The following is a 127500-nucleotide window of genomic DNA, read 5'->3' on the forward strand; positions in this document are numbered from 1 at the left end:
GTGTGTGTGTGTGTGTGTGTGAATCCAGAGACAGAGACACACCCATACAAATCTTTCTGTGTGTGCATGCATGTGCATATGTGTGTGTGTGTGATTCTGAAGTACAGCTGCTGCTCGGTGATTCATTCAGGTACTTACCCCAGTGCTTGCAGCAACAGCTTGCCTGTGGGATGGAGCGGTATCTTGGACCAAGTGGGAACACACTTTCAAAATAAGCTGCTCCATGCTTCAAGTCATACTGCTCTGCTCCCACTATAGAGTCACCAACAAGCCACCAGTGTCACTGCAAATCAGGGATATGAATGTCCTGAGAATAGATGACCCTGGAGTAATTATGGGTAAAAGAAAAGTAAGTAAGATAAGTTAACAAGAGCTGAGGAGGATTTTTTTTTTTCAATTATCCAGGAATATTTCAGAGCTAAAGGGGAGGAAGATATAGTGAAGACAGACATGAGGGGACATAATGTAGCCGAAATACTAAGCATATGGGAAGATGCAATCTCCTGGAGCAATTCAATTTTGTCCTTGACTTAGCAGCAGCACATGAAGGCTGCAGAGTGGCTGCATTAACATATGCTGTACTTTAATAAGAGAAGGACAGATGGTGGGACATCTTTTGGGGCTTTATCTCAACAGTAGCTCAAACTGGCTCCTGTGACTTTGCAGCAGAGAGGGAACACTCAATCAGTGCAGCTGAGGCATTGCCACACCACCGTTGTCTCACATTGTCTATCAACAACAATTCATTGGGGCTGTTGCTCTGTCATTGACTTGGCTGCAGTTGAATGGTGGGATGGTTTTAAACCTGTGTTTCCTGGAACAAAATGAGGTGGTCTCTTCAGAAGCTGTGGTTTAAACCACACCTGTGATTCTATTCTAAACCGTGGTGCTGTGTCCATTAGAAGTCATGATACACCGATTCTTATGTCAGAATTTGATATTAAAGAAGCAGCAACAAGTGTTGGTAAAATATTAAATACATTCAATGTGTGTAACCTGACAATAATCAAAGCCAAGCAATTTTGATAATCATGTATTAAGAGCTGTTCGGGCAAGAATGACTGAACCCTATAAAGGCACAGTCTCAGGCCTATAGTAGGATGTAATATTAGCCTATAGGTTTCTGATACTGGATATCAGAAGTATATTTCATGATTGTCAGTGGTCATGGTAATGTTAGTTTTATATTGAATATTTTTTATTATTTGGGCAAAAATAGATTATGTCCAAAATGATGCTAGATTTCGATTGTCTAGGATTTAACATTTTAACTAGTGAAATGGGAGAATATAAAAGATAAACCATTGAAAGTTCTGGTTTAGCTGGACCTGCTCTAAACAGCAGCTAAGCTAGTCAGACATGTGTGACAAGGCAACAGCATGTAAGAGCAACAATCTTATGTTTAAGGTTGCATTGGCTGTGGAGCTGCTGCTGTCTTTGTTGGCACAGGTTCCTCTTAAAGGCCCGGTGCAGCCACACAGAAGTTTTCATCCATCCTCTACTCAGGTTGAAGGATGGCAGAGCTATGATGGGAATAACATGACGTCACTGGACTCTATGTACCAGCGAGCTGAAAGTGTCATTTATTAAAACAATGTCAATCAAACACGGTCTGTGGGTTTACCATAAGTTTCAAGGACCTTTAAAAAGCATCTCTCCTGTCCTTCCGTCCAACTTCTGATGCCAAAACAATAGCATGTGGTGTGTGATGTAACTGGTTGTTTGTATTTAAAAAAAGGGGAATAACCCACTAGACAGCATATTGAAGTTTTTCATTATTATATTGTTATAAGTATTTACTCAACAAAATTTCTATCACCCAGCTCAATGAACCATAGCATTTACTACATTTTCAATATTTGGCATCTAAATTGATTTATTAGTCATTTAAACTCCGTCAGATATGAGCTATCAGATTATTAAACTTGAAAGCAAAAGAAAAAGATCCATTACAGGGCCAAAGCTCTCCCCTTGTTTAAATACAAACTAAATCCAGAGCTTTTGCATGCATGGGTGTCATCTCGCATAACAAATGGACTCTCAAAGTGCCCTTTTCAGGACAATGCTATATTGGTCTTTAGACCAGAGTGGTTGCTTATATGAATCACAGTGGCCAGGCCTCATCTGAAGGTCAGCCATATAGCAGCTGGATCAAACATCAGGTCCACATAACACAGAACCTTATCATTATTCACTGCCAAGCCACAGGGAAAGCAGCGATGCTAAAACCCCAACATTTATTATGGCTGCCCTTGACGCTCCACACAGCCGCTATAAAGTCATTGAGCGTAATAAAAATGACACCCAGGAACCCAGGACATGGATGCAACTTTCTGGGCTCAATGCAACATATAAGCATGTACATCTTTGGGTGATTCTGTCATGCAGAGAATCACTTAAAGTTTCTGCATACCGTTAAATTTGTGCATTTCATATGTATCATACGTATTTTAAGGAGACTTGGAGACCTTTTCCAGCAGTATTTGTGATGACAAAACTGGGTATTTCAATGTAAAACCTGATCTTTTCAGAACCTTAACCAAGTGTTTTTGTGCCTCAGCCTAACCAGACCTAAACCACAATACTGTCACAACAGAAAACTGAATAATAAAGATGAAAAGTTAATTCAACATATCCATGGTTTGCAGAAATGTTCAGTGCCAACATTTATTGTGGCAACTGGATTGGGCAGCACGCAGAATAAAACCATCAACCCTCCACTTACAGGACAATCTGCTTGACAGCTGGGCCACAAGGCCACTGTACTGCTATGAGCATTTAAACAAACAGGCACAAGACACACATTTTCAGCAAATTACCTCCATCTAATTTCCTATCCATTCAGTTACAGTGGCACTGTGTGTAATGAGCAATGAGCCCGATTGCTCGAGTTAAAAAAACATCTATCAAGCTTCCACTGAGCAGCACTAATCAAAGTCTTGGCTAAGAGCTCTGAGTTGTTTCATGGAAGCAGAATGACACCAATCGTGTTTTTTTGTTCACTAGAAAAAGTTGATGAGATTAATTTCTGAATGTGAGGCTAAAGTCGTCTTGTGTCTGCAACGTTATCAGCAGGGATATTTAATTCATCTCTGCACTATCCTCCACTCTGCTGTGTGGACATGTTTTTTTCTTTGACAACTGAACAACAAAGTTCAGACTGGCTGAGGGAGACTGGACACAGGACCAGTCAAGTGTAAAAGTTGGTTACAGACATGAGTTGTTTGTAGTATTGCAGCAAGTAAATACAAAAATGCCATCGGAGCAAATTCAGAAGGTCCACTTTAAAGGGGAACTTTCCAGCCTGGCAGCCCTGTAGTGCACAGTTTACATCCAATGGCAATGCTTAGTGTAGTGCTACCACAGAATGTTACATTCTATTTATTTAGCAAGGAGGAAAATAATAGTGTGGAGGTCACGGTACTCTATGTCCATACTATATACATACTTTCTGTATGTCACAGAGTTTGCGTCCAATTGTCCACTCCAACAATTACGATGGCTTTTTTTTTAATGATGACTAAATACAATCTGGCTTTGACCTTAACCCAGTGTTGTAGTTGCCTAATCATAAGTTTCTTATATTTGTTCCCCCATGAAACTGCATTTGGACCACTGGAAGGAGCTGAGAACTTTGCCATGCAGTGTTACAGTGAATGTGTGAGTAATCAGTTGGCAATTTGCACATTCATCCAACATTGGCATTGACTGTAATTGGAGTTGTAGTAGCAGTAGTCAGTCAGTCATTGACTGTAGTTGGAGTAGTTGGATTAATGCTTTGCCAGTTATTACATTGGATTTTCTAATCAAACTCAGTTTACAAGTCACTGGGAGGATTATCAGCCTGTATTTTGTCAGGCCAGGCTTTGATCAGTCCAGGAGAAAATCACTATGAAGATGTTGTGAGAGTTCACATAGCATTAACTTGGATAAGTGGCCTCCAGAAGGCTTGTGTTACTCACTGAAAAAGATGTTATGGAGTTTCAGTATGGGGAGCATAGGCGTGTTCAGAGGTTGGAGGTAACAGTGAGGACTAAACATCAGGGTAACTCGATTTTCATCATTCTCGCTAAAGTAAAAAGGTCATTTTACCTTAACTAGCAGCTGAATAGACGTTCTGTGTCGAACATTGTACCTCCTCCCCAGTATTCAGCAAACTGTCTCTATTGACAGCATTGCCTTCAAATCTTTTGCATGAGTATTGAAGCTTTAGTGCCAAATATACATACTATGTATTGCAGATTAGACCTGTGAGCTGCTCCTACATCTACTGCAACTTACACCCCCAAGAGCATCCAACACTAATTAATTTCCATCCTCACAAAACCAGGGCACATATGACAACTGTTACAAGCACAGCTAAACCCACTGAAAGGTAAGCGTGATTCCTGAGGGCTCCATAAAGTTAACAGCAGTGACAGACAGAGGCAGCATTTTCACAGGCTACATTTATAAGACAACACATTTGCAGCTCTGAGAAGTAATATACAGGAAGATTCACTCGCTGAGTGGAGCTGCTTTTTACTTGATGAATGCACTCGTCGCCGGTAAAATGTTGTTGCTTGCGACGCTATTGATTTTTGCTTCTGCAGCCTTGGTCCCATAAGCTTCCTGCTCTAAAATCAGGGCAGCGGAACAAAAACCCATGGAAACTAAAATGCCATAGTCCCACAGGAAAACATGCACAATAATAAAGGGTAGCCAGCAAACAAAAAACAACACACCACAAGGCAGGACAAGGACATCGAAAGCAGTAGCTCTCACGGAACATATTTCATTTTGGTGGCTGGAAAATAGCTCCTGTAATCCACATTCTCCTCAGCCACATTCCAACAAAGCATTTTCCATTTCCCGCTGTGATAATGTAGAAGCTCTTGTAATGATATGGAGCAGAAAAGGAGACCCCAAGGTGAGCACGGGAAAGCCCATGTATCATAGCCCAGCTGCTATCTTCACACCCATTCACGAGCCATCAGGCCCTGGTAAAAATAAATTGCTGCACTTCACAGTTCAGTGGAGGCAAAGAGGCCTTTGTGTGAGGCAAAAACTCAGCCACTAGAGGACAAGCCTGCACATGTGTATATGCACACTCATACACACTGGCCTTTCTCTATGCTTTAACACTCAGAATGGACATGTCACACACCAATTGATAGCACCCTGCAACTTGTGTGGGAGGCCGGTAGAGAGAGAGAGAGACAGGTAGCCGGTCAACCTTGCAAGCCTGCTCACAACCCAGCCAGTTAACTAGACATCCATCTGTCCAATGAGTAACAGCGTAAATGTCAAGACAGCAGCCAGGGCTTGTCGTTATGTCCATATAGAGTATAAGGTATGAATTCAACATGCTCTTCTCCTTGCTTAACATTCATACAGTGTACAATTACAAACTCCCAGTACAACAACACACTCAGCTCGAGCTGTTGGAGATACAGTGCCTTGGAAAAAGCTATGTAACGTTGTGGAGCTGGGAAGATACTCCCAGCCTAATCAACTAATGACCTCACAAACCACTTCTGTTGCGCTTTGGCCACTGCTTATACTGATGGCTATAGCTTCAGTGAGAGAAATAGTCATCTAACTTCAACGACTTAAACATTCACTGAAGCTTTTTCTCCACTGAAGAGACTAATAGTGACAGCAGACAAAAACATCAGATCTATGTGGAGTGATGAGGACAGCAATACGATCACACCTGTCAAAACTGCAATTGAAAATATGGAAAATTATGGGCAGTCCTACCACCCTTACTGCTGTCCACATAGTCCTTACATTTGGACAAAGGGGACACATTAAACACATTTCTTTAGTGTTCTTGTGGGATTTTGTTAGCTGCATAGCAAAAGGACTCTAATCAACTCACAAAACCAACATCATATATGCGGTGTCAAGTCTTTGTAGGTTTTAATTATCTAAATGTGCATTCCCAGCCGAGTGCTGCATGGCATGGAACCAAAACTCCTTAAGTCACAAAATGACAGCTGAGCAACCTATATGCTGATGAAAACCTTGATATGTGATGTTGAGCTCAGAATTATTTTGTAAAACCCATATACCTGTATAAATTATAAAGAGTGCTTGTCCATAAAACAATCAAAGTGATCTTTACTAAAATTCAGTCAGTCAGTCAGACAGTCATAGTGTTAGTGTTAGTTTAATGTGAATCCCACTGATGATACTGACATGAACCATGCCGCTGCAGCTGTTTACTTTTTCACTAAAGAGCAGGCATAGCAGGGAAAATGCTCAATACATTTTTTTCAATCAGTTATTAGAGGAGCAGTTATTAGATTTTGTGTCTGACAAATAAAAAAAATATAGACAGATCAAGTAAGGTTTCCAAATTGAAAATACAAATCTGTCCTGAATCTGGCTTGCAGGTGGACATATGCCTGACAAACAAAATATAAACTATGAATCATGAGACCCTCTTTTCTTTAAGTGCTCAACACATGTATGGATCTATCATGCAATGCTATGAATCAATCACATGAGCAAGCCGAAAAAGTAGATTAAATTTATATCTTATTATGTGGTTTCAAAGCACCACCGTGCAGTTAGTATTACAAGCATGTGGAGCATTGCAGAGATGATCGCATGAAATGTAAGGTTGAATTCAGTTCAAACACAGAACTGACTGGATTTACTATGTATGGTAGCGTAGCAACAGCCACTAGGACAGCCAGCTTACTGTCTAATGCTGTGAATGTAAATCCTGCTGCTCATTGCCCACCTAGAACTTTCTGTGATAGAAGATCATCATGAAATGACAAACCTGGTGAGCAGCGAGGGCCCACTGATAACCAATTATGACTGTATGTACTTTGTGTTATGGACATGGAGTGAATAACTTACACTGTACAGAATAAAATGAAGACTTTAATGACACTATGCACTGGGAGATTGGGTTTTTGCATTTTTGAAATTCATTTTAAAGGGTCCTGTGGAGTTTTTGTTTGGTTTTTTTTCTATGTGTAAACAAACAAAAGCTACATTCAGTGTTACTCACCAAAACATGCTAAGTGCATTTCCTTCCTAATGAAGTTTTTCAAAGCCAATTTTCTAAGTCTTAAATTGCACATTATGTCCTGTTGGCTTGCTAGCAGTCTTCCCCTTCACTCCCTTTGTTGGCACATTACTATGTTTGTTGCTGCATTACCAAAATCGCAAATGTGGGTCCTTTAGTGTATTGCGACAGGGGTCCAAAAACTCCTCAGGGGACCATTAAGCTGTTTTATCCAAAGGAAAACACTTTGGATAAAACTGCATCATACTGCTCTTGCTTTTCAAATTAAATAATAAAAAAAAAAAGAGAAAAAAATGGCAAGAGATGTTGAATGTATTCAGCCTGTGTAATGTAGGAAAGCAATGAGACCAACACTGACTAAAAACACCATTATATCACATTGCCAGTTTTTCAGTCTTATGCACTGTGACAGAGCTTTTATCTCCATTTCAACATCATTGAGTGTTTCTCAGCAGCCATCAGTGAAATGACGTGGGGGGATACCTCCTCCATCTCCCATTCAAAGGTCTGTAGGAGATCTGGGTCCTGTTCTTTTTCCCATTCTCCCTGTGGGTTCCTCTGTGCGACAGCTTAATGCCCAGACTGTTGCTGGACCATTACCCAAATCCATCTCCTCAACATGGCATGTCAGACCTCACAGACAGCGGGTGCTCGCATCTGAAAGCAGCATGTTTTTAAAGTCCTCACCGCAGGGCAGAAGGGCTTTTGCATGCTGCCAGAGAGAGGCAGAGGGGTTTACATGGCCGAGGAAGAAGATACTGTGGACTGCTTGGAAAAAACTGTCCAGGACAAACAATGTCCGCTTTCATTAAATGGTTTATTAATATACATTTCATTTCATAAATCAGTGTCTGTGATAAAGCCTTCTCTGCACCAATCTGCTTTTAACATCACTGCTCAAATGCTATCTGAGACACCTTCATCATGTCCTCAAAGCATCACAGTCTATATTTAGAGAGACCATAGACACCAAGAGAACAAACAGATGCTGTTGCAGTGACAGCAATGTCAGCACAAGAGCAAGTGCCGGTTCTGTTTGCTCGTACAAACGATCCTCATTAAGTCACACAGAGAATAAAGCAAATGGAGGAGAGAGTAAGACAGGACAAGAAGAGAAGGCATGTCAAGACAATCTCATATAAGTGAGCGGCAACTTAAATTGCTATTTGTTTTCTGAAAAGTAGTAATGACAAGTTGACAGGGCAATCAAAGCACAATGCCATCGATGGAGGATGCGGCCATTATTATGTGCACTGAACCAAGCCAAATTGGTTATTTCAATGGCACAATTACACAGCCAGGCAAGGGAAGTGTGTAATATAATATCTTAAAAGTACAGGCTGTTAAAATACAAACTGAGCATTCTCACATACCCTCTGCTCAGCCTCCCTTATGAGCAACAATACATAATAAGGATTGTTATTTTCTTGAGGCTAGAATGGCTATAGTGCTAAACATGCTCATCATAGAACCACTGTTCACTTGAAATTTGTTTTGTTCTTTAAAATGTTTCAATGGCAAAATATAATGAATGATTGTTTTTGAGTTTGCTTGTATGCCTTATCTTCTACCTACTACTGTACTGACCTACTTACTACTACCCTCTTAACTGTGGTTTGTAGAGTAAATACCAGAAACATAAAAACAAAATAATACCCAATCTTGTCACATAATTCACCTGAATCTTCAGTTCCCCCCAGCTCTACCAAAGGTTCCACATCCTTCAGTACACAGATTTGGATTTACCAGCCACAACCTTTCTGTTGTTGATGTCTTCCATCACTCTCAGCATTGTTTCCAGATGTCACAGGCAGCTGGAAAAAGCTCCAAAAACTCACTGGAAGCTACCTGATTAGCACCAAACAGCAGACAAAAGTAGTTATAAGCAGATATTGGAGCAGAGTTAACAACACAATTTCAGAATTCCAAAATGCAAAGCAAGCATTCATAGTCACTTCTCTTGCTGTCAGCACAGTCAAACCACAGTTGTAACTGTCAGTAGTTCCTCATAAGACGCTGATTGGTCTGAAACGACTGTTGGTTGGCCACAAATGCATAACTTGAAGCAAGGGTCTGCAAGGTAAGCACTGTATCTGCTGGATGTGTAAATAAAGAAACTGTTTCCTGATTAGTTCGCTTTATCAACCATTTCTTAAATTGTTCTCAAAGGTGATAATGTCGCACCAACAGAATTTTCAGAAATTAAGCTAAAGATGACTGTTTGCATTAGCTTAATTCCTCCATTTGTAACAGTTAATTAAGAAAAATGTTTAACATTTAAACTAGCCTAATATCAATCAACAAAATATTTGTCAAAAACCTTTAAGTCAGTGTCAGACCTTAGGGAACATCTTGCTATCAGTAGCAAGGTGGTCAAGCTAATGTTAGCTAGTCAATGCTATTGTCAGCTTTCAGCGACATTTCAATAACACTGCAGCAACTTACGACACTTAAAGGTAATTTGGCATCGTGGATCTATGACCCTGAAAGAGGACAAATGCCTGGGACTTCCCACCTGTCATTTAGAACTGAAGAAGCCTTTTGGATGCCACCCCAGATGAAGATGTCTAACAATTGATCAGTGTTCGCTGGATCACAATGAGGCTGCAAATGTTCTCAAACCTCCATACTTCCACACATATTGTACACACTATTTAATCATTCACATGTCAGATTTCCAAGCCTGAGTTTAGCTTCCATCATTTCTATATGTCACTCATCTTCCAGGGTCAAAGGGGTAGGGGCCCTCGATGGATGCTTTCCATTGTAACAGAGTGACAGTCAATGTGAGTGGTTCATCTAAAGGTTAAGGCGCATGAACAGGGCAGATCCAGAGAGGAGGCAGAGAAGCAAAGGACACAACTTCAAGCATGCTGCCTTCTGACATGTTGGCAGGGGTGGCGTATATGAAGAATATGAATATGAAGCTTCCTTTGACACGATGGTGATAACTCACCAGGGGAAAGGATGAGGGGACATCTGAGGAGGCATGACAAGGCCATATGAAGGGGAAATGTCATTTATACACCTGTCCTGTAATATGCTCTTCGCTACATGGCGCCTCAGCTAAGCTATCCCTCATTACATGCCTACTGATTTAGCCTTTCAGAGAATGCTGGCCCTTGGGCTTCCTGCAGATCCATCCTTAGCACACAGATTAGATGGATGTAAGAAAGACATTTTGCGCAAAGACTTGATCTGGAAGACAGGTTGATAGGGGATACATTTAGGTTTTTTTTTGGCCAGGTCTTTGCATTTCTGTATATCTGTGCTGTTAAAATTTGCCTGTGCTGGCTGTGCTTCCTCTCACCTTGTGTTTAGCAGGAAGGACATGCAGGGTGGAAGCTGCGATGCCTGGCAGAGGCTGTCCCCCTACTTTCTGCTTAGCAGGTGCATAGATGAGGAGTGGGCCATCCTGAATATCATGTTACAGAAGACTGAACATGGCAGGGGGTGTAGTTATCAGGCTCCACTCCCTAAGACTATAACTCCACTCCCCATTCAATGGCAAACCCTAAAGAAATAGAGAAATGATGAAATATTGGAACTTTTAACTTCAGAGGAGGACATATGCGGTCCCTGATCACTGAGGACAAACAGTACATGTCCATTTGGATGTGCATAGAATGGATATGGTATAGTAACCCAAGCTGATGACGGGCTCTGTCCTCTCCCTTTCAATAACACTTTACATTTTGTGATGCAGCATGCAGCAAAGGCATTTTGTTTGCCAACTTTTCAAGTTCAATGAACTGCTCACACAATTTCTGTGGAGTATGTCATTAAAACATGACAGTTCTAATGATGACATATCATCTTGTGTTGCAGTGGTGCTATCACTGTGAAATCCTTAAACTATGACGCCTAATTATGACCCCACTACAACTGTTAGAATGTCAGAAATACATAGTGGCCACCACCCAATTCAAAAACTCATTTTGAAGCCAGAACCATCAGACAGGAATCAGTGTACAAAATATCAGCCTCTAACTGTCTAACTCCCTCTTTACTGTAATTAGCTTTAATTGTTTTTCAAGTGGAGATCATCATGGAGCATCATGGAGATCCAGATGCTGGAATAAACGTGTAAGTTGTGTCTGCTGATTATAAAAAATCAAATTAAATAGTCAAGTTAAATCATTTAGAACAAAAACAATGAGAAGGAGTTTACCGATTGGTGGTTCAGTACCCACATTTACAAGTCATTCACATTTCTGTCTGGCTGCTGACTGGTCGATCGATTATGCTGCTGCTCTGTACAGTCAGTCCAGAGAATCACAGCAACATCAGAGCACACTCAGTGAGAAATACTGAACTTTCTTCAAAGCAGCGGTGTTACAGTCTGCCTGAAAAGTCACAGGATTTGTCGCTCAGCACTTTTTTGGAAAAAAAAAACAAACCAACAACTTAAAAGTTAAGCTGAGTAAGAAAGTTTCTTAGTTGTTAATATTGCTCCTCTGTGATCTCCTCTCCTCTGTGATCACCATGCATGTGGTGAAAGACGAGCTATGACTGATCATGGTTCAATGCAGAGTCAGCTGTGTGTCTTGTCCAAGAGTGTATGACAGCCTGTTCACCTCTTCAGATACAGTAACCATCCTTGATATGTGGCCACGGCGGTTGATAGAGAGGTCGAATGAGAAGGAATCAAACAACAGCAGAAATCAGCTCAAAGCAACATCTTTACCTCACTGTGCATGGATGTGTGTTCTACAGCACTCTCCTCCGCTGCCTCTCAGTATTTTTGCTTTTTGAGGTACAGTTGCTTAGATTTTTTTAAGGAATAACAGGCTGAAAATTGATAAATGACGCGTATCAGAAAAGATGGGATGTCACAGACTGTAAAAGATGATGATCACTACAGAAGGCAATGATATACACAAGATATTGCATTGCACAAGATCTTGGCTGTACAAATGCATGGCTAAAATCATAAAGTCTGAAAAATCCAAATAAAGAATACAGATCAGTAGCAGTAGTTTTTGTTTTCTAAACAGAAATGCCAAGAACAGATGTTACAGCACAAATGTATGTTACCGTGCACCAAAGAGAAAACCTCTTATGAAGGGACTGAGGTGTGTTGGCACATCAATTATGACACCTTAGTACAAGTCTAGAAGTAATAATTGGATGGAAGTGTTGTAAGGGAGATATTGGTGATAATGAGATGGCTCGTTAGGCTCCGTCATGGCTGAGAGCTGTAATGATGTGGTTCACCTGCAGCACTGAAAAAAAGGGAAACAGTAAATCAGTTTGTTTTCATATGACAGGACTCATAAGGCGTTGGTGTGTCACAAAAGTGTACAAGCACACATAAGTAAATCAAGCACTGTCACTAGCACGACACCACATCTCTTCCCTTTAACACTTTCTCCGTTTTTCATTAGCACTCCTCTCATTGAAGCAATTAACAGCTAGCATCCAAGCCTCTGAGATGCTGCTTCTGTGCAAATGATTGGAGTGCTGCATTAATCAGATGTGTCCTCAACACACAGATGTTGCGGTGCAGGTGCACACACAGAGACACACACACACGCAGATGATAATTTCATCAAAAAGTTTGACTTCCTCAAAGAAAAGCAATTCAATCAAGACCATTAGCAAGCTACGCCCACCCATGATTGGTTAGACATGTCATTTTGTTCTTGATTATTGTAGTGGTGCTGTCTGCTGCTTCAGAATCATCATTCCAGTGTTTCTTATTTTTTGGATTAAGTCATTTCAGAGCAGTTAGTGTTTGCCTGCTTGGACTGATTATATATCATTTAAGTTAGCTGATGAGCTGTTGTTTGGTTTATGCAGTGAGCGTGGCTGAATCATCAACAGGGTAAAGATTTCTAGCCCCAGACTCTTAGGAGCCCCAAAAGCTTCAGGGAATTTGACTTAATTGCAGATATGTTGACTGAAAATTCTCCACTAAATCACAGTATCAAGTGATATTGCATGAGCAGACTCTGCTTTATTCCCTAATCTTGAGACTTGTGTTGTGTCAAAAACTAGTTTTAATACCTACATTATATGTGTTTATATTGCACTCAAATGTTGCATATTTCTAGATGTCCATAATTTTACAAAGAGCAATAGCATTAATTTAAAAGGCAGTTCCAGGGGTGCTGTGGAGTTTGCAGCCAAGCAGTCCAACCAAAGACTTTGTCGCATGTTACCCTCCTCTTTCTGTCTCCTATCATTTCTTGTCAGCTGTCTACTGTCGCCACGCAAGAAAGGCAGCAATTCCCAAAAAACACTAAAGGAGAAAAACAATGCAGTGACAGGAAGTGACACACCTGAAAATAGTTATCTAAATATATCTGAGCATGGCCTAAAGAATGATCACAGAGATGAAGTGCTGGATGTGCGTGGAATGGGCAAGAATGTATCAGACAGGATACACAAGCAGCTCTGCTCTCTAAAGGTAAACTGCAGTCCCTGTTCTCCCCTGTGTCTGTCTCTCTTTGCGTGTCTTTGTCTTTCCTCTGTCTTTTGTTCTGTTCCAATATGTTATCTGTCTTTATATTTCTGTAAGTAAAGGGTTCATGTAGGTTTCACTAAATTACATGTGAAAGAGCTCCTTCCTCCAACACTGATGGACTACATATGGCATGTGCTAGCTTGATGAGTCCAGTGGGGGTCTGGTGATCCTCTGACTGGAAATTTGGAGCATCCTGCATTCTGATGATTTTTTTTTTTTTTCACCAATTTGTGCCTTTTCTGCATTCATTTATAGTGGAAATGCATTGGATATAATGCAGACAGCATTCTGTTCTGCTTTCAAATATTCATTCGCCTGTCAAACAACATTTTACATCTATTATTTAAAACTAGCATATGAATTTAAAGGTTTTATGTAACTTCTAGATGCTGAAATTCAAATGTCCGACACTGTCAACAAATAACATGCTGCCATTCTGTTGACTGTTGTTAGACAAACGCTGTGTAGCTAATGCTAAAAGCTTGTCTGTTGCTATCTTAGCTAGCTACCAAGCTTTAACATTACCTTAAGTTGGCAACAGCTAACAAGACATCTAAGAGTAAACTTGAAAAACATTAATTAGAAGCTTATTAGCTACATGCCATCACAATGCCCTCCTCCGTTTTGTCCATATGGTTCCTCCATGGTTAGCAACCATGCAGAGTTGCCTCTTTTTCCATTTTATGATAGACTACACCCATTGCCTATGAGGTTGCATACTGCCACCAAACAGATTATTGCATCTATGAGTCACGCTCCAGCAGTTTTTGAACCTGAACACTGAGCAGGACATGTCCCCTACAGTACGTCCCCATAACACCACTATGGCCCTTCCGCTGCTTCATCTTCATGTACCTGCTTTAGGATGTTGACAACCCACAACCCAGTCTGACGTCAAAATGTGTAATAGTTACATTGGTCAACAGCACAGAATTTATTGGTTTCCCTATAACAGCTGTAGAATTGTGAGATGGTTAAAAATGTTTATGCCTGTTCTTTTCTTTTGTCCTGCGTCCGTGTCTAAATGAAACAAAAAGGAAATTATACAATATGTGTGATGTTGGCTGGTAATGAAACTTTGACACTTCTATCAATGAAACAGACATCAATATGCTTTTTTTCAATACTTCTTTTTATGTTTTCCACAAACCACAATTTATTAGATATTTTTTTCAAGCTGTGAGCAGCTCTGACAATTCCTCTGTGCATTGCATTGTGGGAGAACAGTGTGCCTTGATGGCACAAATCGACCAGGTTTAGTTTGCATTCTGTCTGCTTTGAGTATGTTTCATTTTGCCACTTTTCCAGCATCAACGCACCACATACTAACAACCTGCTTGCAGCATAGAGTTGGGACACAGCGGCTAGAGGTTGTACATAGGAACGGTGCTTTGAACTCATGGGCTGATGGGAGTCATAACCAAAAAGGCAACTTTTAAGACTGCAGTCATATTTTGACGTGTTAATGTGCTTCAGACCATGCAGATAGCTGTTTGCTGGGATGAGGAGACAATTGGTTCACCAACTACCAGCTCTCACAGGTGATTGGCTCCTCTTGGATGACAGCCCACTGCATAATGAGCCAAGATGGCGTCAGTTGTTGTTCTGCTGGAGACAGTGCAGGTGTTTTCTCCTGTTTTCTTGCATTCTTTCATTTCTCTCTGTTCAGACTGTCACTTCACCTTAACCCTCACCTGTTTAACTCTGTGATGAAGAGTCCACAAGTATGTTCCTTGAAAACCAGCAGGATCCATGTTACAACAGCTACAGCGTTAGAGGCATCACTCATCAAATTACCAAAATAAAAACAAATGGAGAAAAAAAAGAAAACACCTGTTTACATGCAGGACTGCTTCTCAGGCATTAAGCAAACTCTAATTAAATCAATCACCACCAATCCCGTTGATTGAATCAATGCCTGAGCTGTGACAGGGAATAATTAGATCAGTTTCTTGGGTAGCAGTTCCGGTACTGCAGTGACTTACCTACAAATACAGAAGCATGTGAGGCTTGGGAGAAAAAAATCTCATTTATTGACACCTGCTTTTTAAACACACCCTAGCCAACAAAAAGCTAATTTCTTAATCTTATTCAGTTACTGTGATTCAACATTATGCCTTGAATTTAAGCTGTTTGCTGCAATAATTTAACATTGTTAAAGATGGAAGCATTTCATGATGATAACTGGTAATTTGCACAATTTCTAAATTTAATGTAAATCACTCTGTGCGTAATAATACATGTCCTGTATTTCCAATCCATAATCAACACTATGTAATGAAATGCAAATGGTCTAGCAAACACAATACAATCACTAATATAATGAATACCTGCAGGTTCCTGGGGTTTTAAGTGTGTCTGTGTGTTGTTGTCCTGAAGACGATCAAAAATACTGAAACATAAATGCTTTAGTTGATTAGCGCTGCCACAGAAATGTCTAAAGCAAAATAACTGGAGCCATCTTTTCAGAGGCTGATGCAGAAGTTCTCAAATTTAAATATCCAGTGTTGCTACAGTCAACGAATGCAAAATACCATGAAACTAATGGACATGACATCTGTCCTCAATCATAGCTATGGCCAAGGTTGCAATTCGTTCCAAAGTCTTCATTATTAATATTTTAATAAAAGATCAAAAGTAATCTTTCCAATCTATGTGAATGTGTTTAAGGCTGTGGAAGTGGAGTGGAAAAGGATGCTTGGGTGCTATCAGGATAAAGAGCTAGTGCAATTGTCTCTCCTGCAGCCCCTTCATACACACCACTGTTTCACACGCAGGGCATTAAAATGGATCCAAGATGAACTCCCCCCATGCAGCCGAGTAGTTCTTGTGTCTTCTGGTCCATGTAATAATCCTTTATGGGTTTTTTTTCCCCTTGTTTTAATTGTGTTGGTGCTCAGAGACATGGAGAAAGTAGATCATGTCAGGCTGGATTAGCATGATTCATTTGAAATGTTGATTCAGTTAATTAAATGCTATAGTGTGCTTTATTTCGTATATTGTTGCTAGAGAATGGGGGGTGGAAAGGGACAGCTTCTATCATCATTTCACCTGGGACCAAGGGAAGATGAAGAGTGTGGGGGTGGGGGTGGGGGGGTCGGGGGGATAGAGAGCAGGCTGAAGATGGGGAGAAGGACAGAAGAAAACAAACCTGCCTCATGTGTCACTGTCATACAATGAGCTGTGGAAAACTGATTTTTGGAGAATCCTGTACAGATGCACAAACACGAACACCACTATATGTTTTGTGTTGGCATTGATCTCGACTGAAGTCGAGGCAGGATATGGAAAAGATGTGACCGATATGATTGAACTTTCATGCTTAGGATGTGGGCTGTTTTCTGAAGAGCAGGACTGCACCTGGCATACACCACTCACACTAGCCAAACACAGACACTGGCACTGACATTTTGATGCGCGACAGCAGGAACAGCTCAGGCGGAAATAATTTCTAGATAAAAAGCCAAATGCACAATCATGGTCAGTGATGAATAATTATGGTTGATCAGCAAACTCACCAACCTCTAGTCATTGTAACAGGAGACCAAACCCAACCATTCTAGTGAATTTATGGAGTAATTTTGTGACCAAAGTGTGGAACTGGGAGGACAGGGGATGCAGGCATTGAAAAATGGGACTCTCAGCTGAATCTGGATGATTGGCAAGGAGTTATATCTACAAAGAGTGAGACTGCATTAAAGGTAAACGGAGGAGAAAAACAGATGTTGCACTGAAAACTACAGAGCTAGATTTTATTAAACTAGCAAACAAGCCTAGAAATAGAGGAAGGAAAAAGTTGTGTGTATGTGCTCCTCCGTCAACTAAAACTGTGTGTTTTGGACTCTGGAAAAATGCCTGATGTTCAGATTTTGTCCTGTTTGCACATAATGACTAAGCACAGAAGTCTTGCTAAATATGTGAGATTACTAGTTATATTACTAGATTTCAGTATTCGACATTCATGATTTTGGATGATAACCTAAAAACCTCTTATTGGGAGTCATGAGGAAGTTGACAAAGACCCAGAGGTTTCCATGTCCACAGAAACTGACTGTCAGTGGGAGGAGAGATGCTGCTGCTGGAAGAGCCACTCACTGAGATTACAGCATACATGGGAATAGATAACTTAATATAACAGATTTGTCTATATTTCTTTCTTTTTCCCTGATGGCCCAAATGAGTCACAGCTGTACAGTGCTGCTGTTGCACTGTGCTGCTCAGCAGTCTGTCCCTGTGCTGTCACTGTCCTCTTTAGCGCCGCAGCATTACCAGTTATGAATTTGTTTTTCACTGCGAGAGAAAATGGATATGTGATGTGAGAGCATGTGGAAAGGGTATGAGTCTCACAATCAATGTGTGAGCGGTGGCAGCCCTGTTACATGTGCTCCCTTTAAAGGTGTGCTGAGGAGTTTTCTTGAGAACAAACGCAGAATACTCCTGCCTGAGGACCCACTCATCAAAACATGCCTGCATAGTGCCACTAGTGTTCAAAACCTTTAAATACCTACCTTTGAAGCTGAGAATGCAGACAATCATCTTTTACCAACAGCATCACCATGTTTCCCTGTTGGAGGTAACCCTAATTTATCACCCCTGTGATAAAAATAACACTTAGAGTTTCAGGTGCATTGTCCTATCAACCACGTTGCTTTGGCAGTATTATAACCAGGACCCAGAGAGTAAATTATTGATTTTCAAAAACAAGACACCTTCCTGACCAGAAGCCAGATTAATATTTCTCAGCTTTGAGGTGTCACCTTTGCTGGCCTATTTCTGGGGCGACACAAGGACATTTGGATCAGTTTGGAGGATGTGATCGGGAATCACACCACCCTGCTGAGGATTCAGAAAGAAGGGCAGCGTCTATTAATGGCCAACCCAGATGTCTGGAAACAGAGCAAAACAATCTAAATCTGTACCAGTAGACATCCGGTGGGGGTGATTGTCTAGACAGTGTCTCAAATACTGCACTTAAGCATTGCACTGACGTACTGCACTGCCTCTAACTACCTTTCACCTTGAGCTTCGACGTATATTGGTATGACAGACAGCTGTCATCATGGCTCACATGTTCATCATGGCCTCCAGGTGAGTCAAACCAATGTAGAAATGAGACGCTGATTTGATGTGATAGCTTATTGATACTTCCTCTCTTGCTTGCCCACATCTGGAGAGGTCAGAGCAGAAGGTCAGCTCAGACCTGGTAAGGACTTTCTCCTGAACGCAGGCCATCACTTCCGGGACAGCTGGTCTGCTACTCTGCCGACCAGCTGCTGCATAGAAAAAAGAAACTTGTAATCCTTGTAATTTGTGAGTGTAATCTAGGTAATACAGTACGTACTCACCTAAGTGTTGAAGCACTTAAACTGAGCACTTAAGTGATACCACTATGATGCAATCACTTAAATGATACCTGAGTGATTCGAACAGGCAGCTGTAATTTCTTCACCGGTGTCAAACTACTGTCACCTGCAATCAGGCTGTGCGATATGACATCTGTACTGCTTCCACTGATTCATTCACTTCACGTGTTGAATGCTAATAGAGATTCATTCATTTCAAATTAGAGTACTCACAATCACCTCATTAGTCTGTTGGTGATGTTCATTTATCTCAGTGTTTAATTTTGAGCCCCGGCAAAAAACTGTAAAGTCTGCACAATATGGAAAAACCTGCAACCTGGAAAGGAAATTTAGATTCTTGTTTCTTGTATTTCTGTTGGTGTATCACTTTTTTTTTTTTTTTTTTTTTTTTTTTTGAAAATGCTCAAACCTTTTCATATTCTAGTTAACATCTTGGAATGTCAACCCTGCGGACATCTGTTGTGTTGGATTTGTAAGCTCGGTTTGGTGACAGGTATTTGTATCAGATGTCTTCTGATACGAATCTTTGAGTTCCTTTGGAAGCAGTCCAGCCCAAACTAAAATATCTCAGCAGAAAGTGACCGGCTGATGGGGGATCAGCCACCTTTTTGAAGAATCACATCCACCTGATTATCTACCAATCAAAACACCTGATGCAGTGCAGGCAACATCTTGAGCCATTGAAGTGATGAGTATGCACGAAAACATTTTCAATTTAATTAAAACAGAATGAGAAATGTGCTTTAAAATGTTGCAGTTATTTAACAGTCTTATCCAAAAGTTAACAAACTGATCTGACTCTCAGAATGGATTGAAAGCTCTTTACCACAGGGCACAGCTAAGAACACACCACACAGTATTTGGTCTATGTGTGTTGTTCCAGTGCTGACTATCTATTTGTGTGGACTTTGAAAATGCACTACATTTATATTGCACCTAAATCAGAAGCACTGTATAATTTGCCTCTCACTCACCATTCACACACACACACACACACACACACACACACACACACACACACACACACACACACACACACACACACACACACACACACACACACGTTGTGTTTGTATCACTTGTGGGGACATTACATAGACTTACATTCATTTCCTGGAGCCTTACCCTAACCTTAACCACAACCATAACCACTATCTGCCTGTTCCTAACCCTGTACCTAACCTAACCTTACCTAACCTGTAACCCTATCCTCAGTCTGCACACTAAAATTTAATCATTTACATTAAGGGGACCTGCATTTTGTCCCCATAAGGCAGGTGACTCCCCACAATGTGACTGTGTAAACAGATTTTTGTCCCCACTACGTGATAAATACCAGGTCTCTCTCTCTCTCTCTCTCTCACACACACACACACACACACAAACACAAACACACACACACACACACACACACACACACACACACACACACACACACACACACACACACACCTGTGACAGCCAGTAACCATGCAGGGCAGTGGCCTCACCATCAGGAGAAATTTGAGGGTCGGTGTCTTACCCAAGGACACTTTGACATGTGGCGAGGATGGAACTACCAACCCTGCAATTAGTGGATGACTGCTTTACCTGCAGAGCCACAGCCAGGTTGTGAAGCAGTGCTGCAGAATGTGTGACAGAATAATATACTATAATACTATAGGCAGCTGGTTTCTCGATGGAGCTGAGAAATTGAACTACATGGAGCTAATTTCCTGCCAAAGCTTCTTTACAAACGGCCTACGACTCATGAACAAACACAGGCTGGTTAGCAAAGGCAAAATACTATCAACAAACTTGGCCATCCTATAAAGACGAAAAATGTATAGAGACAATCTTAGCACAATCTTTCCGCCTTGCTTTAATCATTTAAATGCACTGGGAGGATGAGCTAAAGCAGAACTGAACCAATTGAATGACAGAAAACTACAGTTGGTTTTTTGTTATACATGGATATTAAGGAAATGTAAAGAAAATTAGCTCTGGTCAGCCAAAGACCTTAAATCCCTGCACACTTTTTTTTACATTACATTTTCCCATATGTGTGGTGCACCTTGTCTGAGGTGAATTGCTCTGTTATTTGTTAAAGACTTATTTTTCCTGGCTGTTCCAGTCAAGCTGCACAACGCTCATGCCAGGAACAGCATTTCACTAAAGTGCAGTACTTGCAATGTACAGAGCTTCATAAATGCTTATATTATCAATGGGAGTGGCAATCTCTAGATGGGTGTCAACTTGAGGTCACTACCACTCATTTGACCTTTGAACTCAATTCTGCCCCGTGTTATTCTCCAGAGAGTTGACTGGGCCAGTTGAACCATGTGTGTGTTTCTCCTGTCAATGAATTACTAGACAATCCCCCGTCTCTGTATTCACGACTCACTGCACCAGTGGATTTTAAGTGAACACTACATCACTCACACTGTCCAGCTCCCTGGAGACTGTCATCTGTGTCAGGAGAGATGGTTTAGAGGGTTTGGAGATTAGGCAGCTCATGACATCAGTGAGGTTACTCAACACAATTAGGAAATACTTTCTATTTATTTATTTATTTGAATTTTATCACAGATCGCGAATTACTTTTACTGTGCTATCTTGTGTATTTGATATAACTGCTGTCGCACAAGAAAATAACAGGAAAATCATTCAGAAAATTGTCATTTAAGTCAGCTTTTTGTATGCATTCATTATGAAAAGTATAATACATAATTTATTTTTATTCACTCATTTTAATCATTATCACCACACTAGCGGCACCTACAAATAGATGCAGAAGATACACCAGTGTATCAGGTAGCAGATGATGTGAGGTCACTGGAAGAGAGTAGAACAAAATTAGCATATGACCTCTGGTGTGGTGTAATAACGGTAATAACACTAATGTAATGAGTTACAGTGTTACAGTTATGCTGTGGTGGACTGTTTAGGTCAAGCATTTTCTTAAGTCTTAGGAAGCAGTCCATATTATAAAAAGGTGTGTTCATAGTGAAAGCAAAGTCAGTTTTAGCTCACAGTGGGGTGCCACGAGGTAGATAGTATTTTACCAAAGCTGAAGTCTTCATGGATGTAGAGGGAAAAGGAAAAAAGAGACATGTCTGGAGTAAATTCCTCATAACTGTTGACATCTGTGAGACCAGTCCTAGCTAGTTAGTCACTGCTAACATTTGCACAGTTAGTGCTTTGTCTGATAATAAACAACGACTGCAAAAACAAGTGGTCAAATTTATGCAGTTTAGGTAAAAAAAATGCTTGTATCTGTCCACACTTTGCATTAATTGACTTATTTCTCTCCAAGCAGGGGCAGCATTAGCATTCATGAATTTAAGTCTAATATTCACTCTCATTTTGGCTCGATTTTACTCTCCACCATCTCCAGAGGGAAATATAATACTCTTTAATGATTTAATACTCCACTATGTTCACCAGCTTATTCCAACTTTGATCAGCCATTTGGTGCTGGCACACTGCTGCCTGTTTTGGCTCATGAGAGCGAGACTGAACCAAAACAGTACGATTGTAGGTTGTAAAACCAAAGCAATGACGTAAAAGATGCCAAAAGCTCTGTGGAGCTGAAGTGACAAACATGGTGGTACGATATGACGGACTCTGTGGGAGTGAACCAGCTCCCTCTGTAGACATAAAGAGGTCATTCTAAGATAACAAAAACAAGGTTGAGGTTAAGGTTTTCATTCACTGAGGTCATGGAAGATGAAAGTCAAAGGCAACTGTTCTTGCGTTCAAATTCTGAAGATATTTAGCAACTAACATTTACTGTATCTGCTCTGATACTCACATTTGCTAATGAGTGGTAGATATTTACTATTCAGTGAGTCATTTGAGATTATGTAGTTAATTTAAAGACCTGGCAACATTTATATATGTCAGCAAAAGCAGTCTGTAGGTGACCCCTCACTGAGTGACCCTGCTCACTGGCTGCTAATCAACTTCGACTGACCTTGCTTCCCGATAACCCTTGCAAGACATCATGCTCCATTCACCAACTGACCAAGCATGAAATGATTATTGGGCTCCAAACTGTGAGATCTGGTATTCTGCTGAGCCTCGGAGCTTGCAGGCCAGTTTGGTTACTGGCATAAATCAGGTGAAGGGAGTGGAGTGAAGGGGACTATTATCCAGATGCCATCTATTTTTAGATTGACAAGAAGAGATGAGCTCGAGATGGAGACTTATTTATACAGGAACAGAGACTGACAGCAAAAGTGAGATTAAAAGAAAGAAAAAGAAGCAAAGTACAAAGAAATGAGAGAGAGAATAGGGAGATGTGTAGGAGGTTCAAAGCTTAATGACCATTTGCACAGCTCATTGGTCAGGAAGAACAACCTTGGCAACCTTGACGCAGCCCAGGAAAAGCTATCCATATATCTGGCACTTTACAAGCTGCATTAACTACCTTATCCAGCTGTATTACCTGCCTGCCATCGACATGCATCATCAGTCCTGGCCGCCTGCATCATCAGCCTGAGACAGATGCCTCGATCTATACTGCCATAGTACTTAGCAGCAGCTGTCAGCCACAGAAATGGCTGCCTTCCTTCATGAGCAAGGACGTTCTCATAACACCGTCATAGCGTACACCAAATCCAAAAAGCGTGAGTCGTAATGCTTTGTAATTCATAGAGTATTTGATGTGATTATTATATATGAACATATATCATCTGTATCAAAAAACGGATATATGCTTGAGTATGAGCTGGAATTTAACAAACCCAACCCACATGCGATAACACTTTCAATTTTAAACAACCTTAACAACATGCAGCAATTAGCTCAGGGGGGTGGCTATTGTAGCTGAATGCCTATGGATTTACATCTGGGGCAACATGCTGGCTAACCAAACTAGCTGCCTGTTATCTGAGTCCTTAGAAGACAATAACATTAACAACCTTGTCTCATTTGCTACTTCTTCTCTTGCATGAACACAATTCATGCTGTAGCACTAATGACCACAACATCACACACGTAAACAAAGCGTGCACGGAACTCCCTATACTGTTAGCAACAGTACTGTAGCTAATCCAGGGGGCTAGTTCATGCTATTGCTTGGACGCATTCCTGTTAAATTAACTGAATCAGATGTATTAGTGTTAATATCAGATATTATCTCGATGTAAACCCTATTAATGGAGGATCTGCAGTCATATTACTACCATTTTGTTGACATTTCTATAGATCTTTACACCAAGTGGGAGATACTCTCACTGTAAGAAACAACCCGTCAATGCTTCTTCCTACTCAGTTGTGTGAACGTGTGATAAAATTTAGGTTGGAAAAATTGCAGAATGTCCTTTGAAATGTACTCGAAGTAGCATATTAAATACAAACATCCCTTGATATACAAGGATTGTAAGTTTCCATGCAGTTTTCCCACTTCTTGAAAGTTACCTGACTCGTCGGCTGCAGTGCCATTTCATTCCAGTTCCTCACAATAACTTTGACCTTCATATAATGAGCTTTCCTTTTATGCAACACAGAGCTATGCCATCAGTCAGTTTTCGCTCAGCCAGGCTGTCTGGCACACCATCAGGTGCTATAACAGAGCAGGTGCTGGGGTCTCAGAGCTGTGATTGTGTTTTGAACAGGGTATTTCCTCAAGGCTCCCCTCCCTGCTTCTCTCTGTCTAAGCAGCTGGACGTCTCCATGCTCGCCCGATTAAAATAGAAACAGTCGTCACATGTTTTGCATTATTTATATATAAGGATGAGGGTAGTTTCTAGTGGTTTTCAAAAGCAGGTAGCACAACTGAAACTGAAAGTGTCTAGGACTCGTTGCCAAAGCGTGGCTAGAAAGAGAAAACCAACAATGCAGTGAAGGGGCGCCATAAAAAGAAAAAGGCTTTGCTGGCTGAAAACTGTGCAGATGTATTCAAGCAGTCTACAAGTGATGATGAGGACAGCGGTGATGAGGAAGAAACATCAAAGAAGAGAGGGCAGGGAGCAGGTCCTTTGTCATGCTTACATGCTGCATGCTGTTAACTTGCTGAATGAAGTAACTAAAGAATGGGTAGGAACCAGCACAGGTGAGCTATTACATGTTATTGTGTGACTGTGAAGTAAATCAGAGCACAATACATCAATAATAAGTATGTTGCATGATACACCACATATTTGCCTCTGTCAAGTTCGGACTTGGTGTATCAATCCGGGGCTGCTTGATACCTTTGTTTCAGCTTTTTGTTGCCAATCTGCTCCTGCAGAGTACTCATATTGACCAGATATTGACCTCCTGTGTTGTATGAGAGGTTCTTAGTGTTTCAGTGACTGGTGGACTGCAGCTGAATTTGATTTAATAACATATTTGGAAAAAAAAAATGCAGTAAGTATACTCCATAATACATTCAGAGCTACAATAGGCTGCACTGCCAATGACAAGTCAATTCTCCAGTTTGGTTATTCTCATTTTTATTTAGAAGTTATAGTCCTTAAGAGTTTCATCATTTTTGATACTTAAGCATTTGTAGCAACAGCCATTCAGTGTATTTGCTGTCTGTTATTTCCCATCTCTTTCAGTACTTTCACTACCATTCTTGCTCAGCATTCAATTTGCAAAAGCACACACAAAGAATCACAGGAAACAATGTGTTCAGGTTTCATCCCATTTGTGTCTGATAGTCAGTTCTTATAATACATCATTGTTCTGTTAGAACAGTAGAACTTCTAGAGCACTTACAATGTTTAATTTAACACATTTAAATTGACTAATAGAACACTGCACAACAATGTCGACAGATCAATGTGTTTGGAGGTGGAAAGTGTGACATCTTCCCAGGTGGCCACTAAAGCTTGCACTTGAACTTTGGATATTTTCAATGACGCATTAAGCACTACAGTTCAAACAGTTTTAATGTATATTCTTCTAATTATTGAGCTGCCTTTATTTCCACCTTTTATCTGCATACTTGTGAGCCATAACAGCAGACAGCTGTTCTTATATTTCTCATAATGATTTAGCAGAACTGCAATGTTCCAGCCATTAAGCAGTTGAAGTTAATGTTTGTTACAGATATTATCCTCCCTTTAGTTTTGCATCTGCATCCTACAAAGTATATTTTGACTGCAGTCAAACTGTGTTCAGAGATATGTTTGGTGATTACTGTTGGACTTCAGTAATGTAGCATAAAAAGGCTCTTTGTTGCCATGATTTTGCCAGGGGCCATTTGTTAGGTTGCCTTACGCACCACCTGTTCTGGTATAAATAAAACATTGTGACATGCCAGCTTTTGCTCCCTATAACTTAGCTTCCTCTGAAAAATACAGAATGCTGGTGAGGTGGAGAATTCTATGGAAGTTGAAAAATGAGTTGAGAGATGCAAAATGGTTTGTTGGCAACCTGCTGTGGCTTCCCGACAATTTTTGGAAACGAAATTGACAAATTCAAAGTCTTCTACTGGTAATCTGTTGTTCTTTCAGCCTGGGTGGAAAAGACAGAAACAACAATTCTTGAGATAAAGCAGAATATTTCATCTCGTGCAGTGTGTTGCCAGAGGAAATGGGTTGCATCATAATGTTGTGTCGCTGTACTCCGTATTATGGAGCTCTTTTCTCCATTTCTGTGCAGCTCTTATGTTTTATTCACTGTCCTCTCCAAGCAGGCAGCTACAGGGACTGTGTTTGGGGTCCACAACACCTGATGTGTTCAGCTTTGGGAATCCCTTTGTGGTATGCTTTTCTGATATTTCAGTATTGCCTAATATTATTTGGCTTTAATCCATTATAATTTCAGACACACTCTGAGACCCTGTGCTGCAGTTGTGAGTCCTCATTAGTGGTAATAATATCCAGCTGGCCCCTCTCGATGCCCAGCAATGAGCCGGAGGCCTATCGACAAGGAAAAGGGTGCTGCTGGTTTTGACTGGTGCTCGACAGCAGAAAGGGAGGGGGGAACATTGTTGAATGTAGGAAAGAAACAGGGGTCACATAAAGACCCAAAGGCAGCAAAAGAATAAGAATGAAGCTATGTGTGTGACTACCAAGAGGAAACTGATCAACTGATCACCATTGATCTGTGATGGTTCTGCAGGGATGAATACAGAATTTTGACCAAAGAGAAACGTGGCACCAAACATTAAAATGTTCACCTTATATTCACTGAAAGCTTTCTCTGAGAATTGTTCCTTTTTTGAACTGAATAAAAAGCTTTTCCATCATTATGATTGATAATTCATCATTGTGAATTCCAGTACTGCAACACTGAAGTGAACAGTGACAAAATCTGAATAACCATGTCTGCTTGATTTAAAAAGTTTTATGCAATTTTTCCACATTTTAGTTATCTGCAATGTTATATATTTATTTGACGTTTAACATTTTCAAAAGCAAAAGCAATGCAAACAAGTTTTTAGAATATAGTCAAACAGGAAAGAACAGCCATGAATATGTATTATCATACACTATATTCAAATAGACTTTGATAAACTCTGCACCAACATGTCCGTCTTGTCTACATGATGACGTGTGAAATAACCTTTGCTAACCCAAGCATAGTCACAGTCACAGCTCCCCCTATCGTGCTACAGAACACCAGTGGTGACTCATCTCTCTTGAATATTCATGCATCACGGTTGTCTGTGTCTTTGTGCTGATGAAAGCATTTGGAGTGGTGATGTCAAGGTTGTTGGCATTGTGCTGGCCAGAAGTTCAGACACATACACGGAATCTGTTAGTGCTACTGTCTCCTGTGGCACCAGATTGTGAGATAATGGACTGAAAGCCCTCTAAAGTACAACTTCAGTCCTTGAATATCATTTTATAGAACTAGGCAATGAGGACTTTTTAAAGGGAATTACAGTAATGACTATCATTCCTATGCCTTTCAGTACTGTACAGTTTTTGTATTGGTTTGACCCCCAGTCAAACGGAAAAAGAGAGGGCAAACCAGGACCTGGAGGCAGCACTACAGTGTGTTACAGCTCATCATCCTTCTTCCTGGGGTTCACAGCTTGCTTGGATAGAATACACGCACAACTCGCTCACTAGATTTCAGGGGGGTAATCCAGAGGAGAGGTCCTGGATTGGCAGGAAGTTGATTTTGGATCCCGAGCTTCTCAGGGAATTCTATTGTGAGTACCCGGATAAACCTGGTAGGACACTGGGAAGCGTCAGTTAGATGGGGGGTACTGTGGTGATTTGGAAAACTTAGGTTTTCTTGTGTACTGTGCAGAGGTGTGGGGCTTTGTTACCTGTGTTTCCTTTTTTGGCAGAGGCTGGGCGTGGTTCTCCAGGTGGCTGGGAGCTGGCTCATACTCAGCTGGGACTCATCACAATCAAGCACATAATAAAGATTCAGGACTTCAGAAGACTCCTTGCCAGATTGTTTCTGCTGCTTAGTGGTATTGTTGGCCGTTTACCAGTGTTACCTATACATATTAGTAATTATCTTTTTTTTTTTTGTTTGTTTTCTTATGTCTATCCCCAGTGCCTGATCGCCTGTGTCTTTTTCCCTTTATTGTTCAGTGAGTTTTCCTGTACTGACCATGTTGCCCAGCCTCTTGCCTCCACCTGCCTCAAACCTCAATCCCTCAACCACCACCATGTTGCTTCACCTGTGCCTCCATCACCATGTGCCCTCAATGCAAGTACTCACACCACCTGAGCATTGTGCACTCCACGTATCTATGAGCTGGTCTCTACCTCAGTACCTCATGCCTCACCTGCTGAGGTGAGGTACTGAGGTAGAGAGGACTTCCCAGCTAAGTGTTTCCTGTGTACTTAGAATCTCCACTCACTGCTCATTCAATAAATTCCTATTTTTACCCTTACTCCCTGTCTGCATGTATTAAGTCCTAATCCTAAAAAATCATGAACCAGACAACTGCCTATGGTCTTAGTACTGCAATATCAGCAATACTGTTTTAAACATTTTAACATTAAAATATGATAAAAGATTCTTCTGTAATCTGTACTCCCAGGAATTTGATGCTTTTGGAGTTATAGATCAGGGAAGACATCACCTGGACAACATATACTACCACCATCACCAAGAAAACCCAGCAGTGCCTCCACTTCCTTCTGAGGCTAAAAAAGGCCAGCCACTCCCCTCCCATCCTGGCCACCACTAGAAAGTGGACCATAAAGAGCATCTTCTCCAGCTGTATCTGGTCCAGGAACTGCAGCATGGCTGACCAGAAACCTCCACAGCGGATAATAGGGACAACTGAGAGGACCACTGGAACCTACTTCACACCAGTCACAGAACTATATTGTAGCTGCTGTGCAACTACCAACGTCATCATCCCTCCCATTGCTCCTAGGGACCATTCACCCACCTGCCATCTGGCAGGAGGTACCAGAGCATCTGGGCCACAACTACCAGACTCTGCAACAGCTTCTTCCCTCAGGCAGTCAAGCTCCTCAACTGTGCAACTAATATCTTACAGTACAGTGTCTTTTTGCACTGTTGTCTAGTGTGCACTGCACACATTCACACTGTCTAGTGTGTAACTGTTGCACCACAGGCTTCTGTGATATGATACTTATATTCCAAACTACTATATGGACAGATTAACGATAAAGAAAGTCTGAATCTAAACTTTGAAATCTGTTATATTCTTATTGCTGTTATGATAAGCTAAAAATAAGCTGCACATCTGTCATTCATAAACACTCCTGCTACCTTTTCCAGTCATTATACTTACTCCCTAATGTTTACCAGGATGACTGGTGCAGTAGAGCTCACCGTCCTGCAAGTTGGAGTGAGTAGGTTGTGTAATCAGTGTGAGGAGCGAAAATCCAACTTTGTAGATCTTACTGTCTGTCAAAATAAAAACCTTGAGCAAATTTGCAACTTGTATTTGAATATTTAAATCAGCTTTGGTGAATGCTCCCAAAATAGCATGCAAATCCTAAATCCTTCATCTGTGACCACTGTCATCATTTTGGACCATGGTCTATTGAATAAACAGCATTTTAAAATGCAAATATGGCTCCCACATTCAAGAAGTGACAAAGATGCACAGTAATGTAAGAGAGGCACAACTACAGACAAACAGGAGAGTGAAACATTCTGGTGGAAAATGCTGCGATGATGTTCTGTGTTATGTTTAAATTTTTAGTTATGTTACTCATGTGTAACAAAAGCCTTTTCCTTTCCATCTCCCTAATTTATTTCTGCATTACAGATTTTATGTTAGTTTAGAACATCACCAACATCAACAGGATTCATCATGTAGGGATCGTTCATGTTGCTGAAATCTCCACCAGTGCAAAACACATGTTGAAGTCAATGCAGCTTTATTTTAGATTTTAGTGGACACTGCAGTGTCTAAAGAATCTGTTACATCAAGCCAAATTTTGGGGAAATGTGAGTATTAAATAATCCACCAAACCTCAGGAATAATTCTTTTTGATGTACTGGTGCTTTTGATATTTGAGCAGAGGATAAGCATCATAGAGCTTGTGTTGGAAAAGGCAGATAGACAATATATATGTCAAATAGTGTGGAATCCAAAGGATTTATATAATGGAAAAGCTGGCGTCAGAGGTTAATGAATCAAGTTTCTGATTAGCTCAAGCTTCCATCTAACTGTCGAATGAAAGTCTCAAATCTGTTTCCTGAAATTTAAAACAGCTCAAGTCCATGAAGAAGAAGAAGAAGAAGAGCCTTTCAGGATGTGATGGGGGTTTGCCAGGCTGATGTTTGCTTGTAAGCTGAAGCTGGACATATTTCATATTTTCATGTTGCCCTTTCAGTCATGGATCCTCTCATGGCATTTGTTGGACAATATTGAAAATACAAACTCGGCAGATCCAAGAAAGTCCAAGTAACCCAAGTTACTTTATGCTCTGCGGTAGGTGAAGAAAAGTAAATAAGAAAAAAGCAAAAAGTGTTTGAGAACAAAACAGATTCTGGCAGAGAAGAGTCTCTTCCATTAAAGTCAATACATGGCATGTAAAATTATGTGGGTGTATGTGGCTGAAATGGTCTATCTAACATAGGATACATCCAACAGTGTTGGTAGAAATGCTGCCATCATCATGCTAACGTGTTCCCATTCACAGTTGTACCATACTCATGTTTAGCAGGTATATGTAAGCAAGTACATGTTGACCTGATCATGATGCTAGATGAAAAGTTGATGATTGATGATCAAAGCTGTTACATTTCATCCAGAGGAGGAAAATAAGTCTCTGAGCCAAATTTTGTTGCAATCCATCCAATAATTGTGAAGACATTTCAGTATCAACCACAAAAAGATCAGGAGGATCCCGGAAGTAAGTATGATTCATCAGCTGGGGACCATCAATGTCAGAACAATGCAGAACTTCATGGCAATCCATTCAGTTGCTATTGAGACCACCTGGAGTGGTAGACTCCAACACTGGCTTTGCCTGCAAAACATGCTGCTAGCATGACTAAAGAACCAATAGTGGCACATTATTAGAGCTACTCCTACAAGATGTTTTTTCTTTGCATTGTCCAAAATCTCTGACAGATACTTTGAGTTCGACTGAGTGATGTCTTTTTTAGAACACAATGTAACAGACAAGACAGTAAAAGAAAGTGCATTTCATCTCATTTTAACTCACACAACTGATTAGGCTTATCCTACTGGTGATAAGTAGGATAACATGGTATAATTAAAATCATATCTCTCATTGTATATCATCCAGCCACCTGTGGCAGCACTGAGTGCTCTGCTGTGGAGATACACTCCAGTTGGGTGGTGAGGGAGAAATCCAGCTCCATCTTTGGCTGTCAATGCTTTGTACTGAGTTTCATGGAGGAAATTTCTCTCTCAATTTACACATGTGACATTCATTTTTAGGTCTAGCCAGTGTGTTTGTATTTTGAAAATCAAATCTGGTAATAAATTATATGGGTTGATCCGTGCCTGGAGAAAGTCATGAAGGAGGCCTGCAGTCAAGGATAAGGATAATCTTTTGTTCAAAGAAAAAACAGAAATCCACTATTCATGGCACTAAGTAATGGCCATAACAGGTACTTCCTTTTGTTTTGTACAAGGATACATTAATGATTAGGACTGCTCTGACCATAAAATGCTCTGTTTTCTTTTTTAACTGTTTCTAATGATACTTACTGGTAACATTGAGTTGACTTGTTGATTTAGTTGTTTTCTGGCTTTGTAAGGACTGCATTCATACACATGTCAATTGTGTGTTTGCTGTAAAGCTGTGTCTGCCACATGATTTCAGTGTCATGGTGTGTTTTTCGAGTGAAGTGAAGAAACTGAGCCATTCTTGGCAAGCTTCCATCCTTTTTTATTCAACAAATGATCTGCAATTTGGCTTTTCAAGTTCAGTTCATCATAACTAGAAACAGTATTGGTACTTCAAACAGTTCAGATTACTGATTACTTCTTTCCAGGACATATGGCATTGCAAACAGAGATGGCAGTACACGCACGTGTTTCAGACATACACACGCACACATGGCCTTTGAGGATGGGAGGAAACCTCGGCAGCGTGTCGGAGTCACAAACCAATCGATTACTGTGTCCTCTCTGCTTTCCCTTGCAGGACTCTGGAGCCGGATGTCAAAGAGGAACCCCGTAGCAGTCAATAAACTCAGGTATCTGACACACACCACTGACAACGTCAATATCAAGGGCGGATAGCATGACTGTGTATCTGTGTATGGGTAGTATAATAGAAATAGAACAGAAATAGCCAGAACCTAACCAGAGACCTGTAATGAGGCTGGACTAACACAGAATGTGCACAGGCTAATCTGAACACAGAGCTAGGCCAATATTAGCTCAGTAAAATGACACTCAAATGACTCCATCTCCATCAAACATTCCCCCATTTTCTTCTATTCACTGTCTTTCTCTCCCATTTACCCTCTAAGTGGCTGCACCACCACAAAATAAATGCTCTTCTGCAGCCATAAAGAGTGGCTTCGTCTGCTGGAGTGATGTGCACATATTGTACGACGAGGCTTAATGGATGCTTGGGAGAAGACATGCATTATGCATATGGTGAGGTTCATGTGACCTGGAAGGATTTTTGTGGTGACAGTCAACCTGTTTGGAGGATTTCATACATTTGAGGCATGTTTTTTCACTGAATCAGAAAATCATCGGGTAACACTTTATAATACAGCCTACACTTCACAGGGTCATTTAGTTATGAATCAAGCACAAATAAAATGCTTCCTGGTTTTATGCTCTTTGCCTCTTGCTATTTCCCACTTATTTCCATAAATGACTCAGCATCATTATCTGGCTTTCCTCTCAAAAGTAAAGGAAAAAAATGTTGAAGGATAAATACCACCAAACTGGAGCTGGCTATAATCAACTGCAATCGCCAGGAATCCCTGAGCAAAAAGCCTCTCCCCGCCACCAGATGAGTGGGTGATGATGGCTTTTCTATTGCAATTTGATCTACCTGTGATTGAGTGGAGTGCACCATTAAGATTGGGGATTTCTGCTGATTTATTCCCCAACAGCCAGTGTCCTTGAAAACATCTGTCAGCACTGCCAGGGATGGATAGGTTCCCAGAGAAAACACACTGCAGAGTGATGAGGTCCACCGTGAATTCTGTGTGTGAATTGCAGAGGCTGAGAAGTGAAGAGAAGTTGTGACTTGCAGCTGGAAGGTTGCCAGGTGTAATCCCAGTTGAAATCTATGTGTTACTAAAGTGAATGAAGGCTCCCTTTTGCTGTTGTGTATAGTTAAAGGTGCTCTGGAGCACAGCAATTAACCCCCAACTGCTCCAACAGACTCACTCATTGACAAAGATGCAGATGGTCATCTGGACCAGAGGCTTTAAAAGGACAGTTCGGTTTTTGGAAAATGCTTAGTTAGTTTTGGGGAAATATAAAGTTTGTCTTAAAACATGTCCAGTCTATGAATCTGCATATGCATTTTCTGGAAAAGATCAATGCAAATGAACATATCATTAAGGATTTCGTGTGGATAGATCTAGGAAGAACCAAGAGATAGTATTTTATATTGAGCTGCTGTGTAGCACAGCTGTTTCTGGTGATGCTGTTTTTACAATATATCATTTTCCCGTGACTCAACATTTTGCTGCCCCCTGATTCAGCACCCTGGACAGTGATCATGACAGTAAACATCTAGAAAATTTCATGGCAATGCACCCAAATGTTTGTTGTAGGTGCTTTGGATGATCCCCAAAGTCATTAAGAACCACTGTCTGGGAATCATGAAAGTCTGTACCAAGGTTTGTAGCAGCCCAACTCGTAAATCTTCACATGTTCCACTAAGTAATTGAAAAATTTGACATGCTGGTGGCACTGAATGAAAGTTAGGGGATCACCAAAGTCATTAGTTCAATGACTGTTTGAGCATCATTTCATGGCAATCCATCTGATAATTGTCAGTATATTTTATTTATTACAATCCCACTGATTGTACGGCTAAAAATACCCTCTTCTACCATCAGTAGACAGCAGACCTGCCACTGAATTTCAAGATAGACATGCGCTTTGCTTGTTTCAGCCACCTCTGTTCTAATAAGATTCTATAAGCATCATATGTTGTCCAATGTGCAGCTGTTTGAAAATAGCTCAACAGCCACCCACCACGAAAGCAGCAATTTTTGGATATTTTGCCAGCTACAGTGTCATAATCAATTACCAGAGATGTGAATGCTTGTCACGCACAGTCAAATTGCTGCTGACACATTGACAGCTTATCTACCAGCACCAACAACAATTTTATCACATCTCTGCCCCTCCCAATTACTCCTTTTAGGAACAGCTCCCTCCCTGTAATCACAAGGTGATTAAAAAGTACACGGTGTCATTTAAACTAAATGTAATCACACAGGTCACAGCTTATCTGTGTCTGACACCCTCCGTTTCCCCAAATCCAGCAGCATTTTACCTAGAATCAGTCAAGGTGGAGTGAATCTTATCCTTAGATGACAGCAATGGAACTAAGTAGCTGTTACATTTTGTGCCTCGACATTTTTACACATGCAATTGAACACACTGAAATTATGTTATTTTAGAAACTTTTGGAAGGCTGGCAGTCACGGCAGTCAATCTGACAGTGATATCTACCAATGCATATGGTCCAAACATGAAACAAGGTGTGTGTATGTGTATGTCCACATGGATGCATGCTATTTCAGACCATTTTTTACAGCTACTTTCAGTAAAGCTGTCAACAACCACAACAACCATACAGACAGACAGCCAGTCATACAACCAACCAACCAACCAACCATACATACATACATACAGCAATACATACAACTCTAATTACCTACCTACTTACCTACATACATACATATCAGTGCAAAACAATCACGCGAGATATTAACATACATATTCTTCCTGAAACTCATGTTTCTTTTGTCTTTTGGGACTAGAGAAAAGTATTCATCTGAGCCATTTATTGCCTCAAAGCTGCACCCATTCTAAAACTTAAACAGGCTTTGACATGTTTGAAAACGTAGTTACAACAAGATTACATTTAAATCTGGAGTTAATCAAATCAATCATTCCACTCAGCACATAAACATGAAGCACTTGCAAATTTGCACATGCAGTTTTTCGAGGCGTGGAACTAAATTTGGTGGAATGAGCATCGTGTTCTAGAAGGCAAAGTTGAAACTGACAACTGATTAGGAGGCAGAGAGGTGCTGTGGTTAATAGAAGGAAACACGTGTAGTGACACCTGCTCAGCTGTTGACATGCCTAAAAATAGTAGCACCAGCATGAAACCTCTGCTTGACTTTCGCAACATCTGCATCGAGCAACCTGTTTAAAAATCCCCCCTAAGTACAATCCTGATTTGAGAAAAAAGTCAAAATAATTCAGTCACAAAGAGTATTTTACAGTATTGTGTAATAAACAGTAACTGACATGTCTGTTACAGTGCTCATACATTATCACACTTGAAGATGTATTAACTTTAAATGATTGTATTCAGTTCATATTTAAATGCATGTTGTGAAAGTAACTCCATGAGTATGTTTCCATGTGTTCACTGTGGGCTGCACCTTCTTTAACAAAACCAAATACCGTGTCTTAAAGGGCTAGTTGGATAACTTGGAGGCTGAAGTGTCTCTTTCTTGCAGAGAGTTAGATGAGAAGATCAATACCACTCTGTTTGTTGAAGCTATGGCCAGCAGCCAGGTAGTTTATCTTAGCTGAACTGAGCAGAAAGACTGGAAAGAAGGAAGCAACTAAGGCTTTGCATACATTTTAATACAATAGTTCGACATTTTGGGAAATATGCCTATTCAATATCTGCATTTTAAATATAAGGCTCCAGCCAGCAGCTAGCCAGGATCAGTCTGACTGGACAAAAATTATCTGCCTGCATCGCTCAAGTACATTAGTTAACATTGTTCTCATCAGCACAACAAAACTGGAAATGGACAATTTGAGGTTTTATGTAGGGTTATGCACAACACAACTATCTTCCATGGTTCCTTGGCAACCTCAACGATAGCAGGAAGTTACTCCTCTGGCCAGAAAACAGTCTGGCACATAACCCCACGTAGCACTGCAATGTGTCATTTCTACATTTCCTTACAGACATTAGAAAACAAGACATGATGAGTTCATTTATGTGATAGTTGGCAGATTTTTTCACCTTAGGACAAAGTCAGGCTGGTTGTTTTCAGTCTTTATGCTACACTAAGTTAACAAGCTCCTCACAGAAGCATTAGATTTATGCTGCTGTTGATGTTTGATAAAGGTCATCCTTTACAATAAAAACCACTGCAGATTTTCAGCCCACTGTGGTGACTGCGACACCAACAGGTCCTCAGTAGAATCTATCTGCTTACTTGGTGTGTGTGTGTGTGTGTGTGTGTGTGTGTGTGTGTGTGTGTGTGTGTGTGTGTGTGTGTGTGTGTGTGTGCGTGTCATCTTATCACCTGTGTCCAGCAGAAGCAGCACAGGTGTGGAGCCTCTGAATGAACTATGACCTGGACACTACCCTCAACCATCTGGATCCCACTGAGAATGCTGAAGCTGATCTTTACCAACGCAACACCAGAGTGTGTGTGTATGTGTGTGTGTGTGTGTGTGTGTGTGTGTGTGTGTGTGTGTGTGTGTGTGTGTGTGTGTGTGTGTGTGTGTGTGTGTGTGTGTGTTATGAATTTGTACAGATGTGTGTGATGTTCCGGTGTCCTCTGAAGAACCAAACACTGCTTCCTCAGGTTGTGACCAGCAGACTGTGGCTGTGATAATCCTCCTGGTTATTACTGATTTTCCTCTCTGCTGCAGATCTCTTTTCTCTCTCCCTTTGTCTCTCTCTTTCTTTTATTTCTTTTCTCTCCCTCTCTACTCTCTCCTCTTTTGCCAATTATAATAATATAACCCAATGGCTCATTGTGACTCCACTCCAGCTCTTTTCTCTCCAGGCGGTTGGAGAGCCTGTATCACAGGTACTCTCTTTCTTTCCAAGCCCTGTATTCCTGTTGATGGACAGCTTTGATATTAAACAGTGGGATCATGGAGCACGTGAACCTGCGTGGACTAGCTTTTTGCTACTACTTTCATTGCTGTTTGTCAAAGAGGATGGACTTTTACATTTTGTTACTTTACACTTCTACTGCCTAATTTTCAGAGGAAAATATTGTTCTTTTTGTTTGATTGCATTTGATAAATATAGTTATCAGCTATGTACCCGAAGCTTTAAACCAGTCATTCCCAACATTTCTGAACAGTGCCTCAGTGGGGCTTCCAAAACAATTTTTTAAGCAGTTCGACCAGAATAATCTCCTCAAATTCGTCAGAGAGTTTCATATGATTAACTGCTTCAGGCCTAAAGTGGTATAATTATCCAATATTTTACAAAAAAGCAGAGTCACTGGACTAAACTACCTCACTGTAGCTCAGTAATAAAACTAGCTACAACAACAAAATGCTCTTTCCGCATTGATGTATCAGTATTAATAATCTGATAATGTCAAAGATCTCTCACAGCAAGTATCTGGAACAAGTATTTTTACTTTTGGTACTTTATGTATTTTGGAGTATTTACACTGTTGTGCTGATACTTTTACTTAAAAACTTCTTGAGATATTTTGCTGACTAATATTATACTATTATTTTGCTCTAGATGAAAAATCACAGAATCATCCGTTCATCCTCTGGGGAACATGATCATCTGTACAAACTTTCAGGGCAATCCATCTGATATTTGTCAGGATATTTTCTGTCAGGTGAGTGTGTCTTCCACTACTGTGCTTCATTTTGGAGGAGCTCACCCTCAACAAAAGCCTGACATGAATGCTCTGAGTAACATTTATGTGCAGTAGAAAAGTTTTTGACACTCTGGCTAATTCCCCTGTTCTACTGCTCATTTGGATAATCCCCCCAAAACATGAGCCCTGAAGACAACTTTATGCATTTCTCATGAAGAGGGAGCGTGATCGTGAGGTCTGAGCGCTGACAATGCAGCAGTGTTGCTGCTTTCAAAGACAGACACTGAATAACAAGTCTTGTTCTGTTGTGCACAATTCTAATAACATTTTTATCGTCACTTAACTTGCCTATTTTATATGACTCTGTGTTGGTCTCTACCACACGAACAAGCAGAGCGCCTCGTGTGAGCAGCACCACATCGACTGTCATCGAGCTTCTGTATTTGAGTTCTTATCTCTCAGACAGAAGCAGGAGGCAGGTTTGATATCATGGAAACCAGCCTGTCTTTGAGTTATCACCCCAAAATGCTCTGTGTGCACTATATTATCAGAAATTTTCTTGGATGAACACTTCACATGTAACATTGTTGAATTCAACATGCCATACATGAAGACATTTGCTAGTGGTTCTTGTTTTTATTTCTTTGAGGACTGTTACAGTCCATTTCCACCAATTAGGGAAAAAAATGTGTGTTTAAAATCTGACACTGATTTCTGCAAGACGTGAAAACTTAATTAAAAATAGTTTCCAGAAATTGCAATTACAATAAAAGATTCAGTGGCCTAATTTCTGAATTAAGGAAAGTGCCTAGAATTTCCACATTTTCCCCCCTATATTCATGCATTCCCCAGCGCTATATGCCCTACTTAACATGCTGGTGAAGAGCCTCATTAGTGAAATTAGACATGATTATCTCCCCATCCAGTCCTTTCATCAAAGCAGTCTTCCCTCAATTTGGTCAAATTTCACATCCACTCCACAGAAAAGTTTCTGACAATTTCAACATCTGTGCTGTGTGCAGTTTTGCAATCAAGGCCTCCTCTGTGCCAGTGGAACGGGAAGGGGGCGGAAAACAGAAACAAAAACCCAAACAGAGAAAGTGGGACAGAGCAGGAAAGCAGACAGACAAACAGCGAGGGAGACGCTCGTCCCACATCTAGCATTTGAAAAGCTCTGATGAAATGATTGCTGACGTGCGAGCAGAACTCATCTGGGAATGTTATTGATTCCACAGCTGGCATCAGACATGAGGAAAATAAAATCACTTGCTGATGTAACAGGATAACCATGAAAAGCTGCTCCACAAAGCAGAGCTGCATCATAATCATCCAAATTTATAGAGCAATTTTCAAAATTGATTGTAAGAGTAATAGATTGCTTAAAAACAGGCAAAGAGGAAACAACAATATCAGGGAAGCAGAGGATAAAAGAAACATTCAATCCAAAACAAAAGTAAAACTTTTTTTTTTATTCTGCTATAGTATATCTGCTCTATAATGCCTGATAACGCCCCCTGACTGCGCATTAATTAGCTGAAACATCATCTTCATAAGGGGCTGCACGGTGGAGCAGCAGGTAGTGCGGGTGCCTCACAGCAAGAAGGTTGCCGGTTCGATCCCCGGGTCAGGTGGGGCCTTTCTGTGTGAAGTTTGCATGTTCTTCCCGTGCATGCGTGGGTTCTCTCCGGGTACTCCGGCTTCCTCCCACAGACCAAAAACATGCTCATTAGGTTAATTGATGACTCTAAATTGTCCATAGGTGTGAGTGTGAATGTTTGTCTGTCTTTGCATGTGGCCCTGCAATCGGCTGGCGACCGGCTCAGGGTGTACCCCGCCTCTCGCCCATTGTAGCTGGGATAGGCTCCAGCCCCCCGCAACCCCGAAAGGGATAGGCGGTATAGATAATGGATGGATGGATGGATCATCTTCATAAATGGAGAAATTTCTTTGCATATAGCCAAATACATCATTTCAGTTAAACTAGATAAAGCAGTAAGATCACAGTTCCTCATATTGTGGGCGACACAGTGGAGCAGCAGGTAGTGAGCGTGCCTCACAGCAGGAAGGTCGCCGGTTCGATCCCCGGACGGGGCCTTTCTGTGTGAAGTTTGCATGTTCTTCCCGTGCATGCGTGGGTTCTCTCCGGGCACTCCAGCTTCCTCCCACAGACCAAAAACATGCTCATTAGGTTAATTGGTGACTCTAAATTGCCCCTAGGTGTGAGCGTGAATGGTTGTGTGTTTGTGCCCTGCGATCGGCTGGTGACCGGTCCAGGGTGTACCCCGCCTCTCGCCCGTCGACAGCTGGGATAGGCTCCAGCCCCCCCACAACCCAGAAAGAGATTATCGGCATAGAAAATGGATGGATGGATGGATGGATGGGTGTTTCTATTGTACTTTGTCCCACTTTCTTTTTATCAATGCATCCGTTCTTCAGCCAAACTTTTTGCATTGTTTTAATTCTCAGATTTTCATACACATCTTCAGTTTGTGGATGGAAACATACTGACTGGCGAATAGCCACACAGCAGCCTGAGACACGACACAAGCACGACTTTGAACAAGAACCCACATCATCACCTCTATTTTGGGTTGCCAACTTTCTAACAAGCAAAACAGAGACGAAAGGTGGTGTAGACATTATGTTGTGTGAATATACAGTGCTTTGTTTTTCAGTTATTTATCATAAAGCTAGCTCATCTCTTTCAGCCAAATCAAATTGAAGATCATTTCCCAACTGTCAGGCCTTGGCAATGCAGGTTTCAGTGCAGTTTGTGTTATCTTTTAGCAGGTTCACGAAACACAGTTCCTTGCTTAGAACCATTAGCCTAATACAGCTTTCCATTTACACCCCTCTGTCAAAACACTCTGGCTCTTACTCTGCTGGTCAGAAAAAGGCATAATCTTCTTGTTAATCCTACAGCTGACAAACTGGAAGTAACAATAGCTTCAATAACAATAGCTGCAGTTTTTTCAACCTGGCAAAAGAATATAGTAAAAATTCCTATTCTTATTCAATGGGAAAGGCAAATAATTTGTATTTTCCAGTTCCATAAGCTATATGACTAGTCTGTAGCTTCAGTGAAAGTGTATTATTATGTAAGCTTATGTGAATAAACCTCGAAATAAATGATCTAATAAATTACAATCTGGACCTTTAAAGCAAAAAACACATGTCTGAAGTTCAGTTTTGATCCGCTCTGCGCTGCATCTGTTTCTTGCGTCTGAACATTTAATGGTCATCGGGGAGAAAATCCTCTCTACAACGGCTTTTGAGCCTGACACAATGAGGACAAATGAGACAAACCTGAACACGTTGATCAAGTTGTCTTTCCTTATGTTCTGAAAAACTGCCGCCTACTCACTTGGTTTTTGAGGTATCCTGTCTGGGTTTCTGTATTTGTTCATAGAGTTGGTCCATACCGACTGTATCTATCATTTTGAGAGCAGCCCTGCACCTGCTCCAGGTCAGTGAAGGAGAGCTGCTCATAGACGCTGACTGGTGTGAGTTTCACCATTACATTTTCTGGTGAAATCAAACCACTTGTCAATGTATGCAATGACAGTCATAAAACTTCAGAAAGTCCTGTTGCTGCACAGATCTTTGTGCTGACACTTGGTCTGGTATCCTGTTTCTGCTGAAGCATCTTCATTTTGAATTTCCTCCTAAACATCTGTGATACAGAGCTTTGTTTCCGCCAGCTTTTTTTATGTGTTGATCAAAAACACACTCCATGTTGTGGAAAAAGTACAGATGAATCTCAGCAACTTTTTCCAGTTCCACGGGACAGGCCTCCACAAGAGACGTGAAGCCTGAAGTACGAGTTCGTCAGATTTGCTACAAATTCCAAAAACGGACATGGTTCCTCTTTTCTGTAGATCAAGGTGTTATGAGCTATGTGAGCTGAGCAGTGAATTTTCAGAATGTGATTGTTGGCACTATAACTTTTAAATGGAGTGGAGTTTCCAAAGCTGACATGGGCATTATCTGCTGCATTGGCTGAGATGTTTCAAATATCCAGTTCATTCTTTTCCAGTTTATCAGAGCTTGATGTATGCGTTTGCAGTTTCACCACTGGCTTCATAAAAGCCAAGTAACTTCCTTTTCACTCCATCAGACACAAACATCTCACGCAAGCTGGGAACATTTTTCTATTTCCCTTGTTTGAGGTATCGGTAGCAACTGCGAAATACACGATGAGAAATACATGACAGATCATCCAAAATGTCCTGCACAGTCTTAAAACATTTATTGTAATAATTTCAGCTTTCGTTGCTCCCAAGTGCATCTTCTTCACACGTTTGAGTTATGAAACAAAGCAGAGTTGAGTCGGTCAGTGTTGTTGTAGCAGTAGACATATGAGGCTTCACTTGCTGTGATTTCGTCATTTTCTATAGAAGAAGTAATCAACATGCACCAGTAGTGCTTGAGCCCTGAGCTAGTGTGGCCCTCTTTAGTGTTTCTGTGGAAGCATGATGAGTTAGGTCATACTCACTGCCATGGCCAACTGAGAATTATGGAAGGCTTGCTGAGTCACAACTGATGGGTTGTTTGTTTTAGCTGGATGGTCTTTTCTTTTTGCACGATTATCCATATTTGCACATGTCAAACCACCAAACAACACTTGACATTACCAGATTTTACTTATTCATTTATTTATGCACCAACTGAAACACGCACAACTGATGTGCACCGCATGTGGGGGCCTGTGATAGCAGGCGATCTCAACCGACACGATCAAAACACACACACACGCACGCACGCACGCACGCACGCACGCACGCACGCACGCACGCACGCACGCACGCACACACACACACACACACACACGCATGCATTTTTTTTTTCATTCCTTTGCTACTGCTATTGTATGAGATCTAAAGTCTGTAAGAGTGCCTCCTACTGGTCATTACGGGCATAAGGGAGGTCCCATATTGGACAAATCAATTTAGCCCTATTTAGGAATGTCTTGGGTAATATGGCACAATTATTTCTAGCTAACGTATTGCCAAGGCTCTTATTTACAAAGACACATTTCTTGTGCTGTACCTCGACTTGTTGAAAAGGTACCAAACAGTTCAATATAAAGCTAATTAGCAACTGTAGCTAATTGGCAGCCTGCTTCTGCAGCTGTGCTTCAAGTTAATTGTTAACAAGTTGTTGGTGACGTTAACAAGGAAATGTTTGTTATCATTGAAAAATAAAAGTGCAGCCAAAGAGTTTTAGGACGCCTCTGCCTCCTCCTCCTGTGTTTCCCTGTTTTTCCCCTCTCCCTTTGTGTCTTGTGAGTCCTCTCCTTGTGTCTATCATTGTTCATCCTCAATCATGGTTCACCTACACCTGATCCTCAGCCACCATGGCTGCAACCAACCAGCAAATCACCAGTCACAGGATATAAACCTGGATCTCCTCACCAATCACCAGATTGTTGTACTCACCAGCCTGGTAACATGTCTCAGCCATCTAGCTCTTTGACTGCCTTGTTTTTTTTTCTTAGTGACTAAACTATGCTCTCCTTGTGTGTTAACCTGTTAAGTCTGTCCACCCGCCTTCCTCTAACTGAAATCCCGCCAACTCACCTCACCTGCCTGCTCCTTCGGGGATCTGCACAGGTCATCTCCTGGTGATCAATTACCTTTTTATGATAATAAATCCTTTTCACAATTCAAACCATTGGAATCTGTGTCTTGCATTTGGAGTGCAGCCATTTGCTCTGCCTTAACACATTATTTGGTCATAAACTACAACAGATGATGGCACTGGATGAAAAGTTGGGGGATGACTAAACTTAGGCAATTACAATTTATCCTGAGGATGGTCTGTACAGAATTTCATTACAACCCATGTACTACATGTACTCTGTAATTACACATACCCACGTGAAGTGGCTGATGAGTGATGTTACCATCCTTTTAGCCTAGATGGTTTTTACTGTAACTAAAAATGCCTTGTGCTTAACAAATGCGTAGTCCAAAAAACTAACAGTTTTTCAGTTAGCCAACTCGTGGAAATGAATTATTCTATATGTAAATGTAGAATATTTTGTATCTTACCTTGTCACTCCTCACAGGGAAATGCTGAGAGTGGGGAGGGACGATAAAAGTTTAATTAGGCGAAGGTAGACTCAGGTGCTGAGGTAGGAATGGGGCTTTTGAAATGCTACGGTACATGAACAGCTGCAGCATGTAACAGCATTGTTTTCAGGTCTTCTTTGTCACAGTGGGCATGGCAGAAAAGGACTGAGCAGAGTCCCGAAAGCTTATGTACACTACCATGATGGAAAGGGTATATTGGATGTACTGGATGTTGTATGTATCAGAGCAGAGCATGTCCTGAGTATAGCAGCAGACTCAAGCTGACAGCCTGAATGAGCTTGTTCCACTTTCCTTCATTAGCGAAATACAGTATTAAAGAAACATGTACTACACATCTTTGAGGGCACTCAGCTCAATCCAGAAGCTGAACTCTTTCCTTCTGAACTGCATTTCTCAGTTGTTCATGTACACTGTTAAAGGTGATGCAGTGGTCCCCTGTATTGATCTTTGTACTTCAGTAGGTTTTGATTAAATAGTTCAAAGGTCAGGCTATTCATTTAACTTAAACTCGCTTCCTACTTTCAACTTCATCAACAAGATTGAACAAAAGACAAAAATATCAGAGTGTTCAGGCATGACAAAGTGAGAATAACATTCAGTGAACAATCTGACATGGCACTCTAACTTGTTTTGGGAACTTTTATTTAAATTAGTCAATTAGTGGAACGGCTCCACTTCTCTAAAGGGATATTTTCTCTAGTCAGACACAATTGGCCTTAAAAATTACATTGCCAGCATGTTGGGCATGTGCCTGAGGCAGAAATAACTGTCAAACAGTTCATCTCTCTGCTGATAGGGAGGGCAAAATGTCTGTGTCCTCCATGTCTACACCTGGAATATCTCTCTATGGAGTTCTGATGGTGATGAACTGTCACGTAAGCAGTCTTCTGGGTCAGAATTTTGTAAAAAGAGCACAGTGTGTTTAAATGCAGTGTGTGCTTCATGAATTAAAAGTGCATGAGATGAGATTTTCTAGTGCATAGTGATGGTTATAATATAACGTCTACCCAGCTAGTTTATCACAATACATCTTCTCATTTTGGAAGGTTAGGCTGGTGGACTTTTTGAAACCAGGACTGGTTGAGACCCTCTGTCTCACTTTAGTTCAACCAAGAGAGACTAGGACTAAAGAATAGCTCATGAGTTATTAAGAAAAGTATATTCTATGTATAGTCTGCAGAATAAGAAAAGTTGAAGATGTATATGATTAGTGAGTAGTAAACCTCATTAGATCCTGTCGTCCCAGGTCATCATTTTTGAGACTTTTGGAGAATGACCGCATGTGTCACTTCAGTGAGATTATCGTTACTTAATGAGAAAACATGGGGTGTACAGGAGAAAAGCCACCAGGCAGCCTAAAAACCACTGTAACCTCTGTATAAATGCACCTGGTGATGTATAGAAAATATGTGGCCTGACTCTCACTACTGGAAACTGTGTCCCTCTTTTTTCCATAGAGGCAGGTTTTTAGTTGGTTGGTAGAAACAAATTGTTTTTAATTCAACAGCACAAAGACTATTGGCTCATAGGTGTCATGGCAAAATCTGGTTGGTGATGTGAGAAATGCAAATGCACTCAGTCAGTTGATTGAGCTGGAAGTAGAAAAAGGAAAAGTAAGCATTAAGCCATCTGTGAAGATTCTCAGCCATCCAGGTCATGGTTATCCAAGGAAGGTTGAATCAAGGGCAACTGGTTGCAGAACTGGAAAATGTTTGACCTCTCATCCAAGGGGCTTCTTCAGTTCTAACTGACTGGTGGCGAGTCCCAGGTATTTAAACTCTGTACAGTCGTTATCACAGCCATTGACACCACTTGGGTTGTGAGTGCTCCTGGCTGTGTAACAGCAATCATTACAGTTGTTGGAGTCAATGTGAGGACAGTCAAGGACAGTCGGAGTTGTCACATTAGGCCAACTGTGAATAGATGATGCCACATGACCTGAGGCGTGAAAGTGAAGTGTGAAAGAGAGTTGTTTGTCACGTGAAGGAAACTATTCACACTTGGATGAGAGGCAAAATGTTTTTAAGTATCAACAACCAAGTCCAGTCACCCTTGATTCAACCCTCCCTCTAGATGCATTGAGCTAGTGAACTAAACTAAGCTTCATTAGTTCATAGTGAAGCTACACTGTTTGCTTCCCATTTCCAGAGCCAGGGCTGTGTACAACACATGGACAGCTATCGGACCGTGGGGACAGTCTTTCTCCAGAATAACTCATCCCCAGTTCCCACCAGGCACAGCAATCTAATCAGCACGTGCACCTCAACACCCTCTGCTCTACCAGGTGATGGAAATCTGGATATTAGCAGGTGAGAGCTGAGGGAGGGTGGAATCTCTTTCTTTATTTTTGTTTTCCTGACAGCTGTAGTAAGATTGATTCTGACCTGAGTGAGATGTTGTAAAATTATTGTTCAGGCAAGTATGACAGCTCTAACTCTGACCCTTGCTAATGAGTAGGTGGTTTTGACAGTGCCGTATTTAAAGCTTCTGATCCAATCTGATGGACTTTTGTCTGTAGACTGGTGAACCACGTGCATCCTTTATTTTTGCTTTGCATCATGTATACAATCAAGCAGGACAGGGTTTACGTAAAGGCAGTAGGGACACATCCCAAGCAATATTTTGGAGTTATTTTTGGAGTGAAGTAGAAATATGACTGTGACTATGAATGTGACTATTGCTTAGCTGTTTAAAAATGGGCAGTGCTGTTGATTGTGCTCTGATTAATAAATGTATTCTCTGCTTTTCTCTTACACTGCACAAGCACTTCATCCCAGCACTCCCCAACCTGCCAGAGAAAAAATCTGAACCAAGTTTTTGCTGCTTTGTTCCTCTCTTGACTGCTGGCTAACAACCTCCTCAACAGCTATTTTACATCTATACCCATCAGTCATTTAGTGAACATGTGTCCAGTATCTGCTGCTGCTAATAGTTGACAATGCAGCATACGTTCAGATTATTTTATATTGACATATTTTGGCAGAAAAATGTTTCTCTGTCAGGACCACTTTAGTCAAACAATATTCATATATACTGCAGAAATGACGTTTGGAGGTATGGCTCTGTTCTGGGACCTCCCTGCCCTTCTACATGCTTAGGTGAAAAGCCTGAAACAGGGAGAGCACCTCTCTGCTCTTCCATGTGTCGACATTGAACAGAGAGAGCAGCAGCAAAGAGCCCATAGGGAACAGCACAGAGTAGGCCTCAGTGACAACAGAAGTGACATTGATTAAGTCAGACATAGCATAAAAGCTGGAGCTGGGGTGGAGGTGGGTTTTAAACGGCTTGCAGAGGAAGCAGCGAGGTTAAGCAGGCTAGGACAGCTTAAATAGGGCTCCCTGTTTGAGATACCAATAGAGTGAGAATCAGCTGAGCTGTCAGCTGATGAAGCTAGAATGAGTTGAGCTTGTCTTCTGTGGCCTGTATGAACTACGCTCCACTCTTCTCATAACTTTGAACATGGACAATCTAGTCCCTACACTGAAATGTGGCATGACATTTACTTAAAAAAAGTTAGGTAACTGAAATTCTTTTTAAATCTGATGGAGCATATTTCAACTAAACCTTATAAACCTTTCTTATAATTAAGAACAATCTCTATTAAGACTCCTTTAGTAAACTTTATTAGAATTTTCTGTCTTGCCAGTACATTTTTCTTTCCATTCCATAGTTATTTATTATTCAGAGCACCCCTGCATCTAATTTCAAAATTCCTCTGATGATGTTTTGGCATGCTCTTTTTACTTGCTTTTCTTTCATAAAATACAAGGCAAATGTTCTCACATATGAATCCACAGCATTCGCAGATGCCTGCCATGGCAGAAGTGTAGCAAAAGTCACCTGTAAAAAGATAGCCAATTGAGACGCCTGTCGGGGCTGTAACTGATGATGATGCCTGTGTTTCCGGCTCTTGAAGCAAAACACTTTTTCATTCATTGAATCTATGTATGCACTTACAGATATGTCCACACGTTTAAAAATCTTGATACCGCTGCAAAATCTGAATACAGATTTGGAGATTTTTGTGGGATGTTTTAGCCATTTACATATCTGACTATGCACACACATTTGCAGATCCCTGTAAACATTGACAGATCTCAGTACACATTTAGAGATTCATTTACTCATTTTCAAATCTGATTACAAGATACAGTTACACAACTCACATTTCTAAATAGTTATGCTGCAATAACGGCTCAATTGTAATGAATGAAAAAGTAATTTCTTGTAGAATTTAAACATAAAATCAGTCTAATATTTACAGGGCCAAGGCTTTTGGTGGATTTCCTTGAGTGCATTCACTACTATCAGTATCTGCCATTCAAATGTACATACAGTATATATATAGTACATACTGTATGGTACCAGAATTGTGTGTATGGAATTGCAACACAGGTCAGGATGTATTTTGATTAAATGGACAGTTGCTTGGTGTGATAGATAAATAGATCCACACGCTGACAACACTGCATCTCTTAATAGTTCAGATATCTGAATGTCTGCAAACAAGATCATGCATATGGATCAGTGTTCTTCCTGAGCATCATTCCGCCAAGTTTGCTGTTTTTGTTTCAGATTTTTTTTGCATCTGACTAATTTGTAATATACCTATAGCTTTTGTCAAAGCCTCAAATTGGAACTTTTTTTCAATTAAACAACATATTTTTCACTGTCTTCCCTTCAGCATTTATGCATGGAAAAATTCACCCTCGCAGTCTGGTTGGCACACGAGAGAAACCGAGTGTGTGACAAACAATTTCAATTTCTAAATGCAAATCACATCCCAACTCCTCTCTCTCCTCTCTTATCTCTGTATTTCCCTTCCCTCTGGTGTGTGTATGCCACTTTGCATATGCACATAGCAGTGAGTAGTTTTTTTCATCAAGTCTGTGTTGGTCTTTCTTGTGTGCACAGACGCTCACACATACACGCTTTCACACACAAGGCTGTGCACCACCTGTAAAAGGTGTGTGTGATCTGTTATTTGTCTCTCTGGAGCTAAGAGGAGATGGGATCTGCACTGTTGATGAGCTTAATGATTTTAATCCAGAGCAGACACCAACTCAGCTTGCTCTATGTACACACATACACTCACACACAGTCTGTGGCACTGACATTATGATGAATTGGAGCAATGTGGAAATACAAGCACAAATGCATTTGGACACCCACACATTCACTCTCACACACCCATTTACTCACTCACCACTGTGTGCACAGACATTATGCAACTAAACATGCATTCATTTGTATGCATGCAGGGCACACACATAAACAACCACTTAAATCACTCCAAACTGGACAAAAATTCACTACAAAATTCTGGTTAGAGCTTTATTCTCAAAACAAGCACAACTGTGGTTAATCTGTCTTTGTTATTAATAGTTCAGCATCTCTGTTGGAGTCGTGTTTCTCCATCAAAGCTCATTCATCAGTTGGTTGGCTATCAGCTGACCAGTCATGTCCAGTCATATTCATGTCACTCTTTGCCAGTACTGATACACTCTGCTGATACCTTCATGCCAAAGCCACTTGTTGGAGCAGCGCTCTCCGCTACGCCATCCTCATCCTTGTGTACCTGTTTTTCTTGATTCATGTGTCTCTTAAGGTCACATCTTCATCAAGTCCTCTGAGTTAAATGCCAGAGTTTGCTATTTGTTTACACCCTCCAGAACATCTATCTGTGCCTTCCAAAACTCTTACAGATCACTGCTAAAAAAGATACCTGTTTTATGAACATTCTGGTTGAGGCTTAGTTAGGCTTAGGAAGTAAAACAATATGGTAAGGTTTAGGGAACCATAGTGGTTTGGGTTAAAATGACGACTTCACAAATGTTAGTGGAACATGTGATTATAATGGTTAAGGTCAGGGCACAGTTGTGTTCATGCCTTAAAAACATCCATCCATCCATCCATTGTCTTCCGCTTATCCGGGGCCGGGTTGCGGGGGGAGCAGTCTGAGCAGGGACGCCCAGACTTCCCTCTCCCCGGACACTTCCTCCAGCTCTTCCGGGGGGATCCCGAGGCGTTCCCATAGTCACCCCAGCGTGTCCTGGGTCTTCCCCGGGGCCTCCTCCCGGTGGGACATGCCTGGAACACCTCCCTAGGGAGGCGTCCAGGGGGCATCCGATAGAGATGCCCGAGCCACCTCAGCTGACTCCTCTCGATGCGGAGGAGCAGCGACTCTACTCTGAGCTCCTCCCGGGTGACAGAGCTCCTCACCCTATCTCTAAGGGAGCGCCCCGCCACCCTGCGGAGGAAACTCATTTCAGCCGCTTGTATCCGGGACCTCGTACTTTCGGTCATGACCCAAAGTTCATGACCATAGGTGAGGGTAGGAACGTAGATTGACCGGTAAATCGAGAGCTTCGCCTTTCGGCTCAGCTCTTTCTTTACCACGACAGACCGATACAGCAACCGCATTACTGCAGCCGCTGCACCGATCCGCCTGTCAATCTCACGTTCCATCCTTCCCTCACTCGTGAACAGGATCCCAAGATACTTAAACTCCTCCACTTGAGGCAGGAACTCTCCCCCAACCTGAAGGGAGCAAGCCACCTTTTTCCGGTCGAGAACCATGGCCTCGGACTTGGAGGTGCTGACTCTCATCCCAGCTGCTTCACACTCGGCTGCGAACCGCCCCAGCGCATGCTGAAGGTCCTGGCTCGAGGTAGCCAACAAGACAACATCATCCGCGAAAAGCAGAGACGAAATCTGCCGGCCCCCGAATCGAACCCCCTCCGGCCCCTGGCTGCGCCTAGAAATCCTGTCCATAAAAATGATGAACAGAACTGGTGACAAAGGGCAGCCCTGCCGGAGTCCAACAAGCACTGGGAACAGGTCCGACTTACTGCCAGCAATGTGGACCAAGCTCCTGCTCCGGTTGTACAGGGACTGTACAGCCCTCAACAGAGGGCCTCCAACCCCATACTCCCGGAGCACCTCCCACAGAATGACGTGAGGGACATGGTCGAATGCCTTCTCCAAGTCCACGAAGCACATGTGGACTAGTTGGGCAAACTCCCATGAACCCTCAAGCACCCTGTGGAGGGTATAGAGCTGGTCCAGTGTTCCACGGCCAGGACGAAAACTGCATTGTTCCTCTTGAATCCGGGGTTCAACTATCGGCCAGATTCTCCTCTCCAGTACCCTGGAATAGACTTTACCAGGGAGGCTGAGGAGTGTGATCCCCCGATAGTTGGAACACACCCTCCGGTCCGCCTTTTTAAAAAAGAGGGACCACCACCCCAGTCTGCCACGCGATGCTGCAGAGGCGTGTCAACCAAGACAGTCCTACAACATCCAGAGACTTGAGGTACTCAGGGCGGATCTCATCCACCCCCGGCGCTCTGCCACCAAGGAGCTTGCGAACTGCCTCAGTGACTTCAGCCCTGGTGATGAATGAATCGACCTCCAAGTCCCCAGTCTCTGCTTCCTCTACAGAAGACATGACAGAGGGATTGAGGAGATCCTCGAAGTATTCCTTCCACCGCCCGACAGTATCCCCAGTCGAGGTCAACAGCTCCCCACCTCCACCGTAAACAGTGTTGACAGAAAGCTGCTTCCCCCTCCTGAGGCGCTGAACGGTTTGCCAAAATTTCCTCGAGGCCGACCGGTAGTCCTCCTCCATGGCCTCCCCGAACTCCTCCCAGACCCGAGTTTTTGCTTCTACAACCGCCCGAGCTGCCGCACGCTTGGCCTGCCGGTACCCATCAGCTGCCTCAGGAGTCCTATGAGCCAACCAGGCCCGATAGGACTCCTTCTTCAGCTTGACGGCATCCCTTACTTCCGGTGTCCACCACCGGGTTCAGGGGTTGCCGCCACGACAGGCACCCCCGACTTTACGGCCACAGCTACGGACGGCTGCATCAACAATGGAAGTGGAGAACATGGTCCATTCGGACTCAATGTCTCCAACCTCTCACGGGATCTGGTTGAAGCTCTCCCAGAGGTGGGAGTTGAAAACTTCCCTGACAGCGGGTTCCGCCAGACGTTCCCAACAGGCCCTCACGGTACGTTTGGGTCTGCCAAGTCTGTCCTGCTTCTTCCCCTGCCAGCGAATCCAACTCGCCACCAGGTGGTGATCAGTTGACAGCTCAGCCCCTCTCTTTACCCGAGTGTCCAAGACATACCGCCGAAGGTCAGATGATACGACTACAAAGTCGATCATTGACCTCCGGCCTAGGGTGTCCTGGTGCCATGTGCACTGATGGACACCCTTATGCTTGAACATGGTGTTCGTTATGGACAAACTGTGACTAGCACAGAAATCCAATAACAGAACACCACTCGGGTTCAGATCGGGGAAACTTAAAAACAGCAAAAAAAAAAAAAAAAAAAAAGCAATGTTGACTATCAGCAGGATAGCTGTCTCTCGTGTTAAAGTCTGATGTTTTGTTGGCACATCCATGCACCTCCACCTCCACCTCCTCCCTACACAGACTTTGTTGCTTTACAACAAGATCTCCTGACTTCCTGCTTTGTTCCTGTCATAATTGCTACTGCAACTAGAGGGCTTTGTCACTTTGTTTTGGGGCACTTGTCGCGAGGACTGGTGCACTTGTTCTCCTTCAGAGTCTTTGTTGCTGTTCAGATTCTTCAGAGTTCGCTCAAACAAGTGTCTCTGACTGAAGTTCAGTTGAGTTTATTTTGCAATAATAGAAAGCAGATGTTAAATCACACGAAGGTTAAAGGTACAACGTGTAAGATATGGCCAGCATATCACCGAAGTAACTTCTAACTGCAGCTCACTATGTTTTTGCTATAGCTATTTTTGGCTGTAGCCACTAGCTATAGCCACTAGCTGCCATTAACTACTTTGCTCAATTAGCCATGCAGCTCAGTTATGACAGCATCAGACTTCATGAACCTAGTGACAATTTTGTCATGGCTGACAAATTGCCAGCATCGTGGCCAATTATGAACGACAATCGAGCGTCTACGTATACCTGTGTAGTTTCACATGCTAAATGACCTGTCGGGCACCATCTGGGACCCCCCACAACACCCCCATGAAAAGTCTAGCATGACAGAATGTGGTGAGTGTGACATGTCCCATGACATGTCCCTTAGAATTGATCAATCAGGTACTCTCCAGCATGCAGTCAGGCAAACATAGTGAGGGTATCGAGGTTGCTACTGTCAGGTGGGACAACGAAAGAGAGGAAAAGTCCATTGTCCATACTCTTTTTCACCACACAAGACCCGTAAGCATCACACACAACGCCTCTGTCTCCATGATTGGCAGCTGCTTCCCCCGCCTCCCTTATGACATGAGAACCGGTCGTGAAATTAGGTATGCTGTGATTGGCCGGCATTATAGGTGCAGTCTTGCCAGTCACCCAACCAAGACATGGAGAGAGTTTATTGCACTAATATCGTTATATCTGACACGGTGACCATCGTCAACGTCAAAAATACCATGTTCCATTGGCATTAGCTGACTGGAGTCTGCCCTGAGTGAGAGCTTGAAGCACTTGAGGATTGTCAGTGTCAACAGACCCAGGCTCAGCAGCCTCCCAGTGAACACAACCGTAAAGATACATGAGTTCAGGCGAATATTACCATCCATCCATCCATTTTCTATGCCGCTTATCCCTTTCGGGGTCCCGGGGGAGCCAGAGCCTATCTCGGCTGTCAACGGGCGAGAGGCGGGGTACACCCTGGACCGGTCGCCAGCCGATCGCAGGGCACATACACACAACCATTCACACTCACACTCACACCTAGGGGCAATTAAGAGTCACCAATCAACCTAATGAGCATGTTTCTGGTCTGTGGGAGGAAGCCGGAGTACCCGGAGAGAACCCACACATGCACGCTTCACACAGAAAGGCCCGACCCGGGAATCAAACCTGCGACCATCTTGCTGTGAGGCACGCGCACTACCTGCTGCTCCACCGCGAATATTACCAGTAAAGAGTAAAAATCCACAGTAGCATGCTTGATGGTGCTGACTGACTGGATTTAGTGAGGTGAAATTATCACGTGTGACAGTAAATATTATCCAGTATACTGCATGGCTAACAGCTTTGCAAAGGTTGTAAATTACAGCTTTTCATCAAACACATTATTGTCATTAACCTCTGTCATCGTCCTTGCACTCATTGCAGCCAAGCAGCATCCCTCCTTCTCTGCTGCTTGTATTATGTGATCCGAACATGAGGTCACCCCACCTCCTCCCTCCACTTGTCTGGACATCAGTAAAAGCCCAGTCACACCAGGAAGTGGCCTGGAGAAATTCACCCACACTTTTTTGGTCCTTGAAGCTTGTGACTTCTGCCATTGACTAATTGCAGGGATTGTTTCTGAATGACTGAAGCTAATGTCCCTGGTAGTTTATTCTCAGGCTTTTCTCAGGAAGAGTTAATGGAAAAAAGTTCTTGTGGTTTATTCATAACACTTATTTGTAGCACTGACCCCTGCCTCATGACTGTCTGCAAAGCATCATGCTCTTTAGTGAGGCAGTTAATACTCTGTAAAACAAAAACAGAGTGCATGAGGTCTAGAAATTTCAATTACAGGTGCATATCATGTTAAGGAGCCCGGAGGCAAAGGTTTGATACCTTTTGGTCTTTAGTTGCAGCATAGAGGTCAAACCTGAAAGTACGGAGAAATTCTTGTTGAGGAGAGAACATTTGGAGCTATAATTCCTGTTGTTGCTCTTCTCAACAACGCTTGCAGGAATAATTCTGGAGGCATATATCTTACTTTGGCGCTATCATAAGTTTTGATGAGTAAGAGGAGGACATTGTAGCAAACAAGTATGATCAACAAAATGTATTTGATTTTTACAAATATTTATACTCTGCACTTTACTCTTGTGTAGTTACCATTTATCTCTTTTTCAGGAACTCCCTCTTATGAGAGACAATCTGTTCTTTATTACATGTCTTCCTCCTGACTCGGCCATAGATTTATGCTGCTGTGAGCCCGACAAAGGTTATCCACAGTGCGATTGCTCAGCCCCCCCATCAACACTGACCGCAATGAGTCACCTCCACCAGAGTGACGAAGGAGGGGAAAGGGGCGGAGGCTTGTTTAATGACACAGGGAGAATGGGAAAGCAAAAAGGGACGGGCAAGGCAAGTGTGAGGGACAGGATGATGGGAAGACAGGTATATGGGAGAGAAGGAACAGGAAAGAAAGAACAAATCTCATCTTCTCCATTAAGGCTGCTGCATTATTCACCATCAGAGAGGGGGAGAAAAATCCTCCCCAGGAAAACCCCCAGTCAATTAATTAGCAACTTCCCACACGTGTAAGGAAGGAGGAGAGAAATGCCAGCGGAGGTGTAAGGGTAAGGTCGGTAAGGCCTTAGGGAGTATGAAGGGAAGTGAGTGTAAAAAAAGAGAAGAGGAAGAACTGAGATGGGACGATGGAAAAAGAAGAAGAGGGGTAAGCTCTCATGGCTAGGAAATGGTGATGTTTGCACCTGTTTGGAATACACTTAACCACTACTGACACCTTTATATAGTCTATCAAAGGAATAGTTCAGCATTTCCTGGGGGGAAGTATAAACTGCTCCTCATGAAACATTTGCAGCACAGACTCTTCCTAACACAACAGATAGTCATGATCCCATTTTTGTTGGTATATGAATTAAACAAATAATGTGTTGACAAATTATTCCCAAAATGTTGCATTATTCTTTCAACATTACTTTGGAAAATCTAATTTGTGCACAAGTTAAATTGTGCTCAAGGTAACATATTTAAGCTAGTGCCGGCAGTGGTTGTGTGTTTACATAACCATTCCATTACATAACCAAGCGTGATTTCATCACTTCTCTTTCCAGCCACAATTTTGAAGTGCTAAGGTCATTAGTTCATATACCGTGGCTACATGACACATTGATGTTTTTGGACAACAATGGAGCTCTATGGCATGATAAAAGAAGATGTATCAGGCTTTAGATACACACACAATACTTGATCATTGAATTGATGGTTTTGGTATTTTTATGAGATTTTTTGACAGTAATATGTGTGTGTGTGTGTGTGTGTGTGTGTGTGTGTGTGTGTTGTCTTTCACTTGATTTCCGTTGCAACACCAACACAAGCAGCAATGCAGCAGCTTTCATTCATTTTAAAGGAAGCATTCCCTGCTTGGCTGGTGGCCGGTGGCGGTACTTGATGCTGAGGGCTGTGTTTTGACTTGGGGGTAAACAGAAGTTATGTTAAAGGAATTTGTGAAGGGGGGAATGCAGCTAGAGGTGGAACTAAAAGAAGGGCAAGAGAGGATCATAAGAACAGGTGGAGGGGAGGTGAAAGATCAGACCAGGTGAGGGGTGGAGCGAACATCCTCAAGACTGATGGAAGACACGGATGTAAGATGGAGGGTTGCACAGAGAAATCCCCATTTAGCCTGGAGGGCTGTATATTTCCTGAAATGCCATGTCAGCATGGTGGCGCATCGGCTGCGACAAGTGCCAATGATTAATGAGAGAGAGAATGACTGCTCCGATGTCATTTAACGAGTAGCTATATTTTCTGATGAAGACCGCTTTGCTGTGCATTCCGGAGGTTGTTAGACTCTCAATGCGCAGACGTAGGCACCTTTTACCTCCAGCTAACACAACCCCCCCACCACCACCTTTATTTATGTACTTAATGGTATAGAAATATTTCATGACAATCTGTGCCATAGATCAAGGTTTGTTGACACAGACATACAGTAGCAGTAACGTCAAGGAATGCTGAAGTAGGTTGAAATCCAAGTAAACCCTGTAGTCTCCATTCACCCTCTAGTTCAAGGTTCAGAGGTGAAACAAAAGATGCTAATAACACAGGGCTGCCCAAGCTAACAAGGCCTTACTGTGTGTCTGAGAGTCTCAAGCTGTCATTGGCCTCTGAATGCTTAGTACAAACCCCTGCTTTCTTCAGCCCAGCGTGGCATCATTTATTCAGACAGAGACACAGCTGGGATATAGCATTCGGCCTGTCGCTCCCTCTTAAGACTAACACTTATGACCTTTAATATTTCAGTGCCACCCACTAAATGCAAACTTTATGACAGCTGGTTCGAAAACAAAGAAATCACGAGGCAGCATATGTTATTGAAGTCACAGTTTAAAAAAAAAAAAAGCAGATCCTGAACAGAACAGTAATGCAGTGGATGGAGCGTTGACTGTATGTGTAGTGTATTAATGTATGTAATGAAGCATTCAGCAAGCAGATCAAGAGGTGGCACTACTGTAAAGGTCCTTCATTCTCTTGAGAGCAATTTGCACCATGATAGCGACAAGCCTCCACTGAGCTGGAGGTGAGACCTCAGCAACGCTTCTTTCTGAGTGACAGGAAGTAAAGTCTTCTGAAATCACTCATAGCAAATCTGTGATTGGACAATAACAACACTGTGTTGTCCTGTTCACTGTTGTCTTGAACCTTGAAGAGGTATACAGGAGATGACCCCTGGCAGTGGTGAGTTAAAAACAGATCAACACATATTGTGATAAGGAAATCATGTAGAAACAGTGAATAATTAAAAATTCCATAAAAGCCTTACTCCCATACACGTGCTAAACAGTGGTGTCAATATTAATGCTGTTATGAAAAAGCTTTTCTTCCCTCATGCTGTGTTGAATAGCTTTTCCTTATAGAAAGTGTCCTGCCATTTACATTTGGGTGAGGAGTGGGAGAACAGATGACAAGCAAATGTAATGGACAAGCATTAAACCTGCAGCTCAGGCAGCAAAGCATAAGATCGTACCTCACCAGGAATGTTCTTGTAGCACAAGCACCTTAGTCAGAATTTCATGGCACAGCTAACACTGCATGTACAGTGATCATGGTCAGCTATGCTGCAGCCATTGTTATTTAACACTGTGCACATTATGCAGGCTTCTAGCTAAATCACAGCTGTTTTGACTCTTTATGAGCCAGATCCTGAAGCAGGTCCAGTCTTACAAGTTCAAAGTGTAGTAAAAAGTGCAGAGGCGATTGGGGCTTTGCCATCCAGGCTCTTAGATTTTTACTCATTGCTTGAGAAGCTTAGGGCAGCAAAACCAGTGTGATCTTTGACATCACTTTACGGACCAGCTTTTTATATAATTAATTCTGCATTTTATTTTGACTGGATTTGCCTGTTTTATATGCCCACTGTTATCATAGCTTTATTTTAACTCGTGCCTGTACTATACTGTATGTTTTTCTTCAGCAGACTAAAAATTGTACTAAAACATTCTTTTTGTGTCAAAAGCATGTTGGGTGGGTGGGTTTAAAAAAAAAATCAGATTTTCCATTCTGTGTTTTCTTCACAGATTTCCATGCCTCTTTGCAAGTTTTTGTCTTGACTGCACTGCATACAAACAATTCATGTTAGTTTACTTAAAATCATAAATTAATAAATAAGATAAAATGAATTGATATTTGCTTTTGTCAAGTGACACTAAAAAGATTTGCGTTGTTTTCTGTGTATGAGACTTCCTCTTTGTGTGTGATGTGAGTAGAAACCTTAAAGCACCATTTGTGCTATCAGAAATGAATGTTGTTGCAGTCATTTCAGTAGTGGAAAAACATGCACATATGCATTGTTGTCCAATGGGAAACCATGTTAAACATGTATACCAGGGGTGGGGAACCTTTTCTTTATCAAAGGCCATTTCCGTTTTTATAACATCCTTCAAGGGCCATACTAAGTTGCTCATCACATATATCACGCTAACTTCTGTAATGGCTGAAACTGCTTCTTTTTAGTGAGGCCTCTGATGTCAGATGGTCGTGATGAGAGGTAACAGACAGACACTGAGCCACAGTAATTCAGCCTTCACCATTAGTCCCTACGTCATCAAGCACTTGGTGTCACTCGCACATAGCTAGTACCACCTATATTGTGAGGATGTGTAGATAAACTGGTGTGACAAGGGCTTAAATCTGTACTAACTAATAACTCCTAGCTGCTCTGTGGCTGGACATTAAGAGCAGAGTGACCACACTTTGTTCTGCTCTCTAGATTTAAGACAGAAGACATCATTGTTGTTTCTCTTCTGGGAAACACTGGAGAATATCCTGTAAATCCCCCACCCACTGTCACCCCTCTGAATGGAACAGCCATTGAGCAGGCCCACTGCCAATTAAAAAGGACAGACTGACAGATTGGAGTGTGGCGTAAAATGGGTGGACACGCTGACAGACGGCTGCTCTGGAGGTGATTCATGGTACGTGTGTGTGTGTTGTGGAAGCACAAGTGACAAGCACTCCATTCAGGGACTGCCAGTACAACTACAAAGAACAGACGAAGAGGACAATCTGTGCTCGGGGAGTATGACACAGAGGTATGTTTTATCAAGTTGAAAATCCTCCCTGCATGTACTGTATCTGCCACCTGTAAGTCCCGCTCTCATAAGGACATTGCTTGGTGCTTTCTGTTCTCCCTGCAGATACAGTGACGTGATGCTAAAGCATAAGTGAAGCTCAGGGGCCAGAAAGATGCCAACTCTGCACAGGGTTTCCTCCATCCCCCACACAGCAGTGGTTGACTTCTATCATCTACCTTCTTTTTTCTGCTCCCTGGCTCTACAGCTCTGTCTCTGTGGAATAAAAGCTCTTTTCATGTGGGTGAGTGGTGGAAGAAACCCAGAAGGGTATCTCTTGCTCTCCCTCTCTCCTGAACAACTTTAAATCCAGTCCCTTGGGGAGTTGTTATGTACTGCATCTGCAGTTTCATAAAACATGCTGTGCATCGTCCTGAAGTGCAAGCACAACTACAGGTTCATACGCTTCCTACATCAATTATTAACACTGTGCACTTGTGCTTCCACGGTTATAACTAAACAACACAAAGAACAAAGTCAAGCAAGAATGGACACATACAGCACAGTTTAACAGACATATGGTGCATCAGAAAACTACAACAAAGCAATGTCATATCAATGTGCACATGCTCCTTCTTGCTGATTGTAGTATAAGAACTCATAAGGCAATGTCAGCAACTCATAGATGCACCAATGCCTCCGGTAAAGTTTGGCAGGGACAGTATGCAACCTCCAAAGCAATGGTTGAAATCTGCCATAAAATGGCAGAGGAAGGAGCAATCATGCACGACTGATGATCATGGAGGAGCCAGAAGGGAAAAGGTGAAGGACGTCTGATATGAGGACATGGATTCTTGTTTTCACTCAGTTTCCAAACACAATTGAGATAAAATGTATTTATTTACATCTCCAAAACAGAAGACACATGAACCAATGAATTGTGTTTTTCTTTACACAAATAAAGATTCAGCTGAATGCAGGAAATTAAGTGTTTAATGCTCAAAATTCCATCGAGGGTGGCGCTCCAGGCCTCAATTATCTGCCTAACCCAATATTCAAATGGAACTTGCATCCTTGATCACAATACCAAAGTAATCAGAGGAAAAGATTCTGTGTCAAACCTGGCACCATCACTGTGGCAATAGTTGTTGCTGATTTTCTAGTTTTATTTAACAGAGACAAGGTAGCTGCCCCCTGCCTCCAGTCTTTATGCTAATCTAAGATAAACATATCCATACAAACAGAGAGATAGGGAAAGGGGATTTTCATCTTGGAGACAGAAGTGCACTTAAATAAGTCACAAATGGGCCAGAAAGATACCTGTTGAAGATGCTTGTTGGCTCTACATGGAGCTTTTTTTTCAGTGTAGATGGTAGACTATAGATGATTAAGTCTAGGAGAGCAGGGTGTGAAGGCCAGTTAATGACACCCAATTTGGGTTAAGTGGGCTTACTATGAAGAGTGGAGGACTCATTAAGGTCTAGTCTGCAGGGAACAGTAGAGTACAAGCAGAATCAATCGGTGACATCCACTACCAAACACTCATTAAGCAAACCCTGTAGATTTTTCTGCCAAGTCACATTGATAGGCAGATGAGAAAGTATCATCTTATTAAGATTTCTGGAGAATGAATGGCCCGAGAGGCTGCTAAATTTAGCTAAAACTGCATGAAGAAGTCTTTCTCTGAAGATTAATGGTCATTAGAGGAGAAGCTGAAGTGAATAAGACCATGAATCCAGTGACAAAAGGCCTGTGTTTTTGTTCTTGACATAATTAGGTGGAGTCTGTGTCTGTGTGCATTTTAGACGGTATTAGCTGTGTCAATCAACCAATAAAGGAATGACAACACCTGCTATGCACACCCTGCAGCACTTAGTTGGATGGATTCAGCAGATTTGGATATGCTGTCGTGCAGGAAGGAGGGGGCATTCATTAACTGTCACTATTCCCCAAAGTTATTGATAGAGCAAAGACAGAAATAGAATTATAAAACCTCACGGAGTTGCAGGTATTTTTGGAATACAAATGACACTTTGCTGATAATCCTTGTACTGACTGTGAGCTATTTTCAGCAGACAGGTGTGTGTATCCATGTGATCTTCAGTATAAGAATCAGTTGCCTTATATACACCACATGCAAGACATCAGGAAATGTAAATGAAGCATTTTTTGCTTTCTGGTGAGGAGTTACATGAAAAGATCATTGTCTGTTAAACACAAGGCTACAGCCACTGTTACCTTAACTTAGCACAAAGACTGGAAACAGAGGAAAACAACCAGCCTGGCTTGGTTTCTGAATGTATAACCAAACAAAATATAATCTGCGAATTAATGATCTTAGAGGTGATGGTAAGTCAATTTTGTTATTGTACAGAGCCAGCCTAGCTGTTTCCCAGTTTCCTGATTAAGCTAAGCTAACTGGCTGTAGCTTCACCTTTGCTGTATGAACATGAGAATAATATCAATCTTCTCATCTAATAAAAACAGTAAGACAAAAACAACAGCTGTTTGTCATGGTGTTCTGAAAATGCAATGCAGTGCTACATGGGCTGCCCTATAGAAAATGAGTTCCTCTATGTGCCTCTAAATGGTTAAATAGTTGATGGTTCCCTGTGTGTTTTTTATTACAAAGGTGTAGTTATCTGAGACACATAATGGGCCAATTTTAACACAGTTTGGAACTGTTTCACAATAAATGACCATAAATGCATCATGGCTTTCTGCACACGGGTGCCCAGCTGAATGCTTTGTGTTTTGTTTTGCCCCTGGCCCTCCGACAGCCCGAGTCTGTCGCTGCTTTACGTGCCTTACTGTCTATTAGTACTGTGCTGCTGCATTTCTTGATCAATGTACACAACTATGCATTTTTTTCAACTGTATGATAGTTTTATGTCTTATGTTGCAAGTATATTAGTGTTGTCAGTACTACCAAATATCAGGCTTCCTCAGGGGTAGAACCACATTGGACCTATCCAGCTCTGCCAATAAGGTCTCAGGGTATGCTAAAATGAGTGAAACAATACAGTACAAGTTGATTTCAACCCATTTCAGCACATGGCTTTTTTCAGTACAGTGAGTCCAGTAATACACACTACATAGAGATGCCCTTCTCTCATCACTCCTACAGCGTAGACTGAAGATATTTTCTTTTCTGCAATGATAAACTCCTGCACATTTGAACCATGAGAAGATTAAATGGACATAAGGAAACATTCAACCCTAAGTGTAATCACATTGTGGTCTGGTCACCACTGGAAAATTGCCATGCTTTGCTAAAACTCCCTGCCTTACACTTTCTATGTAAACCCATATTCATAAAGTACCTTTGAATTAGCTGACAAGAGGGGACATCACTAATCCCATGCAGAAACACCTACAAAATATATATATATATATATATATATATATATATATAGTAGGTGCCCATCAATATAATTTCTTTAATTGCAAACCAACTTTTTTTTTCAACAACCAGTATATTGCAGGAACTACCTTCACTTAAAATTACTGTTTTCAAAGGTTGTATTTGAACATTTCAACTGAGCAACTGAAGCTCTATACTGAAGAAAATGATGCCATGATGTGTAAAATATTAAATAGTGCCAACAACATTAAGATTCCTGTGTGTTCCAGCCAACATAATGTTCATGTGACCTGACTAGCAAACTGAATGCAGAGATGCCGATAGAAGAGGGCCTCCCAATGAGCTTTCTCCATACTAATATACTAATTCAAGATCTGGATCCTGACCCTAATTCAAGGAGTATCACTGTCTTTAGAAAGCACAAACTTTTCTAACTAAATTTAATGATACTGATGCTCAGTGAAAACACATAATTGAGATGCAAATTACTTTCAGGAGTCTTGCTCAGTTGCTCAATGGGGTACCCATCCAAAACCATGAAATTCTAACTAGTCTACAGCTATTTAGCCAGCAAGGTAGGAAGCTACACTAAACCTGCCAACTGTGAACAAGAAAATTCAATCTTTAGTTGTTCATCATACTTTGACAAGAATGGTTTTGTTGTCAGCCCAGTTTTGCCAGTTAGCTAAGCTGTGTTCTCATGGGGAAGACTGAGGTTTAACACAGCAAACAAGAAAAATTAGCCTGCAGATGATGTGTGTGGGTGTCATTTTGTCAATGCATATTTGTAGACAGATGCATGAAAAACTGTCTTTATCTGTGGATTTTTGTGGCATATGCATCTGTCAGTTTGTTTGTGTGCATAAAATTGCATTGAAGCATCCCAGTACAGTGTGTGTGTGTGTGTGTGTGTGTGTGTGTGTGTGTGTGTGTGTGTGTGTGTGTGTGTGTGTGTGTGTGTGTGTGTGTGTGTGTGTGTATGTGTGTGTGTGTGTGTGTGTGTGTGTGTGTGTGTGTGTGAGAGAGAGAGAGAGAGAGAGAGAGAGAGAGAGAGAGTCTTTGTGGAGGTGCTGATGAATGGCTCTGATTAGCACTGAGGATGACACTGGAGCCTTTGGAGCACCCTGCAGGATTACAGGACATCGCCAGCATTTGCCACTCAGGCAGAAAATCACTTTCATAAAGTGACACAGACCCCACACACACATATTCACATACACATACACATACTCAAAGACATGCAAGCCAAGACACATTCAGAAGCACAACTCATTTGAATGACTGAAGCCAACACAAATATCCACACGCTTATGCACACATACAAATACACAGCTTAGCTGGAAATTATCTACACTAAAAAACATAAAAAGGTTGGTATGTTTGATTGATTCCATCCTGTGGTTTAGTGGTGTCAGGTCGCAAAACATAAATGCTTTATTTTTAGTCTTGTGACATGTCAGTAGTTCAGTGGTACATTTGGGTAAAGCTTTCAGAATCAGTGTTATGGTAAGAGCAGCCCTGCAAGATAGCCAGTATCTAAATATTTTACACAAAACTTGAACGTCACAAGTAACTCCTTCAAACCTTCTCTTACAGCAACCAAGTTAAGGTAAACCATATCACTCAACTAATCAAGTGGCAATATAAACTTATCCACTCACTTGAGAGGAAGGGCTTGGGTGGAGGCCATTGATGCTAATCAGTCTGTTGTGTTCTTCCATATGGGTTTTGTGTCAAAAATGAAAGGTTAAAAGATGAACTTGATTCACGGGATGAACTCAATAATTCTGATTCATATTTTCTAGCCATCAGGCTTGAGAATCACGCATGCAAACAGCGCAGGAAAAAGGCTTGCTGTTCCCACCCTCCACTCACCTCTTGCCCTTCAGAATCTCTCATGAGATTAATATTTGCTCATTCCTCGTGGCTCAAGCTCTGTCTCCTTCCATTGCCTCTAAAATAGAGCCCATGCAGTTAGGCCGAGGGGGCACTGGTGAGCCAGACTGATTCCTCAGCCCCATCTAAATGCAGAATGCAAATTCAAGACACCCTCTGTTGGAATCAATTTACCCTGCTTCTTTTAGCTCTGGTTGACTCTGGTGCAGGGGAAAATTGTCGGGATAGCAATTTGGCCTTTCAATCTCGTAATCCCCTGGAAGAGCTTGAATCCCCGTTCAGTAGTGCTCTGCATGGGACAATCTTAGGGTGACTATTCAAGTAAGTATTATCTTCACACTGAGGACGGGGGTTGAGAAACGCTGATGTAGAGAACGAGTAACTACTTGCTGTTAAACTTGCTTTATAGGAGTGGAGACACTAGTTGGAGCGAGCTGAGCAGCCATTTTTGGTATGAACTGACCATAAGAACTTCGCTTACATTCAGACATCTAAACGCCTTCACTTCCATTAAGTCCACTTTTTTTTTTTTTTGGTCAGTTTAACTCTTACATAGCAACCTAGTTGCAGAAATATTAAATTAAATCAGTGTCCATCCACTGGTCTGTTATGCACTCCCTGGATGTTGTTTCTGCCATGGATCTCAGTCTATCTGTCCGTTTGAAATCCTTTTGTCATGGTCTTGGTGCCTCTGTAAGTCTGTCCTCTGGTTTTCAACCTCAGACTAATGGTCAAGCTGAACAGGTCAACCATGAACTGGAAGTAGTGCTAAGGTATGTAACAAAACAAATGCCACAAATTCCTTATCCTGGAGCTCCCAGCTTTCCAGGACTGAATATGCCTAAAACTCCTTTACAGATGCAGCCACGGGCATGTTCCAAGGTGTGGAAGGACACCCCACTTCACTCTGTTGACACCATCCAGAAATACAAACCAGATCAGAAAGTTTGTCTTTTTCATCTTTTGTTGAGGAATGCATAATCCATCCATCTGCTAAAAGACTTAAGTTATCCAGCACTATAAGAATCCACCCTACATCCCATGTCTTTCAGTTGAGGCCAGTTTCTGTGGGCCCTCCAGCCATTCTCCTTCCTGCCATCAAGAATCACTTGGCTTTCATTCTCCAGCAGCTGCTGGATGTGTGCGACTGGCCTCATCAATTGGAAGGACTACAGTCCTGAGCAGGAGACCTGCAACCACGTCACCCAACCATGGACTCTTCTCTCATCAGAGATTTCTATTGGCCACATCCTGACAAGCCTGGTCATTCAACTGGAGGGTCTCATTGGGTGGGGGTGGAAAAACTACCAAAAACAGTTTTCCTCTTCCCATGTGTGTTTTGTTTTTCCCTGTTTGTGTTTATGTAGTGTGGGTGAGGCTTCCCTCCTGGCTCCAAGCTCTGCTCCTCCTACACACCTGCCATTCATCAGTTCATCAACCTTGGTTCTTCAGCCACTCATAGCCATAGCATTCAGTTTACCAGTGTGGTAGTAACACTGTGGCCAAGTTTAAGTTTTGTCAGCAGTTTTCTTTGTGTTTTTCTGAATGCTGTCAAAATTTGTGTTTGCCTATGCTTCAAGTTCTTGTCCTTCCTCACCCAAAGTCCATCAATCTGTGCTGCAGCAGACAACCAAGCTCTCTCTGTCTGCCCAGCTTCACCATAAACTGTGGATCAGCTCTCCAAATCCTCTTTTTTTTTTTCAAATAAAATAAAGTCCTTCTTATAGGTCCAGCAGTCCAACTGTCTTCAACACTTGCCCCTCCTCAGACATATTCAAAATCAACATCCTTGCATTTCTCCTCCAGTCAACATGGACAACAAGACATGAATTTACAAGGCTGAGAAGTAGCAAATCATATGTGATCCACAACACCCTTTTTATAAGGACGTCTTCAAAAAGGCCATTTCATCCTTATCTTATGTTTTAATATATAAATATATTTTAACCAACACTGATCATTTCAGATATTCAGTAGAGTTTGATATTTTTGCATTCACATGCAGCTAACTTCTGTATTTAAACATCAGTTTTTTTCCCTGTGGTTTGGCTCAAATCCAGAGTCGTGAAATATTTATGTACAGTATCTCACTGACAACATCCACCATCAATTACAGTAAAAAAAAAAAAAAAGCTGTTATGTGCACACTGGTTTACTGCAGAACACTGTCATAATACTATCAGGTTACTGGTAGCGACCCTCTCCTCACTGACCAGAGACTTAGGTTTCTAAAGGAGGCACTTGGCATCCCATCAGAGGCTAAATGGAATGTGGTCACTGTGTGGCCTTTAATTAAGTCCTTCCAGAGGGGAGGATTTACTGTCCTGGAATGAGAAAAGAATGAGTACACAGTATTTTCGTGCCCACTTAGAGCAGTAATCCATAAAGCATTTATGTTACTGCAAACTGTGCGCACAGACGAGGATTCATGCATTAATAGATGCATATGACGTTGCACTGGCATGAAAACAGATGGTTGAATTTGATTTTTTGTTGTGCCAGAGGATAAAGCATTAACATTTGATATAATGCCTCTTTTAGAATGTCTTGTGTCCCATTTCCCATGACACTGCATGGGCCACTCAAGATGGACTGGATGGCTGAGCCAACCATAAGTTCTTTCATACCAATGCTTTGTGTGAAGACAGAGGCCTTTTGTAAAGGCCACTCCAGCCCAGCTGATAGTGTGCCACAGTAGAATGTTGTTCATCTCAAGAGCTCAGCAGTGAGAGCATTCTGAGGAATGAGTTTTTGGAACGTTGAACAGCTCAAAAGTCTAATGATTTATTCAACGAAAGTGCACAGACATGAATTCTGAAGTGGTCTTTGAGCAGGTCTAGTGAGCAGTTTTGGAGCTTTGTCACTTAAATCTGCAAATTCATCCAAACAGCTCCTGACAATCAAAGGAAACATATAAAAACAAATAACCCTGCTGTATCTTTTGCTCAGGATGCCTGTTTGGCATGCTGGTGAATAAGGTTTCTCTCATGCCAAGAAATTATTCAGGTGCAGAGGTAGCGACTGTACATGCCCTACTTTTTATGCTGTTTCTCCACAGCTGCCGCTCCAACAACAAGAGGTGCTGCTTGGAAAATCAGGCTCTATGAAGGCAGGATTAAGGTCTGGGTCATTAACAATGACATCAGTCTCCAACAAATGAGATCTTGGTCTGGGAGACTTTTCATTGGCTTCCTTTGTATACAGACTGGGAAAGGGCTTCAGTGATGTAAACCCAAGATAATACAAATGGTATTTACAGTGTTACAGGCATGAGTTAATCCTAATCCTGAGCTGTAATTGATTTTTCAGTGATAAGATGTTCAGTAGAAGATGTTAGACCAGGACAAGGTTTAATCCTTGTCTGTGAAACTGGTCAACAAGCAGCCAGCTGGTATAGCGCTTATTGTTATTAGCACAAATTAAAGTTTTCCACTTTGTAAGTGGATTTTAAGAGGAATAATAAAAAAAAAAAAAAGATTTATCCCAAAGCAGGATTACCAACTGGGCAAAGCAGGCAATTGCCTCAGGGTCCCAGACCCTCAGGAGGCCCCAGAGGTCCCAGGTTGAGTGTGTGGCAATTACTTTGTGGTAATTTGATTAAATTAAAATTTCTTTGGTAATTTGAAATGGTAAAGGTCTTAGGTGGCTCCTAATTTTTTTTTTATATATATACATCAAAGCAGAAAGTGTGCTGTGGAGAATACTGGAGGAGAAAGAAAATGTGTTACAAGCTCGGTGAGTGGTGCTTTCACCAAGGTGTGAGGGTCCAACTGAAGGTGCTATTGAGTTGCATTATGGGAAGTGTAGGATGCTTTTTTTGGAGGTGGACCCATGTAGAGACTAAAAGTCAGAATATCATCAGTGTTGCTTCTTTGAATTTGACAAATGTTTTTCAAGTTTCTCACAAATCCCTTATTTTCTTTTTTGCCAGTATGAGACTAAATACATTTAATACTTTTAATATTTCAGATAATATCATGCTGACATGATGCATGTTTGTAAACAGATGTGCTTCTTATCATAAACCTGGGGCAGGATAATATTCCATCATCAGAATACAGGTTGGTTTATAGGGTTCATGGGCAAAATAGATTAGGGAAACATGTGGGAGGGGCCTGAAAGGGGACCCAAAGGTCATTTTTGTCCCAGAGTCCTGCAGTGGGTCAAACAGGCTCTGAATTTACCTCCCAACTATGACAAAACCAGTTTTCAAAATTGTACCCATAGAGGAGAAGCACCTCGCAAACTCAACTTCATGTATTTGCAAGGTGCATTACGCTGTATTGATGACTTTTATATTATAAAACTGATGCAATTCATCATGATCTTGAAACTAGGGCAATTCAGCCTCCGACCATCTAGATGGATATCTCTTGAAACTTGAGCATTTCACTCACTCCTACATTCATAAAATGAGTTGCGGGAAGGATGTTCAAAATACACAACTCAATGGACTGCAGGCAGTCTAATCAACCTCTACAGTTCAACAAACAGCAGCCATATTGTCTCATATAATGCCCATAGCAGACAGTGGAATCACCATACAAACAAAAAACACAGTCTGGATACAGTAGCCGGGATGTACTGATGATGCATTAACATGCACTGACACTGGGAAAGAGGACAATGACATATCCTGAAAACCAACAGCATCAAGACCATACTGATGCGTGGTCTTACACAAAAGTACATGTACCTTGTTGTTGTGTGTTCTGAGATATTGTCCCCCGAAAGTAAATGAAAAGCAGTTTCTGAAAATGCCTAAAAACAACATAATTTATGTAAAAGACATAGACATCTAGCAGCTGTGTGGATTATGACTCTATACAGAAGCAAAGGTGGGAGTAGCAAAACCTTGTTATACAACCTCAAAGACCACTGTTTTTCTCTGTATTCTACCAGGACCTTTACCCATGACCCTGCTAACTGTGACAAATAATTATTTTAACCAAATAATGATGTTTCTCAGACTCAGCAAGTCAACTACCTTAACCATAGCGGCATCACAAAACATGTCATATGAACCATTTTTGTTTTGGAAGGCACTGACTAATAACAAGCATTAGCTCTGAAAGGAAGTAAATCAGTTATTTGTGAAAAGAAAACTTTGGTGTAAAGAAACAAAAAACATGATTTATTGCTTTTTTATATGAACCACATTAATTTGAAGATGGTGCTGCTCAGCAGCAGTGCACTACTGTAGCAGTACTGCCACTGGTGGTCGGCTCAAAGCCACTGATGAGTCAGACTGAAATGCACTGGTTTTAAGAAGAAAGCAGTGTTGCTGAAGCTTTGAGGCTTGAAAAACACTTCCACCAAAGAGATGACTCAAGGTCAAATCTTATCATCTATTGGAAAATACAGCATGCCTGCCATCACTGCCGTTTGACCTTGCCCATCAGAATGGCTGTTAAATGGACTTCAGACAATGATCATGTCCATCCACATAACATTCTCGCACTACCGATAAATAATGTAAGTGATGGAATAGTGTCAAAAATAGTCTGGACACTGCCTTATGCATGCGGCTGCTCTATTCTTTTAGTGACAAAGGCACAAAACATGGAGTGAACGCCAGATTCCACATCAAATAATACTACTGATTAACAGAAGTGCTGATGGCTGGAGTTTGTTTGGAATAATGTCCCAGTGAATAGCCTTTAAACAGACATGTTATTTTTGAGAGAAAAATCAGGGGGTCTGTATTGCCACCCTGCCTGGCCTGGCCTGTATAAAGCACTCTGCAAGAAGCACACAGCACAATGTGGGTTATCCCCATTCATGAAGGCAACACTGACTCATCCCTGCGAGTGCTCTCGGTCCTTCAGCCACCTGCAGGAACATTTTACAACTCTCATGTTGCCTGTTGCCTCCACTGTTCCTAAAATAACCAGGCAGCAGCTCCCTCCCTCCCCTCTGCACCCCGCCACATGGTTACAGTTAAGTACATAAATCAGGCGCCACCGCTGGTGTGAGCGCTGTAGAGGCAGACAGGAGGCACACATGCACTTCACGCCGCCGCGGCTCGTCGCTGCTACTGCAGCCGGTGCAGCGAAGGAGACTCGCAGCCTTTTCCATCACACGGAGGCGGAATGGCTTGAGAGCGGGCGACACGGACTCGTCTCGACCGGCTGATGCGCGATGATTCTCTGACTGTCTGCCTGTCTGTGTGTGTCCGTCCGTCTTGCCGCGGATTGCTGCAGTGCTGTTTTTCCAGGTGTTGTGGTGTGTGTGTGTGTGTGTGTGTGTGTGTGTGTGTGTGTGTGTGTGTGTGTGTGTGTGTGTGCGTGCGTGCGTGCGTGCGTGTGTGAACGTGTGTGCATGGTGGTGGTGTAGCCTGGTGTAATTCTCTTACGAATTGGACTAAGCCGGGGAACGGAGTCTGATGTCACATGTGCTTCATCGGAGGAGACGGGGCATCTGCAAGCTGGATTTTGTGGAGGATGCTGCGGCAAGTGATACACAGAGGGCTCAAGGCTTCGTTCTACTGGCTGGGTTTATTCGTTAGCAGGCATCCCGTTTTCTTCCTCACTGTCCCCGCGGTGCTCACCATCATTTTCGGATCTACCGTGCTCAGCCGATTCAAGCCGGAGACGGACCTGGAGGTGCTGGTCGCCCCTACTCACAGCCTCGCCAAGATCGAGAGGAGTCTCGCCAACAGCCTGTTTCCTATCGACCAGTCGAAGCACAAGCTATACTCGGATTTGCACACCCCGGGCAGATATGGCAGGCTGATCCTGCTGGCCAAGTCCGGGGGGAACATCCTGGAGCTGGCCGACCAGGTCCTGCAGGTCCACAAGCAGGTGTTGGATTTGCGCGTCAATTACAAGGGATTCAATTACACGTTCGCGCACCTCTGCGTCTTGAGCCACAGGGACAAGCGCTGCCTCCTGGATGATATCATCACCATCTTCGAAGATATCAGACAGGCTGTGCTTTCCAACAGCACTTTCCATAAGGTGCCGGTGAGCTATCCAAACACCACATTAAAGGTGAGATTTTACACACTGCAGCTCCTCTTATATGCATGTCAGACAGGTCTGTGCACGCTGTCCCCCCACCAAAAAACCTCTTCATCAGAGTCGTGGTGACAGTGCAGCAGCAGTCAGCATGTGAATAGCTGTAGCAGGCTGGCCCTCGGAGCTTGCCATAATTTCTGAATGAACGCAATGGACTTGTATTCGCTCCGGCTGTGATGTGGGGCTGCAGATTGCAACATTTATCAGCCGGAGGGGGAACCCTCTCCATAACACAGACAGCCGGCTTTGCAGTTTTCTCTCCCTTGTTGGTGCAGGTGAATTGATTGGCTGTATGAAGCCTCTCTGCTCTTACACACACACACACGCGCGCGCACAGGGGTATCCTGTCTTTTTTTTGATGCAGTGTTTCCCCTTTGCCTTCTCCTGTCTGCACATGCAGCATGACATGGCTCCAACAGCTAATAGACTCCCAGGAATCCTGCTGGCCCGGATCCTGCTCTCAGTTGCTCAGTGGGATCTGACTGCACACATGCAGCCATATCAATCACACACAAGCTTTTAGCAGCAGTAACAAACAACCAAACATGTCAAGATGGTGCATGAAGATACAGGTGCACATTTAGGAGCCTCAAGTGCAGATGTGCTCTGCAGATGGAGCGAATTGTGTGATCAGGCTTTTATACTGACAAGCTGATGCACACGTGCATGATTTGCAATAAATACTATTTGCCCAGATTTTTGTGTTAATACAATTTACACCAGTTGTCATCATTATTGAGTGCAGTGCGAAGTTGCAGGTGAACTTGCTGCATGATGGGAGCTTTTTGTGAAGGGGTAAGGCATTTTTTATCATTCAGTATTGTACGGCCTTGAGGCGGGTTCACACTACTGTACAGGTCCGATAGGGACACGAGCACACGTAAAGTCAATGTAGCAACCAGCTTATACAGCACTGGGTAATTAGATTATGAAATACACACTGCTTTTTCCCTGTCTGCCACACACATACGGCGGGCTCACACTGACACAAGTGGATATCAGAAGCCTGCTCTCAGCATGGCGGGCTGTAACTTCCATTGAGAGCTGCCACAGCAGTGTGAGCAATCCCCGCAGCATCAGTGTCTGAGTGGAGTAGTGAGGCCATTCATCGTCCTGTTGCACACTGTTTGGCTCCTGATATTCAGGTGAAGGGACACAGAGTGTGTTCTTGTTTTGGATGACAGGTTGGAATCAAATATGTGTTGTGAATTTAGCTGTGCCCTGCGATCGGCTGGCGACCGGTCCAGAGTGTACCCCGCCTCCCGCCCGTTGACAGCTGGGATAGGCTCCAGCCCCCCCGCGACCCCGAAAGGGATAAGTGGCATAGAAAATGGATGGATGGATGGAATTTAGCTGGTTTTTTTTTGCATATTCCCACTTCTTCCATTTTAAAGCATCATTGCGCTATATTTATTGCCTCTGCATATCACTGCTGTCAGTGAAAACCACGTATCTTTGCATGTCTCACATTGTCCCATGGTTGTCCGATTGGTAAAGGGTTAGTACACCTCAAAATACAATTAGAAACCTGAGCTTCTGATGCTGCAATCCAGTTTCAGTGGAGTTTAGTCTGTGGTGCTGAGTCTTTGAGGTTACATAAGAAGTAATTCCAGCGAGGACTGCTCACAGTGAGTCTGTGATTTATCCTGTGGAATGGGACATCGTTATTGGAAAGACAAGTTACTTAAGAGTTTTTCTAGTTTCCACTGTTTGAATCATTTCTCAAGCAAAAAATGCCAAACATATTGATGGCTCAGATTCTCAGTAATGAGCATTTGCTGCTCTTCATTGAAGACCTTGTGCCCTAGGAAATCATGATGACCATTTCTCTGTTTTCTTATGTTCAAATGATTAATGGAGAAAATAATTGGCTCATTGACTAGTTGCATTTAACTGCTTTTTTTCTTTTATTTTTTGCCAAATGATTCTGATTATTAACTAGGATTGGGTGATGGTCTCTGTTTTCATATTGTCCAATTGTGTTTATTCTAGATCGCCAGGAGGTGATTGCCAGGGGATGGTGAGAGTAGGAGGGGTTGGGGGGATTACATCACAGCATACCAGTGAAATGCCAGCATGGGCAACTTAGTCCTAGTGTCAAAGGAAAACTTAACATCTTGCATTTGGGGATATTATGGGTTTTACGCAGATGGCAGATGCTAATTGCTTCCTTTTAAAAGTCTGTGCGACAGTATCACAGCATCATGTTCAATTTAACATTATTATCTTATCTCTCATGTCACAAACCAAATCATATCCCTAATGTTAACTACTCTTATTGGTGAGCAGGCATGTGGAGAGCAGAGATGCTGGGTGCAGGATCCATGGAAAAGTGACGGCAAAATGGTTAATTAAGGATTTCAAATTCACCCATCACTCGTGCTGATTAACGGGGATCAGCAGGCAGACGCGACGCTCCAACAGAAACCTCTCTAAATTCACAGTTGGGTACAGATTCTGGAGATTATTTTTATATCATCTCAGTTCTGATAGTAAGTTAGTTAAAACTGCCTTAATATCAGAGTAGAAAAAAAAGCTCATTATTTTTTCTTTCGGTTGTGGATATACGATCTGATTGCGAATCAGCACAAGCTGACCATTAACGTTCGAAAATAATGAAAACATCCATCACAGTCTCTGAAAGCCCAAGGGGCCATCTTCAAATAGCACCCCCCCCCCCCAAAAAAAAAAAAAACTGACCTTCCAGTTGAAATGTGCAAACCAATTACCATTCTGGGGGGCGGGGGGGATTTAAAAAAATAAAAAACATAAAAAAAATAAATTCCATAATAATTGGATAGCTCTAATAATCATTTGGCCTGTAAGTGGGCTTTTTATGGTACTTTGGGTGAACTCACACTCTAAAGTCTTGATGTATGCACATGCTAACATGCCTGTCATACTGTCTATAGTATACAGTACGTATACACTCAGGCTCACTCACATTATCATAACTCCTTTCCAACATGAATTACACTTCTCCTTGAAGGTTGATGTGACCTCCTTCCTCTCCAGCTCTCCTCGCTCTCTATCGGCTCTCTGCACCCTCCATGTTCCTGAATCCTTCTTCTCTCCGTCTGCCTGTTTGATGAGCTGTCTGGGCTAATTCATTTGCCTGACTTCTTATGCCTCTTCCTCCTCTTTGATGTCACAACCAGGGTTTATTTCTGTGCTTGTTATACAGACGTAGTCTTCGTCAAAAGTCCTACTTTTTGCTGAGTTGAACTTTAGCTCTGTTCCCAGGAGAAAATGCTTAAAATATATCTCCTTTGTTTTGCTCTGTCTGCTGTATTTTCAGTTGTGTAATCTTTTAAAACTGTCATTTTAACAAAATATAAATACATCAAGGAGTATGATGGGAAAAAAAGACACGGAAAATGGGACTTCTTGAACAACTGGACAATGCCAAAATATTAACGAAAACTATGTCTAATATAGAAATTAATATCAAGTTGAACCTGATCATGAAGTACAAATAAGCGGCATTCTAAATGTGAGATATGACAACTCTGAGAGATACCTGCCAGCCCTCGTATTGTGCTTTCATCCTGCATTCATACCACCAGCAACCACATCACTGCGCTAATGTCCGACGGTTAATGAGAGCTTGTTGATTGCTGGTTGAAGTGCCAAAATTTTTACGGCAACAGATTGGACATATGGCAGTGCTGCTATGTGATTATCTGGACCCAAATTTTTTAGATTTCCCTTCCTGACAGTCAGGGCACAGCTTGTCTCAGGTCATGCAAATATGGACTTCTGTTTTCCAGTCATCAAAATGTTATAGACTTACGCATTGCAGTTGAATACGGAAGCTCAGATTTACCATGGATGAGCTTACTTTTTTAACATGCCCGTTACTGGATCTCGACTGAATTATCTCATTGTCTTTGAGGACAGATTTGAGTTTACATTTCCTGACAGGTGACGTGTCTTGTGAGCAATATAGCCAGATACTGATAGAGTAGTAGACAGAGTTTTGAGGCCATTAGTGGTATTGAGTTTAAAAAAAAATGCGCCAATGATGCATCAACCATAAGCACACAATATCAACATTTCAAATAAGAAACCTTAATTTCACTTATCAGCCATGCTAGCATGGTGGCTTCAGGGATGAGAAGGATCTAGCTGCAGTCTCACAGACTACACAACGCACCTATTTCATTACATCACACACTCATGAGGTCTTTTCCTAAACCTAACCAAGTAGTTTTGTTGCCTAAACCTAACCGTTCAGGGCGCAGGCTGCACACCCCGCACAGTGTCATTTTCATGCAGCCCAGGCAGGCACACAGCGCACTTGGTATTTTGGTAAACCGAGGCGTACAGAGGTACGCCAGGATGGGCATTGCGGCACAGTAGGGGGAGGTGTCTGCATAATCAGCCGGTGCATTTGGATTTTCGACCCATTTCGGTCTGCGCCAGCGGCGCAAAAGTGCGCTGAGAGCTCGCCACCCCAGACTTGGTCAACTCTGTGTGCCAGTGGCGCACCGCCGGGCAAGTGGATTTTCATAAACTGGCGAAGTCGTGCGCTCACGTCACCAATACCTCACAGGCAGGTTTCCACAGTGTCTGGCATTTCACTGTGATCAATAATTAGCAACAACCACGATTCAATGCAACTATCTGAGTCAGCACATACAGTCAGACCTAAATTTATATATTTTGATCCGTATCTCATCTGACCACATCGCAAGCGCGTTCGGCATGCGTAATGTCACTCAACCTGACTGAATGTACACAGGTGAAACAGGGATTTCTGGTGATCTGGGACTCAAATTGCCTGGTGACAAACGTGTATGCCACTTTCCCCGGGTCGACACATGACTCGTTCATTGTGGCGAATTGTAGCATCCCTACAGTCTTTCAGGGGGATACTCCTCTAGATGGGTGGCTGCTAGGTGATAATGGCTATCCACTGAAAACGTGGTTGATGACGCCATATATCACACCTTCAAGACGGCAGCGTGGTTTTAACAGTTTTAGCAGTTCTCGGTCAGTCATCGAACGCACACTGCGATCAATAATTATCAACAGCCACGATTCAATGCAGCTATCTGAGTCAGCACAGTCAGACCTAAATTTATATATTTTGATCAGTATCTCATCTGACCACATCGCAAGCACGTTCGGACCTCATATTTAGACATGAGTGACGTCAGTCTCCTCCTGGGAGAAGTTTGGGCGTCGGACAGTTTCCTGAGTGGGCTCAGTCATCCTTGAAACTCGCCATGCGCCTCGCCAGCAGTGTTTTTAAAGGTGAGGCGAGGAGTTGGTGTGATTGGTGAAGATTTGACTCGGCTGTGTCAAACCCACTCCACGCCCTCTCTCCTCCACAGTGCACGAAAATACCAAAGTCTGCACCGCCACGCGCCATCGCGAAGTGGACCTGACTTTGCACCGAGTCGAAAATAGAGCCCACAGTGTGTAATCTGAAAAACAAACTTGTCAGTGGGCTCTGGTGGAATAACTATGTAATACAGACACTGTTTTAAGATTACCTCAGATATATCTTTGGCATTTCTATATGAGGGCTACAAATAATGATTATTTTCATTCTCAATTGATCTGTCATTTAATTTATCATATAATCGATCAATAATTTAAATGAGAAAATGGCTTAGAATATTGAAAATTCCATAATCCTTGGTGAAGCAGGTGAACCAAATTTATTGTTTTGTCCAATAAACATTCCAAAACTGGAACATATTAACGTTGCAATCAGTTATGAAAGACATCAAAGAAAGTTAGCAAAGAAAACCTGCAAATCCTTAAAAAAATAATCAAATGATTAATTGATTAGTAAAATTGTTCCTGATTAATTTTCTGCTGATCAATTGATGTGTTGTAGATGGAATAGCCTTTGCAGCTGTGAGCTGTTCTGCAATTCCTTACTTGTATTACTTATCAGTCCACATATAAACCAATACAAATGGCTGACTGTTAATTAACATTGGCCAGTTGGGCTCTAGTGAGTTATGACTTCTGTCTGAGAAACAAAGATGGAAGTTAATGTGATGCTGTTGGAACACTGCAAAACCTCTTAAGGAGGAGGCTGAAAAAGATGGTTGGACACAGAGGAAAAAGACATCCGTCTGTTGATGTCACCTACAAAGCTTTGATTGGCTGTTCTTTGTCCAATTAGGGAGTCAGGGAGCACAAAACCAGGTCTATTTCAATCACTCAAGAAATAGACATATTTCATATTTACAAGACATATACATTTCAGGCTGAGAACATTTGAATAGTAAATATTATTTATTATCAATATCTCAAGATAATGGGATTTAATATGAGGGCCACAAAATTCTTTTTTGTGGTCATATGGTAGGATTTTTCTTGATCAAATTTTGTGGTGCTTATTGTGTTATTTGATATCTCAAGATAATGAGATACTAAAAAAAAAAAAAGAAAAAAAAAAATGCAAATGCGCAAGTTTTGCTGCTCTGGGCTTCCATAGAAACCTCGGATGGATTCAGTGTATTTATAGAAGGAGGCAAAGGTGTGCTATGTCTGCATTACATTATTCTAACACTAATAATATTGTGTTTGACAAGATCAGGCTTCTTGTTACATTCATGAGAGGATGGTGAAATAGAGTGCTGGATTGAATTAAGTTATTGGGCAGTTTAGGTTGTGTGCTGCATGGCAATGTCAAGCTAAGGTCAACCTTTGTTTTACACCCCCCATTCTCTTTAATAAATCATAAAATTGGAGGTGAGAGCCGCAGTGGCGTGAAAGGAGGAAAACAGCTGATATGCAGAAGGTCTGTGACAGTTTAAATGCTGCAGGAGAGGGGCTGTGATTGGAGGATGCGATGCAGATGAGCCACAGGAATTGGCTGATGGGGTTAGCTGTATGTGTGTCAATAACTGGCCTGCCATAGGGTGCCTTTGGGTACATGGCAATAAAAAAACAGTCAATACAATTCTCAGATGTCTTCTGAAGCCGCATCAAAGCCATTAATCAAGAATTTCAGCATAAATTAATTTTTAATGTTGACACTTTGCGTGGAGTCCTGCAAAATGTACACAGTGTGTGTTGTATGTGATTGGGCTGCATCCTGCTTTAATTCTATTCTACATAATAAAATTACATCTAGGTAACTTCTATTTCATCTTACAGAAAGAAGTCTCCTACATGGTTTACAGCAGAGATGGCTTTGCAAAATGAGGGTTACTGGAAGAGAGAATATAACTAAGCTGAGCTGTCTTCACTTTCAGTGGTCTCTATGGAGAAAATGCAAGCAGCTCATGCTGACCAGTCTCACTTCTTGCGGCCCCCCTGTGGTATCTCCCCTGACATGTAGTTACATTTTTGAGTAGGTGCATGTCAGCTTAGCCTATGATATGGCTACTGTGGTATGTGCATATGCTTTGAAGCTGTGCTTTAATCCCTTAAAGGACAAAGGATTCACATTTTTTTCTGCTCTGTCTTCCAACACTACTGACAAGGTTGAAAAACTGAGAAGGTTTTTGGCTGCTGTAGTTGTTCCTCCTGTTCACACTGGCCACAAAGAAATCCCTTCTCAAGTGATTTAGATGTAAGTGATGCGGACAAAATCCACAATGCCCATTTTGTCAAGTTCAGCAGAAATTAATATGGTGCTTCGGCAGTTACACAAATCAAGTGGGTATCTTTCAAAGTTTTAGTACCAAATTCTCACTTTGTGTTACAGCTCTCTGCCTGTGGAAGCACAAAGGCAGAATTTTGCAATAAAACACTAATTATTTGATATAATATAATTAAATATAATGAGAGAGGATACCGACTTCATTTGTCTAACTCAGACTGCTGAAGCCTCATAACAGTTTCATTCAGTTTTTGAAATTAAGTTTTGTATGGAATAAGGCTTCACTGTAAACAAATACACCAGCTGCTCTAATGTTGTATGTTGTAGCCCTGCAGTATTAGTTGGTACCAAATCAACCAGGGCTGAAATAATAAGGATTACCTCTTTAAGACTCCATGTGCTCACTTTTTAACCCTGTAACACATTTTTCCATAGACCTCCAGAGCCACAGAAACATTATACTTTGACATGTGAAATTGGTGAAGTAAACACTAATAGCATATTAACATTCTTGAATTGAGTTTCTCTGTTTAAATGTGTTCATGAAACCTGGAAGCTTCTTCCTCCACCTCTTCCATCAGTCACTTCCATCTCTTCTCAGAAAGCTCCAGAGTCGTCCCTCCTTTGCACATATCACTCAACTTCACACAGTTATCACACATCCACACATTTACTTTTGTGTGGCTCCCCAATCAGCACCTACTCTCATTCTCTCTCTCTCTCTTTCTTTCTCTATCTATCTATCTATCTATCTATCTATCTATCTATCTATCTATCTATCTATCTATCTATCTATCTATCTATCTATCTATCTATCTATCTATCTATCACACACGCACACACACACACACGCACGCACGCACACACACACACACACACACACACTGAGAAGTATATTTTCTCTTTGCTAAAGTGTCTAAAGGGAGAATAGAACACAAAGCATTTTCAAATGCTCAACCAAACAGACATTTTAATAAAAATTGTCCTGATTATGTCTCAGTATTCACTACGTGGGACCTGGACAGGCGTGCATGTGTCTCAGCCCTGCACACAGTCTAAGCGTGTATTGGCTGAGTGTGCAATGCAGAAGTTTACAGATAAGTTGTGACTATTGAGATTCATTTGAAATGCTTTAATGAATTTGGAAAGTCGGTGGAGTAGATTGATTTGAGCTTTGTGCTATTACACAAGTGAAATTTGAGCTGAAGCTCAGTTTGTTCAGCAATCACTGAGTGATTACATTACATAAACACACATGTACACTGTCATGAAAAGACAAATTTGAAGCAGAGAGTGGGTGTGTTTTGAGAGTAATAATGTGGCACAAAAATAATTTGCAGATCTTGCCTAATAAACTGATATATTAGAATTAGCCAGTTATAAAATGTCCGACTTTAGTAGGACAACTGGCTGTTGACCTGTGAATGTTATCAATTATGTAATTTCAAGGGGCAGTGTCCACCACCACTAATTTATCCTGTTGTCCATAATTTCATTGCAGAATAACTCATCCCTTTTTTCCTCACAGCAGTAAATTGTTTACAGGAATTGAACCAAACTCTCACAGGGAACCTTTTATCTAGAAGCGTGAGATTTATATCAAGCTGCCTGCTGTGAACAGCATATTGTGGCTGTTTGATTTTGCTGGATTATTGTGTTCATAACAAGATAAATCGTATCTACAATAAGCTGCAAATTAAAGTCGACATTGTTCTGGTCGCAGCAACAAATCTGTGCCATGCAGGAGTTAAAATTCATATCATAACGTGTGGGTGCATGTCTTGCTTTCGTGATTAAATGGGCCGTGGGGAATATTTATTATGTGAGTGTTTTAAGATATTATACAATCAGACCTGAAGTAACTCTAAATAAGCATATAGCTTTAATATGTGCATGATTACATTAATTATAATAATCAGATAATGCACTATATTTAAATAATAATGGCTGCCATTATCACTGAAAGCTAACACTAGTGTGGCAGTGCATTGAGTTAAAGAGCTAATACTGTACTGGTCGCTGTCGCTTGAGTGACATATTATACCTGTGATTTGCAGAGAGTTAGAGGGAACGTGTTTTGTTTTTCCTGCGAGGAGTTTCAGATAGCTAACAGTAAGCTGTAGTTACATATAACAGGATTTGTTGTTTCACCACTGGCTGTGGTTTATAGTAACTGATGTAGGCCTACTGTCGCTAATGCGTTAGCCAAACCAGGTAGTGTCTTGTCTCTTACTGAGGGATGCTACACTATCAACAGCCAATAGGCCTGTAGTAGATATGACTAACATTACAGGCTAAAAATATGATCTCAAAGTTGCCAGAAAGCTGCCTGGACACCTTTGAAAATAGTAGAAACATTCCCTAACTGTCATTAGCCTAGCATGCTAACCAGCAAAAGGTTTGCTTGCAGCACCAGCCCTGAATAAAGTGTAGGTTTAGTTTATACTGAATCGTGTGAAACAGACACAGAGTGAACTTCTGTAGACACTGAAGATTGTCAGAAAGAAATGCTCCCAGGTTTTGAAACAGTTTTTGAGTGACTAGTTGTAGCTACATTTACAAAATAAATTCTTACACATTTTTATTGTTCCAGTTTGTGCCAGACCTTACATAAGATGTTCACTGGCCACCATTTTCTTTTTTACTCGTGCTATCAGACTACATAAAATACAAACATAAAACACTGTAACTTGTGGCGTAATGTACACCTGCAGTGCTACTTTGGCAACATTCTCAGCTTAAATATGAGAAAGGTTGTGCCAGCATCCATCCATCCATCCATTATCTATACCGCCTGTCCCTTTCGGGGTTGCGGGGGCTGGAGCCTATCCCAGTTACAATGGGCGAGAGGCGGGGTACACCCTGAACCGGTCGCCAGCCGATTGCAGGGCCGTTGTGCCAGCAATAACTGCATATTGGTCTAGTTATATATTTCTTCCTGACAGACTGACAGACCCATTTTTACTGTCCCAGCTGTCTTACTGAAGTTTTCACTGCTCTGCACAATTCTTCTTGCACAATTACATTATCTCGAAGCTCTTGTCACTGCAGTCTTGCGTGTGCTATATAATTAAATTAATTCAGTCATTACAATGGAGAAGCACATCAACCTTCACAGCCATGTCTGTCAACAGCTGTAAGGTGAGTTCAAGTTAAATGGTGTATCAACACTGAGGCAAATAGGACAGAAAACTGTTGCTGCGCTGCTCTCTGTGGGCTGGAACTTTATGTTGTCAATCACTGGTAGCAAAGGAAGTTTGTTATCTGCTGTCAAGGGCAACATAACTGGTTTTAAGTGGGGTGCAGCCAGAAGCATTGAAAACAGATTGATTGATGTATTTTTATGAAAAATTCTACCCCTCATCAGAGCTAACGTCAGATATCTCTAAATCCCCTGCAGGATGGCCGTGTGTCCTTCATCGGACATCAGCTGGGCGGCATATCCTTCTCGCCCAACAGCCGTGACCAACAGGTCAAGTTTGCCCGGGCTGTCCAGATCACCTACTACCTCCGCAACCGCGGACCCGTGGTGCAGGATACCATCGCCGAGCGCTGGGAGAACGAGTTCTGCGCACTGGTCAGTCGTCTTTCCACGGCTGAGGCGCCCCACGCATCTGACCAGCTCCACATCCAGTCACTCACTTCCTTCAGCCTGTGGCGGGACTTCCACCAGACGGGCGTGCTGGCCAAGGGAGAGGTGTTGGTCAGCTTGGTGCTGGTGCTCCTGGCCGCCACCATCTCCAGCTCCATGCGGGACTGCCTGAGGGGGAAGCCGTTCCTGGGCCTCCTGGGGGTGCTGACCATCTGCATCGCCAACGTGACTGCCGCAGGGATCTTCTTTATATCAGACGGGAAGTTCAACTCTACGCTGCTGGGGATCCCATTCTTTGCCATGGGTGAGTGGGACTGAGTGTTTCACATATGTGTGGTTGTGTGTGTAGTGTGTAGTGGTTCGTTAAGGGGCTTATCAGGGGTTGACACTGACATCGGGGAAGGGATTAGCAGAATAGTGATGGGCTTTTCCTTGGAGGGAATGCCGGCAGTTCATTGTGGTTGTTGCAAAATATGGAGAGTGGCATGTGTGTGTCCATGCGTGTATGTTTGTATGGACCTCGCAGCTGTGTTTGTGCAGCATATTCCTTTGTCGTGTGTGTGCAGGGGTTTTTTTGTCTGTGATTTTTGCAATGAGGGCACATTTAATTGTTTTGCAAGATATTTCATTATTTCACTGAGCTTCAAGTGATCTTATCCTCAGCACCCTGGATTTGATAACTACTGTGTAGGGGAAAAAAGCAGCTTGAATTCAAATAGATTTATTTCATGTTTTAAATTTACATTAATGTCATATTTCAGCGATTTCACACTATTATGAGTTGACACATTGTTGTGCAGAAACTGGTGGTTTTGGAAAGACATAATGTTAGGAATGAGTGCTGTGGTTTGACCAGATTAGGATAAGACTGTGACTCAGGGATTTGTGCATAAGCTTGAAATGATAAAACCTCTGAAATCATCACAATTCAAGATCATAGCACAACCATGGTGTTTAGGAAAAAGGCAGTAGGGATTTCAGGGGTGAGCATGACTTCTGATGGCATTATAGGTTGGATATTTAAAAAGAAAATACAAACTAAAAATGTGTTTTCCTCAGTAGTAATGAATTTTGATGTGAAACCAAAAACATCTTTTAAACTTTTAAAGATTGTTTTGGTCTATATTAGGTAGTGAATCATGGAAACAGGAAACGTGGAGAGAGAGGAAGAGGTATGACATACTGTAGTCGACAGTGGTGTCTGGGGATATTATGGTTGTGTGGTAACCACTAGAACAAGAACACTAAGGCTTCCATCATCCCATAACAAAGTCAATACCAAGGCATGAGTGGATGCAAACAGTGGTGAATTTACTGTAGGAGGCACAAATGGACAGCACTTTTCCCTCTCAGACTGATATAAATTTTGTAATCAAATTATACATTGCATTTCAAAGCTAATTCAATCCAACTGCAATCAGAATTGAATATTTTTTACTTTTGTCTTCATTTTTTTTTTTATTTTATTTTAAACACTGAATCACAATACGATGATTCCCTGAATAACTTTCTGACTAGTATCTAAGGAGGATCCATTTTTCACTAAAATGTTGCTGACCGCTAACCCTAACTGCAGCTCCTGGGTCAGGGTCTTCCTCCTGAAATTGGTCTGTTCAGTGACACTGCATGAACACATGTCCTTGTAATCAAATGGGTCATGGCTTCAGTAAATGGAATGAGTTGGAGGTAGCATTAGCTTCTAATGCATGCATTGTCTTCTGAAAAGAGTAGAGAGGTTTGAGGTGAAAGATTTTATGCATGCTTTGAAGTCTGCATATGTATTTTAAATGTGTTAGGCAGCATTGTAAACAGTGGGCCCAACAATTTTCTGTCTTTCTTTCCGTATGACAATGTTGTGGATGGATTGAAGCACTGGGGAGCACAGGGTGGAAAGGAGTGCACAGACTGAGAAGGTTTGGAAAGATCAGTTTTTTTTCAGCTGTGTCGATGTATTTTTTCCAGACATTTATACAAAATTTGGGTTGGATCTGTGGCCAGCTGTAGCTCATGTCTATACAGTTAATACATTGACTGTATGGAAAATAAACATGGACTGTAAAAACACTCATGTGAATAAGTTTGCCAAATAAAAAAATGATTATATTGTGCCCCTTTAAGAGCAAAAACACAATGAAAAGAGATGCATTGCCAAATAAAATGAATCTACATCAACAGGCCAGAGTTAATTGTAATTAATTGTTCTAATCAACAACTCAAGTCACAGTAAGTGCATTGTCATGTTTTAAAATGAATATTCAGCATGAAAATATCTCTCTGCCTTATTCCCACCTCCTCTTTCCCCCTCTCTTTGCTTCTCCAGATACACTCTGTCCATTTACACTACAGTTTTGCATTTCCCTCCCTGTGCGCTCCTAAGGTCACTGTATCCCTGGGGCTTTGGTGCACCTCTGCTGCTGGCTGGCTGGCATAATTCAAGTTTAAGTAAGACTCAGGAACAGGAGGCTGGATCCGTTCCTTGTGACCTAGAGGCAAGAGAGGAGAGTGGGAGGTGTGATGGGGGGTGGGATGGTGAGGTGGTGAGAGAGGCTAAAAAGGAAAGTCAAGGAGAAAGGAGCAAGGAGTAAAAATGTATGTGATGTATAGGGAAAGAGGGTGTAGAGGAAGAAGGAGCAGACGGAGGGAAGATGTAGAGGAGAGGGGAAGACAGAGAGAAAGCCACATAAAGAGGGAGGAGGTGGAGAAGGGCGTAGGAGATGGAGATGACTTGATTAAGTCTGTAATTTCATGTGGCAGGACCTCAGAGGCAGCAGATGTCCACCCTTCTCTTGGGAGGTCCTGACTGAGACACACCCCTATCACTATATCAATGCCACCTCAGGGCAGACGCTGAGAGCTGGAATGGATGCTGATACACTATCTGTAAAGGCTGTGTGGCGCCCCCTGTTGAGATGTCGTTACTATTTATAGCTTTGTGTAGTTTAAAAACCAACTTACAGGTTGAAGATAGCAGAAATTATGATTTAAAAAAGTGGCATAGCATTATGTCAAATGAGGGAGCCAGTGTCCCCACAGTGGGTGGGAGCCATTAGTAGATTGATCAGCTTCTCATCGGACACATACCCGATCGATCTTTTTTTACTCTATATGATCTTTTTTCCATATTCTCTGTTGTTGTTGTGTTATTAATTGAGCCTGAATATACGATTTTTAGAATGTATATTATAACGTTAAGATTTTTTCTGGAAATTACATTGAAAAAGTGGGGTTGTACTGAATTCCAGGACTACACAATTTTCGACAACTTCAGATATTCTTCCTGAATGGAAAGAGCGTCTCCTGTAGAGAGTGTTGTGGTCGTTTGTTGCTAAGCTAGCAAGAGTTTTTAAGTTTATTTATAGTGATTTAGTTGGCCATAAAAATGCCTTGTTGGCCCCGTTTCACCTCCAGGCGTTTCATTAGTGATGTGTTGCTGCCACAGACGAAATACATACATGACAAGTGAAAACATGTCGAAAGCGTTTCCCGACGATACTAAACAATAGTATTATTTCATGTTTTACTGATGTATCTCTTGTTCTGGTATTGTCTGGCAAACTTTGAAGCGTTCATGAGTTAGATATCAGCTTATTCTGGTCACTCACCAGCCAGTTCTCCACTGGTTCTCTTCACAAAGCAGTGGCTCATCTATTTTTGTGCTAAGCTACTGGTATCTATTGATCACATGCTAACAAACACCTCTGCTGTAACAGAATGAATCATACACCTCTGGGCCTCATTCTGCACAGTCCTGGTGATATACACCATAGACCTAATTATCTTATGTGAATATAGTCCCATGGCTTCTTAGTTGATTCTTGTTCCCTTCATCTTCTTGGTTGAGGATATAATAACTCTTTGGGTTATCGTGTGCTATTTAAGGCGCTGATGTGTAGAATTATGTCATCATAGAATCTGCGGAAGGTTTTTCTTTGTAGAAAAATCTGAGATTAGCATTGTGCAGTGTTAATTGCCACCGGGTCTTTTCTTGATACTACCACCAGAAGGTGCCAGTGTCTTTTTTAAATCCCTTAAGCGACCAGGGGCTGTAATCGTTAACATCCAGCTGAAATCACAACAGTCAAAATAGTCATTTTGAGGGATATGTCAAATATGATGCTTTTCTCTTAGCCTCTTAAGGGGTATGTCAGTTTTTGTGTTTGATTGACAGCAACTGTCAAGGAACGACAAGCCAAAAAACATGTGCTGATAACTCAAGTCATGTGCAGACAGTGTGTTGTTAGTAGTGGCACTGAGTGAAGACCACAGCAGCATCTAAACTGTCCAAAGGAACTCTTCAGGATGTTTTGAGGCTGTTTTATGTGAGTTCTTTAAAGATGTCCTTCGTAACTCAACAGAATCATGATTCTCAATTAATACGAATAAAAATACAAATAATACTAATATTCTAATGCTTTTTAGAATATACCAATACTTTTTGATCATTGTTAGACTGGACCTGTAGCAAACCAGCTTCAAACTTGGGCCTAATGTTAAGTGCCATGTGTGCTTATCACTCCTCACTGTAAGGTGTTGCAATAGCAGCATAATGCTACTCATAAGCTTTGGTTAGAGCCAGAATGAAGAAACTGCGAGTAACTTGCGTGCAACTTTCAGTACTTAACAGGTTTGATACTACGTGTCGTGAACAAATCGTTATTGGTAGACCAACCACAGCCCTACAAGCCACACAACAATGAAACTGTCAAAGAACAAAGTGATTTCTACAACACTTTAACAAAGTTTGATCGCATCCAAGCATACAAGAGAGAAGTTTCTCCCCTGTGAAGCTGAATGTGGCTCCTTAAATGTAAAGCTGTATCATGGTTTCCCTTTATCTCTTTCATCAAAGCCTCCTTTACTGTCGTAGTAAAACTAATCCATTATGCTGTCTGAACAATCCAGCTAATGTCATCTCTGGCCTTTGAATCGTGTAGAGGAAGAAACCTGCACAGGGCAGGTACCATCACGTGTGGGTGTTTAATATGGAGTAGCTTCTCCTCCTGCCTATCTCCCCTGTGTCTATCTGCCGTGTCATCTGCGAGCCAGCCAATTACTGCTGAGCTGAGCTTGTCACTTCCTTCTCTCTCTGGATATGTGACGGCTGTTGGAAGTGTAAAAACAGGCAGGGAGAGTAAGTAAGGAAGGAAAGCAGAGCAGGACTCATGAAGCACACATGCTGTGACATTACAGAGGAAGTGACGGCTCTGTCAGGCCTAAATCAGCTCAGTATATTGATCCTCCCAAACAGTATTTTACTTACTTACCGCGACATGCGTCGCGCTGGGACATGGTGCTGCTCCATGGTGCCGAGCCGTCATCTGATCTTGTTTACCTCAGCCATATTTAAATTGTTTCAAATGGTGACCTTGCATGAACTGTGTGCAAGTGTTTTTGTTTTGTTTGAGGTGTAAAGTCAAACAAGAAAACCTTAGTTTTGGTAACATTATTAACTACGAAGACAGACAGAAAAAAAGTCGGAAGTATTTGCATACAAAGTCAATAAAAACAAGTCAATAAAGACACGTGATTTGACATGACTCTGATCTGGGTGGTATGAACATAGATACATTCATATGTCAGAGAAGAATATTCATGAAGACCAAAGATGGAAGAACAGAATTTTACTGGTGAAGACATAATCTGAGAAGCAAGCCACCAAATACCACGGGTATAAACTAAATAAGCAAAATCTGCCTGGTGATCACGGAAAAGTTCAAAATTTTAGTTGCCACACAGTCGTTTGACGGTCGTCTCGTCACCATGAGACTGTCAGGCAACCAACAGAACTCTAGAGAGTTACTGTGCCTAGCCAAGAAATAGTCCAGCACAAAACCCATCATAAATCATAACATGTTATTTCTACAACAGTTTTGATATAACTTGTTAATTACTGTGTTTTAGAGGTGCTGATATGTGAACCATTTTGTTAGCTTTTGGCCAAGCCAGGCCAGCCTCTCTGATCATGTTTCTTGTCTTTGTGCGAAGTTAAGTATAACCCAAGCAAAGTAATGAGGCTAGTGGGCCTCAAGGTTGGACATCGTCACTGGGGAGAGAATTCCATCCATCCATCCATCCATCCATCCATCCATATCCCTTTTTGGGGTTGCGGGGGGGCTGGAGTCCATCCCAGCTGTCAACAGGCGAGAGGCAGGGTACACCCTGAACCGGTCACCAGGCGATCGCAGGGCAACAGGGAGAGAATTCCAAGGAAACTAAATAAAGATTGACCTGTGTTTCACACAGATGGTAACGAAATGGTACAAATGGTAATGGTATTGTCTCTGGATGGATATTTATGGCATCCTACTTTTAGAAAAATCAGGTTATGGGCAATTAATTTATTAAATGATAAAAACATATTCAGTCCCTAAAAAAAAACTACTGTTAATTTCAACTTGCCACAACCATTAGAGGGAAAGATGAGATTGATCAGTTGTAAAAACCTCAGAATCTGAATCAGGAGCCAGAAATGTATGGAGTTATCAGGAGACATGGACACCACCACACACATCGCCTCTAACTGTTCCAACCATGTTTCTATTTTTCTGTCCATTTGGGATGTCAGAATATCACTAGATACTACAGGAGGTCAGCTGAAGCAGTGAAATATATTCAAATAAATTCAATATCATATTATACTCAACGACTACATTTGGCAACAAAATACTGCGCCGCAGTAGCCATAACCATAACTCTGTCAGCTTTGGTGACTACATGACCTTTCTTCTGATGCCTCCCTCAGGCTGAAATGAACAAACCCCATTCCCCCTGTTCTTGCATTCCCCCAACAAGTACCAGTGGTGGAGGGCCCACACACATTTTCACAGATGTGCATATTAAACTATTTGAATTGATATTTTAGAACAAATGCTCACATGCTAAAAAAATTATTTAATGAAGCCACCTTTATTGCAACAAAAATTAAATACATTGTACAAAGACTAGTCTTGCTTTTAATCTGATGCAAAAAGTTGTATTCATTTTTTTGAAGCAGATCAAGTAAGGATGTTTTTATCAGTGCAGTGTTGCTGCATGATTTACAATCTGTTTGGAGTTTTCTTTCTGGACCTTAATGTTTTTACAGACCAATATTTTTCTATCCTTTGGGGCCAAGATAAACAGTGACATTCAACATTCGCAGCCAGTCACGCACAGTTTCTGCTGACGGTGAAAAGCCTCCTGGGAATTCCTGCCTGTTTCAATAAGTGGGGCTGGAAGACTGATGATCGATCTATGGATGTTACTGCCGTGAGTGGCTCTGAGATGGAGGTGCTGTGACAGCTTCAGGGTCGTTATGAAGGTGCTGCAGGGAGGAATCATAAACCAGGTCTATGCATCGATTAATATAGCTCCATGATGATACGGTCCTAGATGGAAAAATACACTATTTCTGGAAGAGAGCCATTTGGCATCTAATATACTTCTCCCAATGTTTCCACCAGAATTTAATGCTGCCGTGAGCAACAGGACTCTTTTCTTTTTTTTTTTTTAAACTCCGGAAACTACATTTATTCCTGGTTATTTCCGCTCATTCAGTTCACAATTATAAAATTTGAGCTCAGTATTCAGTAGCATCATCTTTATTTGAGCACTGTGACATTTGCACTTTGCTATATTTATAGTATAAGGAGCATCCATGTTTCGTGCAGGTAAAGCTGACTGTGGCAGCAGTCAGGAAGTCACAGTTTAATCCCAGCAGACACGAATCACACAGGTTTTGACTGCCCCATCTCTCCACATTCCCAAGGTGATCTGGCCTGTAGGTAAACCCAGGAGGACACCTCACATTTCCTGAAACACGTGTCAATCAGGCATGATTTTAAGGTGAATTCAATCATTAAATCCACCTGCCGATTACAGAAATGGTGAAAGAAGCTCTCTCATAAGATATATATTTATGCTAGATCTTGCAGTAACCATGGTAACACAAGCGTATCAACACGTGAATGCAGATATTTTTCCTGCTCGATCAGACGGTGAAAAGGAATTAGAAGCAGCAGTGTTTTGTGCTCATGAATACAACATCAAAATTCTCCTTATTGTAGTTTGCAGCATTATTTTTTGCAACCAGAATCAAAATCCGTTTGGGTTTTTTTTTATACCATCTCAACAGAACTCAGGTACGACTGTTCTCTCCCAAGCTTCAAGAGTTTGCTTTGATAGCACTCTATTTCTAACTTCTGCATCTTAAAACAGCCTCAAAATGAACATGAATTCCCAGCGGACGTCATCAGACGCCGTGTAAAATCTGCTGCTCAGGCAGCAGCTACACAACCGAGTAGAGACACAGCAGATTAACAGCCTTATTTGTCAGCCCTTCTGCATCACAGGAGAGTCATTTGTATTCCCTGTGCCATGCTGCCACCAACCTTGACCCAGTTGAGCCCGCCGTAGTGTCATGTGTGTGTCTCTTCTCACATACTCGTAAGATGACCATTTGGTAGCCAGCAACAGGCTTTATTTATGCCCACATAGTTGTTATATGTGGATTGGAAACAGTATTGCATTTACACTTGTTTTCCATGTGGTTGACCACGTCCAGAGGTGGTTTGACCAATCAGGTGGTCTTTCATGTGGTCAAGCACCATGTGACTGCAATCCAATCACCCAAACTGCATTTCAATTTCAGGTGTAAAGGCTGTCTGAATGTCTGTAGTGAATAAAAAGCCCTGTGCATGCATAAGACCCTAAGTGTGTGTTTGCGTGTGTGAGGATTTATGTGTGTCACATGGAGAGAAGTTCTCCAGTACCGCAGTGGTTCCTCCTCATTACATCAGAAATTATTCATCTTGGCATTACTGTCAGAGTTCCCTGGTCAGAGATAGCGTGACTGATAGATAACCTGCACAAACAGATGCACGCAGCATTCTCTACTTGACACAGCCATGAATGTGCCTGGTCACGTCAAACAGGCAGGTCGATGCTGGGAAAACCAATGAGAAGGTATCAGTATGCCTCTCACACACGCACATGCATTCCACACATGTAGCGTGGATATAAAGCGAGCACATACCTGGATGTTACATATCCTCTCACATTGATGCAAACAGGCTTGTGCATCTCCGAGATAATGCTGCTGATTGAACAGATTTGTATTCAGAGCATTGCAGTTAACTGTAATCTATTGATTTAACAGAATGCAGTCAAATGTAGCAGATTTCCAATCAACACTTGAGATAGCCTTAATAAGTTTCTTATTACGGATCCCCCAAGTGTAACATATTACATGCCATTAGTGGAGCAGCAGTATAATTCTTCATCGATGTGTGTGATGGGGAGTAATGGGGATTTGTGGTCACTGCCTCAGGTTTTTTTTTTTTTTATTATTATTCTGGTTTGTGTCTCAATGAAACAGCACTCTCCTGTTCGGCCCCGAGAAGAAATGATAATACACAATCATTAGGCGTATATCTTCTTAGTTTAGTATTTATATTGCTGAACAGTTAATAGTCTTCAACTGAAAGTCAACCGAAAGGACACAGCTCTGATTTCATGATGGGTTTGCAGCTTACAATGACTCAACAAATTGGACTTTTTTGCCAATTTAAAAGCAACTGTTGCTGACAAATCAAGTTCCTTGAGCTGGTAAAGTGAAGCTCTTGGCTGTTAACTGGTGAATATGCTCTCTGCCTGCTGGCGTTGGTATTTTTAACTGTGTGCATGTTTTTCTTGAAACCCTGCTCTTATCATTGTGATGAGCTAGCAGCTTGGTCAGCTACTTGTGTAAATAACTAACAACTGGTGGAAAGAGAGCAGTGATGATGATACACAATAATTAAGAGTGCTGTCCTTGAGGCATTTATTGGGCTCATTTTTGTTGTTCTTTAAATCATTTGTTGGTACATAGTTTTTTGTAAAAAAAAAATAAAAAGAAAAAAAATTGAAAATGAGAACTAGATAAGAAACTTGTTTGTAAAATTGATACATCACTGCCAGTTTAGTAACTTCCTGGTTGTGCAGTAAAACGAGAGGGACATGTAATGCATGCGCTGAAAGTAATCCAACTGATATGAAGCATCTTAGAGGCAATGCTGTAATATATGATTTTGAACACTATATATATATATATATATATATATATACCATATATGTTATATTTACAATTGTTAACAGCAATGCTAGCAACCATGGTAGCTGCTACATACAGTACAAGACAGCAATACATGTTAATATTTACAACTATGTGCAATGCAATATGTAACTAGACAATTTCCCCTGGGGAAATTTTGAAAGGGCCACGGGGGCAGGTAATTCTAAGCTAACATTAGCATATCAAATAACACATTAAAAAAACATTTAAAAGATCTGAAACACCATTAGAATGCATTTAAGAATAATTTTACTGAATGTTAGCATGTTAACATTAGCATGCTAACATTAACATATTAGCACAACAACCTGTTCATACGACCTCATGTTAGCATTAGCCACAATGCTAACAGTGGCTAATGCTAAGCTAATATTAGTATGTCAAATAACACATTGAAAAGATCTCAGACACCATTAGAAGGCATTTAAGAATCATTTTACAATATGTTAGCATGTTAGCATTAGCATGCTAGTCATTAGCATATTAGCACAACAACCCGACATCAAAAGTGAAACCTGTATGCACCAACAAGTTCACAGGACCTCATGTTAGCATTAGCATGTTAGCATTGTGGCTAATGCTAATAGGCCAACATCACTCATTACATTACTAACATTTCAAACTCACCAGCAATGGTAAGGTAAATGGCTGTTTATCAAGCCACTGCAGAGCTTGATGATGAGCTGATCATTTGAATCAGCTACATAGCTGCAGCTGAAGCTACATATGTGTGTTTGAGTGTGTGGGAGAAGAGTGCTCAGAGAAGTACTGAGGCCCAGAGGTTGCCATGGCAACTTAATTGATTTTTGTTTTTCTACAGTCAATATTTTGCAGACACTTTCGAGTTTAAAACAGGGGTCCGTTCTGCTTCTCTCAGAAAATCTTTGTATTGGAGTCAATGAGGAGCAGAGACAGACGTGGCTGCACTTAGAGGCTGCTAATTCAAATTCTGTAAGTCTCTCTGATTTCTTGAGCACATTGTGTTGAGACAGAACAAATTTGTCTACAAAAGTGGAAAAAAATCATGTGTGTAGAGTGTAAATTGTGGCTGGGAGGAGTGTGGAAAGAGAAAAAATCTGGAGTTTTTTTCGGCTCTGTCCCACTCTGACCGATGACATCACCCACTCTGACACGAATATTCCGTGCAATACACACCTATTATAATCTCAACATTTCTCCAGCGGTCGCCGTGGTGATGGGCCCTACAAGGCTTTGCTGTACATGTTGATCACTATTATTTTATTGCTGGGGTCAAAAATATGAATTTTACAGTGACTTAAAAAATGGGTGGCTTCTGTCTCTCCTGTTTTTGATTTGTATTGGACCTTATGGGCCAGGCCAGAGTTACTCTCCTTGCTCAGAGGCGCAGAAGTCAAACATCCTAAGTCCTATTCTTTAGCCAGGCACACTGTGAGAATCAGCACAAGCGGCACTACAACTTTGGAAAATTTCACACACGTAGAGTGAAATTTGTGGTTTGGAGGAGCGTGGAAAGAAAAAATTTCAGACACTTTTCAGAACGTCTCTCCACTCTGGCAGTTGGTCTCCTCCACTCTAGTGCGAACATTCCGTGCAATACACACCCATTGTAATCTCCAAATTTCTCCCAAAACAATCGTGGTCATTGAACAGTGATTGATCAAAAACTATATGACCCATCAAAATGTGGAATAATACAGCAATACACAAGACTCGTGTCTACAGTTTAAAGTTTAAATGGATCCTCTAGGTGAATGTATGCCAGAGCAGTAGTCCTTTGAAAAAGGTGGAAATTTTTTAACTTTTTTCACCTCGTCCCATTTACTTTGAATGGGGAATTTTCTGATTCTGTAGAGAAAAATAATAGCACACCTATCCCGATCAAGACGCACGTTTTGATATATGATTTGCCTGGGTGCTCTCAAAACTGTAGGACTAGTAGCGAATCGAAATTTGACACGGAAGAGGAATAAGAAAAAACATGCAGTATAACAATGCCCTAGGGTAGGGTATGCTATAGGGTATGCTATAGGGTATGCTAGGGTATGCTGTAGAGGCAATAGGCCTCAGTGCAATTGCCCTGTGTCCCTAATTAAGAAGGCAGAGTGAATGTTTTTGTGTTGTTTATATAGTTTTTCACCAGCGTTTTAATGAGGAAAAGTGACAGTAAAAATGCAACAGCCACAATTTTGAGCATGAATGCTATTCACTGAGTTTTAAGAACCTGTAAGATGTTAAAAAATTAGCCAGCTGTCAGTTTTCCTTGCTTAAATATCAAGCTTGCCAGCTTAAATCTATCAGACATGTGCATCTAGTTGGCCAAACGGTAAAATGAAGCTCTTGGGTGATGTCTGATTGATATGTTTTCTTGCATGGTGATATCTGCACTGTTTACCTCAAAAAACAGCATTTTTCTGAGTGTTCTTTTCTGCTTTAACCATACCCAGCCTTTCTCTAGATTAACAATTAGGCTGATGGCACTGCATCGTTTTCAGACTCCACTAATCAATACTTAGCAGGAATCTTCATCTTTTTAGCATGTCATGTTGTATCCCCGTTTTAGCCTTGAATTGGGACCTTTGTGTTTCAGAGGGGTGAGCAGCTTGTATTGGATTCTATGAAGCCGACATGAGCTCTAGCAGCTACAGTACACAGCTGCCACTGTTGGTCGTCAGTAGGATATCAAAAGTACATCGTCAGATGCGACTTAACAGCAGTTTATCGTTGTGATTATAAGTGGACAACTATGCAGCTGTTACACATAACATCACTTATGAATGTTGGGATTCTTTTTGAAAGTTATTATTAAGTGGTACCGAGAATTAAGAAAAGAAATAAAATTACTGAGCTGATTTTTGTCTGACTGACTGTCGGCAGCATTGGTAAATTTGACTGACACCAAATAACCCAATCAGAGAATCAGACTTACCCAATCTTCATTTCCATTTAGGAGATGTAACAGCTTTACAAGGCATCTGTCAGAAAGGAACAAAGTGAAAGGCAAAAAAGTTTCCACCTAGTTGTAAGGAACTGAAAATTCATTTGGTTTTGTTGGCCATCAGCTATCAATCATTGAGTGCTGAGTTTACTCATGCCCTATTAATCTCAATCACACTAATTGGAAGAGAGAAGGCACCAATTCATGGTGAAGTAGCCCAACTTTTAATTTAGGAAAACAGCCCAAATGGTAAAATAATCAAAAGTCACTCAAACCACCCAAAACAAATAAAAAGCAGCCCTTAGCAGACTTCAGCATACTTTCCCATTCTTATAAAGAATGGTTTGCACTATTGGGTCACAATTACCTCATATCAACTGAACCAAATTTTCAGTGTCTCCATTGAACAAAAATATACTGTACAGTCTTTTCATGGAACTATTCTATTGAACTATTCAATATGGATGCATTGTTGCATTAAAAATTCTAAAGAAAAATTACTGGGATTGTCAGGTACAGCACATAAAAACCCAATGTCCACCCAGGTGGAAGGGACTGATCCTGTCACAGACCTGCATGCAACGTTTGCTTTTTCGTAACCTAACCCTTTAGTTGCATATAAGCCTAATCATACCTCAATAATAGCCGATTTACCATAACCACAACCCTAACATTAACCATACATTAATTGCTATGTTCAGGTATAGCAGAAAGCAAGAATTTAAAAAACACCATCTAACATAATCCGGGGTTTTGCAGCATTGTCTTAAACCTGCGTCCTAGTGTGCGATATGGTTGGTTTTAACATGGAGCATTCCATGCTGAATAACAGTGCAATTTCACTTGTTTAAGCATGTGTCATGGTCGATACAGTATGTGGGTTTAAAAAGAGTCACGTCACTGCAGACAGAATGGTGCACCCCACATGAAAATGAATTTAAGAATTTAATATCTACCATATCTGCTGCATCTCATCTGTTGCCCTTTTTGTATCTGTGTGACATGGGGCACGCTCACCCACATACACTCACACTCCCCCCATTGAACAGTTCAGCTGTTACACTGTCCTGGATTTTGAGTGGGAGTCTGGCTGGGTTTGAAAAAGATTCCCTGGAATCGCTCTCAGGTGTGAAACACCAAATTTGTTCATTTGCATAAATTCACATCTGTGTTTTTTTTCTTTGTCACTCTCCAGCAGCAGGTTTTGCTGTGAAAATCGAACAAATTGCACTCAATGTAGCTACAGGTACACATGCAATAATGTGGCAAAATGATCGTTATTGAAGTAGCTTCTCTATCTGCCTGCACACAGTGATGAGACTCGTCTGTGTGACTATTTTTATTTTTAGGTGAGTGAGCCACCTGCGTTCGTGTGTATGCATGTCTCCATTTATTTATAGGCTTTTGTTTCTGCTGCCTGCAAATACATAACCCTCCGTCTGTCATATGACAAGACACCAAAATAGCACCTAAAGTGTTATCATCTCCAGTTATGGGACAAGTTATCTATCTGAGCTGTTTAACATGATACAGTATGCCATTACTTTGGGTGCAATTACACTTCTGATTAATACATTTCTAAAAATACGAACCTGTTTGCGTCCGTCTGCTGATGCCACTGCTGTATGTTGACATTTTCAAACTCACAGACCATCACACAGCTGTGTCAAACATGTTCAGATCTAGTTTGATGAGACACTGATCTGTGTGTGTGCAGACTCAGATTTATGTGCTTCCTCTCGACTCTGGCAGAAAGTTCTGTTAAGATCCTTAATTAATTCACTGGAGATGCTGATCTTTAATAATACATTTAAGTAAGTGTGTTTTTGCTGTCTAGCATTTTGCTTGAGTTGTGCAGAGCTGTTTGAGGTTTTGCCTGAAAGTCTGAAAAAAAGAAAATAAGGAGTGGAGAAGGGCTTTGAACTGAAAGTGCTTGAATTAAAGAATCATTTATTTGATGTGTTTTTTGTTTTTTTTTTCCTTCAAGTGTCACTCTCCAAGATGACAACAGATGTCAAACCACAAAGAGCACAGGGGCACTTATTGTCACACCCAGCCCTCGAACCAATCAAATGCCTTTATTTCAAAACCTTTCCCAAGTGACTAACATTTCACAGAGCTGTCAAGTAAAACCCACATCTGCCAACATGAGTCTGAAATAACATAAGTGAAAAACATTGCTGTCACTCGCTCATCTTTGATGTGGAATGGCTTCACCAGCAATTAGTGACATGTGATTCCCAAAAATACCACAAAGACAAAATATGCAGTTTCAGGAAGTATGATGCACAGTTAACAAAAAGTTAGACCTTTTTCTCTGTTGGTCCATTAAAAATTCAAGTCCTCACCTCTCTTTGATGCTATTTATAGCATTGTTAAGAGGGGTCCTTTCGAGACCCCACTTCCTGCTGAATGTTCCATTAAATATGGATTACCCTCCAACACACCTGCTCATTGACCCTCACCAGTAAAAGTGGCTCTCATCCCAGCCAATATTCACACACTTGCACAAATGGCAAAGCTATTGAGAAAGTGTTGTGTAGGGGGAGCATTATGTAGCTTGTTGTAATTAATTACTGTTGTGTTTTTTCTTACTGTGCACAATCACAAATATATTGACTACAGAATCCATGGAAATGGTTAAAAACTGAATAATCCTAAACAATCCATCCAAACAATCTTAGAAGGCTTTACTTTAGGCTGCACATATATTTCACTCATGATTCCATAGAGCTGATTTGGGAAAAAAAAAAAGAAAAAAAAGGAGTTTTTCTGACCAATATTAAATATATAAATGTGGTCTCCAATATTTTTTGTTTCTACATAAAATGGACTTCTGTATAATGATTAAGTTGCTTGTTGAGGTTCTGCCAGTCAGGTTGCCAGTTACGGAAGTGTAGACAACTTGGGAAAATAACTTAGAAAATAATGATAAGAGTAATCTGATTGTTGCCTGCAGTCTGGATAATGACACTGTCTCTCAGCAGCTATTATTGAAGTCACTGTTTTTAAAGGACCAGAATGTAGGATTTAGTTAAATCTAGCAGTGAGGTTGCAGATTACAACCATCTGAACACCCCTTGCCTCACCCCTCATTTTGCAAGCGTGTAGGAGAACCAATGGAGACAGTGAAACTCATGAAAGACACGGAAGGTGCTCTCTGGAGCCAGTGTTTGGGTTACTGTAGAAACATGGCCGACTTTATGGAAGAGGACCCGCTCCCTCTGTAGATATAAAGAGCTCATTCTAAGGTAACGAAAAGACAGTTCTTATTTTCAGGTGATTATGCTCTCATGAAAACATTCTGTACATGTGAATGTTATATTCCACATTCTGTCAATAGATCCCCTAATCTTGTACATTGGTCCTTTAACCCACTGCTGCAGGGTTAAGGTGTAGGTAGTGCTGCTGAAATGTACATATTAGTATTTCAGACTGGCTGGAGTTTATAAACAGTGTTATCACCCAAATATTGATTTGGATTTGAAGATTGCTTTTGGGCTCCCCTGTGTTCGTCCTCACTTTCACTCCCATCATCTGTTTTTATTGAGTTTGGATCATTCTTCTGTGCTGACACCACCTCCTTGCGATATTGGCTCTTCTGTCATCTTCACCTGGGTGACAAGCCGGCATGGTTAACAGTCATTCTGATTGGAAGAATCCATGGTGGGCGGGAGCAACTGACACGCTCTCTCGCCATGTGATGGATGTGTTTTGGGGTCTGCCTGCCACAGAAGTTTTAGAGCAGTAATTTAGTTTAATGACTCGGTCGCTTTTTGGTGTGGGCCTGGGGAGGGCAAATGCAGCCCAGGCCTCAATTATAAGAGCAAACTGGTCAGGCTGTGAGACTATAGGGCTTTTTTTTTTCCTCCCCCGCCTCTCTTCTCAGCAGAAAATAGTCTGCTGGACAGCTGGTGACAAACTGCCCTCGTACAATCCATTCAGGGTTGTACCTGCATTTGGGAGAGGCTTGAGATACAACGCCTCTTGCCTCTTCATCCTTTCATTCTGAGCTACAGCTTCTCATCTTTCTTTCTCTCTTTATCCATTCCTGTTCTCTGACACATTGCTGTAGTGGCTGGCAGACAGCACAGGCTGTCCCCCATAAGAGGGAAGGGGAGCAGGTGATTCAGTAAAAGCTTGCAGAAGTTGTGCTTTACAGCTGCTTATCGCTAAAGCATCAGTGTTGTGGGGAAAAATTGAGAAAGGTTATCACCATGTGAGTCTGTATTTGTGACCAGAGAATGACCAGAATCAGGTGTCCATCCTGAAAGAAGCTGCCAGGGCCATTGCAAGGATTTTAGAAATACTGAGGTCATGAGTCTGAGTGCCTGCTAAGGCTCGGATAAAGACTTGAGGAAATAAAAGCATTCACCTTCTCTGGGTTTGCAGATGAGAAGATCATGATCTGATTTTGGTGATATGCCTCAAATAAAACAAGACTGCGGTACTTTAGCAACCTGAGCATTACATTATGGCTCAGAGTCTAAAAATTACACACCTCTCATTTAGATAGAGCACCCACACTAGATGTTATACTGTTAATAATGCAGGCACTGGGACCAGGGGAAGGAATAATTCTAAGATGTTTGATTTGAGTCTTTTCACTGGACATTCAACTCTGTTACCAACTGGCTCAAGGCTGGCAACAAAGAGGAGGCCACACACAGATATATCAGTCGAAAGTTCATTTAGACCCCGTTTACACTTAGGGAAAACGCATATGTTTTCATGCGGTTTGGCCTCTCATTCACGCGCAAACTGAGTTTTTTTCACGGAAAACGATCATTTTTAAAATCTCCAGCCAAAGTGGAGATTTCTGAAAACGCTGGCTATTTGTTGGCGTGTAAACTGGGTTAAATGGCATTTTAGGTTCCAAAACATCACAACATGCGACTGAATACTTAACGTCGTGTGAGCGACCTGTGTTAACACTCGCGCCCATTGGTTTGGCATAGTTATGATGCGCTCGACGCCGTATTTATACATTTTTGAAAACGATGTTGTGCGCACGATGTTATTTTTGAAAACGGAGGGGCCAAAATATCTGTTTTCCAAAATACCCTGCTACATGGAAACTTGGGCTTATTTAACTCAAACAAATAAGCAAAAGCAAATAACTGATGGCATGTGTAAGTAGGACGGGTATCAGTCATGTTAGGAGTGTATGGATGGGTGAAACATGGTGTAAGGTGTGTTGTGAGGTGCAGTAAACCAAACAAAGGGAAACAGGCTGAAGAGGCTGCAGCAGGCCCAGCTGGGAAAGAGTGTGTGACCAAAAGGGCAGGGGATTATGGTCTGTGTATACCACTAAGGAACTTACTCCACCTCCCACATAAACCTCAAAATGTTTCAATGCCCAGATGAGTGCCAATACTTCCTTTTCAATGATGGAATAGCTTAACTGATGTGAGTTAAACTTTTTAGAAAAGAAACTCACCCGGCAGTCAACACCATTGTCATTCATCTGCATGAGTTTGGCCCCAGCTCCGACCTTACTAGCATCCACATAGAGGGAGAAAGGCTGGTCCATTTGGGGAGCTGCTAAGACAGGGGCAGAACATAGCAAAGACTTCACAGATTCAAAAGCTTCTTGGCAGTGGGGAGACCACTCAAACTTAACCTTTGGGCTAAGAAGAGACGTGAGAGGAGCAACCACCATGGAGAAATTTTTGCAAAACCCTCGGTAGTAGCCCACCATACCCAAAAAATTAGACAGTTGTCTACAGTTGACAGTTGTTGACTTCATTGTTGGCACAGGAAACTGGTCAACAGCCAACACCTTGGCCCTTACAGGCCACACCTGCCCCTGGCCAACTACCTTGTCCAGGTGGGTGACTGTCGCCTTGGCAAACTCAAATTTTGCCAGGTTGATGGTGAGAAATGCCCAGGCCAAATGGTCACACAGGGCCCTGATGCACTGAAGATGATCTTCCTAACTATCACTGTAAATCACAACATCATCCAAGTACACAGCACAGCCCACCAGACCAGGCACAACCTTATTGAGGCGCTGGAAAGCGGCAGGAGCGTTGCCAAGCTGAATGGCATCACAGTGTAAGAGTACAAACCACTGGGTGTGATAAATGCTGCAATCTCTCTGGCTCGAGGAGTCAAAGGCACCTGCCAGTAACCTTTAAGTAAGTCAAACTTACTCACAAACTTTGCCAAGCTGACCAGGGGCCCGTTGCACAAAAGTAGGATTAAGACATCCAGGATAAGTGACTGAGCTGAGTTCAACCAATCCAAAACATGAGTGTCCAGGCTTAATCGGTTGCACAAAGACCAAGCCAGGATGAGCAGACATGGATTCAACAAGCCAGGTGAAACCTATCCTGGATAAGTATGTGCACGCGGCTTCCTTAAATAGACCCCGCCATCGATCACAGATTCACTGATTCACCATGGCAACTAGAGCAACGTACTTTTCCCCGTTGGAGGCAGAAGTCCTCATGGAGGCTTACAAGGAGGTGAAGGACCAAATTAAAAAGAAAGGCAACACCGCCACAGTTATAAAACAATGAGAGAAAGCGTGGCAAAGTATTGCAGACTGCCTGAATGCGTAAGTAGCGCACAAATACACTCTCACTGCTCCGCTGAAACATCACAATTACAATCCAAACAGTTGATTAACATCTCCGAAAACGTAGTTGTACTCTGATTATGAATCAGTTGAAATTGTAAGTGAAATTGTGTAAATGTAACTCCATCAGACTGTATAACTCCTTGTTATACCATGGTCTGGGTGAATACTCAATTCTGATTGGCTGCAGGGTGTCCGTTAAAAAGTGTTGTAGGACACCTATAAAAAGTTCCGGTAAAATAGCCTGATTCTTTGTTCTAAATTCCTGTTCTAAATTATTGCGCTGGCTCAAACGCTTGTTGGTAACCGTGGCAACAGAAACTGTCTTGCTCACCTTACTTACTTACTTGCTTGATACAGAGTGAATGGTGGATAATATTTCTAAAAACGATTTAGGATAGACTTACTTGCGTGATACACATTTAATGATCAGAGTGAATGGTGGATAATATTTCTTGCAAAAAAAACGATTTAGGAAACTATCTGTGGACTTTGATTCTTTGAAACAAAATTTTGCATCATCCTCTCGACACACACAAGCGGTAAGAGGTGCACTTGCCCTCTGAAATGATACTTTGTATCACGTAACATAACGTTAAGCAATCATCTCACTTCCCTCCACTGATTAGGCCTAATATAACAGCTGCGGCCGACCGAGCTGCAGGTTCTGTGGCCAGAGACGGTTACCTCGGCAACGTGTCACAACGAGAGGTATTAAATAGTCCACTCAGCCGCTTCTTGTGGAAAAACTTGGTGACCATGGCATGGCTTCGCATGGACACCATGGACACCTCGTCGGGCATTATCCCTTACATAATTTCCCTTTATTTATATTTATATCGGATGTGCATTTTATATATAGTCTATGATATCTATCTGATGATTGCAACATCATCTAAAATCATCATTTATCTAATGATTGAAATTAATGAAATTAATTGAAATTGAAATTAATGATGCTTATGTTTTGTGTTAATGTTTAAATAATGACCGTGGATCTAGTTGAATGTGATAACAATGTGTAGTGGTCAGTGGAATAGCTATTGGTTTCCGTTTGTGATGACTGCTGACTGAGATAAGGGATGAGATTAAATAGATCCTGGAACTTAGCCTGGTCTGGAGCAGGCTAGCTCCACAGAATAAATCTCCATGGTAACTTATCCCATAACATATTCCACTTTCCGCTATCCTGCTTTTGTGCAACCGGATCACGGATAAGTTGAGCCAGGATAACCAACATATCCCGGCTTTATCCCTTATCCTAGTTTTGTGCAACGGGCCCCTGATCCACAAAATCCTCCATGCGGGGGAGTGGGAAAGAGTCAGGCTTTGTTACTTTATTCACTTTCCTCAGTTCAGTGCATGGTCTAAATGAACCATCTGACTTCTTAACTAGTACGCATGGGGAAGACCAACAACAAGGCTCAGCAATACTGTTTTCTAACATGTAGCTGACCTCTACCTCTAACTGCTCACGCTTGTCTGGAGACATACGGTAAAAACGCTGTCTAACTGGTGGGGCCCCTCCTACATCAATGTCGTGCTCAACAAGATGAGTATGAGATAGAACAGTCCGGGATAACCTTTAATCAGATTCACCAACTCTGTTTGCTTCGGCTCCGGTAAATTCTTCAGCATTATCTCAAGGTTGGCAAGAGATTCTGAATTTTTTAGATGGTCTCTCAAAATCCCATCGTCTGGCGTACACACCTCGCCCTTGACTTCTGTCACCTGGTCAAAAGGTGGGGATGAATGAATGACTGATGCCGCTGCAGCAACAGAGGAAACCACCAACCCAGGACCTGGTATAGCAGAACAAGCAAAATAGGGTTTCAACAAGTTAATATGACACAACTGCACTGACTTCTTCCGGTCAGGGGTCACCGGGACTATACTCTTGGCGTTCTGCCCGCCGATCATAGAGACTTTTCAGTTTATCTTGGGCTGCTTGAAGATTTTCTTTTGCCAATTTATTTGCCCGATTGGTGGGCCTCTTTCACTTGCCAGTCACTGTGAAGGGATGCTAGAGGGCCTCGAACTTTATGACCGAAAACCAGGTCATTGGGGCTGAAACCCAATTGCTCTTGGGACACCTCCCTGGCAGCCAACACCAGCCAGGGTAAACCCTCCTCCTAATCTTGGTCTAACTCGGTGCAATATGCTCGGAGAAGAGTCTTCAAAGTCTGATGGAATCTCTCAAGAGCTCCCTGGCTCTGGGCGTGATAGGCGCTGGACTGCGAATGTTTGATATTTAGTTGTTTTAACACTTCTGAAAACAACTTTGATGAAAAAATAGACCCCTGGTCAGCCTGGATAACCTTTGGGATTCCAAAAATAGACATGAACTGTGTCACAGCTTTCATAACTGACCTAGTAGAGATGCTCCTAAGGGGATAGGCAACAGGATAACATGTAGCCTGACACATGACAGTTAGCAAAAAGTTACTGCCAGCTTTGGAACGTGGCAAAGGGCCAACGCAGTCAAAAATCAGATGCTCAAAGTGGTGTTCAGCAACTGGAATGGGGTACAGAGGGGCAGGTTTAATTGCCTGATTTGGTTTTCCAGTCAACTGACGTGTGGCAAGTTTTGATAAAAGCTGAAATGTCTCTTTTCAAATGTGGCCAGTAAAAATGCTGCATAACTTGATCATAGGTTTTTCTCACACCTAAATGACCAGCTACACCATCATGATCAGTCTGAAGGACAGTTAAATGTAACGAAGAGGGCAAAAAGTACTTGCACAATCTCATTCCCCAAAAAACAGTCCCCCTTGGGAACCCATTTTCTCACCAACAGGCTGTCTAGTAGAAAGTAGCCATGAGCTGCACTCTGTGCCTCATCATCTGGTAGAACTTAGAATCAGAATCAGAATCAGAAAAAGCTTTATTGCCAAGTACGATTTTACGTATACGAGGAATTTGTTTTGGTAAAGTTGGTGCATCTACTAAAAATAAGCTATTAAAGAAGTAAAAAATATAACAATATTAATATATATACACAAGTCTGTTTTTGTTTTGTTTTTTTGCAGAAGCACAGTCTGGTTTTTTTTTGGAAACAGTCTGTTTTTTCAGACTGTTTCTTCAGGCTTTTTCTTGGCTGTACAATGGCTGAAGCGAGGGATCCTCTTTTTGCACTTTCGCAAGGTCACTGCAAGATGAAGGGGAAAGCAGGCACAGGAAACACAGGCTCTCTTTTCCTATCTGAATTATCAAGACATGAACTACCATCAGCACAGCTCATGGCACGTGTCACTGCACAGGTGGGTAGTACTACAGGAGGATTTTTTGGAGACTCAGAAACTTCTACCTGAGAAGTCGGGGTGTCCACCATTACAGGTGCAACAGACTGGACATGGTCGTCACAACTCTTAATAGCAGCAATGGAAGAGATAATGGAGGACGAATCCACAGCACCAGACTACACTGGGAAATACAGTTAGGCCCTCAGCAAACCCCACCCCTCTTAGTTATTGTTGCTAAGTCTGTTAAGTTTTCCAGTCAAGCACTGCAGTTTACAATCATACCATGGTGGATTTACCACCACCTAAACTGATAGAAAGAAGTAGACCATAGCAGCAATTTTAATGGGGACTATCAATTCTGGCAGCTGACTTGCCAACTGTTTGCTAACATTATCTCCTTGATTGTGAGGAAAATCTGTTAGCTTGACTTTGTATTGTTTCCAGCGAAATCGAATGAAAATACAAACCACCTTCAATATCAATTTGATGGCTACATACATGATTTCATTTTGTTTCATGATATCCTGTATGATTACAATCATGATGCAATACTGTTTCTCTCACGTTTCACTCATTGTAAATGCACGTAACCGAAACCAAACCATATTTTTTTGCTTCAAGTCTATAATCCAATCTGAGTAACAACACTCATGGCAATATAGCTTTAGATTAAAACAGCATTGCCTACTGTGTCGAAGAAGCTGAGGTCAATAACAAGCTGCAGGCCTTTTTTCAAATTTAGTTTGTTAGGTTTTAGTAACATAAACTCTCCACAGATGCTAAAACCTCAACATTTCCAGTGAAAATACTGAGGACATGACCTCATTGTCCTCAACAGCAGCTTCACCCAGGAAACCGCTAAACCATTCGTCATGAAAAGCACAATTTGATTGTTTTTGCAGGTTGACAAGGGTGGTAACAGGCTATTATTATCTGAACACAATCCCCAGTCAGTGCACTCAGCTGTTCACCGATACTGAGGACCAAGTGCTGAAGGCTTTCAATGCACCTGCCAGAAAGTGTCTTTTACCACCTGCAGTCTCATGGAGGAAAATGAGAGGTGAAAGGAGGCAGTCTTGTTCATTTTCTGTCTGCATGTGTGTGTGTTTGTTCCAGTGTGTTTGAGTGGGGGTGTTTGTGTGGGTGAAGATGGCAAAAGCAACAGCAAATGAGAGTCTGGTCTTCCCTGCAGACTTGTAGTCGCAGCTATGAAGTTATAAGAGGATAGTTGTACAGTCTGTGTGTGTGTGTGTGTGTGTGTGTGTGTGTGTGTGTGTGTGTGTGTGTGTGTGTGTGTGCGTGTGCGTGTGTGTGTGTGTGTGTGTGTGTGTCTGCCATTGTTCAGGGGACATCACGGTGTCCCTGTTTAGTTTTATCACTGCAATAATCAGGAATGCGGTCTTTGTCTGCCTCTGTTGCTGTGTTACCTCACCCCTGCTCCTCCTTCGTCATCCATTCGTATTTCTTATCAGTCAGAGAGGCCCAAGTAAGAATTTGGACATTCAGTTTTGCATCTATCAGCATTCAGACATTGAGAGAACTGTCGGTTTCCTCCAAAGCTGATTAGTATTGAGCAGCAGTCATGCTGCCCGCCATGTGCTGCTCTCCCACCTGCTTTTTTCACTTTGTCATTGATTAAAGTTCCTGCACTGTCCACACCAGACAAGGCTTTTCCTTTGTTTGCCCACTGGATAAAAGTTTGGACCTGGACTGAGCTGCACCAGCTAATCCTGAATCCATTACTAAGTTTGTATGTATAAAGTCCTTCCTAAGTACTTAGTAACTGCTAGCTAGTTTACTAACTAGTGAATTACTAAATTATGTGAAACCCCTGGAAGACTGTCTGGTCAACAGTTTTACAGGAGCAATTGATTTTATAAATCTAACTCTCAATACTTGTATTACTTTTATATAAGCATATATATGCATACATGTAGAGAAATTGGTCTTTGTTATTTACTAGTGTTCTAGCAGGTAGGAGTGAGGGGTACATTTACAGTTATGTCCAATGACACTGTTTTGGTCATGTGTTGTGTGTAGTTTTTGTGTTCTTTTTAGCAGTAGCTTTGTCAGTTAGTCATATGAAAGTTGCACTTAGTACTTAATTTGTGCACATTGTAACTAAGCTGTCTATGAGCTTATAAATAGCTGGTGCCAGCTGCTTCAGGAAGTCAATGTAGCATCACAAGCTGTAGTAAATGTTCCAGTTAGTGAATTTTTAATCCTTAATGACAAACCAGTTTGTCATCACTTTTCCATGGATGTCGCACCCTGCACCTTCATTCTCTATGCTCACTAAAACTTTGCTCTGTGCTTCACACGAGTACTTAACGTTATGTATATAATGTTAAACTGACCATGATGCTGTGATATTGTTGCACCACTCCCTCCATTAGATGGCCTGTCTCGAGTAACCACGGGTGGACAGTGTGAAAACAGAAAGGATCGACCAACCCTAATGCAGGGTGCTATCCTCGCCGTTCTTGTTGCTCAGTTCAAACGTGCTGTCCAGCGTCTGTCTTAGTTTGACATGGGTGTGAATACATATCACTCCAGTGAGCATGTTGCTGTTTTTGATCTTTGCTTGCACTCTTTCAGTTCTCTCTCATCCCTTCTAATTGGGATTCTTCTCAGTTTTGAGCACAGAGCTTTCAAAGACAAAGGTAGTTTCACAGAGAGACAAGACAGGTACTAGAAAGCAGACTTGATCAAACATAGTGCCAACACTAGAGAGTCAGTGCTTCTTAAATCCTGTGTTTGAAGGGTCTTACCAGCGTTTCTGAACATTTTATCCTAACTACAAATCTGGTAGACTTTACATTAGGAAACTATATTGTTTTATGTTTTGGTGATCTAGAGCTGTCTTGATACAGGTTGCCCTTCCTGCTCATCAACGAGTCTTTAAGAAGTTACATTATTAGAAAATGAATCGGCAGCTATTCTGATAATCCATTAATCCAGTAAATAATTTTTCAGGGCAAACATGCCTGACATTCCCAGCTCTGCCTTCTCACTTGTGAGGATGCACTGCATTTCTAAGACTTGTGTAATTTGGGAAAAAAACTAAACAAAACAAAACAAAACAAAACAAAACAAAAAAACAATTTGAAGACAGCACCTTGGGGTTTAAGAAGTTGTGGCAGACATTTTTCACTACTTTCTGACATTTTTTGACCATATTAATCTATTGCCTGCAGATTAATTGATCAAGAAAATAATCATTACTTGCAGCACTGTTTAATAACATCCTCTTTTTTGACCAAGATTCAATTGAATACAATATAGTATTAATTGTGGCATTAATAGTGCATTCACAGATGTGCAAGTTACCTGTGGCTAACACCCCTCAAACCATCACAGATGCTGGTGACAAGTGCCCAGAGCCCAGAGGACACAAATGTGCTGTTGGCTCGTCAGACCACAGCACATTTTTCCACTTTGCGTCAGTCCATCTCAGATGAGCTTGTGCCCCGAGAAGTTGGCAGCGTTTCTGAATGTTGTTGATATATGGCCGTTGCTTTGCATGGGAGAGGTTTAACATGCATTTGTGGATGCCATGATGAACTGCGTTTACTGCCAATGGTTTTCCGAAGTGTTTCCGAGCACATGTAGTAACGTTCTTTATACAATCATGTCAGTTTTTAAAGCAGTGTTGCCTGAGGGGTCTCAGGCATTTGATTGATATTAATGAAGCTCAATCTTTTACATGCTTAGGCCTGCAGTTTGTTTGTCATACCATCCTGCACTCACTCCTCTCACATGCTTACTAATAATTTCTTTGCTGTCGTTGTCTGGGGCTGTCAAACTGAGATATCAGCTATTCTCATCAGCTGGTCACATCTATCCAATAGCACAGCGAAACACCCTCATTTTGAGCCAATCATCTTGTTGCTATCTTTTTAAATGTGATTTCTTCTCTGCCTTGATTCATTCATGTAGCTGTTATGGTCACCCCTCCACCTCCCCATCACCACTCAGTCTTCACAGATTCATCAGCTTCATCATTTCATCAGTCTCAGCAGAGTCATCAGCCACCATCTTGCTGCTGTTCAGGGCAGCCATCCCTTGATTACAAAATCTCCCTGCAGAGTCTAAGCGGCAAATACTTTTTGACAAGCCTTAATTATCACATATTACTGTTATATTACTGTTGTAATAAACAATTATCTTTGCCTCATTCACTTCTGTCTCCTGATTGAAATGTAAGATATGCCCGATTTAAAGCAAAAAACAATATAAAAGTCTTTTCCATAAACAGTTTTTTTCCCTAATATACCAAAGCAAGTGCATGTAGTACTGAAACACACTCAATTTGCAGAAAATCAATCCACAAGCTTTTTTTTATAATTGATAATATGTGTTTGTTGCAGCCTCTTCAGTGTGATGATTCACTATGTTTTATCATTGTAGATTCAATATGTTTTGGCTTGGACAATCAAGACATTTGAAGATGCATTGAGGGGTTCTGGAAATTCATGATGCGAATTTTTCATTATCTTCTGCCATTAGGCATAGTTTGTCCTGATGGCTCATCTGTATTTAATGTCAAAATGCCAATAAATGATTTAAATACATAAAATAAACAACACTGAAATTGAAAATAATCAGTTGCAGCCCAATCAGCACACATGTCCTGACCTGAATTACTGTTTTTATTTAATTATGTTTATGCTTTTCTTTTATGTTTTACTATGAGTGTCAGAAAGACTTAATTTTTAGACCACTTTACTGATACATTATATTTTAATGTGAGTGAACGTATTAATCCAAAACAAATTTCATAACACATGTGCTAGTAAATGCCATAAATAGATTTTTGTTCAAATCCTTTGTTATTATCCGCCTGCACCTGCCAGTAATCAGTCACTGTAATGAATCCCAGAGCTTTTCCAATCATGTCTAAAAAATGACGAGCTACTTAACATTCTGTGTGGTAGCTGGTGGAGGGAAACGCATGTGGACGCCCCTGGTGTAATGTTTGAAAAACCATGGGCGTGAATTTCCTCTCTCTCTCCAGAGCCTCTAAACCAACTGACACTAACTAATTGACTTGCAGCACAGCTTAATAAAACTAAAAGCAGGAAGAGGCATCTAGCCGACTCATTACATAGGACTAATCCTTTATAGTTAATTAGCTTTTTTTTCTGTGACAGACAAGGGGAAATTTATAACGCTGTCAAGGTTAGCAATCCCTCTCGCTTCACTGTCCACCTGCTAGATTTGAAAGACATATATCAAAGCTGCTCTTTGCAGAGAGACATATGTACGCATGGACCAAATCCAGTGTTCACTTGTACTGAAATATTTACATGGTGGAGGAACATTAAATTGATTCCAGTGCTCAGAAATTCATAACGCATTCCCTCGCAACAGAAATGCAGCTTTGGCATTTTACAAATAAATGAACAGTGTGCGTGGGTGGGCGGGTGTTCCTGTGTGGTGGATTTTGCACTAAGGAGCAAATGCCTTTGAATGTTGTGTATTCATGTCTATATTTTTGACTGGTGAAAATCCCACAGATTTGACTCACATGAATGGGCCTGCTGCAGACAGATTTGGATGTTGTTTACTGATGCATGGTAGCGAGGACAGTGTACGACTCTATTTGAGATATGAAGAGAAAAGGAAAGCTCCATGTCTCTCTTTGTGGTGTCAGACTGAGGCCGCTCAAACGTATGTTTTAATTTAATTTTTAATCTGTTTTGTGGTACTGAAATTGTCTAACAGTCGTGCCACTGCTGGTAAAAACACCCAAAACATCATTCACTGCTTTTCACTCTATGACGCCAGCTGGTTGATCACACAGCCCACAAAAATGTATCCAAAAATCATATCAAAACATATAATAGAATCATATATCAAAACATATCGTATTTGGAACTATAACCAGAATGTTTGTGAACATATTGGCCCTATCATGCAGTTGACAAGGCATTTGTTTTCTTTCAATTATTTTATTAAAAAACACTTGGTACTTTTTCTGGAAACACAGACATCTGAAATAATTGCCCTCACTTCACAGGTCTATAACACAGCATACATTGCATGGAAGCCACAGATAATCAGAAATGGTAGTAGGTACAGCAGCAAGTCCTTCTCTGCATGTTATGACACTGAATGGGTGTGGTTTCATGCTTTTCAGGGTCAGTTGTTGCTTTGGTTTGCCATTTCCCTTCCAAGGAATGATTATATCATGCAAATACAATGTAGAACAATTTCCAGACAAAGTCACTTCTGATGTACACAGTGCTGACACATCAGTGCACAACACTATTCTCACTGAGTTTGTTCTCTCTCTTTTCTTCCAGGCCATGGAACTAAAGGGGTGTTTGAGTTACTGGCAGGCTGGAGAAGAACAAGGGAAAACCTCCCCTTCAAGGAACGTGTGGCAGATGCTTTTGCTGACGTGATGGTGTGCTACACCATGACCAGCTCACTCTACATCATCACCTTTGGCATGGGAGCTAGCCCCTTTACCAACATCGAGTCTGTTAAAATTTTCTGCCAGAGCATGTGCGTTGCTATCTTAGTCAACTACTTCTACGTTTTCTCTTTCTACGGCTCCTGCCTGGTGTTTGCCGGACAGCTGGAGCAGAACCGCTACCACAGTGTTTTCTGTTGTAAAATCCCCTCAGTGGAGTATCTGGACCGCCAGCCCACATGGTTTAAAACCATGATGAGTGATGGCCATGACTTGTCCACACACCACGACAGCGTCCCCTACCAGAATCACTTCATCCAGCACTTCCTGCGTGAGCACTACACAGAATGGATTACTAACACTTATGTCAAACCCTTTGTGGTCATTCTGTATCTCATCTACGCCTCCTTCTCATTCATGGGATGTTTACAAATCAGTGATGGATCAAATATTGTGAACCTACTGGCTAGTAATTCTCCGAGTGTTTCGTATGCTCTGACCCAGCAAAAATACTTCAGTAACTACAGTCCTGTGATTGGGTTTTACATTTACGAACCCATAGAGTACTGGAACTCCACAGTGCAGGAGCACCTGAAGACTTTGAGTCATGGTTTCAACAAGATCTCCTGGATGGACAACTTTTTCCACTACCTGCGGGTGGTGAATGTTAGTGCGTCAACCAAGAACGACTTCATCACCATCCTCAAAGGCTCCTTCCTGCGCAGCCCGGAGTACCAGCACTTCACTGAGGACATCATATTCTCTAAGAACCGCGAGACTGATGAGTACGACATTATTGCCTCACGGATGTACTTGGTGGCACGGACGACAGAAAAGAAGCGTGAGGAGGTGGTGGAGCTTCTGGAAAAGCTTCGTCCATTGATGCTGATTAACAGCATCAAATTCATTGCCTTCAATCCTACGTTTGTGTTCATGGACCGGTACAGCTCCTCTGTCATCTCGCCCATCCTGACCTCAGGATTCAGCGTACTCACAATCCTCATCCTCACTTTCTTCCTGGTCATCAACCCCTTGGGGAATTTCTGGCTCATCCTCACTGTAACGTCCGTGGAGCTGGGTGTCTTGGGTTTGATGACCCTCTGGAATGTTGGCATGGACAGCATCTCAATCCTGTGCCTTATTTATACCCTCAACTTCGCCATGGATCACTGTGCACCACACCTGTACACTTTTGTGCTAGCCACCGAGCACACTAGGACGCAGTGCATCAAGTTGGCACTGGAGGAGCACGGGGCAGCCATCCTGCAGAACACATCCTGCTTTGTGATCGGGATCATGCCCCTGGTGTTTGTGCCTTCCAATCTGACCTACACACTGTTCAAGTGCTCCCTCCTCACCGCGGGCTGCACTGTGCTGCACTGCTTCGTCATCCTGCCCGTCTTCCTGACCTTCTTCCCGCCATCCAAAAAGAGACACAAGAAAAAGAAACGGGCCAAGCGTAAAGAGCGGGAGAGGGAGAGGGAGCGGGAAAGGGAGAGGGAGAGAGAGAGGGAGGAAATAGAGTGCATCGAAGTCAGGGAGAATCCTGATCATGTGACAAATGTCTGAGTAGTTTTTCATGTTGATGATTAGTAGCAGTGGGTATCCGTCAGTTATTGGTGGATTAGAGGTGTTCTCCAACAGTGAGGCACCTCTTGTGGTACAGGTGAGTGTGAGATGTCCCCTGAAGAGAGGGCACTGGTCACTCCCAACCAATAGCAGCTAAGCTGGCCAGAGTAGAGCGCAGCCCCACTGGTCGGTCATCCAGTCCTTCAGTCTGGACAGTGTATCCCATTTGCACAAACTGCAACATGCTCATGGTTCTAAAGCTCTTTCCCAACTATTTGGTATATAAAAACAAGTTAGTTACCAGAACATATGCTTGCTAAATCTGTAAGTAAATTCAAACATACAGTATGTTAGACCATTTAAATATTAGCAATTCTGTGTTTATCTGCTGCAGCTGTTATCTCAGAAGAAGTGAGTGAGGAGCATAGCAGTCTGTTAAGCCAAGGACACTCAGACAGGTTGGTGAAAGTGGTCAATGTGATCATAAAAAAGTGGATAACTTAAACTGTGCAGGAGATGACTGTGCATGCACCTTACTCTGCACACCTTGATAACAGCAAAAAGAAATGAAACCAAATTCCATGGAAAGGGAGAAACTGTGGAGAGAAAGCACACCGCATGCTTTTCTGTAACATTAAAAATAGATGAACAGCTGAACTGGGCAGATGGCATACACTGTGTCCATTATGAAGAATTATCTTGCACATTGCATAGTGTGGATAGAACTGTCTAGGTTTCTTGTAGCAGGAGGCAAATATTTCTGCTTTATTCCAGAGGTCATACAAGGTCTTAGGCAATGGCAAATGGAACTGCAGTGGGCTGCAGCATATGAACAGGATGTGATAAGTGACTGTCGTGCAGCAGGATTTGAAAAGGCAGTAAGCCTGAGTATGACTTAAGTAAATCCTAAACTGCTTTTGAACCAGACCAGTAAAACCAAAAGTGAGGAGTGTTTCCAAGGCTTGAAAAATTGAACATTTTTAGCAGGTTGATAACAATGGCAAGTGTCTGTGAGAATATGAATGTCTCTGTGATACACTTATAACAGCTTACTGGCATGACTCTGGTAATTGGAAGGTCTGAATGTGACTCAAAACTAGCAGTGGTGCCAAATAGTGTACAGAATTTTTTGTGCGACGAATTTCTATAAAAACAAAAACATCTCAGTTTGAACTTTCACATAAATCAACCATGAATTATTCAAGCTAATTTAGTGATTGCTATTTAATGTTGTTCGGGTTTGTGAAGCAGATAATGAAGCAGGCTTCAAATGAAACAGTGAGGTCTCTGAATAGTGTGAAAAACTGAAGTCAAACGAGAACTTCCAGGTTTTGTTCCAGAGGTAAGGAAACCTCATTCAAAATCACATTGACGTTTGTAATAACCCTCTCTACACTACCTGGCCAGCACCAAACAGCAGACAGCAATTAGCTGAACTCCACACAGTGGAGCAGCTAAAGAGCCAGATTTGTCCCTCAGGAGTCAGTGGAAAGCAAAACAGAGTGAAAAAGAGGAGTGAATATTGGACTTACATCAGGCGATCAGACACACGACGCCAAATGAATGCTAATGTTGCTCTGTATCTGCTGGATGTGTATATAGGCAACTGCTTGCTAAAACATTTGCCACAGCAACTTTTCCAATATCTTTTTATTCAATATTCAGTCTTAGAAGTCCAAAATGGCTGCTGTCTCCCCAGAGGGTAAACACTATTATCTACGCGTGCCAAGGTCTGATAAGAATCTCTGTTGCTGTCCCAAAACAAACACACTCAAGGTCAGCAGCCCTGAAGGATTCCAATCTCTCACTGACCCCTGGCAGGCAGATCTTAGCTGGTGGCATGTGATAGAGAGGCCCCATATGTGAGTAGATGTGGCTGATTGCAGACCAGTCAATACCTTCTTAGGGGATTTGCTGCTTCTTAAGAGACTGTCATTGTGAGGACACTGCTCTTTTTTTTTGTTTTGTTTTGTTTTGTTTCTTTCTGTGCTGCCACTGGGAACCTGAATTGCTCTCACACAGGACAGCAGACCAAGCAGCTGGGGGGAGATTAGAATGTTCGTATTGGACCAAATGTCAGTGAGAAATATGTGTTGATGTTTGCCAAAGGAGTGTGTGAGGGAAGATCGTCATTCAGTATCAAGTGAGAAATCACTAGTTATCAAATAGGCTATTATACCCACTACTTGTGTGAGTTAATATCAGTGAACAAATGAGAGACAAAGGTGGAAAAGAATCCTCTTTTACCTGTCATACGTTACCACAAACACATGTCCTGCTTTTGTGGAGTTAGAAAGTAATCTTAAGTGAATTGTCAATAATAAAAACCTTATGACTTTCATTGACCAAACGTTGCCCAACTTAGAAATGAGGAGTTTTTGTCAAGCTACTTTCTGCAGCAGCTGCAGTGAACGTCACATTATGTAAAAGCCATGTCATGTATGTATAGCAAGAAGGCATGAATTGTTTGAAACAAGGGAAAGAAATGCAATTCTTAAATAGTTTATTTCCCAAAATGGACTGTGTTTGCATGGCACTGTATTGTATGTATGCATGTATTATTTTTTCTGTATGAAGTCTGCGTATTTTTCATTTTGCTACGCTGTAGTGATTTACGTTTGTTGTTTCGATGCATATTCTGTAACACCATGTGCTGCAAAAGAACAAAACGAGTCATATCTGTTCCAAAAAAGCCAGAGGATATTTCATGTGTACAATAACTGTAAATTACTCTTTTTTCTATATTTTCTAAGAAAAAAAATATACTATAGAAAGATTTTTAATGACAGAATTTTCTTAAAAAAAAAAGAATAAAAAGGGAAAAAAGTTGAACACAGTAGGCCAGTAATAAACAGTGGAATGTTACCAGTATACTAGATCCTATTCCTTGCACACTACAGTGTCAATGTTTGTTGAGGATTCACATTTTTATATGGGAAACTGTGGTCACCATTTTATTGTTTGTTTGTTTGTTTGTTTGTTTGTGTGTCTTGACTCCTTCATATTCTCTACTTGGCCCTCATATTTAAGGCCACACACTACAAGCAAAAACACTTTTTTGCATGCACTGGTCAATTTTGAGATTTTGGGCTATCTTGCCTCCGTAACATGTCTTCTTTCACACTAGAAGAAATAAAACATCCAAAATACACATTTAGGCTTTTATTTTAGTTATGCAGAATAATGCATATTTAATTAGACAAGGCCCCATTTGGATATTTAAAGATGACATTTCTGAAAGTTTGTATCACAAAAAGTAACTGTCTTAACATTAGTAAAAAAAAACTGGGGAAGTTTTGTGGTGATATATATTAGTTACATTTTTTACCCTTCACCTCAACTGTCTATCCTTAAGGAATCCATTACTCAACAGCCCTTTTTAAATAACAGAACAGATTAGGCTTTGTAATGGTCACTTTTGACCAAACGTAGGTTAGAAATTTCCAGAATATAGATGGAATCTCCAATTTATGTATGAAATACATCTACTACAGTTTTGCTATATGGCAGGTTAAGATTAGCAGCAAAGATTTCAATGTTGAGCATTATTGTTAACTCTTCTGGAACAGCAGACCTAAGGGTTAGGACCACATCCACCACTTCAGCAACTAGCATCATTCCCAAAGCCAAATACTGTCTTATTAGGCTACTGTGCATTTGAATAACATCATTAGCTAAAAAAGAAATGATTCTTCTATGGCAACGCATTGAGTCTTTGGAAACACAGTTCTTGTCAATCCATTGGTGGTTTTGGTCTTTTCCTGACATTTGTTGACAATAAGATTCAGAACATTGCCAGTCTTATTCTTCTAACACCAGATACTCTTTGAGGTCGACATGATTTCTTCTCTAAAAAGTTACGCTGTTATGTTTTGTTTGTTTGTTTGTTTGTTTTTTCAGATTTTCATGAGTACATGTTTCTGTGCACAAATATGCTATGACTCCTATGCATTTGTACTAAAATTAGGTTGTTTGAGTCACATTTATTCCCCTCCTTTATAATCATGTAAAAGCTAACCTTCACCCATAAATGCAGCATTTCCTCTCGGACACAGATAATGGTGACCATTTTCTAGTCAATTAAACTGTACCTCTTCAAGTGTTGCACATTTTCTAGTGTTACAAATCAGTTTCATTGGATCCACTCTGTAAGCTCCTGTTATATGGTGTGTTGTAGCCCTTTTTAACTTCTATGGGAATATCATAACTGAAATGTATTTGATACTGTGACATTACAGCTAAAATATCCATATGGCAGATGGGCTTCAAATGGGATGATAGGTGAGATTGCCTTAGAATCTATTTTTCTCAAAACTAATGAATACAATGCATGATCATCAAAAAGCAAAAGCAGAATTAAAATAGAAATAAATATACTAAAATCTTGGTGGTATTTTGAAAGTCAGTGTTTGGGCAGATAAATGGTTGAACTGTAAGTATCACAGAGTCCTTTGACCATGCACCAGCACATTTTCAGTTTGTACAACCAGCAACAGCACAATATTTCCACAATACAGGGCAATAAAAATATGCAATCATCACTTTGCTTGTTGAATAATCTACATGCCAGATCTGTTTCGACCACAGTCTCAGAGGACAAATTACTGTTTTATTGTAACTCATCTATCTTGTATGTCAAGTAACTGAGGCAAAAAAAAAGGCTCATGCCATCCCATTCATCAAACCTGTTATTTAATGGCATCTAGTTCCAGATTTTCATAACATTTCAAAATTGTGCAGAGCATAATAAGTTCCTGTTGGTGAAACAGGCAATGTTTGCTTCATACACTGTTAATACTACAGGAATCTATCTATCTATCTATCTATCTATCTATCTATCTATCTATCTATCTATCTATCTATCTATCTATCTATCTACAGTACATTTTTATAATGATTTCTTTACTTCATTATTCATTTGAAATAGTAACATATGACAATACCTATAGATTTGTGTTGCTGTCAGAAAGCTATTTTTGTGCTACTGTTTCCCTGTCCTTGCCAATACATTATTGTCTGAGTGATGGGCTTATATAACTTGCCTGAATTGACTTTTGGGACCCAATACATTGAGGACGGATAGCATACAGGAGTTTAACATGTCTATGTAACTTGATTAAGAGTACACTCAGTTTTTTGTTATTGTTATTATCATAACCATGTATTTGGAGGATTCTGGTCAGTTAGATTTTGCCTGTCTGAGCCTTATATACTGTGTCTTATGAGGGTATACCACTCAGTTTGAAAATGACACATATGCTAGGTAGTTTCTAAGGAAAGTACAGTCAGTCTTATTAGCATGATCAGCTCTCCCTCAAACTACAAAATACCCTGAAGGAAAAAAAAAATGCATTTCCACATGTGGTTACTACATGTTTCTATACAAATCCCTGAAAAAAAAAAAAAAAAAAAAAAAAAAACAGTATTCACAGAAATAGCCAGTTACTTAAATCAAGGATAGTCACTCCAGCTGAAAAATAGGTGCCTTGTGGAGGAATTAACAATTGTAAGGAAATTTTAACATGTCAATTTGGCAATTTGGTAATTTGACTGAAGCAGTAACAGCTTAAACCTGGCTTTTGTTTCTATCAACAACGTCCCCAGCCATTATTTGAGACCTGGCTTTTATTTGAAGAAATAGGTTTGATTTGATTTGAGGGAATAGTCTGGTTTACAAAAAAAATCTCTAAATCAATCAATAATGGCTGGGGACATGGTTGACACAAATTAAACGGAAAAAAGGATGGATAATCTCCCGGTGGCTATCAAATTGTCTGCATGCCAACTATGCATATAGTAAAATCAACAATACAATAATGTTATTTGCAATGCCCTGTTGTTCTGAATTACTCACCTAAAGTGATATTGTCTGATTTCAGTCACCGTGGGTGTATGAGTGTTAATGTCTCAGCCAAACTGTATGTTGTTATAACGTACAAGTGCCACAAGATAACAGTAGCTTCACCTGAAGCACTATGAAGAAAACTTGCAAGTTAGTGAATTTCCCACAATAAATTCCTGCAAATATTTTACAATAAACATGTTGTGAAGAAATGAAGGATTTATGTCCACTGACGTGCTAGAGGGCTTTTAATTTGAAATTGATGCAGGAAGTGTTGAGTTTGTATTAACAGTGTAATGCAGTCACTTTAACAGTATTAATAGTGGAGTGGATCAAAATAAGGCTTCATATTAAAATATGACTGACCCACAGTATACTTATCAAACAGAGGGAACTAGAAATAAAGGCTTGCCTCTAAGACAATCCAGATAAGGCCTGGTGCCCTCTGGAGTTGAGGTAAATAAAGGACCCTGTCACCATTTGAGGAATACGATACGGTATGTAACTTTTGCTAAACAGCTGCCACCATACAAGTCATAGCAGCTGAGTAAAGATAGATGCTAAAATGTAAAGCAAAGCAGCACAGGTATAAATGAGAGCAGCGCATCCAGGTACTTTGCTCTTGCGTAATGCCCCTGCCCCTTTTTGGTTGACAGTAGCGTCTCAAATTTGACTGGCGGTAAGTGCAAATTTTGAGGTCTTTGTCAATTTAACAGCATAAAATAGGAATACCGCATTGCTTTTTAGCTATAAGGGGACCAATGCTATGGCCAGTCAGACAAACACTTATGTCAATGCCGATAAGCGATTGGTGTTGTTATACAGAAAAAAATTATGATATAGGGGTTGATGCATGTTCTTTCAGTCTGCCTCCATCAAAGTGGATGAACCTGACACATACAACTACCTTATTGAAACTCCAGGTAATGTATTTTTGACGTTACTTTTTCTGTCGTTAAGATGCTTTATTTTTGCTGTATAGTAATTACATCACTGTGGAGCTGAACCACTGTCTCTGATTTGATATTATATACTGTATATTATGTGACCTTTTACTACTGTTTGCAATGTTCATTCTTAGAAGGTAGGTCAGCTCAATTTGTGTAAATTATTAACAGTAATATACCCTCTGCTCTGTCTTCTCAGTTGACAGACTGTTAAACCAAACTCCATTCTGACAACAGGTGTTTTGTGGCCATATTTTTCACACTAAAAACTTCATTTGCCCATCACTAAGATGTTTTCTGATTCGCTTATTTACTCACTAACATCATTAACTAACCTATGTTTGCCACAGATTTACACATTTTTAATTGCTGGGTCCCACAGTTAACCATTTGCATCCCATCTGAGGGTGGCCGGATGCCACAGAGCTCTTCTGTTAATGTTCACTCTTTGAATAAGTAAAGAAATTTGTTAAATGGGGTCTTTTTTTAATTGACGTGCAAAATGTGACGCAACAGTGTTTAGCCATGGTTGCAATTTGGTGCAATTTTCAATTTGGTGCCAGCATTTCTATGTATATGTGCTCTCATCTATAAAAAAAAAAAAAAAGTCATCAATAATGTCATAAGTTAATGTCAAGTTATACAGCAAGTTTGCTAACATTAGCCACCAGAAGCCGCTGCTCATACCAGAGCAGGGAGGGTTCAACCAGAGGTGTTTCACCATGTATGTATTAAATATAGAAATTAATTTTGTGAACAAGGGAAGCTTCAAACAGTTTTCCAGATGGTTTTTTAAAAGTAAATAAGTCCAAATCATTATTTTCCTGATAGTTTTATCATTGCTGTCATAAAAAGAGACCTTGTTGGACCAAAAACATTCTCACAACAGTCTTTGAAGGTAGTAAGAGGTAATACAAGGGAACATAACGTACAGTATTAGCAAATGCAGAGAAATAACTACAATTACAAATCTCTAGCTCAACTAAAGACAGTCACCCTCTGACTCTGCTGAACTGCTCTTACTTCACATTTCCTTCAGTTCTGGTGTTGAGGCAGTCGTGATCATAATGACTGATCTGACTTTCTGTACCTGACAAAAGTGTTTTTTCAAATTGGGTGGTATTCCTCTTTTAAGTGTTGTAAGCACCTGGTAGCCTAATAAATGTGTGCTCTTCATATAACTGGTGACATTGCGTTACATATGTTTTCCAGTTTTTCACCACAGATATTTATGTCTTTAAAGAGTGTTTTTTCTGACATTGTGACTGAGATATCAGTGTGAAGCATGTCTTCAGAATCAGGCACACTGTGATGAGATAGCAATTTGGTCTCATGTTGATTATTTGCGTGCTGTGTAATTGGCGAGTTTAAGTGCATTGAGTTCGAGGGTAACTTGTCATTTGATAATGTTACGGTACTGTGGATATTAGGCTTTTAAATGCTGTTCAATCTGAATGTCTTTCTTGAACTATTCACAAGAAGTTGCACCTATGTTGTTGCTGTGAAAGTGAGAAAAAGCATGCTGTTTGTGGCCAGAAAATCCAATTCATGTGTTGGGATTTTGCAAAAGTATGAATTGTAATCCCCTTCACACCACAGCTAGTCACTGTTAACATTCCATATGTCATGTAAATGCTAATGTCACCCAGCCATTCGACCAGTGAGCTGTGTATTGTTCACAAACACATGGCACACATGTTGCCAAGGTATACTCTTCAAAAAAGAACAGGAAATTACCAGCTGGGTCTTTGTGTTACTTGTTTTTCTGGTTGCCTTCTTAGGTGTTGGCAGAGCATGAACTCTGTTTTGCTAATCTATGCCTCTTACCAAGCTGCAGGAAGATTTAACCTCATTTGACTGAAGTGACAGAGAGAGAAATACAGGGGGAAAAAATGAGTGAGAGTAAATGTAGGCGAGGATGAGAGAAATGTTAGAGGGAGGAAGAGATAAAGAAAAAGGATGCCGGCAAAACAGGAGGTAAGCCCTCATTTGAATTTGAGAACATTCCAGCAGCAGGGATGATGGGAAGTTTTCCAGTGAAGGGAGATGTCGTCTGAATGGGGGGTGACTGCGGCAGTGAAATGCTTGCGTTGAGTCCTGGTGTAATCAGACTTACCAGCTTATTTTACTTACAGTATGGAGGAAGTTGCTGTCTGTTGTGACAAGTGCAGATTTGCTTGTTTCATAGCAAAGTGACTCCATCGAGAAATGACCAGATTTCTCCACTACAGGCTAAGATGATGTTACTTTCAGTTTTCAGTCAGTCTTGAATCACGTGCAGTTGCCTGGGAAGAGAATAGCCTTACCTCAGAATGACCTCAGATTTTACTGCATGTTAAATGGAACATGTTTAAGGAGTGTACTGGCATGTTATTATTGCACTTTCATAAAGGTGGGAGATAAGAGAGAGATACTTCTCTGCTAAGATGTTACCAGACCAGAGGTTTGCAAGAAGGCACTTAGTTTGTGAGAATTTGACTAAAAATGCATTTTTTGAAAGAACCACACAATTTAAACATAATATCAAATGAAATATTAAAATGCCCTGAAATCCCAGGTTAGGTCATGAGCAAGGAGTCCTACAAGGTCACACAGTTTTTGGCTAGTTAGAGCAGTTTTGGTTATTTCACCTGATTGATGTATTTGTGCTTTTGTCTGTGCTGTCTCACTGGTTTGAAGTATGCTGGGCTGAGTTGGATAAAAAGTGATGTCACATATCTCCATGGACCAATCAGGATTCAGAAAAATTTCATCAGAATGTGATAACAGTTGTGGGGAACAGGGACCGTCTATAAGAACCTTAGGGCCTTTACCGTCGCGGTTTTTAATTGTTGTATGTGTATGCTGTCAATATGGGTCAAGCTTCAGAAATACTGGATATGAAAACCCTGAACCAAACATTTGGGACATTGTGGAAAACATAAATAAACGTAAAATACAAGTGTTCCCATGTAGTAATATCCTTCATACAATCATGTGTTCACAAAGTGGTGAACCTCACTCCATTCTCACTTGTGATCCACTGAGCCTTTCCAGGATGCCCCTTTCATACCCAACCATGATACTATCACCTGTTACCAATCAACCTGTTTACCTGTGGAATGTTCCAAACAGGTGTTTTTGGAGCATTCCATTACTTTCCCAGTCTGTTGTTGCTCCTATCCCAACTTGTTTGAAACATGTTACTGCCATTAAATTCAGAATAAGCAGATATTACTGCCCTTTGTACAGTTTTCAATTGAGTATATGTCAGAAAGGATTATCGCATTCTGTTTTATTTATGTTTTACACAGGGTCCCAACTTTTCTGGAATAGGGGTTGTACACTTCTCATAATGCAGCCTGTATTGTTCATTAGTCTGTCACATGCTTCCAGTATATAATGCAGGCTTTCTGTTAAAATTTAAAATATCCAAGCCCAGATGACTTCATCAGGGTTTTCTTTGTGTTGTTTAATTGCTCCCTCTACCACCAAACACATTATACAGCTGTTTTCACATAGTGAGTCATACTCTCCGTCACGACTACACTGAACTTGATATGCAAAATTGCTACAGTGCCCCAGTAAAGATCAGTGAATGACTTTTTCCAAATTGAAATTTCTTTTGCAAATTTGGGCCTTTAGAAATGGTATGATTGAGGAAATGCTAAGTGCTAGTGTAGTTTTTCCCGTATTTGATGTATTTACCAAAGTTCTATGTCCTATATACAGGCAGTGGAGAAAGTAGAGAGACTCGTGTGAGTCCAGGCTTTATACTGCACAACACTGGAAGTTTTACTGTACACAGCGACATCATAGTGGCTTTTTATAATCCCCCTAACGCTTTACTTCCTGAGCTGACGGAGACTGGCAGCAGGAGTGGCTGCTGTCGTGTTGTGCCTCGTTGCAGCGTTATTGCGCCAAGCTGCCTTGGCCGGGGATATTTTTGGCTCCCACCTTGTCTTAATCCTGTCGTGATTCTCCAATGGATTATTCATGCTTCCTCTCTGCTCTCCTCCCCAACCCCCCCGCTTCTCCCACCTTCCTATCCTCTCACCCCACCTCCTCTCTTTCTCACCTTCTCTCTCCTTCCTTCTTTTACACTTCCCCATCGTCTCCTCCTGAGCGCCCTCCTTTAACACCACCAGTCTTCCTCTTTATGTATTTGTGTCATCATTATTGTGCCTGCATGGTCCCAGCCTTCAAGTGTGTCCTCCCAGGCAATTCTATAATTTATTCCTTCATTAGGTTATGTAATATATCTGCAGTTCTCCCCATAGCCACCAACAATATAAATGAATATATTTCTAAATCAATAATCTTGTTAACACCAGTAGCTACCTTTTAATGTATCCTTCCACTCTATGCCCTTCATTTAGATTGCATTTCTTCACAACCTACTGAGGTAGTCTCAATTATCATCCGACTGCTGTGATAATTACTTCCATAGAATTCACTCTTTTGCTCTTTCTCTCTCCTCCTAGAAGGAGATCCTGAAGACTTTTGTCAGTGAATTTGGTTGGGAAGTATGCGAATATATATTTCACTAGAGACTGCAAATCCACTGGCCTTTGCTGAATATGAGAGTGTCAAGTTTTTATGAATTATTTAACCTATAGTTCGTGACTGTTACCATGCGAGGTTCCTAACAAATGATGGAACGATGATAGAACCTTGTTAGCAGTGTGCTGAGAAAAAAGGAGTGGAGGTAATGTTCAGGCTCAGTTGGTTATCTAAGTGACTCTAGTTCTAATTCCATCTAAGAGTTCACGGACATTGCAGTTTTCTTATCACTTTAAAATTTCAGAGTATGTTCACACTAAGACAGCTAAATTTGAAAATGCGCCACATTCTCCATATTTTTCCCCTCTGCTCACACTAACCAGTGTCCTCATAGGAGGCGTTTCAGTCACTTTTCCTGTCATCTGTTTTACGTGTGTCTGACGCAACAGATTTGCTCTTTATTTAATAAATTCAGCTCTGTACACAGGTTGTCTAGCGACTCACATTTCCCTTCCACAATGGGCCCAAAACCGCTTCCCGAAGCTTGTTTTTGTAGTTCATGTCTAGTCTGTTTTGCGAATGTAACAGTGATTGTGCGTTGGGGTCTGATCTCCGCTGAATCGCCAGTGACCTACACTTATCACTGTGGCTGAATGTATCCTGTGTTGATGCAGACAGAGCACCGAAGCTGCTGCTCTGATGAAGTGCTGCTTTTGCTACGCAGGCTGCGTAGACATTGTTTAAGATAATGTTTTTCCTCACCTGAAGGCTGAGCTTTTCAGAAATGGTGTGAGTGGATACATCTGACACCAGCAGTGTGTTTTACTGTCAATGGATAAACAGCTTTCAGGAGACGATGATGTAAGACCACACGGGCGTGTGTTTGTGGTGTGTGTGATCACTCATTTTTAATGTAAGCATAGGTGATTAATCAATATGGGGGTTGTCATTGAGATGTATTTGTGCTCATTTTGTAAGTCAGCTTTATAATCATAAACTTCATTTGATCCATGTCTCAGCAGGACTTACTGTTTGTTAATTGGATACTTTCATATGAAAACTGACTGACAAACTGAACAAACTGATTAATCTGTAGGGGGTAAAAAACAAATGCTTTGAGTGCTCCATCATGGGAACAATAAGACTTCTGATATCCAAGACCTTGACCTACAGAATAAATGGGGTAGGGGGTCATATAGTGGTAAGGTTATTATATACCCATTGAATGCAAGCATAGATTAAAAGTCTGTAGCAGAGAAATACAATACTAATAATGTGTCTTCATATTATTAGTACAATAATAGTAGTGATAGCCACTCCAAGTGATGCATACATTGTATGTGATAAAGTACCTGCCAGGTGAAGTGTTTCGATATATAACTGCTACTAGTCAAAGAGGAATTGTATAATGGCTAACTTGCTGTGAATAGATTGTTTTCAGGCTATTTAGTGCTTTCATTGGGCTGGTATGACAACTAAATGACTAAATTCCCCAGTTTTATTCCAAATTCCATGCATTTATATGCATTGAATTTAAATTGTGTTTGTGGAGTTTATTGATCACTGCATACATTTTCATGCACTTTTTTTTTTCTATCGTATGACCCTTAAGTGGCACCGTACCTGTGGAACCAAATAACTTTTTACGCTCAGTCAGAAACAGAAAATGATGTGAAATAGAACAATACAGTGTATCTGCCTCACGCTGATACACAGCTTTGTTGTTTTGATGACCAAAATGTGACAAAGAGGCAGAGACTTAATGGTTTTCTTACTGTTCAGGCTTTTTACGTCAGAATGGAGATTTTTTTTTGAAAATTAGGCGGGTTAGTTTGGACATAGTGCTTGATGGCTAAAACTTCTGGTTTGGCTGCAAGGTTGCTGGTCTGTAGTCTGGAAGGAATAGCACAAAAACGTCTGTCAAAGAACTAACAGAAAGGAGAAATTATTCTACACATTTTATGTCCATTAAAACAATGTAATAGCAAATACAGTGATATTTATTGGAACATAAAATCGTCTCCACCTCTTTAGCGTCACATTGCCCAAACATTAACCGTGTTTAAATTCACCCACATCTTCAACTGCAGTTATGAAATGAATCATATACAAGCATTAGCAACATACCGCATGCATGATCCAGCTTAACACCAACAGTATGCCAATACAGAGTAGAAGTGGTCTGAAATAAACACACAATACCCTGTGAGGATTAGATGAAAGCGTATACATTATATCAGCTTGTGTATATTTCTGTGACGTGTGTGAGTTCTGTTGCAGTTGTCTGCTCACAAACGCATCTTTCCTCTCAGATGTCAACATCAGCTGTGTGAGATGACACAAAGCTTCACTGCAGCAGCAAATGAACAAGCAGTCTTCCATAAATGCAGACATCTAGGTGATCAGTTAGCAGCAGAAAAGACCTCTTGGACATCCTAGCTCAGCCATCGCTGCTGACAAAAAAAAAGTCACCTGGGTGAAAATATTATCCCGAATCCTTTTCTGAAAGCGCATTGCAGTGATTGATTGAGCTCACCCAGAACATTACTGCATCTTCCTAACAGCCCAATTATGGCACTGGTCTGGATTTACATGTTGAAGGATTCTGGATAGAATTTGAGCCCAGGCTTGCATACTGTAAACATT

The 127500-nt window shown here is 41.4% G+C and overlaps 1 protein-coding gene across 1 annotated transcript; it reads left to right on the forward strand.

Moving 5' to 3' along the window:
- Positions 1-70413: 70413 nt before the first annotated feature.
- On the forward strand, positions 70414-116380 carry ptchd4 (patched domain containing 4). The gene is made up of 3 exons (XM_070987938.1): positions 70414-71569; positions 82570-83065; positions 111902-116380. Exons 1-3 carry the CDS (start codon positions 70970-70972, stop codon positions 113581-113583), a joined length of 2778 nt encoding a protein of 925 aa, XP_070844039.1. The 5' UTR covers positions 70414-70969; the 3' UTR covers positions 113584-116380.
- Positions 116381-127500: the final 11120 nt, after the last annotated feature.

The sequence above is a fragment of the Chaetodon trifascialis genome, chromosome 19, assembly GCF_039877785.1.
Source record: "Chaetodon trifascialis isolate fChaTrf1 chromosome 19, fChaTrf1.hap1, whole genome shotgun sequence".
Taxonomy (NCBI): domain Eukaryota; kingdom Metazoa; phylum Chordata; class Actinopteri; order Chaetodontiformes; family Chaetodontidae; genus Chaetodon; species Chaetodon trifascialis.

Excerpts from the sequence above, each read along its gene's own strand:
- ptchd4 (XM_070987938.1), top strand. The coding sequence starts at position 70,970 with ATGTGCTTCATCGGAGGAGACGGGGCATCTGCAAGCTGGATTTTGTGG. Across the intron at positions 71,570-82,569 it reads ATCCAAACACCACATTAAAG|GATGGCCGTGTGTCCTTCAT; the intron begins GTGAGATTTTAC and ends AATCCCCTGCAG. Across the intron at positions 83,066-111,901 it reads GATCCCATTCTTTGCCATGG|GCCATGGAACTAAAGGGGTG; the intron begins GTGAGTGGGACT and ends CTTTTCTTCCAG.